This window comes from Podarcis liolepis (genome assembly GCF_965112155.1).
Source record: "Podarcis liolepis genome assembly, chromosome: 10".
Lineage (NCBI taxonomy): Eukaryota > Metazoa > Chordata > Lepidosauria > Squamata > Lacertidae > Podarcis > Podarcis liolepis.
Genome location: NC_139562.1, coordinates 22,970,175 through 23,113,603, shown reverse-complemented (window position 1 = coordinate 23,113,603; position 143,429 = coordinate 22,970,175). Strand labels below are relative to the sequence as shown.

At 42.9% G+C, this 143,429-nt stretch overlaps 5 protein-coding genes and 1 long non-coding RNA gene across 10 annotated transcripts in view; 3 read left to right on the top strand and 3 right to left on the bottom strand.

The window, feature by feature from the left end:
- AKR1D1 (aldo-keto reductase family 1 member D1) overlaps window positions 1-20,502 on the top strand; it is a 34,935-nt gene extending 14,433 nt beyond the window's left edge. The window contains exons 2-9 of the mRNA XM_083462077.1: window positions 2,640-2,807; window positions 10,157-10,273; window positions 11,712-11,789; window positions 12,389-12,511; window positions 15,207-15,316; window positions 15,811-15,976; window positions 17,921-18,003; window positions 20,124-20,502. Coding sequence (XP_083318203.1) covers window positions 2,640-2,807; window positions 10,157-10,273; window positions 11,712-11,789; window positions 12,389-12,511; window positions 15,207-15,316; window positions 15,811-15,976; window positions 17,921-18,003; window positions 20,124-20,166 — 888 coding nt within the window. The 3' untranslated portion in view covers window positions 20,167-20,502. The remainder of the gene's footprint in view (window positions 1-2,639; window positions 2,808-10,156; window positions 10,274-11,711; window positions 11,790-12,388; window positions 12,512-15,206; window positions 15,317-15,810; window positions 15,977-17,920; window positions 18,004-20,123) is intronic.
- A 742-nt stretch (window positions 20,503-21,244) lies between these two features.
- LOC310687213 (protein mono-ADP-ribosyltransferase PARP12-like) lies at window positions 21,245-30,859 on the bottom strand. Of its 3 annotated transcripts, none has more exons than XM_083462079.1 (8): window positions 30,574-30,859; window positions 28,508-28,728; window positions 28,038-28,158; window positions 26,397-26,493; window positions 25,619-25,700; window positions 24,914-25,044; window positions 22,323-22,474; window positions 21,245-21,667 (listed from the first exon to the last, which is right to left on the bottom strand). In XM_083462079.1, exons 2-8 carry the CDS (start codon window positions 28,589-28,591, stop codon window positions 21,387-21,389), a joined length of 948 nt encoding a protein of 315 aa, XP_083318205.1. In that variant the 5' UTR covers window positions 28,592-28,728; window positions 30,574-30,859; the 3' UTR covers window positions 21,245-21,386. The 3 variants fall into 3 exon arrangements, with proteins under 3 accessions (XP_083318205.1, XP_083318207.1, XP_083318206.1); XM_083462081.1 differs by having other exon boundaries at window positions 22,323-22,470; window positions 24,925-25,044; XM_083462080.1 differs by having other exon boundaries at window positions 25,619-25,697.
- Window positions 30,860-33,714: 2,855 nt separating this feature from the next.
- On the bottom strand, window positions 33,715-56,370 carry LOC310687421 (cystine/glutamate transporter-like). The gene is made up of 13 exons (XM_083462476.1): window positions 56,307-56,370; window positions 49,544-49,846; window positions 44,936-45,062; window positions 44,351-44,466; window positions 44,065-44,190; window positions 43,498-43,597; window positions 43,365-43,409; window positions 42,428-42,551; window positions 41,109-41,212; window positions 40,724-40,820; window positions 39,861-40,010; window positions 37,373-37,547; window positions 33,715-36,012 (listed from the first exon to the last, which is right to left on the bottom strand). Exons 2-13 carry the CDS (start codon window positions 49,737-49,739, stop codon window positions 35,948-35,950), a joined length of 1,425 nt encoding a protein of 474 aa, XP_083318602.1. The 5' UTR covers window positions 49,740-49,846; window positions 56,307-56,370; the 3' UTR covers window positions 33,715-35,947.
- A 12,638-nt stretch (window positions 56,371-69,008) lies between these two features.
- On the top strand, window positions 69,009-89,182 carry LOC310687202 (cystine/glutamate transporter-like). Its single transcript, XM_083462058.1, has 13 exons — window positions 69,009-69,531; window positions 71,521-71,647; window positions 73,760-73,875; window positions 75,815-75,940; window positions 78,385-78,484; window positions 78,979-79,023; window positions 80,794-80,917; window positions 82,143-82,246; window positions 82,984-83,080; window positions 84,978-85,127; window positions 86,012-86,189; window positions 87,166-88,499; window positions 88,857-89,182. The coding sequence occupies exons 1-12, from the start codon at window positions 69,318-69,320 to the stop codon at window positions 87,228-87,230; spliced, it is 1,446 nt and encodes a 481-aa protein (XP_083318184.1). The 5' UTR covers window positions 69,009-69,317; the 3' UTR covers window positions 87,231-88,499; window positions 88,857-89,182.
- A 1,393-nt stretch (window positions 89,183-90,575) lies between these two features.
- On the bottom strand, window positions 90,576-140,151 carry KDM7A (lysine demethylase 7A). 3 transcript variants are annotated; one of them, XM_083461944.1, is made up of 20 exons: window positions 139,248-140,151; window positions 123,478-123,563; window positions 118,897-119,014; window positions 118,323-118,483; window positions 117,202-117,343; window positions 113,449-113,635; window positions 111,867-112,029; window positions 110,190-110,277; window positions 109,443-109,549; window positions 107,607-107,698; window positions 107,354-107,443; window positions 106,628-106,837; window positions 104,888-105,012; window positions 103,071-103,228; window positions 101,842-101,939; window positions 100,903-101,051; window positions 100,550-100,755; window positions 98,265-98,347; window positions 95,646-95,922; window positions 90,576-94,981 (listed from the first exon to the last, which is right to left on the bottom strand). In XM_083461944.1, the coding sequence occupies exons 1-20, from the start codon at window positions 139,397-139,399 to the stop codon at window positions 94,887-94,889; spliced, it is 2,787 nt and encodes a 928-aa protein (XP_083318070.1). In that variant the 5' UTR covers window positions 139,400-140,151; the 3' UTR covers window positions 90,576-94,886. The 3 variants fall into 3 exon arrangements, with proteins under 3 accessions (XP_083318070.1, XP_083318069.1, XP_083318071.1); XM_083461943.1 differs by having other exon boundaries at window positions 103,071-103,243; window positions 139,248-139,781; XM_083461945.1 differs by having other exon boundaries at window positions 100,598-100,755; window positions 139,248-139,781.
- LOC310687238 lies at window positions 113,597-116,212 on the top strand. The gene is made up of 2 exons (XR_014516317.1): window positions 113,597-113,745; window positions 114,094-116,212. It is a non-coding gene; the product is annotated as an uncharacterized lncRNA (long non-coding RNA).
- Window positions 140,152-143,429: the final 3,278 nt, after the last annotated feature.

The window sequence follows — 143,429 nt, the reverse complement described above, 5'->3', positions numbered from 1 at the left end:
GTCTATACTTGCTCTCAGGATTTCAGATGGGGGTCTTTCCCGGCCTTTCCTAGAGATTCACAGATTTTAACCTGGGACCTTCTGTGTGCAAAGCGGATGCTCTTCCGTGGAGCTATGTCACTTCTCCTAAAGGCTGTTTTGGGATGCCAACTCCCATCAGCCCAAGGCAGCAGAGCCCAATAGTCAGATGATGCAAGCTGTGGATCACCAGTTTCACCAAAGATTCCCCATCTCTGGTATGAACAGATAACATTTGCTCTGAGCTCCACTCATAGACCCTCCTGGACCACCCCTACCTAGATTGACCTTTGACCCAGAGAACTCTTCCCCTGAGTACCACTTTTAATTTTGGGGTGACGTGGCCCCTTCCTAACAGAAGGGGCCATAGCATGGGTACATTGCATATGGAAGGTTCAAGAGTCAGCAGATACTTAGCAAAGTTCTCTCTTGAGACCCTGGAGAGCCACAGCCAATCAGAGCAAGTCAGCTGCTATGCCTGGCCGACCAATGGTCAGTCTCTGAAAACTGAAGCCATTGCAGTGGAGCAGTGAGAGTGGGCGGAAGCGGGTTCAAATCCCCACACAGCCATGAAGCTTGCTGTGTGACCTTGGTCCAGACATTATATCTCCACCTAAGCTACCTCACAAGGCGGTTGTGAGGGTTACATTGGGGCAGGAAGAGAACCATGGACAATGCCTCAGTCACCTTGGAGGGAGAACAGTGTATCAATGTAATAAACTCAATATAATCCAGGTTCATATGTTTCCTACCTTAAGGGGCACCGCTGGGCTGCATCCTAGCTCTGAAGGAAGACGCCATCTTGGAAGGCACAGCAATGTGTGTCCTAGATAGATGGTTTATATCATATACTCATCACCCCAGTTACCACTTCTCTTTTAACTGCTGTTTCTGAGTTCCTTCTTTCCTTAGATTTATTTTTGCTCGTTTCTTGACGCCTACATTACTTAAGGAAGGCTGCCAGCATTATTATTCCCTCCCTCTCCTTAAAAGCTGAGTGTGTTCTGGTGCTTTGGTGTTTTCTAGGAAATACAACATCTCACCTTTTGCCAGATGGAAATTCTGGGAATGCTCCCTCGTGTAACTTGCATCTTCAGAGTTCTGCTAAAAAATAAAACCTGAGCTGCCTCGTCTGTAACATCTCAAAACGCTTTAGGCACTTTCTGTGACCTGCTCTTATACCCCTCAGATTTTGGTTCTGGTGTTAAGTGGTTTGCCCATTTATTTATTCCAGTCTGCATTTGGGTGTTATGACGGTGTTTGAGAACTGTCTTCTCTACTGATGCATTTGAATGTTAAGTGTGTTTATTGCTATTTTAAATCTTGGATTTTAATGTCTGTATTTTATTGAGGTAGTGTAGCCTACTTTAAAGGCACACTTTAAAACCATTCATTAATCAATTGTCATTATTCTAATTAAGAATAAAGAAAGTTCACCTTCTATAAACTTCATTTATAAATGTGGTGGAATAATAGTAATAATAGTTATTGATAATAATAATTTCCAAGTAACACTTTAAGGAGGAGACATTATAGGATTTCACTGTAAAACTCATTGATAGCTATAGTGGTTCCTGCTGGTTGTGGTGTGGAGGATTCCAGTGAAAATGTCACAAAATAGTGAGCAAGCCTTTGAGTTTCTCCAGAGCTGTTAATCAGGCTAGAATGTTAAGGGAAAATGAGATGATGATAAACACAGGATGTCTGCAGATTGAAACATTCTTAAGGTGAATGCTGGATCGTTGGCATCAAAATACCAATACATTTCCCCCCCACCCTCTTTAATTTGGATTTTCCCTTTCACAGGACAATCAAATAAACTAAACTAAACAAAACAAACAAACAAACAAACAAACAAACCCAGCCCCAACTGCAGTCGTACCTTGGAAGCCGAACACTTTGTCACTCGGACATTTTGACTCCCAAACGCCGCAAACCCGTAAGCGAGTGTTCCAGTTTGTGAATGTTATTTTGGAACCCGAACGTGCGGCGTGGCTTCTGATTGGCTGCAGGAGCTTCATGTAGCCAATCAGAAGCCGTGCCTTGCTTTCTAAATGTTTTGGAAGTCAAACGGACTTCCAGAACAGATTCCGTTCAGCTTCCAAGGTGCCACTATACTGCCAATTGTCGGATACGTAGTTGCTTTGCTTCTGTTTCCCAGTTATGTAGTTCAATAAAGGTTCATGCTGTTATCACTGTGTCCTGCCTTGTGGGACCCCACCTTCACTTCAGGCCGGTCACCCTCTCTCAACCTAAACTATCTTGCAGAGTTGTGGTGAGCATGAAATGAGGAAGAGAAGCACCATCTACATCTGCTTAAGTTCCTTGGAGGAAATTTAGAATATAAAGTAATAAATGTATAGGCCAGTTATAAGTTCTCCAAACTTCTGTTCTCTAAAGCCTCTGGAGCTATATTTCAATATGCTCTTTTTTTTTTTTTTTTAGCAGGCTTGCATTTAAATGTGGCTTGATTGGTATCCTAAGTTCATTTCCGTGACTTGTTCCTTTTGTGGCTTTAGCCATTCTTTTGCAGGGGGCAGGCGGCTGTGGAGGTTGAAAGGAGGTATAAATACAAAAATAAAGCTCTCTCCCCCCCCCCACTTCTCTCTCCTGATTGGCAGACCCCCAAAGGCACTTGTGCCGAATCTGTGAAAACCGCCATTGATGCAGGTTACCGCCACATTGACGGTGCTTTTGTGTATTACAACGAACATGAAGTGGGACAGGCCATCCGGGAGAAGATCTCTGAAGGAAAGGTCAAGCGTGAAGACATCTTTTATTGTGGCAAGGTAAGAAATCCTAATTATTGGTGAGGGTGAGGGTGGGGAGTGTCAGGAACACATGTCGTTGGCCTTAACCTGCATTTTGTTTTCTTCAAGTCAAAGGTGAAATGTGGGAGGTTTTGGCAGGTAAGGAATCAAAGGAAAATTGTGTGCGGTGCAAGAAGCATTGGAAGGAGCTACAAGCCACACTCTCCAACCACCCCGAAATTCCTGGGACAGTCCCGAAAATCCTTTAGCCATCCCGGCTTCTCACGGTGTCACGGACAGTCCCGATCTCCTAAGAAAATCTCTCCTTGCTCTCTGTTCCTATCTTAATTATTTGCTTGGCTGATTGACTGGTGTCAAGGGTCATTTCTCACAAAGGCTTTATATGTAGCTTCAAAAAGAATATATATATATAAATTTACTGTCTCCACCCCTCAAGAAAGATATTGTAATGAGATGAGAAGCCTTTCTTCAGATTCTGCTCTTCAGCAACTTAACGTCTTTGCCATTGGCCTTGACAAGTTTCCTCTTAAAATTTCCATATTGAAAATTACAATAATATAAAACAATATACGTAATAATAATAAAAAAATCCCAGTGCAATCAAAGATAATAGACCCACTTAGGATTTTAAAGAATCTCCTGGTCTCACAACACTAATCCTTTCCTCTTTTTTTGCTACACAGAATTTCCTTGCTGTTAAAGCACACAGAGCTGTTCCGTAGGTCACAGAAGAGTACACATTTCCTAATAAAAATACTAAGTTCTTGTTTGGAAGAGTTGGTTAATTGGTTAACAGCCTGCCCGCTGCTCCAAACCTTGAGTGGAAGGGCAGGCTGCTGGCAGAGCAGCACCCCCGCCCCATTCAGCAGCCCAGGAGTTGCTCCAAAGCTTCCCGGGGCTGCAGGGGGGAGCCGAGGCTGCCGGCAGACGAGCGCGGCTCCCCCACCCCCCAAGAGCAGTCCAAGAGTGTGCCACACTCCGGCAATTTGGCTCCAGGGACCACACATTCGCTCCATAGGACACACAGACATTTCCCCTTACTTTTTAAGAGTAAAAAAGTGCGACCTATGGAGCAAAAAATACGGTATTTCCCAAGTACCTTTGCCTCAGCACATCATAGAAGAAGCATTTCTGCAAACAATGTTATGGTTCAAATTACATGTGCAGATGATGAGATTAGACAAATTCATGGAGGATAAGGCTATTCTATCTCCACAGTCAGAAACGGCATGGATACCTGTTAAGCCATTGGGATGTCCTAGCTCCTGCCCCCAAAACATACAAGCAGAGGCTCTTACTTGTAAGTAAGATAGAGATATTTCTTAGGGCAAATAATGATACAGATTCAGGGGCAGACAAGAGGCTTAGAAGTCATGATTCAAGAATTCAAGAGCAGGGCAAGAGGTTCAGAACTGGACAGAAGCAACAGAGATGTCCCAACAACTTGACACACCCCATCTGCCAAGCTTTTAAAGACAAGGTGTAGCATGCTCACCTGCGACACTTGCTCACCGTGGGGGAATGTTGAGACTATACCATTTATAGTTTTGTACACACGTAACATAGAGGCTTCAACATATGCACACACTTTCATCCTCCATCTATTTATTATTATTATTAAATTTGTATACTGCCCTTCATCCATAGATTTCAGAGTGGTTCACAACAAAAAAATTACAATATAAAAAAATAATATGTAAAAGCATCTAGGTAGGCAAGAGGCATGATCAAAGTTCAATGACATATTACAGCCAGGCAAATGCACTCAGGTAGGGCATAGAAGAAGGGGAAGAAATGGAGGCATTGAGAGATTTTACTTTCTTGGGCTCCATGATCACTGCAGGTGGTGACAGCAGTCATGAAATTAAAAGATGCCTGCTTCTTGGGAGAAAAGCAATGACAAACCTAGACAGCATCTTAAAAAGCAGAGACATCACCTTGCCAACAAAGGTCCGAATAGTTAAAGCTATGGTTTTCCCAGTAGTGATGTATGGAAGTGAGAGCTAGACCATAGAGAAGGCTGATCGCCGAAGAATTGATGCTTTTGAATTATGGTGCTGGAGGAGACTCTTGAGAGTCTCATGGACTGCAAGAAGATCAAACCTATTCATTCTTAAGGAAATCAGCCCTGAGTGCTCACTGGAAGGACAGATCCTGAAGCTGAGGCTCCAATACTTTGGCCACTTCATGAGAAGAGAAGACTCCCTGGAAAAGACCCTGATGTTGGGAAAGATTGAGGGCACAAGGAGAAGGGGACGACAGAGGACGAGATGGTTGGACAGTGTTGTCAAAGCTACCAGCATGATTTTGACCAAACTGTGGGAGGCAGTGGAAGACAGGAGTGCCTGGCGTGCTCTGGTCCATGGGGTCACGAAGAGTCGGACACGACTAAATAACAGGGCACAGAACAGGGGCAGTAAGGCGCATGGCATGGGAACAGCCCCCAGGGCCAGAGAGAGAGGCATGGAGGGCTACATTTGGACCCCAAGCCTAACATTTTCGACTTCTTATTTAAGGCCAACTCCACAAGGTCCTCTAGCAAAAAGACCCTGTGTGGCTGAACAGTGAAGGGCAGAGGTTTTCAACCTTTTTGAGTCCACAGTTCCCTTGACCAACTACATTCTTTCTGTGGCACCCCTGTGGGGCTCAGGAGCCCAGTTATGTCACCCCTTGCCTGCAGAGCTGGCAGCCTCTCACCCTTTTTTGAACACCCTCCCTTGTGTAGTGTTCCCTCGGCCTCCTCTCTTCTTCCCTCTCATTGGGAGTCCTCCAGGCAGCTACTGCTGCCATCCCCAGTCTCTGAGCTGACCCCTCTGCCCCAAAGAGAGGTACCTCTCAGAGGACCATTCGCCTGTGGAGCTTATAGCCAGGGATGCTGCAATAAACAGCTGTACAAGCCTTTGGGAGGCAGAGACACAAGAAGAGAAGAGAAGAGAAGAGAAGAGAAGAGAAGAGAAGAGAAGAGAAGAGAAGAGAAGAGAAGAAGAGTTTTGGATTTGATATCCCGCTTTATCACTACCCGAAGGAGTCTCAAAGTGGCTAACATTCTCTTTTCCCTTCCTCCCCCACAACAAACACTCTGTGAGGTGAGTGGGGCTGAGAGGCTTCAGAGAAGTGTGACTGGCCCAAGGTCACCCAGCAGCTGCATGTGGAGGAGCGGGGAAGCGAACCCGGTTCACCAGATTATGAGTCCACCGCTCTTAACCACTACACCACACTGGCTCTCCTACGAGCCTACTGCTATCTAAATAGAACTGTTTGGTTTTCTGTATCCTTGCCAGTGTATCATAAACAAAGATGTTGCAAAAGTCCTCTGTTGCACTTCTGTCCTTCCCTCACCCCTTTGCCTAACCTAGCAATGTTTTTGAATGTTTCCTGGCTCTCTCTTACAAGCTCACCATTAGTTATGCACCAGGTTGTGCCCAAGCATCCATCTGGATGGGAAGCAAAAAACAACTGGATGGGAGGAAAAAGGGACAGAGACCGGTGTTGCTTGTGGTACCCCTGGCCATCATTCAAGGTACCCTAGTCTTCCACGGCATGCTGGTTGAAAACCACTGGTTAAGAGCATTGCTAAAGCCTTGTCTCTAGTATCCCCACTGCTGTTTACTAACCTAAAGGGAATATTCCAGCTGTTCCTGTTTGATGCTACTTTTTATTTTTTAAATTCAGAGCCATGACAATGCAGTTTGGGAGGCGAGCTGCAGAGTAGGAAAAGTGGGGTGGGGAGACTCCCTAAGAATCCCAAGGACTTCTGAAAGGGAAGAATGGTTGGTATGAATGTGGTTCCAATTACCCTTGAGACTGCCACATTAAGCAACTGGCTTTCCGGGAGGGAAGGGCTGAAAATAAAAGCCAGAATCCCTTAGGCTGAGCCTCCGTCTCTGAAGCTGCTAATTGATCTGTGCTGGACTGCAGGAAATGGCTAATTTCTTGTGTCTAAGTCTTGATTTTTATATTTTTGAAAGGGGAGAGGAGGCCGCTGAAATCTAGACAGCAATCTTTAAGCCTTAATCTCCAGTCAAGTAAACCTCTTGAATGAGGGAGAAGTTGGTCTCAAAGCCACCAATGAAGTGTTATTTCACAAATCCTGAGTGGCTGGTTCAGTGGCGTAGCGTGGGTTGTCAGCACCTGGGGCAAGGCAAGTAATTTGTGCCCCCTAACCCATGGATTTGCGCCCCCTAACCCGTGGATTTGCGCCCCCTAATGCTAACCCCCAGATGTTGCGCCCGGTGCGGCCGGCCCCCCCTGCACCCCCCACGCTACGCCACTGGGCTGGTTGGTGCCTAATGAGAAAGAGAGAGCTATAGAATTCCTAACATGAGAAAATGGTCAAAAACTGTCCAAGTCACAATGTGGCTACATTTTTATATGACCATGTGGTTGTAATGGTCAGAGAGCTGGACTAGGAGACCAGGGTTCAAATCTCCACTCAGCCATGAAGCACGCAGGAATGACCTTGGGCTAGTCACTGTCTCTGAGCCTACCTCAGAGATTAAAATCGGAAGCAGAGAAAAACAGTGTACGCAGCCTTGAGCTCCTTAGAGGAAAGGTGGGATAGAAATGTCATAATAAATAACAATAAATAGATGATAAGAAGCATGACATTCAAACAGGACATCCGGATCGACCACTGGGCCTGCCTTGTGCTGCTAGCCAGCTTGGAGCAACAAATCTTGCATATTCTTCACACTGGTAACATTGTCTTAGTTCATCTGAGACCTTGCAGCCCAGGCATAGGCAAACTCGGCCCTCCAGATGTTTTGAGACTACAGTTCCCATCATCCCTGACCATTGGTCCTGTTAGCTAGGGATGATGGGAGTTGTAGTCCCAAAACATCTGGAGGGCCAAGTTTGCCTATGCCTGTTGCGCAGACCATTCTGCTTGCCAGATTCCAGAATCTAGGCAGAGATTGGGGCATAAGCCATGAGGCACTGTTCTTGATGAAAATTTGCTTTCATTCTGCTCCATAGATACTGTGGGGCAATCGTCTTCACTGCAGCTGCAGATTCCCCACCAAAGCGACACAAGTATCAACTGTAGAGTTGCCTAACTCGGCAGCATTTGGAAACTTGTACAGGAAAGGAAAGGATTGTCACAAAATATCTAGCACCACCATTAACAGCTGCAAGCACTGTCATAACAAAACACTGGAAAGTCCTGCAAAATAATAAAATCTTACTGTAATGGGTCACTTCCCTTATCAGATCATACAAGAAAAATCTTGAGTTTAAAAAACTGATAGAGAATTTTCTTGAGATACCATTGGCTATGCCCACATGATACATTAAAAAACCCCACCTTATATCATCTCAACATTCATGGAGAATCCTGGGAACTGAACTTTCTTAAAGGTGCTGGCAATTTTAGCTCTGTGAGGTCAGCGCTCTATAGTTTGTTATGTCAGAAAGTGGCATAAAAGTGCTTTAAATGCATTGCGTGGATGTGGAAAGGGATATATTAAGTTGCTGATCAGTGGAACCTTGGTTCTTGAACTTAATCTGTTTGACTCCCAAAACGTTAGAAAACCAAGGCACAGCTTCTGATTAGCGCAGGCACCCCGGAAACAATAGCCGACAGCTGCATCGGACGTTCGGCTTCCAGAAAATGTTCAAAAACCGGATCACTCACTTCCAGTTTTTTTGGCATTTGGGAGCCGATTTGTTTGTCAACTGAGCCATTCGAGAACCAAGGTTCTACTGTACAATTTATTATAAGTGACAAGTGTGTTGGTTTGTTGGAATATTTCTAGATAATATGGTTGTTCCTTTTCCTTCTGCATAATTACGATTGTTACCATCTATGGAAGCGTTTTGTCTAAAATTCTTAGGTTTTGATGATAAGCAGTACAAAGGACACTTTAATAATCCAGTTCTAACTATCTTTACTCAAAACAGCTAGATCTCTGAAATCTGTAGAAGTTCTAAAGCAGCTTTCAACAATGCCTTGCCCTCCAGAAGGTTTGGACTCCAGCTCCCATCGCCCTCACTCAATTGGGCCAGTGGCTGAGGATGAAGGGAGTTGTAGTCCAACAACATCTGCGGTGTGCCAGCTTGAAGAAGGCTGAGCTGCAGTTAGGCAACTGACTCATCAGAAATTATTCCAAACTCGCAAGTGCCAGGATAATTGTGCACAATCAAAAATTATTTGCTGACTGAAAGCAGCAGCATCTGTATTCTGGCACAGTTCTCAAAGCAAAGCATTATTTTATTTTATTGCATGCAAAGAACTTGAAGGTCCAACCCCCACCTCACCCCCGATTTTCCTACACTGCCAGAAATTTTGGTTGTTTGGCTGCTCCTCCCCACCCCCACCCCAATAGTTCTTCTATTTCATTAAGTTGAAAGCAATGTTTGCAGAGAAAGTGATGTCCTGGGACAAAAGAATAATTTGGCAGCTTCCTGGTGCTCTCGCTTATTGACACATGACTGCTATGTGCACTGAGAAGATCCTCTTGAACACAAATAGTAAAAAAGAGTTGGGAAGAGAGAAGGCCCATGATGAAACAAAAAGCTAATATTTACAATGCAAAGAATAACCCAGCGTTCATAGCCTTTCCTAGAAAGGGTTTTTGTTTTTGTTTTCTGGAGCTGCTTGCCATGCACACTTTGAAAATGATCAAATGAAGCCAAGAACTGGGTCCTATTCCTGCAGCAGAACCGTATCCATAACTCCTCAGAAGTAAGCCTCATTTAGTTAGATGGGATTTACTCTCAGGTAACTGGGTGTAGGATTGCAGCAGTACAGTTTACTTCTGTTGAAGTGGCTACTTCTGGACTGCCATGAAAGAAGAACAAAGAGTTTTGTGGCACCATAAAGTCTAACAATTTACTATGGCAAACACTCTCGTGACCTAAAATTCCTTTTGTTAGATACATCAGTGTTGGGGTTTAGTTTGGCCCAGCAGGTCTAATTTTGGCTATGAGGCAATTATCTCCAGAGCTGTCCCTTCATATATGAGATCACGCAGATAAAGTCATGGGTTCAAAGGAACAATCAGGATACTTAACGTGTGCTCTCCAATTGGGAACTCCCAAGTGCAATCCTTGCCAAGACAGGAAGTCACCATGACATTAAGCCATCTTTCAGCAGGGAACTTTGTGCTCAAGCAAAGGAAACTTGGATCATCTGACATCAAGCACTCCGTACTGCTGTTGCAATTATTGTTCATGGAAAATTCCATACCCTCTGAAAGAACAGTTTTTGTTGTAACCTTGCTATTTATAATGGTTCTCCAAGTGTAGCTGCCTGTGGTTAACTTCGGTCAACATGCTCTTGCAATGCCATATTTTCTTTGTTTCAGCATTTAGCTTGCGGTGAAGGTTCTATCACATTTATTTATGTTTTCTTCCTCTTCTCCCTCAAGCTGTGGAACACATGCCACCCACCAGAGCTGGTGCGTCCAACTCTGGAGAAGACATTGAAGATCTTGCAGCTTGACTACGTTGATCTCTACATTATTGAGCTGCCGATGGCTTTTAAGGTAAAGAGAAAAGTTGTGTTAGAGCTCCTCCTAGTGTGTTAGTGTGTTCCAGTCTGAACTAGGAAGAATACCTGGAGTAAACGTCACATTTATTTACAGGTAGAGCTAGGCCACTGACTCACCACCCAAAATGCCTCTCTCTCTCTCTCTCTCTCTCTCTCTCTCTCTCTCTCTCTCTCTCTCTCTCTCTCTCACACACACACACACACACACACACACACACACACACGGAGCAGATTTGCATATAGGGTAAGTTGCACACACTAATTTATAAAAAAAACATAAATTTGCCATGAATTTTTTAATTTGCCAAGCAAAGCGAGAGCTTTGGTTTAACGACTTGCTCGTTCAACATTCTGTCTGTAGTGCTGGCAAGCAAGGACTGGAGAACATACAGCTTTTGTGTAGAATATGCATTCCTTGCAAACATACAAGCAGGGTATGAGGGGAGGCAAACAGGAATTCCTTTAGGCGGATCATTCTTTCATGTTTGTATCCTCAGATCTTGACAACTCCGTGGAATTTTTTCCAGTCCTTTCCCTCTCCTCCCGCAAATCCCACAACGCTCCAACAGTCATTTCAAAGGGCCGAGCTACACATTACTAAATTCACTCTTTTTAAAAAGCAGGATTCATGCTGACACTTTTCTTTTCATGGAAAATCCCAGTTCAATGCCATACACCCAGTGCAGATCAGGGTGTGTGTGTGTGTGTGTGTGTGTGTGTGTGTGTGTGTGTGTGTGTTGGTTTCCTGCTGAAAAACAACTCTCTGGCTGCTATGTAGTAAACAGCACCTATGGGGACACATAGCCAGGTATATGTGTATAGGTGGGATAACAGAGAAACCAGCATGCTTGTACATGGGTTCAGAGTAATGTGTGAATGAGCATAGAGGGAAAGGCATGCAGGCATCGGCTGCTGGCCAGAAAAAGGATATTGCTGTTATTATTGTTATTTTGTGTGTGTGTTGTTTTAATGTATTGTATTGTAAATTGCTTTGGATATAATTTTGATCAAAAGGCAGAGTGTAACTTGTTAAAATAAATCAGACGTCACTTGAATCCCAAGCCCCTTCTTGGGAATCAAGGAAGCAAACTTGCAAAAGGCAGTTTGTTTTGTAATGTGAGATCTCTGAAGACCACTGGAATTTCAGAATGAAATTTGGTACATGTGTTCAAGCAATGGAGATACCTTTCAGCTTCAGATGACAAAGTTCAACCTCCATGTCCATTTTCTGTTAACCTAAGTACACATTTCTTCTTATATGTGCTTTCTTTCCAATTGAATCACTTACCACCTTCTTCTACACATATCTTTCTATCTTTCCAAGAAGTCCCAAGGTAACCACTGCCTCTCCCCTGGAAAGCAAAGAACAGAATACTTATGTATTGTGGATTTCTCTTCCACAAACATATTTGTGTGTGTGTGTTTCCCCTCAGCCTGGAGAGCGCATCTACCCAAGAGATGAAAATGGGAAATGGATGTACCATGAGACAGACCTATGTGCCACTTGGGAGGTGAGTAGATCTGAAGCTGCTGTGGGACCATCATCTTTGCATCTCCTAAGGCCAGGTGTGGGCAGACTTCACGCCCCTTCCTCTGTCACAGATCCTGGCCAGCTTACCTGGTTACCTTTATCTTCATTTTTCTGGCCTGAGGCTGCTGAACAATGTCAAGTAGGTCTGGATTTTGACACTGCTCTACTTCCTCAAAGTGCTCCCAAGCTAGCTTTGCTTTGGAGAATTGTGGCTCCATGAAGACTACCCCAGATAGGGCCTTATTTCCCCCCTCTCATCTGACCTTCCCATCAACACTCTATCTCACTTTTCTGGCTATTAGTTTTTTCCTTCTTCCTTTCCCCCTTTCCCCCTTCTGCTGTGGAGATAAATCCTTGTCTTTCCCTATTTAAGTTCTTGAACAAAGGCTATTTCTTCAGCAAAGTCTGCCCCCTCCAGAAGCTTCTTGGCCTTCTCCTGTCCTCCTCTACATCCTGGCTCTTTCCTCACTTAGTTGCTACTGAGTCCCCTCCCTCCCTCCTTCCCTCCCTCCTTGGGGAATTGCTATAAATCTTCTACTCGGCTGCCTTCCCACTGTTTTGCCTGTTTTATTCCGACAGGCTTTGGAAGCATGTAAAGACGCAGGGCTAATGAAGTCCATTGGGGTGTCCAACTTCAACCGTAGGCAGCTGGAGATGATCCTCAACAAACCAGGACTCAAGCACAAGCCTGTCAGCAACCAGGTAATGGTGACGTGCAAAGTGAGGCAGTGACATGAGCATGCATCTTGTTGCTTTCACATCATCTGACATGCACTGTATGCGTCTGGCACTTGGGTGACGTATCAGAGTACCAAAGCATCTTGTATGGACCATTCTTATGATCTTGTAGCTGCGCCATGACGGCTGTGCTCTGCTTCCAGAGTCAGAGGCAGTAATGCTCCTGAATACCAGCTGCTGCAAACCAGAGGAGGAGAGTGCGCTCTTATGCTCAGGTCCTGCTTGTGGGTTTCCCACAGGCATCTGGTTGGGCATTGTGAGAACAGGCGGCTGGACCAGATGGGCCAATAGCCTGGTCCAGCAGGCTCTTTGTATGGTCTTATGCTGAGGGAACTACCCAGTGGGGAGCATATTCATGGCTTCAGATGGCTTAGTGTATGAGTGGTTAAGTAATTTCTGACATGGGACATAACGATCTTAAACCTGCCCCACTCCAGATCATAAGATGCAAGGCCAGTATCAGATTGTTGTGGGGCCCTTTGGGCAACAAGAGTAGCATTGGGCTCACGTTCAGCACCTCTCCTTCCTCCTATAATCACACCCCCTACCAAAAACACACACCCTAAAATACATCTTACCCAAGACTTCTTCCCCCTCTCTCACAAATGCACTCATGTCTCTTCTTCCACTCATCTTTCTCTACCTAAATATGTTGCATGTCTTATCCAATTTTACAATTATATGACTCTATGAGAGCCCACCTAGTATAGCATCTGGTTCTCACAATCAGATCCCTATGAGAAGCTCACAAATAGGATCTGAATGTGGCAGCCTTCAGCCCACCTTTGATTCCCACTTGTGGCATGGTAGACCTTCATTCATTCAGACACCCTTACTTATTTTTCTCTCCCCACCCCCACTCATTTCACACCAAATCCATATCACACAAATCATGCACCTCCAGTCCTCTCTCTCCCCTTCCCCACAAACTATGTATTCCCTAACTTGTCCCTATATTCATCAGTGAAAATATTTGACATGCCATTACAATAATAAGGATAACATGATCACTGATATTATGAATTGCCATCAGCTCTTTGGAAAAGATCAGAGGAAGGAAAGAGGCTAGAAGCATGATCATAATTTTTAAATCTCAGTTCATAAACTGCAGTGAAGCAATCCTATATGACACTTAGCCTAACCTGTCTGTTTTGAGCACAAGAACACAATATCTTTATGTGGGAGAAAGAAGTGAGAAGAGCAACTACTTGGTAACTGCCTGAAGGGAGAAGATATAGGGGAAATAAGAGCTAAAAGACCTGAATTGGCTGGCACAAGAGTGAAGACTGCAGGCAGCAACAGGGCTATGTGTCAATCAGCCGGTCTCTAGGACAGGGGTGGCTAACCTGAGGGCTGCACTCAAGGTTGGTCAATCCACCAAGTGCCACATGTCAACAGTGGTCATAGCCAATCATGGATGAACTTCCCCAACCACACGTTTACCACTGTGTATACAAACTGACCCAGCCAACGTACCAAGAGTCACTGTGACCAGGTGACCTGCTCAGTTTGCCTCCGAGGTGCTCCCTATGAATGGGCAACTTCCAGGTCCATCCTGTTCTCCCTTCTTAGGGATCTTTTTCTTTAAACTGGACTTGAATTGGAGAGCCCTCTAAGCAGAAGAGACCTTAAAATGGAGGACTGTAAATCATTGCAGCCCACTCCTCTGTACATTTGGCTCCATTTCTTGTTGAATAAGAACTGTACATGAGACATTCTGGAGCTACAAAAGCTGTGTCATCAAAAAAAGCAGATTGTGGGTCCGATTATAAAAGAATAATCTAGGAGACAATGGATTTCTGAGCACTCTGCACTTTTTTGACAAAACCCACTGAGAGAATGAGAGAGAGGGCTGGAACACAGTTTTCTTGGCAACTGGATAAGGTCAGTGTGTTCCACCAACATAAGCTTACAGTTGAATAAGCTAGCCTTATTGAAGCCTTTTCTCATCCCCACTTCCAGAGGCTCCAGTTTGAGCAAAGGAGGATTTGCATGGGCTAGAAGCCGTGCTTTACTGGGACCAGCCTTGCAATAAACTTCACAAACAATAAATCAGTCCTGGGATAAATTGGGACTGCTCCATGGAATAGATACTTTTAAATCTATGAAACATTGGCCCATGTAGATGGTTCCCAGGGTCAACAAAAGTTTGCAGAACCCTGAGAGAAGCCAGTTTTCGCCTTCCTTTCTTAGAATTTTATCCCCAAACCTTTCACAGCTTTATAATGGGACTGTATTTGTGGCAAAGATATAGAGCAGGGATTGGGGACCTCTGACCCTCCAGATGTTGTGGGACTACAACTCCCATCATCCCTGGTGGGTGGTCATGCTTGTTGGCCATTATGACCATTGATTGGGGATGGTGGGAGTTGTAGCCCCACAACACCTGGAGGGCCAGAGGTTCCCCGTCCTTGCTATAGCCGGATGGCTTCATGGTGTATGATGTATGGTGTATGAAGAGTTTAGTTATCCAAGCAGGTTGAAATGGTTGTGTGAAAATGAGGGGGGGAGGACCTAAGTGTTTCCCCTCCAGCAGTTTTTCCACTGAAAATCATTCCCCAGGGGGAAATTACAGGCAATTACATGTTGACTTTGTGAACAAGGTTTCTTGTTGGGCCATTTTGCCATTAACCCAGCCTTCTGCATTCTGTCTCTGCAGATTGAATGCCACCCGTATTTCACCCAGCCCAAACTTTTAGAATTTTGCAAACAACATGACATTGTCCTTGTCGGATACAGCCCTCTAGGAACATCAAGAGATGAAAGCTGGTGAGTGAGATGTTGTGTTTAGGAATATTAGAGCAGGGGTGGGGGACTTGTAGACCTTGTAGACCTCCAGATGTGGTTGGATTCCAACCTCCATCAGACCCGGCCACCATGATCGGTGGTCAGGGATGATGGGAAGAATTGTTGCTGGGGACAACTTCACCCTCTTTCCTCTGCTGCAGGGTCACATTGTTCTCTTGCTGCTCCAACTGTTGCTAAATTCGTTTGAAATCTCTTAGCATGGTCCTCACCTGGTCCAAAGATCACCGGTATGCTACTCTCACACTGCCTGCATAGGCAAGGCACCCAGTTTAAAAATCAGCTGTATTGCACCCATATTGCTTGCGGATGCCTTCAGCAGGGCGGTTTTCAAAACCAGATAACAACTTGAATTGGTCTTGCTTCAGTCCCTTCACACCCACATTAGTTCTTCTTCTGCCACCAGACTGCCATGTAAGGCAAATCTAGGCTGATTTCCTTTCCCTTTCTACAACAAGGGTGAATGTGTCTTCCCCTCCGCTGCTGGAGGACCCTGTGCTAAAGGCCATTGGAGAAAAATACAACAAGACGGCGGCCCAAGTGGCGCTCCGCTTCAATATCCAGCGAGGGGTGGTGGTCATCCCTAAGAGCTTCACCGCAGAGCGCATTAGAGAGAACTTCCAGGTAAGCTTTCAAAAAAGCCTGCTCTGTGTGGGAAAGCACCTGCTGTTCTTTCTCCCCACCTCACTAGAAGGTAGCAAAGCCCACCAGCCTTGCAACCTCCAAAAGGGTCTTTGACAACAAGGCAAAAATAGCACTCCATGTCTGCAGTCTTCAACCTGTTCAATTCTCCCCCCCCCCATTTTTAAAAAACAACTTCCACCATTACAAAAACAAAACCAATACTGTATTTTTCGCTCCATAAGACACAATTTCCCCCTCCTAAAAAGTAATGGGAAATGTGTGTGTGTCTTATGGAGCGAATGCAGACAGGAGGCTCTGCTCAGCGCTCCCTTTAAAGAGCCGTGTGGAGCCCCCTCTTGGGGGCTTATCCCCGAGGAGGGAGAAGGGCAGCCCGTCAGTCCCTTCTCCCTCCTTGGGGAAAAATCCCCAAGAGCTGCAAACACGCTTCACGCGGCTTTTTAAAGGGAGTGCTGAGCAGAGCCTGGGATGCATACAAGCTCTGCTCAGCGCTCCCTTTAAAGAATCCCCCCCCTTGCATTCCCCCTCTAAAAACTAGGTGCGTTTTATGGCCAGGTGCATCTTATGGAGCGAAAAATACAGTGCATTAATTGTCAGCTTCCATCAGCTTCAACTTTTTCAAACCAGGGACCCGCCATGTGCTTGGGACCCTCTTTCAAATTTTTTTTAACCTTATATTTATGTGATGATAGTATTGTCGTTGGCATTTAATCTTGGCCAAGGATGCAACCCAGCAGTGGATCTTAGCCCACTTCCTGAAGACCAGCAAACACTGGAGGGACCACAGATGGATTTTCTCCTTTGGGTAATTCTCCTTCTGTTCTGGGGAACTCCATAATGCCTTCTTCCACATGCTGCGGCCCTCGGTGCAGTCGTACCTGCCTTTATTCCAAAATAATAAGGATCTGATGATCTGAATCTACAGCAAGCCCACCACTCTGGCATAGGGAACAGAGTGGTTGGCTTGCTGTAGATTCAGATCTTTTCTTGGGATTGAAGCTCACTGGCTGAAATCTGGTCAGTCACAAACTTGCAGGCTAACCTACCTTGCAGCGTAGTTGTGAACTGGACTAGATGATCCCCATGCAAGTCATCAAATATCGAGTTCCCATGCATGAATTTGTCCTCCATTCTGGTTATTTAAGCAATTTACCTTATACTGAATCAGACCATTGGCTCACCTGAATCAGTATTAGATAGGTAGCCGTGTTGGTCTGCCATAGTCAAAATAAAAAAATTCCTTCCAGTAGCACCTTAAAGACCAACTAAGTTAGTTCTTGGTATGAGCTTTCGTGTGCATGCACACTTCTTCAGATACACACGTGTATCTGAAGAAGTGTGCATGCACACGAAAGCTCATACCAAGAACTAACTTAGTTGGTCTTTAAGGTGCTACTGGAAGGAATTTTTTTATTCTGAATCAGTATTGTCTGCATTGACTGGAAGCGCCTCTCCAGGATTTAAGGCATTCCCAGCCATACCTGGAGATGCTGGGGATTGAACCTGGAACCTTCTGCACACAAAGCAGATGCTCTGCCACTGAGCTATGGCCCTTATGGCTGCTCTCATTCCACCACAAACTTTACTATCATATGCTGCTCATGTGATCCTTTTGCAGGGGCTGTGAGAATGAGGGTGTGCCTGCTGTCCAGCATCCATCACCTAATAGGCTAGAGGAGAGGCTAAGGGCACAGCTCTCAATTTAAAGCCCTGGGTCTGAGCACCCTTTGTTTTGCTCCACAAAAACACGCTCTCTAAAGCTCAATCAGAGCAAACATCAATCTGCAGAAAATCCAAATTGGCAGACATGGAGCACTAAAGTCCGGAACGAGCAGGACAAAAGGTCAGTGTGGACAAGCCCACACTTAAGACACAGGCTTAGCCATCAGTTGCATAAATGTTTCTCTCTCTCTCTCTTTTGCCAAGATCTTTGATTTTTCCCTTACTGACAAAGAAATGAAAGAGATTGAAGCGCTGAACAAAAATATCCGCTACGTGGAGATGTTAATGTAAGTATAAATCTAGATATGCAGCATGTAGAAGCATGAGTTGTACTGATGTGATAACCACAGCTTAACTGTGGGCTGGGGCCTTTCCTGATGTTTTCAGTGCAGGACCCAAAAATCCACTCTACGGAAGGAGGGAGGGCCTTTCTGGCTTTGGATAAGATTTCCCCTTTGGATAGGCTGCTTCTCACACGTGCATGACTTCCACTGTCTCTCTCTGTCCCTGCAAAGGCGGTATTAGGGTACCGCACTACAGGAGACGCCAAAAAATTCTGTAGAATGAAGGATTTTGCATTGCATAAGGTGCCACTGAAAGTTGACGGTCCCTGGCCCTAGAAACATCAACCAATTGCTTTGGATTCTTACAAGAATGTGTTCCCTATAACCCAGGGATGGGGAACCTGCTACCTTCCAGGTGTCTTGGACTCCCAATTGCCATCAGCCCTATTCAACATGGCCCATTGCGGGATGATGGGAGTTGTAGTCCAGCAACTTCTGGTAGGACTTAGGTTCCCCACCCTGCCATAAACCATTCACCAGACAGTGCTAGTAGCTCAGTTCCTTTATGCTCTTAGGTCCGTCCAGACTAGCTGCAGCTGATCTGTCTTCTTCATTACATGGATTGGGAGCTCTTAAGTCAAAGCATTGTCCTCCTGCACAAGACAATGTGCTTCCTTGTCTAAGTAAGCTGGGGACCACAGCTATGCTCCAGTTTGCTGGCAGGTTCCTAACATGGCCATTCTGTTGATCCTGAAACATGAGAACGTCCTCCATGTGTTCTAGGAAATGTGGAAAGTTGGTCACTTGCAATGCAGCTTTAGGAGCCCATGGTATTGTATTACATTTGGCTAGCTCTTGCCCAAGGACTTGCACGACTGAAGTCTGCAGCGAAACAGCCTTGGCAAAACAAATGCACCAGTAGATGCCAGCTTTAACATCATCACTCCCAAGATTCCTGGAAGCCAGTCAGGACATTAATGTCCCCTTACATAACCAAGCCGAACTCATCCAGGTTTGAGTCCCAGCAGTTCAATTAGAGGGTGCAGCCAGGTTTGAATGGGCTGCCTGCCAGTTCATAGTGGAGGAGGGAGAAAGAGGCAACAGAAATGAGAGCCAGATAAGTTTATCCTTTGCCGGCTCAAGGAGTTGGGATACATGCAGGGTTTGGCTACACTTTGTACCACATATAGTCAGGGAATCATTAGTGAAAATCAGATGTTTAATCTTAATAACCCAAACTGACCCATGTTTTCTCCAAAAGCCAAGCACTTGTGCTTATCAAGACACAATCTTTGAATCTGAGAGGGCTTTTTAAGTAAAATCATCTTTTTACATATGAATACTTACTCTAATGGATCCTTCATATTGCAGGAGGCCTGTTTGTACCAAGTTTTAAAGCATACATATTAAGCACAGATCACCTTTTCTGTTCAAAATGGTGTATTTAGTTCTGTGTGGGGACTTCTTTCTGGAGGCAACAAATTGCCATACTCTAGGGATTTGAAAATGTTCTCCACCTACCTTCCAGTTAAAAGAAAACATTCCGGACTGCTTGCAACTAGGGTTGCCACCTTTGGTCAGCCAAAATAAGGGACAAGTCCACACTTTCCCTTAAAATAAGGAACCACCCCTTATTATAAAGGATAGGTGGCAACCCTACTTGCAATACTTGAAGAAATAACCCTTGAAATACAGTGGTACCTCGGGTTACAGACGCTTCAGGTTACAGACTCCGCTAACCCAGAAATAGTACCTCAGGTTAAGAACTTTGCTTCAGGATGAGAACAGAAATCGCGCGGCAGCGGGAGGCCCCATTAGCTCAGGTTAAGAACTGTTTCAGGTTAAGCACGGACCTCCGGAACAAATTAAGTTCTTAACCCAAGGTACCACTATACATAAAATATGATCACTTCAGATGTTTTGGGTGACAGCTCCCACAATACTCTACCACAGACCACAGCTGTGACTGATGGGAGTTGCCACTCAAAACATCTGAAAAGGTCATCGATTACCCCTTCAGTAGATCATACCAATAGCAAGCCTGAGGTCAAGGTGGAGGGATGTTACTGTTGTTATTTATGGTGTTAGCTGCTACTATTAACTGTGACTTCAATTTGTTTCAGGTGGCAGGACCATCCAGAGTACCCTTTTCACGATGAATACTGAAAATGGTGCATCCACTATCGTGTGCTTGGTTTTAGTGATCTTTGTTCCTTGTTATCTTTTAGCTTTGAATTTAGTAACAGCATCATTGTAATCTTTCTGCAAGTCCCTAGATTTCTCCTATGCCAACCCTCTACAATTTCTCCAAGATAAATGTGGATAATCAGGGCCACTCAGAAGAGTCGTTTCAAGTCAGTGTTCAACTGCCACTATTATTGCGATGGAGGAGAGCCAAGGTGTTGTGGTTTTTGTTTCGTATAAGACGGAGGATCTCTCTTTGACTTGCTGTCTCAAATTTTTGTCTTGTGTAACAAACATTAAAGAACATTTTCGATTAAATCTCTGATGAACTTGAACAGTTGGATGCAAGGTTAGGAAACATAGTATGATGGTGGCAATCATTCAAAGCAAAGCTGGATGTGAAATTTGGAGTAGCTTACTTATAAAAGAGAGTAATCTTCTAGATCAGAATGTTCCTTCATTGTATGTTTTTTTGGCACTTGCGCCCATCTTATGTGAATATAAAAGGACTTATGGACCAAAGCCACCTTTGGCTACACTTTAGAGCAGGGCTGGGGGACCAATGGGCCTCCAGTCACTTCTGAACTACAACTCTCATCATTCTTGACCACTGGTCCTGCTAGCTAGGGATGATGGGAGTTGTAGTCAAAAAACAGCTGGAGACCCAAGTTTGGGAAACTCTGGGTTATGCAGTCTGGAGCTGATGGGAATTGTCCTAATAATAATAATAATAATAATAATAATAATAATAATAATAATTTATTATTTATACCCCACCCATCTGGCTGGGCTTCCCCAGCCACTCTGGGTGGCTTCCAAAAGAATATTAAAATACTGTGATACATCAAACATTAAAAGCTTCCCTAAACAGGGCTGCCAATGACATTTGAAGGGCCACAATTTTCCCACTCCTGCTTTAGAGTGAAGGCAATGGTTAATTATACAAGCGGTCAGAGGTGGTGCCAGATGGGTGTGGTCAGCATGGGGCCCTCAAAAACCTTTCAGCTCCAGTAACCTTTAAGCAATGCCAACAATCCAGCTAAGAATATGGGTTGTTCACTTGTAACATGTAACGTTTTTAATATGCAGAAGTAAAATAAGTCACAGTAGCCTTTTAAATAAGAACTTGTTAAAGTTTTAGATATATAAAAAAGGATTTCAAGTCCATGTTTGGAGGAGGAGGAGAGGAAGATTGCTGCCCTTTACATGACCACACAATGGGACACTGGCTGATACTCAAATATGTACGCTGGGTAAATCTGATACTTCTCAAAGATGACAAAAATAGAAGGATCAAGAACGTTGTCCACACAGCTATCATAAAAGTTGTTCGATTGGTTAGATCTCAATGGAGGGCGGAGGTAAGCAGGATTTCCTTGAACGTAATCTCCAACCAGAACTTTAGCTACAAACATGCTCCTGACGTGGGTATCCGACTGGCAATATGCATGTGAGTAACTGGCGTCTCTGGCAAAATAACTTCCTGAAAGAAGAGATGTCTGTAAGAACCAAGCAAGCCAATGCGAGTTTGCTGCACAAATAATCATCTTGAACATTTTAGACCACTCCCTTCCTTTTCGATGTGCCATTGCTCATGTAGCCAAAATAGCATCATCCACACCCAACAGGGAGTATCAACAGGCGCATGGAAACCCTTGGTGTGGGGGGAACCCTCCAAATAGCCCATTGAGGCTGTTCTGGATGCAGGGCGCGTGTTTTGCTCACTGTGATATTCTCTTGCCTTTGTGCTCACACAGCTGCATTCTCTGCCTATCTCCAATACCAGCCCATTTGGTGACTTGCACAGGGCAACCACAAAGGTGTGGAGAGTAGACTTCTGAAGAGGAGGGGCAGGGAAGCAAGTGGATATAGGAGATCATTCAATCACAGATATTCACCAAGAATCACCAAGGTCCCCTAAGCCTTCCACATTGCTGCGGACTTTCAACAAACACACTTTTTTGTACTTGATTGGTGTTGGAGAGGATTAAATTCTGCTGAGGACTTAATCTCAGACTATAGACAGGGTATGGTATGGACCTTGCAATTTGTGTGTGTGTTCCTCTCAGGTTCATTGCACACTAGATGGAGAAAACATGCACAGCTACGCACATTTCTTGCCCGCTCTGAATTGGTACCTTTTCCATAGAGAGTCCCATGGGTCCCACAGATTCTCCAGTCAAAGTTCTGCCCACAGATGTCATGCAAATGGTGTTTGTTGGTGCCATGGAACAATAACCTTTCGTCTACCTTGTCCCCCCCATTCATCTTCTTCATCTGCTCTTTCTGCCTAGAAACAGAAGCATCTACTTTATAAAAAAATAAACACACACTCCGAGTCAAACTCAATGCCCGCAAGAATTAAAACTCCTTTCCTTGAACCAGCCCTCAGGCAATGCAATGAAAGGATCAAGCAAGTATGTTTACACATTTGCCAGCATAATTTTATACACTTTTTTTCTAGCAGAGTAGTCAAATAATTACTTTCCCAAGATCTACTAGCTTACTATATTGTAACGATGTATACTCTACATTAAAATCCAAATTCTACACCAAGCAAACCTTTATGTCTGGAGGCAGTTGGAGGATGGATGACAGCTAACAGATTGAGGTTGAATCCTGACAAGACAGAAGTACTGTTTCTGGGGGACAGGGGGTGGGTGGGTATGGAGGACTCTCTGGTCCTGAATGGGTAACTGTGCCCCTGAAGGACCAGGTGCGCAGCCTGGGAGTCATTTTGGACTCTCAGCTGTCCATGGAGGCGCAGGTCAATTCTGTGTCCAGGGAAGTTGCCTACCAGCTCCATCTGGTACACCGGCTGAGACCCTACCTGCCCGTGGACTATCTTGCCAGAGGGGTGCATGCTCTGATTATCTCCCGCTTGGACTACTGCAATGCGCTCTACATTGGGCTACCTTTGAAAGTGAACCAGAAACTACATCTAATCCTGAATGCGGCAGCTAGACTGGTGACTGGGAGTGGCCGCCAAGACCACATAACACCGGTCCTGAAAGACCTACATTGGTTCCCAGTACATTTCTGGGCACAATTCAAAGTGTTGGTGCTGACTTTTAAAGCCCTAAACGGCCTCGGCCCACCTGAAGGAGTGTCCCCACCCCCATCGTTCAGCCCAGACACTGAGGTCCAGCACCAAGGGCCTTCTAGTAGTTCCCTCACTATGAGAAGCGAAGTTACTGGGAACCAGGCAGAGGGCCTTCTCAGTAGTGGCACCCGCCCTATGGAATGCCTTCCCATCAGATGCCAAAGAAACAAACAACCATCAGACTTTTAGAAGACATCTGAAGGCAGCCCTGTTTAGGGAAGCTTTTAATGTTTGAAGTTTTATACTGTTTTTAGTGTTCTGTTGGAAGCCGCCTAGAGTGGCTGGGGAAACTCAGACAGATGGGTGGGCTAATAATAATAATAATAATTTATTATGGGCACCTCCACTAGACAAGGGAATCATCAGACTGCTGTGGACTGAAGGCTTTGCCAAGATTGCACAGTCTCACTTTAGGATTACAACTTACACTGCTCATTCTATCTCCTATAGCTGAACTGGGTGGTGGTAGAGATTATGGTCACTAGGCAGCCACTGGCCAATTTATGTTGGACCACTTAGTGCAAACTCCCCCAACCTAGTGCCCTCCAAACATTTTGGACTACAGCTTCCATCAGCCCCAGTCTACAGGGCCAATGGTCAGGGAAGATGGGAGCTGTAGACTCAAACATCTGGAGAGGAATCAGGTTGAGGAAGGCTGCTGTTTGCTGGGATTCTTTGGAAGAATGGTGGTCAGATTCTGTAAGAGATTACTTCAGAGGCAACCTACATTTGATACTAGTCACCTATTTAAATAAATCCTCCAGAACAATTGTCTGGGAGTTCTCCAACACCTGAGACCACCACCCCCAACCCATATAGGGATGCTACTGGGCAGCAGGTTGGGTGGCCACTGTGTCCCAAACACTAATTCCAACACTGGCATGGATGGGTATCCTGGTGAGTGAGATGGAATCCCTTTGGATAATGGTACTCCATAATCCTCCAGTCTGTGCTGATGCTGCTTTGAATGCCCAGGTGGATACAGTAGGGGCAAGTCAACCTCTGTTTGACTGAAACACGACAGAGAAATATCAATGTGCTTCCCTCAAAATATAATCCATGGCCAGCTACATATTTGTGACACCAGGCCGCAAGACTTGAATTCCCACCAAATGATAGAAGAATAGCAGTCAATTAAGGAGTCATAAGGGACGTGGGTGGCACTGTGGGTTAAACCACAGAGCCTAGGACTTGCCGATCAGAAGGTCGGCGGTTTGAATCCCCATGAGGGGGTGAGCTCCCGTTGCTCGGTCCCAGCTCCTGCCAACCTAGCAGTTCGAAAGCACATCAAAGTGCAAGTAGATAAATAGGTACCGCTCCGGCGGGAAGGTAAACGGCGTTTTCGTGTGCTGCTCTGGTTCACCAGAAGCAGCTTAGTCATGCTGGCCACGACCCGGAAGCTGTACGCCGGCTCCCTCTGCCAATAAAGAGATGAGCGCCGCAACCCCAGAGTCGGTCACGACTTGACCTAACGGTCAGGGGTCCCTTTACCTTTTACCTTTAAGGAGTCATAGCCAATTATAGTAGTATCCCCCCTTCACCACAAAAAGAGACAAAGGAAACCATTTCTAGACTCTCATACCATGATTTCCCATCCCTTGGGGGAGAAGAAAATCAAATACGAACCACTGAAAAACTTGCCAAAGAGACGGGTTCTGAATCCTTTGGAGTCGGTGGATAACATAACCCTCCATGGTCTTCTGAAAGAGTTCCTTAATTTCATTGTATTCTTCAGCAGAATCAGAGATCTCCACCAGCTAGGCACAAATCATAGTGAAATGAACCATTCCATATTTGTTTTCAGCCTATACATTTATTTTCTCACATTTATACATCACTCTTCTGAAACAACACAAACCCTGTTTTATGTTTAACATTGCTTCGCACTGATTGAAATTGTTCATTTTCATGTTTTATGTTTTTCTTTTAAAATGTGTTTCTTTAGAATGTTGACTTTACCACTAGCCCATAGTACTTGAGTCTCTATATTCTGTCTGCCACCTGGCAATGCATTCACTCAAGCAGGTACTTAACTCAGCTCCTTTCAGCTCTCAGCTCCAACACTGCCACCCATTTCCTACTCTCCTTGTGCTAGTGGGCCGCTCTCCTTTTCATACAGAGGAAGCAGCTGAGAAGCACCATAGCTCAGTGGAAGAACATCAGCTTGCATGCCAGAGCCTCTATGTTCAATTCCTGAAATCTCCAGGTAGGGCAGGGGACACCCCCCATCTGAAAACCTGGAGAGCCACTGCTAGCTCTCCAGAACCAAGCTAGATGGACCAATATAGGCCTTTGGTCAGCTGTGTAGCAGTAAGGGGGAAATGTGAATACCTTATAGCCTACATTAGGCAATGCTGATCGGACCCAACTTGAAGGAAACAAGGGGGTGGGAAGAGAAGACTCAAAATGACTGCTGCAGACAAGAGACAAAACAATCATTAATAACCGGGAGAAGAGGAAATAGCAATTGGTTCCATTGTTGAACTATTAGGCAATTCATTCCATTGTTGGAGGATCAAGACTTTCCCCCTAATATTCAACAGATATATCCCCAGCCTTGCTCAGCAGCTAACTCAAGTTTCAATACAATTAAGCATCTTTTGCATTATGTTTGATCTCTTAAGCTAGATGTAGGATTAAGAAATAAAAGGTACAGGGACATTGTTCTATCACTTGCATGGATGCATAATTTCTGAAGTGTGCAGTTTGCCATGTCTAGTGGCAGCCCCTTCTATTAGAAGCTACTGGAGGCCTTGCCCTGGTTTTCGTTTTGGCAACCCACCTTGCTAAGAATACCCCCCCCCCCAACATCTAAAAATTGGAACACAAGAGAAGCAAGATCACCTTGCTCATATGTTGCTTGCAGCCATGGTTCAACCAAAGGGATGCTATGCCTATTTTGCATATATCCATTGCATGCATTGATTTAGGTTCGGTGTTTATTTGAAACATTTCTATCCCACCTCTAGGAGAGATTCGAGGCAATTTACGCCCAATCCAAGTCTTACAGTCAAATATCAAACAAATATATCTTGCCCCCCTCAAATATACACAAACAGTTTAGTAGACATTGACCAGGCTAGGCTGAGAATGAAAGCATATCCAATACCCCATCTCATTGTCACGTCCTCCTCCAAAGAGCACAAGCTTGGGCCACCTGCAGACTCTTCTCCGGGTTCGGTAGTACAGGTTTCTCTGGACCATCTCTTGAGGGAAACGGTAGTGGTCAGTGTTAAAAATCTCATGTCCATCATCAGCTTAGAATTAATTTAATTACAAAGAACTACTGAACAGTAAAGGGTCCTGCTTTCTCCCTAAGATATGATCACAATACAGCTCCTCTCACTTTGTTTGTGCACCTTCAGAAAAACTAGGGCTACTCCAAAGGACCTGTTGAGTGACCATCCATCCCCAGCTCGATAAGACGAACCAGACCATAAGACGCACCTAGTTTTTGGAGGAGGAAAACAATAAAAAAAATATTCTGAATCCCAGAAGCCAGAACAGCAATGCCTCTTGCTGTTCTGGCTTCTGGGATAGCTGCGCAGCCTGCATTCGCTCCATAAGACGCACACACATTTCCCCTTACTTTTTAGGAGGGGAAAAGTGAGCCTTATAGAGCAAAAAAATACAGTATTTCCACAAAACCTGTGGAAAGGTCTTTACTGAGCATTTGTTCCCACCCCACCCATTTTTTTTGCAGGGTATTTATACAACAATGAACGCTAGCCCTGATTTGCTTGCACCATCTTTTATACATCTTCCTGTTAATCATTTGTTCACCCCACTTTTCAGTACATGTTCCCATCACTTTCCTAACTATAGAAAGTCCAGGTTGGTTGGTTGGTTGGTTGGTTGGTTGGTTGGTTGGTTGGTTGGTTGAAGTGGATCTGTTGTGCTATTTTGGCAGTGCATTTAATCCACTTTAATTGTACAAACCTAAGTTTCCAGTATGCATTTGAATCTCTCCTACAGAATAATGACTGCCTGGAAGCACATCCAACCAAATGCAAATCCCTATGTGCTGAACAGCAAGAGAGTCCTCTGTGGACTTCACCAGGTTTGCATCCAGCCAATGCATTACAGCAGGCCCACATTCAAAATTCTGGTTGTCCTCACCCTCACTCGACAAAGGGTATGTAGAGGAAGACATTTTAATGAAACAGCTTGTTCTCGAGCTTTAGAAATCATTACTATAAAGAATGGGACCAAGGAGTGAGTCATTTGTTACATTAGCACATGTTAAATTTCTCAGAAACTAGCACCATTTTTGTATGGCAAGGTGGAACTTCTTCAGTGTGGTAAAAAGAGAGGGAGTCAAGAGTTATGTCAGAGGAATCTCTTCTGCTAAAGGCTGCTGTTCTGAATCATCCTGCACAATTTTAAAAGTTATTTATTTGGTTGTGGGCAGTTCCTCTGTTAAAGTGTTGGCCTTCCTATTCGTTGCAGTCGCCTCCTCCCTTTACTCTGTCCTTTGTGTGCCTGGCAGTAATTGGGCCTCGGAGCGCCAGCAAGACCTTGCTAGATACTAAAAGCAAAACCACTGCGTTTCAGCTTTGCAAGTACAAGGTATACGCAGGAGAATATAATTTCCTCTTCTCTTGAAACAAGGTGCTGCCTCATAACTGGCAAAGCTTTTGTGTTGGGACGGGTAGAACGCGGAAATACCAAAAACAGCAACAAGTTTTGTGAATGTAGAGATCGGAAGGGCATTCTGCCACCCGCTACCTTAATGAGGATGATACACTACCTTGGAAATTTACTTCGTACAGCTGAGTACCAGCATGGAAGAAGACAACGCCTCTGTGGTCCGCCTGGTAAGCAGCCTCCAATTCTTCCGATGATACTGTGGCAGCACAGTGCTCCAAATGCTACAGAGAGGTGTTGGAAAGGGAGATAGCAGAGTATCCATTGGCTTTGAGCTTTTTGATTTTCAAGAGTCTTCAGCAAACTTTGAAACTGGCCTTCCCAATCAGATGCCCTCCAAATTGTTTTGGACTACAACTCCCATAATTCCTGCGACTTGTCTTTGTCAGCCCCTAGGCCAGTCTTCCCCTCCAGGTGTTGTTGGACTCCCCCAGAGGAGAAGGCCATGAAAGTAGTAGCAGGACTATTGCTGGCTGGGAGGTGGGTAGCTGTGCTATTACGAAGGGCAGTAAAAGAGATCACTCAGTGAGAGTCATTAAGATTTGGCTCAGCAGGAGAAGAAGGGTACCTCACCTTTTTCCCATACTCAATCCACCTGTCAGCTTCATCCAACCAATACCAGATGAATTCTATTCTGACAATGGAGTCTAAGAGCATGACAATGGAGTCTAAGAGTGCTCAGGGATGGGTCTGTTGTTTCATCTGGCGCTAGTCCTCTTTGGAAGACCTCCCCCACTTCAATAAGCACGGGAAAGAGAAGGACCAGCTGGGGAACAATGATTCCAAGCTTTAACCTGAAACGTAAAGTTAAGACATTCATTAGCATCGCGTCAAGGAGATTAGCCAATGCCTTTATCCAGGAAGCTACCTTATACCAACTCATTCTAGGCCAATGTTGTCAGTCCAAATCCATCTGCCCTAGGCAGTACGGCCCAAGGTCAGGCATGATGGGAGTTGTCAGCCAACAACACCTGGATGTCTATGGGTTGCCCACCCCTGCCCTATTCTGACCGGCAGCAGCTATCCAGGGTCTCCAGCAGAAGTTACCCACCCATCCCCTGCTCCCTTTTTAATTGCATGTACCAAGTACATGCAAAGCATGTACTCATCACATGCATAAGGACATCCCACTGAACGATGGTCCCTTCCCAGAAGGATTTTTTTTAGAGCATCAGGAGGCAATAAAGCACTTTAGGAGAGGAGAGATGCCACAGATAAGGAGAACTAGCCCTAGTAGATCTGGGTGGAATGACTATGAGCACAGAGGGTTTGCTACCCTCAAACTGAACTGACCACAGTCATGAGACATCGACCAGAAACTAGGGTGGGCATGTGTCCTACTTTAAGGATGGCTGTCCTCTTTTTTAAGAGCTGTCAAAGGACAGTTCTGCATTGGAAGGCATCGTCCATTGGGAGGGCTAGCCAGTCCGGATCCAGGCTAAAGAACCTCAAGGAGAGAGAAAAGGCACCTTCACATTGCCCAGCAACCCTGAGCCCTTGGGTAGCAGGCACACCCAGGTTACAGTCTTTCCCGCAATGTCAAATTATAGCCATTTCTAAATGTACAGCTATACACATAAATTAGCATATGCAAATGTTACATGTTATGCTCTCTTTTTTAGCAAGGCTAAAAATATTGGTTTGTAAATTGTATATTGGTTTGTAAATTGAGCCTAATGGTTGCTTAAAGTTTGCTTTCTGGTGTGTTACATTCCCCTTAAAGTAACCAGAGTTATAACAAGCGCAAACTACTCCAGGAAAATATGCCTGTCTTATCCAGTACCGCCAGAGGTTAAAGGCCTTTTATTTTTGTTGCAAATGCTTTCAGACTTTGCCTCTTCCTCAAGCAGCTTTCGGTTTCCACCTAGCCTTTGCTTACAGCAGCGTCACTCAAATGTTTTGAAGTGGGACTGACTTGTAAACTTCCAAAACGCCTCAGGGCCCACTTGCAAAACTAACACCATATTTTGAGTTCTGCTTTTTCCCCATTGCAACAGAAAATTCAAGACTACCAAATCAGCAGTTAACACTGCAGAGGTTTGTCTACCTCCCCCATTTTTTAATGCCTAGATTGCTCTCTGTATTCCCAATGTCCAGGCTGCGAGTGTCCCCCTGCCATCTCTGTGCTCACAAGCTTACTCAGCAGTAACCTTAGGAGCAAAAAAGCATTTGACAATCCTTCCAGCCAGATATACTTTTACTGCACCAAGCTTCTTAGAAGTATACACATCACATTGCAAGAAAGGAGATTCTAAGTGAACATCAGAAAGAACATTTGGACAATAAGAGCTGTTTGACAGTGGACTCTCCTTCCTTGGAGGATTCTAAGCAGAGGTTGGGTGGCCATCTGTCATGAATGCTTTAGCTAAGATCCTTGTATTGCAGGAAGTTGAACTAGGTGACCCTCAGTGTCCCTTCCAACTCTACAAGTCTATGATTCTATACCCGGAAGTAAACAAATGATTCTTTAAAACATGTTCTTTTTTAGACAGGGATGGGTAACCTGTGGCCTGACAGATATTGTTGGAGCACAGTGCCGATAGGCTCAGCAGTCCATCAACTTCTGGAGGGCCAGAGACTCCCCATTGCTGCTTTGAGAGCCCTTCAGGAAAAGAGACAGCTGTCTTCTACCCACTTACCTTTTTCAGTCTTTGCCAGAGTCGTTCTGTGGCGCATCTCACAGGAAAGCCAGCAGGGGGAAAAAGACTTGTTATCCTTGCCCCTCTTGTGTGAAAACAATCCTGTTACAATCGAGTCATATTTAGTCCAAAGCCAATTCAACAGGAGACCAAGTCAGGTAGGATTCAAGGCAGAGTAATATTTTTTAAAAAGAGCAATAATTAAAAAAGCTACAAAGGAGAACAACAGCAGAAATCTCAATCAGGAGAACCTTCTAGCCTTGACTTCCCATGGATCGCCTTCCAGCTCAACTGCCCTCTAATCAGCCCAGCCTTGCAAGCCCCACCCTCCAGCCTCTTGGCTTTCCTGGCTAGATAATTAACTGGATCACCTGTCTCTGAGTCAAAGGCTGTTAACTCTTTCCAATGCCTTTCTGCCATTGAGAAATGTGGCTCATGCAAACAGGGCTGTCAGCTACGGTGGCTAGTTTTGAAGGGCTGTTGTTGTTTAGTCATTTAGTCGTGTCCGACTCTTCATGACCCCATGGACCAGAACATGCCAGGCACTCCTGTCTTCCACTGCCTCCCGCAGCTTGGTCAAAATCATGCTGGTAGCTTCGAGAACACTATCCAACCATCTCGTCCTCTGTCGTCCCCTTCTCCTTGTGCCCTCCATCTTTCCCAACATCAGGGTCTTTTCCAGGGAGTCTTCTCTTCTCATGAGGTGGCCAAAGTATTGGAGCCTCAGCTTCAGGATCTGTCCTTCCAGTGAGCACTCAGGGCTGATTTCCTTAAGAATGGATAGGTTTGATCTTCTTGCCTAGACTTAAACTAGGCTAACAGGCATCCCCTCTCCCAGGGAATTGTAGTTCCCAATGGGAAGGTTCATGGTGTAGTGGTCTGGAGTTGCAGTGGGTCAAGCACCCTTTACTATTTCTACAGCTGGGGTCCTCTCTCCAGCTAGGGGAGAAAGACCAGGGTCCAGGTAAAGGTAAAGGACCCCTGACAGTTAAGTTCAGTCGCGGACGACTCTGGGGTTGCGGTGCTCATCTCGCTTTATTGGCCGAGGGAGCCGGCGTTTGTCCACAGACAATTTTTCCGGGCCATGTGGCCAGCATGACTAAGCTGCTTCTGGCAAAACCAGAGCAGCACACAGAAACAGCGTTTACCTTCCTGCCAGAGTGGTACCTATTTATCTACTTGCACTTTGACATGCTTTTGAACTACTAGGTTGGCAGGAGCTGGGACCAAGCAATGGGAGCTCATCCCGTCGCGGGGATTCAAACTGGCAATATATCATGAATCATGATGATGGTGATGATGTATGTGTGCTATGCAAAAATCAGAATGTGGGGGAAACCAGCCAATGCTTCTCTCAATTCCTGCAGCCCCTGTTAAAACTGCTGGTTCCGTTCTCCCCTGCCTCATGCAGGGGGCAGCAAATTACGAGAGCAGGCACTGGCAAAAATCATGATGCAGGAAAAACCATGAAGCTAGTCAATGCCTCTGCATAGCTCCGTTCTTCTTTCAGACATTGTGATGTATCGGCATATTGTGATGTTTACCTGGTGATACATCACAATGTTGAAAACTAGATATTGCCCAGCCCTACTGACAAGATTCACCCATCCCTAAGTCCCACACATATCTACTTATAAGAAAGCCCCACTAAATTCAGTGGGACTTACTCCCAGGAAAGTGTTATATGCTTGCAGACATAGTCACATGTTGCCCCTTGAAATGGAAAGTTGCTTCCCATGCCAGGGACAGCCGCATATATTTTGCCGCCTGAGGCAGAACAGCAGAGCATCTCAATCTGACTCAACTAACACTCAGTTTCCCCCAGTTTGGTTCGGAACTTGCGACTCAGCCGAACCCAGAGTTATGTTTAGGGAAGTTTTTAATGTTCAATGCGGTATTGTGTTTTTAATATTCAATTGGGAGCCACCCAGAGTGGCTGGGGAAACCCAGCCAGATGGGCTGGTATAAATAAATTATGATTATGATTATGATTATTTGCTAATGATGTCACATTATTAGCCTATAGTTAGGTTTCTCCAGTCTAATCAGAACGACATCAAATATTTGCAGAACCCTTCCCCACACCGCCCTGAACTTTCACAAGAAAAGTATGTGTGTTTGGATGACAGTGATAGTGTACAAACTTCTGAAAACTGTGCTTTATTTCAAACCATTTAATTAGATGTTCACTGAGTGTATAAAAAGCTTAGAAATGCTGCTTAGATTTTGGACCTAATGACACTTTAATATGAAAGTTTCCATTGTGAACTTGGATGAGGTTGGAATTTTACCCTCAAAAACATAGAAAACATTTCACATCTTTAAGCAAACTAAAATGGGAAGTTCAACATTTCCTGTGATTGTCTACCATTTTATACAAAATGTTATATCTCAACGACGACTGTACAGTCAGTGTTTACATAATCACTATCTGCTAAGGCCTTCAGTGCTGATAGAAAGAAGCTTGCTAGACACAGTTTAGAAAACCACAAATAAGAAAGTAGTTCAAAGTTGCTTGTCTATTTGGCTACATGATGCTAAATCATTCAAACCAGCCAATCATACACATTGGGAACACTCTCAGTCAGATTTTCATATATGTATGAAACATTTTTCAGGTGGGATTCCATCATTACCAGCTAATTCAGGTTGCACAGTTAGAACTTATTTGGTGCTCTTGGGCATCAAACTCACTCCCCAACCCACCCAAAATCAGACTTTTTGCAATAAGGAATGTGATGGGGAAATGCACTAGGGATAACATTTCATAGAATCATAGAATCATAGAGTTGGAATAGACCACAAGGGCCATCGAGTCCAACCCCCTGCCAGGCAGGAAACACCATCAGAGCACTCCTGACATATGGTTGTCAAGCCTCTGCTTAAAGACCTTCAAAGAAGGAGACTCCACCACACTCCTTGGCAGCAAATTCCACTGTCGAACAGCTCTTACTGTCAGGAAGTTCTTCCTAATGTTTAGGTGGGATCTTCTTTCTTGTAGTTTGGATCCATTGCTCCATGTCCGCTTCTCTGGAGCAGCAGAAAACAACCTTTCTCCCTCCTCCATGTGACATACTTTTATATATTTGAACATGGCTATCATATCACCCCTTAACCTCCTCTTCTCCAGGCTAAACATGCCCAGCTCCCTTAGCCGTTCCTCATAAGGCATCGTTTCCAGCCTTTGACCATTTTGGTTGCCCTCCTCTGGACACGTTCCAGTTTGTCAGTGTCCTTCTTGAACTGTGGTGCCCAGAACTGGACACAGTACTCCAGGTGAGGTCTGACTAGAGCAGAATACAGTGGCACTATTACTTCCCTTGATTTGCTTGATTCAATGTCGTCTAACCTCCCCACACACAAATCAGAATGAATGTGCAATAAATAACCAATGCTGACTGATCTCCCTGCAAACTTTGTGCAAACAAATAAGGATAAAATGCCCAATGAAAAGGACATCTGGAAGTGACCTGGGCTTTATCCAGTGCACAAACAGAAAAGGCCTCCACTAGTGCTATGGGATTGCATCTTCCTTTTCCTCCCACAAGCTAACCGCACCCTGGGGCACCCTCAAATCTGCTTCAAAAGTTCTGAAGGAAGGAAGGAAGGAAGGAAGGAAGGAAGGAAGGAAGGAAGGAAGGAAGGAAGGAAGGGTTATGTACTGAGTTGAATAGGATTCAAAAGGCAGAAGTCTGATTGGTCCTAGAACAATAGGATTCAGAATGCAGCAGTCTGATTGGTTCTAGAACAATAGGGTCCAGAATGCAGCAGTCTGATTGGTCCACAGAAGCCACCCAATCCAGCTTCAGGTGGAAGTGAATCTGCAACCTGATTGGCCTACAGGTGAATCCCGGAATTAGCTAATTACGTGGGGCCCATTGTGTAAATAATGTCTATAAAGCAGACATTCTGGGGGAACTTCCATTTTTCCTCCTCACCACTATGAGCAGAATAAAGAGCATGAAATCCACTCTCAACTCCAAGTATATATATGAATGAAAGAAAGAAAGAAAGAAAGAAAGAAAGAAAGAAAGAAAGAAAGAAAGAAAGCTCCCATTGGTGCCAATGCAGGCTTTCCTTCCATGGCTGATAGCAAGCATAAAGAGGAGCAAATTTTGGGCAGGATTGTTGCAGAAGAGATGAGGATGTTAAAGACAATAAAATAGGTGTATATGGCATCACATGAATTGAAAAATACATTATTTAGCGCGCCCCCCACTCTTTTACATGGATCCATGTACAGACTGTGTTATATTTGATATGATTTTGATTTTTCATGCTTGCAGCTGCTGAATCCAGGGTTTTGGTTTGTGACCCTCTCAAGTTGCATTCTGTGTTGCAAAACTAATGTTACCGTTACTAGTTCTCTCAGTCCATCTTGCAAAGCCATGCACCATACACAAATGATTATTATTTCTCAGGATCAATGGGGGGTAAAGCCCCCTAACTGGTGCGATGGCACTAGACCTGATCAAGCATTAGCAAGGATAACTGAAGGCAGTAAGCATCACCTGTGAGAATATAATCATATCCATATGCTTAATTCTACCAGTACTATGAACTTCAAAAGAGGTGTGAAATTGGCTGCTTGAAAGCTGCATCTGGTTTAGTCAATTTCACAAAAAGGAAATTTCCTCCCTCCCACTTTGCAACAGGCAATATGATCATTTAGAATTATATGTGTCTGTCCTTTTACACACTACTAATAATAACAGTAATAACATGTGTGAGTGTGTGTGTGTGTGTGTGTGTGTGTGTATCCCAAAATCAGAAGTTTCAGATTTGGGGAGGGCTTCTTTACCATTCTAAAGATGCCCATTATAGTCACACACACGTCTTTTTCAGCAAGGCTTATTTCAGTTTTTTAGAGTCCATCTTGGAGTACGTCAAAAAGTATCATTGGCCAAGGTACACTGCTCAAATCAAACTTTTTAAAAAATGAGCCTGTGTACCTTGATGACTAAGAGCTCTGCAGTACCACTTCAACATCTACAAATAGCTATTGCCTCTACACAGCCAGCATTTAGGGATTGCGTATGCATTCAGACAGACACATCTCTAGGAGTCTTTCTTCAAGGACCGGATGCTCTCGTGCCCATCTGCATGGCAGATGAGGGCAATATCAGGATGCACATGGGCTGTTGCTTGCACAGTCAAAGGTGTGACTCATCTGCACAGGGTTTCCTGTGCCTTTGATTTTTCAGGAACACTCCATCTGGTATGAAAACACCAAACTGGAAGCAGAAGATGCTCCAATGCAGGCACGCTCCGAGTTGTGAGGATGGCGTTAAATATAAGCTAGGAGAAGTCACCGCAAAACCAGAGCTTTGAAGTTCAGGCTTCTGGTTCACCCCTCCAGCTCTCGTTATGCTTCTCAGTAAGTCCTGATTTCTTGTTGCACCACCTTCAAGAGGATCTGAAGCTTCAGCGTAAGAGAATCTGTAATAGTAAGGGGTTAGATGTATAAGGGCAAAAGTCTTTCATGTTCTGGTGTTCCTAAAGTACGAATTATGTTTCTTCCAAAATTGGAAAAATTAATGTGGAAACAGAATGGCATGGAATTAGGGTTATAAAAAAAGAAGAAGCAAAAATGGCACAAATTAAATATGGACAGATTTGAATCCCTTCCTCAGCCTCCTATCTGCAACACGTGGATATTAATACCGACTTATCTTAAGAAGTTATTGTAAGGATTACAAAGACATAATACATGTAAGCATGTTAAACTCTCAGAAGTACTTTATGGATGCTTAGCATCATTATTAATATAATTATGTGATTGCTCAAAACAGGGCTACTTGGAAATGCCCCCATAATATTGGACGGTAAGTTTGCAATTCCATTTCTCCCTCTCTCAAAGTTGCCATAAGGCTTGTAGCTTGAATCTCAGTTGCTTGTACAGGGTGCTCCTCTTGGTTTTCCTTCCCAAGTAACATTTCCCTTTGGGCTTCTTGCAATTCCCCTTTGATCAAAGGAACTCAAAATATTGATTTCATTGTAAAAACAAACACAAAAAACCCTTCAAAAAGCAGAGCATTTTCTTAGGTAACTTGAAAAAGCTCAAAAATATAATTAATGAAGCTGCAAATTAAACACACCACGGCAGCCATGCCTTCCCCACTGGCATTTTTTTAAAGTATTGGGTTTTTCCATTCCACAATAAGGATTGGAAACACAACTGGAGCTGTTAGGGGTACTCCATAATACTCGTTTCGCATTTGTAAGGACACATATTTCAGTGTGTCAGTACCCACACACTGGAACTCCCTGCCGAATGACATTTTTTGTTTAGACAAGACCCAGCTATAGAATGTTGATGTGTCTTTTAATCTGCTTTTAGCTTATCGTTGTTTTTAATTATTTTTGAATGTTATAAATATCTGTCTGTAACTGTTTTTACTGATCGTTTCATATTTTATTCTTTTCTGTATGCTGCTTTGCGGGTCCCCCCCCCCAATACACACAATCAAGAAGCATCGATAACCAATCAATAATAAATCTCTCCCTCATTCCTGAGGGAATACAGCCCTCGACAGCCAGATCAAGCTCTGGCTATGCAGCAATCTTTAAAGAATACCGTACTGAATATGATCATTCAAAATTACCCAGTGGCGTAGCATGGGGGGTGCAGGGGGGGCCGGCTGCACCGGGTGCAACACCTGGGGGTTAGGGTTAGGGGGCGCAAATCCACGTGTTAGGGGCGCAAATCCACAGGTTAGGGGGCGCAAATTACTTGCCTTGCCCCAGGTGCTGACAACCCATGCTACGCCACTGAAATTACCCAGCAGTTTCTACTCACAGAATGTGGTGCTGCAACACTTTGGCATTGACCTGTTGATGAACAAATAGTAAACGGGAAACCCGCTTAAAACCATGGCACAGCCAATGCTGATATTGATTGGGTCCGAGTAGAAAGACATCGCCACAGTGAAAAGGCAAATGATTGTAAAGGAAACAGGAACGAAGAGAGGAACCTGGATAGGAAAAAAGAGTTCCAAAAGTGGAGTTACTTTTACAAGTGGGCTGAGGAAGTTTGCAGGTTTCAAAACATTTGAGAAGCAAAAGGAGGACTGGAGGAAAATGAAAGCTCCTAGAGAAAGACGCACATACCTGGAGGTATTTGCAAGGCAAATAAAAGGCCTTTGACCCATGACAAAGGACTGAATGTAATTGTTAGAACTCTAATTAAAATGTTTCTTTGGGTGAGTGGGGGGAAATCTAACACACTGACTGAGAGCTTTCCCTCACACTGTGTGGTCCAAGTCCTGAGTTCTACAGGGACATCCTTGAGAGGAAAACAAGGTAATTGGGAGTTTAAGCTTAAAATTCCTCTCCTCTGCCATGCATCCTAATAATAATCTGCATAAGGATTATTATTATTTCCAGATGGGCACAGGAGCTGCATGTGCACCCAAGTCTTGAGAAGAGAAGCTCCATATGAATGAGACATGCAAGCATTCTTTTGCTTTAAAAGGTGTGGAAATAAGGGTTCTGGCTTATGTCCACAAGGCGGCAGTAGATGTACATATTATAAGCACTGGTCTTCTCGAATTCATTTTGTATGGTTTCTTCTTGGTGTTTTTTTCCTTCCAAGTTTTGTGAGCGGCTAAAAAAACAGCAAAGCATTACCTTGCATTTCCGAAGTGCTTTGGGGCTTTTGGCCCAATGGTTGCCAGTGGCTTGAATTAATTAATTTTATAATGAATGATTTTAGAATGTTGTTTATGCTGTACTTTTGTACTGTTTTATTGTTGTTAGCCGCCCTGAGCCCGGCTTCGGCTGGGGAGGGCGGGATATAAATAAAATTTATTATTATTATTATTATTATTATTATTATTATTATTATTATTGGTAGTGGCTATGAAGACATACCAAGAGTATGTTATTCCTGAATATGGAAAATAAGGTAGCCGGGTGAAAAAAGGAATCCTGGGCTCTTGCACCTTTAATAGGGACGTAGAAGATGGAACTTCAGCTGGTGTAGATTCTCTTGCAAGCGACACCTGCTGACATTTCTTTTTCTATACAGCTATTAAAGGTACAGGAGTCCTCTTTTCGCATCTGGCCACCCAAAGATTGATAATGAAAATCCACCCTGGGACACCTTGGAAGTAGGGCGAATATTTCTTCTCTAAGCAAACAAGCAATTCATGTTTGTTGTTTATTTGTGTCCCACCACCCTTCCTTCGAGGAAGACAGGGCAGCATACATAGCTCTCCTCCCTAGGGGCCGAGGAGAAATTCAGTTCGGTATGCATTTAAAGCAGAATCTCTCAAATTCACACTTTCTCCGAACAATGTGTACAAAAATGGACATACTGGGGGAGTGTGCGCATTAAATGAAGACATTGGGGGGAAATGACATACAAAAATCCATTATATTATGTGAAATAGCTTGCAACAGTGTGTACATTAGGCAAAAGTGCACCGAAAAATGGGCTTCTTAGGAGAAAATTGCCCCAAAATGCTTAGAATTTTCATGAGGTTTTTTTTTTTTTAAATGCAAATTACTACAGAACACAGAAAACTAAATTTAATAATGGATAAATGAGAAACTGAGAGATGCAAAATTGACAGATCCTTCAATCCCTATTCTGCGCCCCCCACCCATTTTATCCTCACAACAACACCCAGTCAGGCTGAGAGCCAGTGTGGTGTAGTGGTTAAGAGCAGTAGTCTCGTAATCTGGGGAACCGGGTTCGCTTCCCCGCTCCTCCACATGCAGCTGCTGGGTGACCTTGGGCCAGTCACACTTCTTTGAAGTCTCTCAGCCCCACTCACCTCACAGAGTGTTTGTTGTGGGGGAGGAAGGGAAAGGAGAATGTTAGCCGCTTTGAGACTCCTTAAAGGGAGTGAAAGGCGGGATATCAAATCCAAACTCTTCTTCTTCTCTTCTGAGAGGGAGTGTGCCTGGCTTGAGATCACAAGATGCTGTAAACAGCTCAGAGATGCCGTATGATGCTCTAAACTGCTCAGAGGTTTCTTTGAAATATGGAGCACTATATGAATTGCCTTTTAAAATGTCTGAGTTGGGGGGCTGAACATAGGTCACCTATTTCTTTTTAACCACTTAACACTGTTTCTGATCAGTTGTTGATGGGTGTGATATTTGTTGGGTGTACTCTGAGGTGGAATCTGAACCAGGGATCACTTGGCTCACAGCTCCAGCTCTTAACTATTTACTCTTACTTATTAGCACAGAGAGATGGGTCTAAGTACATACCTGGTCTATAATAAAGAGCAACAGAGGGAGAATCATGGGAGAAAACAGGCCAGCCAAACCCTTACCTTGAATGGGCTTGTTATCTCAGGATGACGGCAGCGGTGAACTATCAGCCCAAGGGTGGCTAATCCTATGAAGAGCCAGCGGGAGAAGCTGAAGAAGTTCAGTAGGTGGTAAATATCTCCCACACAGATCATGGCTGTGACCAAAGGAAACTGAGGGGTGAGAAGGAGGTGAAATAGATTTAGTAAACCACCATCTCAGACTGAACACACAGACGTAGCTGAAAACCTAGAACAGGGATGGGGAACTTGTGGCCTTTCAGATATTGCTGGACTGCAAGTTTGTGTACACACTCCCATTTTCTGTGCACCCAGTGCGCTTCCACTCCTGGTGTGGGAAGCAGTGTGCACAAAACGTTAGCCAGAATCCATATCCTGTAGTTTCTTAGGAAATACTGCACCCTGCCCCTGAAAACCAGCTTCAATCTTAATTGAGAAAAAGAATGACCTAGCTGCATTTTAAGCCAGTAATGTGTACACAGCCTTTTAGAGTAGGCCCATTGAGACTGACAGTCCTTAAATTACTCATGGGTATCTTAAACATTTCAGTTACAGATAGGTAGCCGTGTTGGTCTGCCATAGTCAAAATAAAAAAAAATCCTTCCAGTAGCACCTTAAAGACCAACTAAGTTAGTTCTTGGTATGAGCTTTCGTGTGCATGCACACTTCTTCAGATACTGAAGAATATCTGAAGAATATTATCTGAAGAAGTGTGTATCCGAAGAAGTGTGCATGCACACGAAAGCTCATACCAAGAACTAACTTAGTTGGTCTTTAAGGTGCTACTGGAAGGATTTTTTTTTATTTAAACATTTCAGTGGGTCTACTCTAAGAATGTCTAGGATGGAGTCAACCCATATTCTTACCATCAACATGACTGCTGGTAGGGGTGTATGTCTTTGAATATGGATCATGGAGAAGAGGGGAGGCCATTGCCCTTCTCGTGAAGCCACAAACAAGGTCCTAGAAGGAGAAAATAAATAAGCAGTGAAAGAATGCAATGAATTAGTCTGCATAGGTAGGGAACCTCTAGTAGAGATGCTCAGTGCTGGGGTTCTCTTCCTCAGTTTCATGCTTTGGCCCTCCAGATGTTATTGGACTACAACGCCCATCAGCCCCAGCCAGAACAGCAAATGGTATGGGGGGATGGGAGCTATAGTCCAGCACCAGCTGGAGGGTCACATATCCCCCAGCCCTGATATGTAGCATGTAGTTCATCCTTCAACAAGATTAAAAAAAGAGGACACTGACCTTGAAAATGTAAAGATTCCCCCATTCATCGTCCCAAAGCAAGACAAGGAAACCAAGATAGGCACCATTGAGATAACACTCCGACAAGCTTTGTGTGCAAAGCTCTGGAAGAAAAGGCATGTTTGTGTTCAGAAATGTGAGGTTTATAATTACTGGTGAAGGAAAACCACTGAGTGGCCTTCAGTGAAAGCAGGCGTGATATGCTACAGAGCTCTGTTTCATTCTGATTTCATATTTACTTGTTGTTCTCCATGCCTCCCAAATCCCTGATTTTCTCTTGTCTTATTCATTTTACAAAAGGCTTAGAGACATTATTACAAGGCCCTAACAGCACTATGGTTTTCCCAAACTTGGGTCTCCAGCAGCTTTTGTACTCCAGCTCCCATCATACCAGTGGTCAAGGAGGATGGAAACTGTAGTCCCAAAGCAGCTGGAGACATACATTTAAAGCATCACCATGCCACTTTAAATAGTCATGGCTTCCCCCAAAGAGTCCTGGAAACTGTAGTTTGTAAAGGGCAATGAAAGTTGTTAGGAGACCCTAATTCCATTCACAGAGCTACAATTCCCAGAGCTCCCTGGGAAGAGGGGTTGACTCTTAAATCTCTCAGGGAACTGTAGATCTGTGAGGGGCCTTGCATCAGCACCACCAATAGGCAAGGCTGCTGGGAGCTGAAGTCCAACAACATCTGAAGGGCCACAGATTCCCTTCTCCCAGCTTATGAAGGACTGAACTGGGGATGGGTGAATCGGTCCATTCCAGTTTCTCAAATTTTCAGTCTCTTATTCAGCTCTCCACATTTACACATTCCTTTGAGAATTCTTTTATAGATATATATAGAAGTCCTCCTGGAAATTCACCAGCATTTTAATGCAAATTTCTCCTAATAGATGTGTTCCTCGCAGTTTTGCCTAATATATACATTTCTTCAAAGCAATCCCCCCTAAAATAATGCCTGTTTGTATGTTGGGCTGTTAATGCTGTGAGCTGCTCCATCATAGTCTCAGGTTGTCTATATGTGTAAATAAACTCTCTATCATAAAGACACCACGGTCTCTGCTGACCCTCATTCCAAGGAAACTGAACCCGGGAACCCCCGGAATCTCACACTGCTCAGAGACTGGGGTGGCACACATACAGTGGTTTGCTCTTCTGAGACATCTCGATGACCAAACTGCTCCTCATTCTGCAGAGGCTGAATTTAATTGCCACTGTCTTACATTCCAGTCCTCTCCCCTCCATCTACTGAAAACTGAACCCTCTTGGGGAAGAAGGGGAATTAATCTGATATTAACTACAACATTGGCTTTCGACTCACCACAGCTACTGCCTGGGAGGCCAGAACATCTGCTGCTGTCAGTACCGTGTAATAGGAAACATTAGTAAGCATATAACCCACAATCACAGTGATCACAGACACAATCACTGCCAGAGGGATATTTCTACAAACAAAATGGGGAGGGGGAGAGAAAAGGATCGTCAGTACAACTGTTCCCATGTAAATGCAAAATTTCATTGTATTGTTATTTTATTATATATATATGAAGCCTGTGCCTTGTTAGCCTATGGAATAATCCATCCCTATTCAAAACAGCTTCAGAAAAACATTAAAGGTAAAGGTAAAGAGCCAGTGTGGTGTAGTGGTTAAGAGCGGTAGTCTCGTAATCTGGGGAACCGGGTTCGCGTCTCCGCTCCTCCACATGCAGCTGCTGGGTGACCTTGGGCCAGTCACACTTCTTTGAAGTCTCTCAGCCCCACTCACCTCACAGAGTGTTTGTTGTGGGGGAGGAAGGGAAAGGAGATTGTTAGCCGCTTTGAGACTCCTGAAGGGGAGTGAAAGGCGGGATATCAAATCCAAACTCTTCTTCTTCTTCAAAGGTACCCCTGCCCGTACGGGCCAGTCGTGACTGACTCTGGTGTTGCGCGCCCATCTTGCTTAAGAGGCTGGGAGCCAGCGCTGTCCGCAGACACTTCCGGGTCACGTGGCCAGCGTGACGAAGCTGCTCTGGTGAGCCAGCACCAGCGCAGCGCACGGAAATGCCGTTACCTTCCCGCTAGAAAGCGGTCCCTATTTATCTACTTGCACTTAGGGGTGCTTTCAAAGTGCTAGGTGGGCAGGAGCTGGGACCGAACGATGGGAGCTCACCCCACCGCGGGGATTCGAACCGCCGACCATACGATCAGCAAGTCCTAGGCACAGAAAAACATTAAGCAGGGTCAAATGCAGATCTTTTTTAACTGGTCTTTTGACTCACCGCTCTGGCTTCACTAGTTCTTCTCGCACAAAACTAGTTTGAAACCTGCATTGTGGGAGGGAATGGAACAGACTTCAGTGGCCCTGACAGTTTATAAGTGACTGTCTTAAAAATGTATGTCGTTTATGCATACCATCCTGAATAGGCAAACATCCCTGCATAAAAAGCCAAAGGAAGCTTGTCCAAAGCGAGGGTCTGAGCATTGAAAGCATCCTGGAAATTTTCTGTATGGCCTAAAGAAAACCATACAGTTAGAAAGCAAAGTATGATAAACATAGCCACGTTCCTAAGATAGATGAGCATGTAAACAGGCTTCGTTTTACCATATACATCTTTGAGATATGGTTCAGGAGTAGAGCATATACTTTGGATGCAGAAAAGTCTCCACGTTCAACCCATGCAATTTCCACTTTAAAAGATCAGTTAGAATGTAATAGGGTGCAGGAAACATTCTGCCTGAGCTCTTAGCAGACTTCCTTAGGGATGACATTCTGCAAAGCAGGTGCCACAAATGGAAAGGCCCCGTTTCTTATACCCACCCACCCAACGTCAGACTCTGACCACTGTTGTCACTCAAGTGTGGGGGGAGGCAGCCCTCAGGCCAGAATATATGGAGGTGATAATATTTTCTGGAGGCAAGTCCTTGCATTTTGATGGTGGTGATGTTTTATAGCTAATAACAATGAGAATACTGCATTACCTTGAGCTAAAAGTATCATTCCTGGGACGATGATGAGAGTGAGAGCTACCAACTTGACGATGGACAAGAAGGTCAGAAGCCTGGCACTCCAGCTGACACTCCAAGAGTTCAGGATTAGGACAATGTCTGGATTGGAGAGGGTAAAAAAGGCATTTGATCTGCACGCTGGGACTATCTAGTTCAGCTGATGAATTCAGAATATGAAATTAATAATAAGACTCCCATTGATTTGACTGAATCGCATCCCAAGGAAATAAATGGGGCACAGTTCCTGCTTCGTACTTACAGTAGCCAAGAAGAGCAACAAGTTTCACAGCCAGAAGTGGAGCGCCACAGGGTGCGAAAAAGGGGTCCAGGATGTAGCGTCCAAATGCCAGTGCCACAACTGCACTGTTGGCTGGCCTGGAAGGGAAAACTGGCTTATGCATTCTGTGACAAGAGCTCAAGAAAACTCTTATTTTTTCCATGCAAAGATGCCACATTCCTGCAAACTCAAGGGAACTGGGCAGTTGGCTTATTTAAACTGTTTTCTGTGTCCCCTGGAAATCGCTCAGGAGGGAATATGTCTCTAGGGCTGAAAAGAGTTATCTGCCCCTGGCCTAGTTCATCTGGGCTGCTATTCCTGATGGGCCAAGCTGACACAACTCAGAGAAAGGCAGGACACAAACTTCAGTTATTTATGAACAGCTGCCATTCACCCAGAAATATTAGACGGCCATTTGCCTGGACTGCCTTTAATATCTGCTTCTTACATGCAGTTTCTCTCACTGACATTTAAAGGCATAGATTATATACACAACTGCGCCACATGGTTCGAAGCATTCCGACCTCACCTTTAAGTTTATAGCAGGTTGCAGATGGAAAAGCTTACCTTATAGCAAAGTATTCTGCCCATAGGAACAAGAACCCTGGCAGAGGGCCCAGGGTCTCCAAGATATAGATGTAATGGGCTCCAGACTTTGTGATCCGGGTGCCAAGTTCAGCATAACACAGAGCACCTGGAAGTGTTCAGGTAGGAAAGAGTGTAAGCAAACCATCCTTTTAAAAATAAAATAAAATTATTTATTGATTTTCATACATTAAACCAAACAAAAAAGACATACATAACACATTCACACTAAAAAGAATACATAAAAAATTAACATAGGACAACAACAAATTAACTACATTAACTACAAAACATATAACACTAACTGACTTCCCTTCATCTCGGTATCAGAATGTGTTATAAAGTTCTTCTATCTGCAGTTTCTTCTCCTCAGACCATTCTTTGCATCACAAGTGTTATATCGCACCTACTGTAATTTTTAGATTTTTTACCTCTGTTTCCATGTATGCCATAAATTTATTCCAATCATTATTAAACTTTGTGTCTTTTTGATTTCTTATTTTCTGTGTCATTTTTGCCAATTCTAAATAATCAAATAGTTTGGATTGCCACTCATTTATAGTTGGGATTTTTGGTGTCTTCCAATTCTGCGCTATTAGTGTTCTGGCAGCCACTGTCGCGTACTGAAAAAGTGTTTGATCTTCCTTTTTGATTTCCTCTCCAATTATCCCCAGCAAAAAGGCTTCGGTTTTTTTTATAAAGGTATATTGAGCAAACCATCCTAAAGAGTTTTCCTTCACTTCACGCATTGATGGGCTATTGGTATCCTGTGATGTTGTGTCCATGACAGAGAAAAATAGGACCCTCATGAAAACCCTCACTTAGAGTCACCCAGATTGCAAAGCCTTCTGTAGTGGATAAGGCACTAGACTTTAAACAAGGGTTCAAGTCCCTGCTTCATTTGTGACCGTTAATGTTAAAAATCCAGCAAATGGAAGATTTCTGTGGTGAGCCCTTCCCTTGATGCCCTAAGCACAGACTTATTTTGCTGAATGCTTAATCCAGCCCCGAGGTGGGCCAATGGTCTCACACAGTTTAAGACCGCTTTCTATGTTCCCACCACTGTCTCTGTGTATCAGTAGAAGATGCACAGAGAGAGCTGTCATTCTGAGGTTTCACTTCAAGTGCCCCTAAACCCTTTTTATTCAGACGTACGTTCTGTTGAGTTCAAAGGACCTTGCTCCCTAGTCATCCCTAATTACTGCAGTGGTGAAGAGTCATTCCTCATACATTTTTGAACTGGTCTTTGACCGTAATAATACAATTATTATTATTAGTTGGCAAAGGCAATCATAAAAACCTGTTCATCTTCAAGGTGCCACAAGACTCTTTGGCATTTTTCCTCCCTAGTACATCTGCTAAGGATTGCAGCCTTCAGAGTGTCAGAGAGCTACTGAAACTAGGGAAACCAGAATGACCCATATCTGCATGAAGTGTTTGTGCAACCATTTCACCCGCCCATGGAAATTATGACATTAGGAATGATCCATATTGACAACCTGAACTTGAACCTGGAGGCTGTGAAAAATCCATGATGACTCCATATGTGCACCCACAATGGAACCATATGGTCAAAAAACAGCTTTCTTAGATTTTAGCCTGGGTTATTTTTATCCTAAACTTCAGCTGGCAAACTCATGTTTTGAGGCCATTCAGATAGAATCACAACCCCCTGTATTTATCATTGGAGAACACTTCCATTGAAAGTTGATTGTTTTTGGGGTTTTTTACAGGGTAATTCTATACATGTCTATTGAAAAGTAAGCCCCATTGAGACCCTGGAAATTAAGTATATGATTGTAGCCTTCGCTTCCAATTTCTTGTGGGGCAGATGGGAGGCGGGCTCCATTTTGGCTCTCATGGTTTACTCTCAGTTCTCTTTGGTGAAAAAGTGCTGCTAAAAAGCCACTGGGTAGAGTGTTTTTTGTTTTTGTTTGTTTCTTTGTTTCTTTTTGCAAAACACCAGCATGACTAGCTGACATCTGATGGGAGTGCGTTCCAAAGGGCAGGCGCCACTACTGAGAAGGCCCTGTGCCTGTAACCTCACTTCTTGCAGCAAGGGAACCACCAGAAGGCCCTTGGTGCTGGACCTCAGTGTCTGGGCTGGGTGATGGGGGTGGAGACACTCCTTCAGGTATACAGGACTGAGGCCGTTTATATCCCCTTTTGCAGAAGAGGGACCATAGCTGTCAATGTTTCCCTTTTTTAAAGGGAAATTCCCTTATTCTGAATAGGATTCCTCACAAGAAAAGGGAAAAGTTGACAGCTATGAGAGGGGCCACGGCTGTGTACAAATCATATACAGTGGTACCTCGGGTTACATACGCTTCAGGTTACATACTCTGCTAACCCAGAAATAGTACCTCTGTTTAAGAACTTTGCTTCAGGATGAGAACAGAAATCGTGCAGCGGCGGTCAGCAGCAGGAGACCCTATTAGCTAAAGTGGTGCTTCAGGTTAAGAACAGTTTCAGGTTAAGAACAGACCTCCGGAATGAATTAAGTACTTAACCCGAGGTACCACTGTATTTAAAGCACATTCAAAGCACATCAATCCCCTCCCCCCACAGAAATCCTCGGAACTGTTGTTTATCCCCTCACAGAACGAAAGTTCCCATGATTCGGGGGGGGGGGGGAGCCATGTGATTTAAATATGCTTTAAATGTATGGTATGTACACAGGCACACATTCTGAAGACAGAGGTCCTATCTTCAGTCCTTGGCATCTTCAGCTAAGGCGGCAGATACTAGGGACATTTGAGCTGACTGGTGTGGTTATGTAATTAAAAGACCCCACAGAAACGACATTGCTCTGTAGCAGGAATGGGGGACCCATGGCCCTCCAGCTGTTGTGGGACTAAATCTCCTCTCAGCCCAGCCAGCATGGCCAAAGGTCCAGAGCTGATGGGAGTTGTTGTTGGGCAATAGCTGGAGAATCACAGTTTCCTCCCCCTTTCTGTGTAAGTATCACATGGGTTCTGGGACTTGCAGGTGGAGAGGGCACATGCCCCTCTTAGACTTCCCAGGTGGGAGAGTTACGCTGAAATACATAAGATTCTTAGAACTGTAGAGTTGGAACGGCCTACAAGGCTCCTCTAGTCTAACCCCCTGCAATGCAGGGATCTTTTGCCCAACCTGGGGCTCAAACCCACAACCCTGAGACAAAGAGCCTCATGCTCTACCGACTGAGCTATCCAGGATGTTAGGAGCCTGAGATACAAGAGCCTGTTAGGAAGGCTGCTGTTTGGGAATCTTATGGGTCAAGGGCTTTGAAATGGCCTTCCCAGTTTCATCATGCAATGGGGGTGGGGTGCCTCTTTCACAGGGTTCTTCTGATAAGATCCTAATTCGGATTAGTTACACATTAACCCCATGTGGCTTTGGGAGCGTCTGCTCCAAGTTCAAGGCAGAAACAAAGGCTCGCAGCATCACAGGTGCAATGGAGGTGTCACGGGACCAGGGGCTGCTCAGTTGCATCAGGTGCCCAAGTACATCTCAGAAAACAGATATGGCAGGGTTGGAGTGTGTACAGAAAAGGGCACAGCTCAGGGGCAGAGCAATTGCCTTGCCAACAGAAGGTCCCAGGTTCAGTCCCAGGCAGCTCCAGGTAGGGTTGGGAGAGACCCCTGCCTGAATTCCCAGAGAGCTGCTGCCAGTCAGTGTGGACAATACTGAACTGGATGGACTAGTGGTCTCACTCAGTATGAGGCAGCTTCTTATGTTATTATCTCTCCTCCTTTAACCACGAGTCAGGATGCAATTGGGCAACAAAAGTGGATTCTTTGGGCAAGAGACTGGTACTGATGAACTGGAACAGAGCTTCCCAAACTTGGGACTCTGGACTGTTTTTGGACTACAGCTCCCATCATCCCTGACCACTGTTCTTGCTAGCTAGGGATGATGGGAGTTGTAGTTCAAAACAGTTGGAGACCCCAGTTTGGGAAACACTGAACTGGAAGAATAAAGATATGGTCCCCTTTAATTGATGGGCTGGTGACAAGACAACACTCGCAACATATGAACGAATTGCTTATAGATGCAGACCTTGTTTGGACAATAATATTGACATTTGGAAAGAGTTTATACTGCATATATGTATTATGACAATATTATTATTTATATTACATATACAGTGGAACCTTGGCCTTGGGAGCGGAACATTCTGGCTCCCATACAAATGAAAACCGCAAGTAATTGTTCCAGTTTTCAAACGTTCTTTGGAAACCGAACACCTGGTATGGATTCTGATTGGCTGCAGGAAGTTGCTGCAGCCAATCACAAGCCGTGCCTTGGTTCCCAAACTGTTTCGGGAATCAAACAGACCCCAGGAACAGATTAAGTTCGGGAACCAAGGTTCTACTGTATAATAATGTATGGAAATGTTACTGATTATATATAACGTACTATATTATATCTTTTTATTATATTTTTCAACTTTCTCTCTTTCTTTTGCTCCTTTATTTTCTATAACAGAAATTCTTTTTTATATATACAGTGGTACCAATTTGTTAAGTGATGGGGTGAAACACGGTCCCCATAGGATTTCTCATCCTCCGAGAGCTGAAAAAGAGAGGAAAGAAACTCACCACGCACCAAACATAGAGAGGATCCCACAGGCAAACCAGACGACTAAGGAGAGGCCCACGTTGCCGGAGTTCTTCAGCACCCCTTGGGGAGAGATGAATATTCCACTGCCTACCATGCTCCCTATGAGGAGTGAGAAAGCTCTCAAGAGGGTGATCTTCTTCCTCAGAAAGACAGCCTCCTCGTTCTTCTTCGATTCCCCCATGGCCTGTGCGGTCCTCTGGAAGAGCCTTCAGGTGTCAAAGGTTTGTGGGGCGGAGGTGTGACTTGAATCACCGTAGAGGTTCTTCCTGATCCCTCAAATCAGCCTATCTTTAAAAAGAAAGAAGAGTGTTTCCAAAGAGACCCTTAGAAGTTGGGACAGGATGTTATGAAGCAAGCACACAGCTCTCAAACCTATATTTGTATTAATGTGGGAGCAGAGCACCACTTTCAGGGGGATTATCTGCCACGGAGGATGCTTAACCCTTTCACCAACCCAGTTCTAAAAATGAGTGGCTGATGAGCCTCCCTAGCTCAGTATTGTCTACATTAACTAGCAACAGCTCTCCGGGCTCTCAGGCGTGGGACTGTCCTAGCCCTTCCCCTCCAATTATCCCTCTTTCTTCCTCACCTGGAAACAAATTGTATCCTCCGGGTGTTTTAAACATTAGTGTTCCTTCTCCGCCCTGCCCCATTTCCCTTTAAACATGTGTTTAAGCACATGCATATGCTTTTAAAATTACTGCACATTAAGCACCGCAAACATTTTTATGGTGCTTTATAAACTACCCAAGCACCAGGTGGCTGGGGGACCATTGCACACGTAAAGTATTTGTTTCTAGCTTATTGTTGGTTAAAATGTTACAGCTCACATCTTGTGTGCGTGCCAATATTTTTAAAAAAACCACACCAACCCAAGACATTAACACATTTAAATGCAATATTTATACATCAAATTATCAGCCAGTAATTCATTCTCATTATGTACCACTATGAATAGGAAAGGACGCAGCCAATACATCCATTCATCAAAGCTGAATGGATGTCACAGTTAATAAGAAGTATTGCTTCCTCTTTCAGTCTCTCTCTATATAGAACTCCGGAAAGTAATAAAGGAAGCCCATTTATCTTTTTTTTTAAAAAGGTTGATTTTCTGCTCCCCTTCATTTATAATGAAGTAACTTGTAAGATTAGGCATGATAGCTGTAGTCAATAAATTGATGAGTGCCATTCTGGAGACACAGTCCAGCACACTGAAGCCCATAGAAATCAGCTCTGTGCTGGCTTAGGACCACTGTGTTTCCTAATGCTTGCAACTGTTGCAGCAATAAAACAAAATGAAATAATCATGGCATTGTAGAGTTGGGAGGGAACCCAGGGGTCATCTAGTCCAACCCCCTGGAGGTAGAAAATAATAATTGATACCTGTAACCCCTCAACACTTATTGCTACAGTGGTGCCCGGCAAGACAAATGCCTCGCAAGACGGAAAACTCGCTAGACGAAAGAGTTTTCCGTTTTGGAGGTGCTTCGCAAAACGAATCTCCTATGGGCTTGCTTCGCAAGACGAAAATGTCTTGCGAGTTCCTGCGGGTTTTTTTCCCTTTCCCCCCTTTTTCTAAGCCGCTAAGCCGCTTATCAGCTGATCCAATAAGCCAATAAACCGCTAAAAGCCGCTAATAGCGCTAATCCGCTAATCCGTCAATGGGCTTGCTTCGCAAGACGAAAAAACCACTAGACGAAGAGAATCACAGAACGGATTCTTTTCGTCTTGCAAGGCACCACTGTATTTTCATGAACATTAGTCTAATCATACTCATAATAGGAGGAAGGCACTTGGTTCCCTGAGCCAAGAGGAAGAGCCTTCTGACTCCAGTTCTGTATGGGCTCTGATGTAGGGTCGCCATATCCCAAGAAGTAAAAATCCAGACACAAAAAGTACTTTTAAAAAGAAAGTTGTTGAGCTTTGTTGTTGACTCTAATTCCGTCATTGGAAGAACCACATCAGCCCCAGGCTTGTGTAGATCTTGGCAGAGGGGTACTCCCAGCCTACCCTGTGTGCTCCTCAATCTGTGGATCTTGCCCTTTGGCCCAGGAAGCAAAATGACTCGAACCAGTCCTGGTTAGTCTCAACATCACTCATCCAGAAACGTTTGGAAACCCGGAAGTAATCCAAAGAGTTTTCTTGGGTCGCACAACACAGTAAGCGGAACTATGGTTCAGCAAGACTGTATGAATGCTAAGGAATCGTACCATGTTGTGCAAAACAGCCTTGTGTCTTAGGGGGAAATGTTACCTCTCCTCTAGTCACAGCACAGTCCACTGGGAAGGTAAAGCATCTTGGCTTTGAAGCTGAGTTGCTCTACATAACAGATTAAAGTGCAAGTATGTTAATCCTCACAGCTGCACTCTGCATGTGTTTGGAATAAAGGAAATATTTACAAAGCTCGTTTTTGTTTCCTACAATGTGTTGACTGTTGACTCAGATCTCTTTCGTTCTACGAAATTGCCCTTTTTGTTGAAGAGTCAGATGGAATTTTAACTGGCAAAAAAGATATGTTATGAAGAAATCTTACATGACACATCAGTCCTGTTTCTGAGCATTTTACAGAACAAAAAAAGGGGGTGGTATCCATCTTTATGCAGTGGATCCTGAGAGTGGATGGGACAGAAACAGAGAGTGTATCATACTCAAACAGAAGAAGAAGAAGAAGAAGAAGAAGAAGAAGAAGAAGAAGAAGAAGAAGAGGAGGAGGAGGAGGAAGAAGAAGAAAAAGAAGACGAAGAAGAAGAAGAAGAAGAAGAAGAAGAAGAAGAAGAAGAAGAAGAAGAAGAAGAAGAAGAAGAAGAGGAGGAGGAGGAGGAGGAGGAAGAAGAAGAAGTTGTCGCCACAATCCAGCCAAAATGCAATTTATGTTAATGGCAGACCCTCCAAATGTCCCTATTTTCCAGGGACAGTCCCAGATTTACAGAAGCTGTCCTGGTTTCTGATTTGATCCTGGAATGTCCCACTTTTCCTTAGGATGTCCCTATCTTCATCAGAGAAATATTGGAGGGTATAGAGTTATGCGACCCCCGAGCCAAGAAGATAAGTAACTATACAACCTTTAGAAGACATCTAAAGACAGCCACTTACAGTGGCTTGGGCAACCCTGTCAGATGAAGGGCATATAATTACAATTATATTATTATTGAATAGGGCACCCCTATTTTCATTGGAGAAATGTTGGAGGGTATGCAATGGGAAAGATTAAGCACAGGCTTTACTAGAAGTTATATCCAACACTGCGCAAAGGGTGATCAGCTCATGCAATGGGACTCCCCCTACCCTGACCCCCCAAACCTGATCCAAAGGGACCCCCAGCCCCCTGGAGCACATTTTGAGAGTGGGGGAGGGAGTTGTAGGGGAGAAGGAGGAGACGTTCCATTGCCCAAGCAGAAGTCTGAAGCATAAGCAAAAAGGCAGAATTTGATAGAACTCTAGGTCACTGACATAAATGGAACTGAAAATATGTCAGTTTTGACCTCTGTGAACAGAGCCATTAAATACACACACAGTCACAGGCAGTGCCAGCTCCAGGTGAGGAGGGGCCTTCAGGAAAGGAAACTGCTGTTAACAGCTTCAAAAACAGATATCTGCAATAAAAATACAGGTCTGGGTAGGCTTGCCGAGACCAAACAGGTTTTGGCAGGCATCAAAAGGCAGTACAACAAAGCCGTCTGCCTGATATCAATAGGCAGGGAGTTCCAGAGATTTGGTAGTGCTGCACTGAAACGTCAATTTCTCACAAGTGCTGAATGAATGTTATGTGGCACTTGTGCTATTTTTCTAGAAAAAGAGGTGAGGGAACTCACCATGGCCCCCTCCCTTGTTTTCTTATAATGGCAATGGCGCCCACCTGAGAGGTGCCAGAACAGAGTTCCAGTGAGTTCTGGCTGGGGAAAAAAGCCCTCTGTAAAAGTGCCCATTCCACAGATATTGTGATCTGATATCTGTCAGCCATACAAAAGAGGCTTCTAATGGTTCGTTGACACCTCACAAACATCTACTATTTGTGTCAAACACTTGCCAAACATGGCAACAGCCAGGAGCAATGGTATGTACTTAAAACACTCAGGGCATAGGCCTGTGACACAAATTACATAAAGTTTACATAGTGTGCTTTATGTGAATTTTAGGTGGCTTTCAGAGGGACAGGGGTGAGGGACTTTGGCTCTCCACTGTATCTGGATTGGGCCTCCACAAATCAAGATGGCAGGTGGCTGGAATCTTACCAGCTCTGTGCTTTGCAGCAGACCCAGCTGGCTGTGAAAAGCTTTGAGAAAGTTCTTTGTTGTTGTTTTTAACGGGAGAGGAAAAAGAAGAGGAAAATATCTATGTCCCAGTGCAAAAGACATAGTATGGCTTGAGCCCCTCACAGCACCCATGGGCAACCGTGCATAAATATGAGAAGAAACTTACCCCAAAGTTAAAGGAGCCCCATAATAATGTGTTGATGAAGCAGGATTGGTCCCATGGAATGATACTGAAAATATCTTCTCATTTAGACCCCCAAATGCCTGTTGGTGAAAATACCGGTAGGCAGAACACTAAGTTGCAGTTGACCCTTCTTTAAACTTAGCGAGGAACCGGAGGGAAATAAAAAAAGGCCTCCGAGAAAAGCAAGTGAGGAATGCAAGAGCTTTAGGCCCTACGGATAAGTCAGATTCCAGAGCTGTTGAACAGTAAGAGTAGCTGAGAACAGACGCACTAACAATAATTGAGCAGCTCAGTTGGTAGAGCATGAGATCTCAGGGTTGGGCGTTCGAGTCCCACGTTGGGCAAAAAGATTTCTGCATTTGCAGCGGGTTCGACTAGATGATCCTTGTGGTCCCTGCCAACTCTACAGTTCTGTGACTAGCTGGATAGTGCAGTGGTTTCTATGTTTGGGGTTACCTTGAAGATTATCTGGAGTTCCTCACTTCAGATTATAATTAATGGTGGACAAGTGTTCCTTAAAGACAAAGAAAGCTTCTCAGGAAACATACTGGGAGGTCTAGAAAAGGGAGTGGCCACTGGGATCCCTCATATAAGTACAGAAGAAAGGCCATAACTCAGTGGTAGAGCATCTGCCTTGCATGCATTTGGAATATTGTGTAGAGCTCTGGTCGCCTCGCTTCAAAAAGGAGTTGGAAAAGGTTCAGAAAAGGGCATCCAAAATGATCAAGGAGATACACTGCTATGCCCCAACTCTCCTTGGGGAGAGGGGTTGCAATGAGAATATTTTGCCCACACCATCAGTCTCCCTACAGCAAGAGTAACCAAAATGGCGCTTTCCAGATGTGGTTGAACCCAACCCCCCATCCATTCCAGCCAACACATGACCAGTGGTCAGGCATGATGTGAGTTCTAGTCCAACAACATCTAGAGGGCCCCACATTGGCTACCCTTTGCCATACAGGGTTTCTACCAGCATTCTGGAGCCAGAAGGCTCAAAGAGGTTACTAAAGCTCTGCACTGTAGCAACCTGCTCCCTCTTTCTAGGAAGAAAGCAGCCTAACTCAAGGTACTGTGGAATCCCAAGCTCCTGGCCTTCATACTCCAAATATCTGACAGTCACTCCTTGCAGTTTGCGGAAGCCTGCAAAACTTGGGCATTCTGCTAGCTTAGCACCGTCGCTTCTTCAATAAGCTATGAGCAGATGTTCCAGATGCTCCAGAAGAGCTGCGCCATTCCCTGATGAACCTCATGACCTTCCTCTTTGTTGGTGACCTGGTGAGGGTGGGGAGCGAGTTCTTTTCACTCGCTAGGACAAGTCCCGGGGTCAAAACGAGAGACTTTGCCTCATCGCACAAACTGTTTTCTTAGCTGGATCGGAGAAAACAAAAATAAAGCAAAGCGTCCCCCTGCAGGGTTCCAAAGTTTGAGCAGGCAACAGCTTTCCCAGAAATTCTTGTCCCTTTAACCATTTCAGCTCTGGTGAATCCTGCATGGGCAGGATTGTCCCCCCTAGCTACGCCCATGCTTCCCTGGACTCCACAAAGGCAGCCCCTAAAACATCCCTCTGTGGCTATTTTGGGGAGCTGTGATCCCCCTGAGCTCCCAGGGGTGAGCACACAGGTCACGTATCTGCCGTTCACAATGGGGGTGTTTGTTGCGGAAAACACAAGTGTGGCAGCAATGAATCTTTGGTGCAAGCATGCTGTCTGTATGAAAGCAATTGCTGGGTGTGGAGTTACTCTAAAGGAAGTCATGTGAGCTCCCTGCCAGCCACCTTCAAGGCCAAGTTTGTAAAGCATTTGCAAACAATGAGTATTTTGCAGTCTTCATTTTCACCCTGTCATCTAGACATGCAAGCTCTGCACACTTCACCAGCTGTCTACCTTTCCCTTTAAAGTGCATTTCTTTACCGGGGGGCGGGGATGTTATTGGGTTGTTGTTTTTATTTTGATTATATACTTTGTGGTTTTACAATTTGATTTTGTTCTGTGAACTGCCCTGAGACCTACGGGTATAGGGCGGTATACAACTTCAATAAATGAGTAAATAAATAAAATTTCTTGTCCCGATTTCAGCATAGATAAGCACTTGCGCTCATTTTTAATGTTTGTCCTATTAACTCATTCTTGGATTGTGAAAGATGTGGAAATACTGAAATAATGATCGACCATAATATTTGGTGCCATTATTACATGAGACTCCTCAAACGAAGGGACAAGTCACCATTTAAATATATTGTCATTTATTATTATTATTATTATTATTATTATTATTATTATTAAACTTGATAACGGATAATAACTTGACTTACTTTGTCTTGCCCTTGCTTTGTTTTAAATACTGTATTTCATTCACTTGATTTCTTGCTTACCCTGCATGAAGTCTTCACAAATAACAGTTCAACAGTTTTTGCTTTTTCCACATCTGTAAAGCAAATGAGAAATTTATATTGACTAAAAACAATGTTTCTTAAAAACACACACCAAAAAACTCATCAGCTTCCTATACAGCATTCACAATGTTTTGAGAGGATGTATTTGAAGCAAAATTCCACACATTCTGATTTCATGCATGTTTACTCAAAAGTAAAAACTCTACTGAGTACAGAGAGGCTTAATTACAAGTGTACATTTGTAACATCGCTTGTGAAAATGTGTGCTGATGAATGACTTTCCTGGCTAGGATTGCCAACTGACCAGGAGGGGAAAAAGTAGTTTGCTCCTCAGCTTTTCCCCCCAAATTCCAAATTTAATAATAAGGCAATTAAATGCATGTTGTCAAACCTGTTCTGTTGTTGTTGTTGTTTTTTACAGCAGCTTGATTTTCAGAAATCAGCATGTGGAGCTCTTCGTGGTATGAATATAAACATTTATTGTGCGGTAAATTAAAGGTGGAGGAGCAGGAGCCAGTGAGGAAAAGTTGGCAACCCTAGCCCTGGCCTCTTTCCAGCTCTCTATCAACTCCAGCATAGTGGCTCCCCTTAACTGCTTTGGACCTGAAGGTAATTTATTCAGTAATCTCAGAGATATTTTAAACCACTCACATATTGTTGCAGACCCAGCTCCAAGGTAGCTGTCTATGAGTAACATCCAGCGCAGAGGCACTAACTCACTTGGCTCAGTCCCTTAATTCTCCCTCAGAGCAAAACTCCTCCTCTGAAGAGATCACCACTGGGTGCCTTTCTGTTGTTGGTCTCTCAGCTCAGCTGCTATTCATTCTATTCATTTTTTATATAAAGCCGTAAGCACAGATTATGGTTGAGAGAACACATTTTCTTTTGTGACCCTCTGAAAAGTTATGTAACAATTATTATCACTGCTTTTTATTTATTTTAGCACCTCCCTGACTGTTGTTATGCGATGCCCAGCTTTGATCAGCTTGCTGCCATTTCTCTTCACCAAAGGCATGGCCTCAAATCAGAAAACCTTAAACCAGCAGAAGTAGCACTGATGCGTTTTTGCTTTGTGGATAAGGCAAATTTAGGCACGCTGAGCATGGAGTACAATGTGCAAAGATGCATTTCCATTCCCAAGGGGGTGAAAGGTTGTTTGCAAAGTCCTTTCATTTATTCAGTTTCTTATTAAAAGCAGTTTCTATAACAATTGTGGTTTTTTAAAAGGACATCCTACTTCAAATAACACGCTTGCCACAAGGAATTCATATGCCTACCAGAGGGGTGATGTCCATTCGCATAAATAACCTTCCTTTTTTTAGAGAGAACTGACGAAATTTACAAAGGAAAGCTCTATAAAAGGTGGTTAAACTGTGACAGCTAAATACAGCCTCCATATTCAGAGGCAGTCTATCTCCGATTGCCATGTTCTTGGGAACACAGGAAAATAAGAAAAGCCTGCCAGATCAGGCCCACATCTCATCTAGTCCAGCAGCCTGTTTTCACAATGGCCCACCAGATGCCTGTGGGAAACCAGGGAGCTTCCCCTCCTGTGGTTTCCAGCAACTGGTATTCAGTATCCCAGTACGTTTCTGAGCACAATTCAAAGTGTTGGTGCTGACCTTTAAAGCCCTAAACGGCCTCAGTCCTGTATATCTGAAGGAGCGTCTCCACCCCCATCATTCTGCCTGGACACTGAGGTCCAGCACCGAAGGCCTTCTGGTGGTTCCCTCACAGCGAGAAGTGAAGTTACAGGGAACCAGGCAGAGGGCCTTCTCGGTAGTGGCACCCACCCTGTGGAACGCCCTCCCACCAGATGTCAAAGAGAAAAACAATTACCAGACTTTTAGAAGCCATCTGAAGGCAGCCCTGTTTACTGAAGCTTTTAATGTTTAACAGACTACAGTATTTTAATATTTTGTTGGAAGCTGCCCAGAGTGGCTGGGGAAACCCAGCCAGATGGGCAGGGTATAAATAATAAATTATTATTATTATTATTATTATTATTATTATTATTATTATTATTCAGAAGTAGAGCACAGCCATCATGGCTAATAGCCATTGGCAGCCTCATCCTTCCTGACTTTGTCTCACCCAAGTTCATGGCTATTGCTTCCTCCTGAGGAAATGAGTTCCATAGTTTAACTATGCACTGTTACACTGTCTCTAACTGCGTCCATGCCGTATTATTCACAGCAACAGGAAGAGAAACCCCAAAGAAAGGAAGACTGAAAACACCTCCACTTACCTGACACCACCAGGTTACAACCAAAACACCAGTTTTCCCCCTCACACTTCGTTTTTTAAACTAATGAAGTTCTTTGTCCCCGTTCTTTCCAAGAAAGCTATCGCTTTTCTGCCCTGCACTGCGGAGCATTCATCCTTCAGAGAACTTCACAAACATTAACGAACGGAGCTTTGTGAAGGATAGATAAATACTATTTTCTCGTTTGATTGATAGGTGATGAAATTGAGGCAAAGAGCCATGAAATTAGTTAGCAACATGCAGCAACGTTGCCAGCTACGTGGGTCTAGAATAATTCCCTTCTAGCACCTACCATTTCCCTCCGCTGTCGCCTTGCTACAATGGCTTAACTCCCCCCCCCCCGCCTCAATCTCTTCTCAAGAGAAAACAACAATCTCTTTAATTTTCTGAAGAAAATACCTAGAAAACTGAAGACCAGATCAGTATGGGGGCTGTAATCATTCGTCACCAAAGGTCAGCTATTGTGAATGGCACATGCTGAGGTTCCATTTGGGAGGCAAAATGGAGAGTCTTGGCAGGCTAAATATGGCCCACAGGCGGGAGGCTCTCCAGCCCTGGCTTTGGTAGTGGCTGGGCTGAAAGTCAGTTGCTTGTCAAATGAATGCCCATTTGATTGCTCTCCTCAGCTCTGTCTGGCTCTGCAATGATTATGGCTCTTAGTACCGGTCGCTTTTACTTCTTAGGACCGCATCTACAGCAATGTTCTTTTCTCTCACTGTGCATGCTTTTATTTGTGAGGAATAGCTCATGTAAGGCGCACCGCTTTGATATCTTTGCTTAGGTCAGTGGCAGAGCTGTCTTTAGCAAAGATCCACTCAGCACTCCCTTTTCCGGGGGGGGGGGGAGTTGTTGAGCTCTTTTGGGGATGGGGAATCGAGAGCAACAGAGAGGGGCTACAGATCAAGAGGGACCAGTATGCATTTGCCGCCCCCCAGAGTTCACAGGACCCCCTGCACCCCCGGGTAAACACGGCCCTGGCCAGTGGTCAAGGTGCTTTGAACTGCCCTGAGATCTACGGATGAAGGGTGGTACACGGACGCCAAACTTTAATTACCGTAGTTTTTATTAAAGGCTTCCTTGTGTAACAAACAAACACACAAAAGTACATACGGTGTCTCCACTTTCAATTCATGTTTACATTCTGTATGAGACACTGTTGTTATATGCATTATGCAACTGGGGGATAGGAGAGAGAGGGAGTTTCATGGTGGAATTCTTGTTGCAGGATTTGCCAGTATACATATATGCCATGGCTATTTCTTGCTACACACAATTTTGTAAGTTTCTGTTGTATGTGTTTTTTAAATAAATAAATAAATTTAAAAGCAGCCTCTGAAGCTGCTTTGGAAAGGAAAATAGCAGGAAGTGAGGTCCTGCTTAACCCCTTCCCTGCCTACCGTTTGTTTGTCTGTGTTTCCACCACCCAACAGTTTCCTAGGTAAGATCCTCCCTCTATTGTGTGGGCAGGTAATCCCTCCCCTACCTGGCCTGGTCTCCTTGGCAACGCTTCCCCCAGGTGGGATTGGACAACTGACTGAGGTAGGCGGAGACCTCCAGGTATCCCACCTGAGGGAAGGCAAAGCCAAGCCTATGCTGCTGGAGCCGCTCCAGATCTAGGGGCTGCACGCGTCCACACAAAGGGCGCCACCCATTTTAAGCGGGGAGCGGTCATTGTGAGGGAAAAAGATACAGAGAACCCTGTAACTGTTCCACGCATGTGGGAAAGCAGTTTGTGAGGGTGGGGCGGGGGGGCTGATTTTAAGCAAACAAATGGCAGAAAAGGCAATGATTTTTTGTTTTTGTTTTTTAAAAATCCTTCTCCCTCCCCATGGTAGCCTAATAGGCTACTTTTCAGTTTTATAAAATGGGGGTAAGACACACATAACTGCAATATGTAGTTGGACTCAATTCCTTTTAAAATTATTATTTGGAGCAGAAGAACCTGACAGATTTATAAGTTGCCAATAAACTCTCTGGGGGAAGTCCAGATTCTTTACCAAAAGGCAAACAAAGTTTCAGGCCTTTGGGACATGGACCAAGAAGAGGGGAGGGGGAAATCAATAACGCATCTATTTGGGGTATTTGTGTGCAAATGTGAAAGGTCTTTTCTGTTAAATTTTGTTTAAAGAATGCAAGAGTTGTCTTTCCCATTCTGGAAACAACCTTCCCCCAGATAACCAGATCATGGTCAGAAGGTCAGAAGGACTTTTTTTTAAAAAAAAAACCTTTCTATTTAGATTTCAACCCTGGCCTCTTCTCAAATCCTTCACCCTGAGGGTTATAAAATCTGCAAAGCAGAAACATCTTATATAATACAGAACAGCATGAAATGAACTGAAAACATCTCAATGTTTGTTCTATAATCTTGCTTCTGGTATTGGAGGTGGTATGGCTCTGAATATCAGTTGCCGGAAAGCAACAACTGTATTGGCCCATGTTGCAGATATTAGTATTGCACAGTTTGAAGCGACTGGAAGCATAAGAACTGACTCCTTTTGGAAGAAACCATTGTTTGGGCCCATAAAAATATTAGTCAGACTTTTACTTGCAGAACTCTTTAAAAACAGAACATAAGCATCAAAGATAAAACCAAAATGTATTGTGCTGTCCAGAACAGGCTCGGCATCTTAGAAAATACGAAATAATCCAAACAGACCAATAAGCAAAGGTCTCTCTCTCTCTTCAACTACATCCATTTTTCTAGAGATCTTTTCCTTGAAAGCTATGTTTACGTTTTCTGTTCCCTGTGGCCAGGAAGACTTAAAAACACCACAGCTTTTGACTTCCGGGTTAGCGCCATCAGCAATGGCGGAGTTCCTCTGACCGAGAGGAACCCGCTCCGTGAAAATCGGGTCTTGCCGCCGCGGCAAAGGCGGAGACCCTCTAAAAATCCCAGGCGGAGGAAGCCTGGGAACGTGGGATTCGGCTGACACCAGGAGCGCCTCCCCTACTTGCAGGGAAACCCTTTTTCGGGGATCCGAAGCAATGTGGGGTGAGTGGCGCGGTGTTTTGAATCAACCGCTACTTTTACGGAGTGAAGCCGCACAGCCGTTGCCGGAGAGCGCTGACTTTTTCCTATGGACAATTGGACTCTAAACAAGTACCCGTGAGTAGAACAGAAAATCGGATTAAGAAACATTTTAATTTGGCACTGAAGCGGGAAGGCTCTAAACAGGAAGTCCGCCTCCCGTTTTTGTAAATAGATTGAAGCAAAAACTTTGTAAGTTAAAGTCTGGAAAGTCGTATATAAAGGTCTAAATTTCCTTCAGTTATTACCACCAAAACCCCTCTTGGAAGCAGGAGAAAAGGGGGGGAATTTTTGACTGTTTAAGCCTGCACGAGAGAGAGTAAAGAAAGATAAATTTCCACCGTCTCAAACCTGGGAACGGGGTGTCAGAGACAGAAATTTATGGGGAAGTTCATCGACTGTGAATGGAACGTCTTTTGACAGATAGTAAAAAAAGAGAAACAAATTGACTCCAATGTTGCCTCTTGCATTCAAAAGAAACAAAATATTTGCTTCCGGGTTGGCGCCATCGCCGAATGGCGGACTCCCTCCAAGCTCCGGAGGGAGTCTGCTCGGCAGGGGCTGGGTCCTACCGCGCCGGCGACGCGGGGACCCTCAAAAACCACGGGCACGGAGCCCGTGGACATGGGTGACTCGGCTGGCACCATCAGCGCCCTCCCGACTCGTGAAGGAGCCTTTTTAAAGGCTTTGGATCGGGTGCTGGGGAGCGGCGTGGTGCTTTGAGTCCTCTGCTTTCCCTGCCGAGCGCAGCCGCATGCCATTCGACGGAGAGCGCTGACTTCTTCCATTGGAAATTCGGACTATTAACAACAACCCGTGAGTAATTGGGAAACCGGGTTCAAAAGGAGAAAAAAAAAGGATTTTTTCGGATTTGGCACGAGCGGGGGTGATCTAAAAAGGAAGTCAATCCCCCCCCCCCCGATTGTAAAAATTCTAAAACAAGGACTGGGTAGCCAAGGTCGAAAGAGAAGTATACTCTTGATAAAAATCATTAATTCCACGATGGGAAATTATAAGAACTGTGCTGGAGGAGAAAAGTGGAGGGTGAGAAGGAAAATGCAACCCCCCCTGGGAACCGGGGCGATTCGCAGAGCCTGGTGAAGAGAGACGGAGACTTTGACAGCTGTCAAAGTAGCTGTCAAAGCTGGAGAATATAAAGAGGACTTTGTTATGAGGACCTTGCTGGCTAATTTTGTTACAATTTGCTACAATATGGATATAAACTGTCGGAAAATAAGGAATAACAATTTGACTTTTGGATTAGAGGATACAAAGTTATTACAATCCCCCTAGAGGGGTTTCGGGACATTACAAGAACGGTCGTAAGTGGAAAAATACTCTTGGATTCGCACAGGACTTGTTATCTTCTGGGAAAGCTGCAAAACTGAAATAGTATTTTGTCTACAGAGGTGTTTACATTAAAGGAGACAATAGAATTTTCTATTGAAGAAAGGAAGGGACTGGACGTAAGTTTTTGTTCCTGATCAACAAACCTCTGTAGAGATACCAGATTTCTGAATTAGAACGTTTTAGCAGCTGAACAGGACAAGAAACCTGAGAAACTGAGGAATAAGAAGAACAAAGGACTGACTACGACACGGAAAGAACAATGGGAGGAGTGGTAAAGACCAAGGAATTAAAGGCCTCTGTTAGATTGGACATTTGAAGTTAAATATTATTAAAATTAATAAATTAGAAGAAAACCGGCAAGATAGAATTGGGGAGAAATTTGACCATGACTTGAGATCTCCAGGCTGACAACATATAGACTGATGGACATGGGGAATTCAAACCGGGGAAGGGGGGGGGGAGATTTGGAACCCAAAGGCTGTGTAACCATCTTTTGAATCTTTTTATATCTTTTATTCTTTATTTCTTTATATAACTTACGTATGTCATTTTATTTTGATTGGACGTGTTTAAAAAAGGGAATTCGTGGAAGGAACTGGGGTGGATCTTGGGGAAAATCTCTTTTCTTTTTTTTTGTTAATGATGTGGGATGGTGGTAAGATTGTACAATTAAATTTGGATAGTGGGTTAAACAAATTAAGTTTTAAACTGAGAGTGAGAGCTTGTAAAACCAAATTAATGAAAGGGGAATACAGTTGGGAGGGGGAGGGGGGAGTCCCAGAAAGTAGGTAATGAAAGTAAGGTTTTAAGTATCTCTTTTTCTTTTTCTTTTTTCTTTGTATTCTTATATTTCTGAAACTTTAATAAATATGATTTTTAAAAAAACAAAAGAAACAAAATATTTGAAAAATGAAAGTAATTTTCTTTTGTTGGTCCTGCTTTCAAAAGATGGATACAAATAGAAATTGTCTCCTCTAGAGGGAGCTTGTTAATTTGTTGCTGGAGTCGATCTGGGGATTTCACAGCTGTAAGATTAGGATTGTGAGACCAGACTCTGACCTTGAATAAAAATGTGTTTAGAAGAAGTTTTGGTGCTTGCTTTTTGCAAGACAAGCCCTTTGCTGGAGCAGATGCATGAGAAGATAGATTTGATGACTGTTGCAGTTAAAAACTTTGGACAAATGGCGAATACCCATATAGAAATCATTCAGGAACCAGCCCAGGAACTTGTTTTGACAGGGCAAGTGCAAGTGCAGAAGATAATGGAGGAGGTTGCTGTTGAACCTCAAGCAACACAAATGGAGAGATCCAAGGCCTTGCAAGAGCATAAGCCGCTGTTCTTGAAGTTTGAATCTGGAGTGGACCAGAGGGGGTCTGGAGTTGTGAGGGCTCTTAATTTTGGAAGGACTTTGAAACATGCTTTTAAATACTTCCTGGATTACAGTGTTGACTGTGGGGAATGGGACTGTGGGGAATGGGCTGATCTGCTGAGGGGAGATGGAGATATTTTTGGATTGGAGTCCTCCCGAGACCTACCCCCCAATGAGAAAGGAAAGAAATTAAGAAAAAGATCAACAAAAGACAAAGTAAAGTGCAGGTATAAACAAGAAGAAGATCTGCAGAAGGGACATGGAAAAGACTTAAGAGCCTCGGACATAAGATCACCAGGTTGATGGACTAGATGGAATGGACAAGAAGGACTGACAAAACCCGAGACCAGGAAGAAGAGACGTTGGATGAAGATTGGAAGAAAGTTTTTTTTAAAAAAATATTTTGAGAATTAGTGTAAAATTAACGAGTATTAGGAAAAATGTTGGAATGAAACTATTTGGCTTTAGTAGAAATGATAATAAGGAGTTATGTACGAATAAGTATTAAGTTTTAAGGTTTTTTTATGGTAAGATAAGGTTAAATAAATTAAGGTAAATTGAATGACAGAATATAGTGAAAGATGGAAAGGATTTGTTGTGTTAATTAAAAGGTTAGATCGTTAAGATAAATTATATAACAAAAATTGAGAAAGATGGAAAGAATTTGCTGAAACAATTAAATTAGAATACAAAAAGGGAGGTGTGAGGAGGTCGATGAAACAAGTGAATGAACGATAAAGATATGGAACACAGGATGTGTGTTTTAATGTTATTGTTTTGTTTTTTTGCTGTATTGTTGTATTGTTTTTTATGCTTTTCCTTTTATGTATTGTAATGTATGTTTTGTCAATTTTTTGTTGTTTTCTTTTTCTCTTTTTTCTGTAATTCTTAAACTTTTAATAAATATCATTTTTTAAAAAACACCAAAACACCACAGCTTTCAAGATGGCGAGTTTGCAACTCAGTACCTTTGTCACCTGATCTAAGGTTCACTCTCAGCATAGAGTAGGGAAACAATAAACAGCTAATCATTAACTAGGGACAGCTCAGAGTCCTTTAGAAACCTGCTGTGAAAAACCACCAATGTTAGCAATACACATTTAGCCATTTTCCATTTTAAACCTTCATCAAGACACATGCATTTTCATTTCAGTGTCAATTAAGCCAATTATACTCAACAGCCTCATCTGCTTCTTGTGGGCTTCCCATAGGCATCTGGTTTACCACTGTGGGAACAAAATGCTGGCCTTTGGTCTGATCCAGCAGTGCTCTTTTTATGTTCTTAACAATATTCTCCCCGTTTCATTGCCTGAAAAAAATCATTATTTGATTAACCAGATTTGTTTCTGTCTCTAATTCACATGGTCCCAACTGTTTGTTATATTAAGAAATCTGATACAAACAAAGACAGAAGGTAAAGAAGGAAAGTAATTGAGGGATAAAGCAGTCTAATTCATGCATGAAGGGGTTAATACAATAGAGTAAACTATCCTGCCAGGCTTAGCTATGTCACTTCCCTTACCTTGGGAGGAAATAGGTAATCAAGCCCATGGTTCCCTCCAATCTACCCAAGAAACTTCAGCTCAACTGCATGGGTCTTGCCAGCAACTCTTGAGCTCCTATACCAATAATCTAGGAACTAAGTTAAGTTTTACTACCTGTGCAACTTTTTCTGAATGCTGCATGGCAAAGCACATGAATATGACTTTTGGAGAGTTTGTAAGTAAACCATTTTTAACTTGCCAAACATGTGGTCTTGGAACTTGGAAGGGCATTTTTAAAGGTATAGCAGCTGTTATTTCCACACTTTGCTTTGCTACATATCTTGTGATTTTAAACATTTTGCTGGGGTTTTCTCACCTAAGAGTACTTGCCCCAAATTTGGATCTTGGCATTCTGCCACTAGGCTACAGCCCTTTCCCTGCCTGAGGCAGAACAAATGCATTTCCCACACCCAAAGGCATGGTGCTCTGTATGTGGTATGAGGTACATACTGCCTCTGTATGTGGTATGTGGTACATACATGTAGTATGTGGTACATACTGCCTTACATCAGCAATGATGCTCACATGCCGGGGTATATACCTAATGGCTTTTTATGCACCAGTCTGGAACCTTTTGCATGTTTACTTGTCTATCTTTCAAACTATTATTTGTGTATATTTATTTATATTTAAAAAATTGCATACCACTGTGTCATAGCGAAGAGGTTTACAGCAATAAATCTTTAAAACCATACAATAAAACCCATTATAAACTTAAAAACAGACATCAGTTAGCCATTGTGGTTAATTAACCATTGTAGAAGGCTGTATTCTGAATTGCCTGCATTCACCTGGTTGGCATAGGAGGCAACAAGAAGGTTTTTTATTATCATAGAATCGTGGAATTGGAAGGGACCCCAGTCATCAAGTTACCAACTCCCTGCAATGCAGGAATATTTTGATATTTTTTCTTTTTCTACTCGATATAAAATTCATAATATAAGAATAATTATAGTGTTATTTTGGTACCTGATCAGAGCATTTCGCAAGTACCTCTCTGAATTTCTGGCAGTAAGAACAGGAGTGGTTGCTTGCCTTCATTCATTTCAGTGTGTCTGAGTACAACTAGTTTTCACCATGTGATAACAAATTGAAAAGCTAATGCTTTTCTGCCTCTTTCATGTCACCCAGAGCCAGCCACTTGATCTGACCATCTCACTCTGCCTAATGATAGGGGCGGCCCGTTTAACTCCAGTCATCTAAAAGGTCTATGAACGCGGCCCTATTAGACTTGATGGGTTTTTGTTTTATTGTCTTGCTTTGTACATAAGGCCTGCATTTTATCACTGAGGCAATGGATGAGACAGACATTTTGTCTGCCTTTGCCGTGTTTCAGGAGTCGACTTTGGGAGAGTAAACACTCTCTTGGCAACTAGAATAACTGTGTCCCATTTCTCTGATGGGCTTAGACATCCATAGTCCCAGCAGGCCCCTCTCCCTCTCTGTATTTATTTTGGGACTCCTTCTCCGCCTCTGGACTTCGAGCCTTCTTTGTTGCTTTTTGTTTGTTATCATCACCGACAGATGCCCTTAGAGCAAACAAAAAGGGAAGGGGTGTAAGTAGAGGAGCACACGGTGCAGGCATGAAACCTGCATGATATGCAGACGGTGGAATTTGCTGCCACAGGAGGCCACTGATGCTAATTGGGTTTAATAAAGGATTAAATTGCTTGAGGACCAATAACCCCATTAGCGGCTACGCATGCTAAGAGAAAAGTCCTCGCATTGCGTGCCGCAGGAACTAATATGATCTCCGGGAGGGCAGCCGATAAACATCCCCTTCCTTTCTCCATCACTTAGCACAATAGGACAGGTCAGCCTTGCAAAATCCCACTCCTTTGGGGTGAATAATGTTTTCTGACATATGGAGAAAACACTATTTGCTTCCCCACCTTTCCAGAGCCTTCCCCCGCCAGTCCTCACTGCAATAATCATTGAATAGGTAGGGTTACCTTGCTACCCTCTCACAATTTTTTACAGACTGTTCAAACTCATGGCGGGAGGCAGGGCATTGTGTTAATTTCATCGTAAAATCACCAAAGACTAACAAATATACTGGACATTGACTTTCAGGAGTCAGAGCTGCCCACTTTTATCAGATGCATGAAGGCATCACTTAAGTATGTATTTGCAGACCCTCCAAGTGTCCCTATTTTCCAGGGACATCCCTCATTTAGAGAAGTTCTCCCGGCTTCTGATTTGATCCCACTTTTCCTTAGGACGTCCCTATTTTCATTGGAGAAATGGTGGAGGGTATGGAGTTATTTGACTGCCAAGCCGTCTGAAGGCAATCCTGTATAGGGAAGTTTTTTTTTAATGTTTTATTATGTTTTTATATATGTTGGAAGCTGCCCAGAGTGGCTGGGGCAACCCAGTAAGATGTGTGGAGTATAAATAGTAAAATTATCGTTATGGAATGGGACGTCCCTATTTTCATCGGAGAAATGTTGGAGGGCATGTATTTGTAAATTGTTGGCATCCATCTGCCTCAAGATACAATGGAGTGCACTTCCAGGGGTGAAGTCAAACCACAGTGTTAACAGCACTGAAGTGATTTCCTGGGGGCACAAGCCAGGGCAGTGTGTATGGAAGTCCTGGGTTGCCCAGATGAAAAGATCCCACTCTCAGCCTTGCTGATGTGGTCCAGAGGAAAGCCGAGTAATGTGTTTGACACCAGCTTAGCTGCAGGAGCTGCCAGAAGGAGGCCTACAAGGCGCCATCTTAGGGACTCTGTTCTGGATTTGTGTACGGTTTACTCCTTAGCCTTCTCCTCAAGATATCCTGGAAAGCAGAGGTGGTTTAGGATCACAGTTTTCTTTCTCCTAGATGGGCTCCCTTCTGAGGTTGACAAGCCCATCTGCCCCCCACTTCCCTCTGCAGCACATGCAGAAACCACCTTTTTGGCCATTGGGCCCACCGTTGGTTGACATTTCTTCCTTAAAAAGCTCACGTCATCCACCAGACATGGAGACAATATCCATGGTTAGGACTGGAGCTTGTACATACTGTAAAACCAAGTGGAGCACATCCTGATCAAAAACAAACTGTTTGTGTGAAAAGCCGGGAATTGGACTTGCACCACGCCACGTATCACTAGCTGTGGACAAAGCCCTGCAGCAGACTTCCGTTTCGTGGGATTTGGCCCTCCGTTTCCCCTCCCACCTGATATTTTTGTTTAAATATTTGTTTACTTCATGCTCCTCTGTTATTCCAAAGTCTTCCCAGACAAACTGTACTCTGCCTGCTAAGCAAAGAGAGAGCGAGAGACTGACTGAGAGGAGAACTGAGCCACGACGCAGGGGTCCGGAAAGGAACTCAAGTTGTGCTTCATACGGGGACTTCCTGTAGTTCAGCAGGGATACAGAATAAGGCATGGGAGTTTGCAGGAGAAGCAAAGCACCGGCAGAGGTGAAGGAGGCCGTGTTCCTCAGGAGGAAGATCACCCTCACCCGCGTCATTGCCTTGGGGGTGGGCACCATGGTGGGCAGTGGCATCTTCATTTCCCCCAAAGGAGTCTTGCAAAACTCAGGCAACGTGGGGGTCTCCTTACTGGTGTGGCTGGCTTGTGGGATCCTATCACTATTTGGTGAGTTGTTTGGCTGCTTGGTGGTTTAATTTCCTTTTTCACATACAGCGTCATGTGATAGACAAAAATCCCATGACTGCAATCATGGAGCAGGAATTCTAACAATCATAAAGGGGGAAAGCCTCCTCTCCCACCCCAGCGTGTGGCAATTGCGGTATAACAACTTAGGGTGTGTCCTCGTGGGGATAATGGAACCTCAAAATGGGCTTCTGTGGAGGACAGTGGGAGAATCATACACACACACACACACACACACACACACACCAATATTAAATTCAGTTCTCCACATTTCCGCATCAGTTTGTGATTTATTTATTTTTTAAAATAGTCCTCATGAAATTTCATCCACATTTTAGTGTGAATTATTCCTTAATATACACAATTCTGTATGCAATGTTGTGCAATGCACATATTTTTTGGGCAAAGCATATTTTATTATGTATATTTCCCCTAATACAATAACCTTTTGTATGGTATTTTCACAAATATATCCATTTTTGTGCACACTTAGTATATGTATTTTTGTACGCATTACTTGACTGGAGAATTGCATTATTGCTATTGCTATTACTATTACTTCTATTACTATTAAATGTCTGGGTGGAGGATAGCCTGGTTTCAGTTGTCAATGCTCTGGCAACCTCCAGGTTAGACTACTGCAATGTGTTGTGTGTGGGGCTGCCTTTGAAGATGGTTCAGAAACTACAACTAGTGCAAAATGCAGAAGCTCAGTTGTTAACAGGCTCAAGACGGCATGAACATATAATACTGGATCTGGCCTGACCACAAAGGCTGCCAATTTGTACTGGGTTCATTTCAAAGTGCTGGTTTTATATGGCTTGGGACCTCTAAAGCAGTGTTTCCCAACCTTGGGCCTCCAGCTGTTTTTGGACTACAATTCCCATCATCCTTGACCACTGGTCTTGCTAGCGAGGGATGATGGGAGTTGTAGTCCAAAAACAGCTGGAGGCCCAAGGTTGGGGAACACTGCTCTAAAGGACCACCTGCCCGCATAGGAACCGAACCCTGAGATCATCATCTGAGGCTCTTCTTTGAGTCACAAGAAGAGAACGAGCTTCTTCTGAAGTAGCTCCCCATCTATGCAACTCTCTCCCATGGAAGGCCCGACTGGTATGAATGAACTTTGTCAACATTTTGGTACCAAGCAAAGATGTTGATTTTCCCGGGCATTTGGGTAGCACCAGTGATTGTATGTGTTTACGTTGATTATATTTTTAATATGCTTATGTATTTTCTACCACACTTTATTCTTGCAATTGGTTTGGAACTGTCTGTTGTGGGAAGGTTACACGCTAGAACTCGGCTTGCCTTTTACCCGGTTTGCCTTTTCGTATTAATCTTTTTGTTCTCATTATATTTTTATGGGGGTTGGTTAGTTGTATTTTATAATCATTATACTGCTTTTATGTTGCTAAGAAACATGTTTTTTTTCCCTTTTAATAAAAAAGTGGGCTAGGCATTTATTGGCGAGAGGCCCATGTGCAGAGGCAGATTTAGGGGAGTGTGACTGGTTCAGTCGTACTGCATGCAGAACCTCGGGGGGCCCTACAGAAAAGTGGGGGGTGCTCAATATTGGTGTTGTCCAGGATGCTGCTGAAATTTGAGACCCTGAAGTCCTCCACTGCCATCTGGGGAGGTTTGAATCCCAATTTGGCCATGCAGCCACTGGGTGACAGTGGGACATTCATCATCTATCAACCCAACCAGGATTATTGTGAAGATAAAAAGTGGGGGCTCCTTTGAATGAGAACCGGACAAAAGAATGGAAATTACCACTACTGATGATGATGATGATGATTATGCATCTCAGTTCTAAATATCCTTCCATTGGTACCAGTCCAACTTATTTTAGTGCAACTGAATTTCATATCAATGTGCTTAGAATTAGGGATATTACTCATCAGATAAGGATGATGGTGATGATAAGAAATGCACACAGGGTTTACATTTTAAACATTTTCTTTCTAGGAGCCCTGTCCTATGCAGATCTCGGAACATGCATCACCAAGTCCGGCGGTCATTACATTTACCTGCTAGAGACACTTGGACCACTGCCTGCTTTTCTAAGATTATGGGCGGAATTTGTTATGATCCGGTAAGGGCAGCCTCAACTTTCCATTGTTGTGTGAGAAGGGGGAGGTTCTCTAGGGTTTTACTGGGAGTTTTGTGTCTCTTTAAATCTCTCAACAGGGGCACTGTTCCAGCTGTGTTTTTAAAAGCAGCCAGCTGGTGGATGCAGCACCACTGAGATCTAACAAATGGCTGCAAAGACGTTGAGAGGGAGGGGAGAGGGAAAGGAATCTAAGAAAGAGATGGAGGGGGGGGGGAGAATGAATGAAATAATAGAGAAAGCCCTATGGGAGAATAAAAACAACACACACACAAACACGCACACACAGCCTTTCTTTCAGTCATGACATGAGATAGATGAATATTTTCTTCCAATAAGAAGACCACCACTGTACTTTTTTGCAGCAGCCACAACAAAAGGTCTTGTTCTATAGAAATCAGTTTGATATATGATCTGCCCCTCCACCAATACCAGATAGCTACTAGATAAACAGAGCCGTCTGCCACAGAACATCTGGGAGCTGCTTTCCCTGAGGAGAGGGATCTCACAGCTTGCAGTACCAGGACAGAGCAATGCAAACACATGGGCCCACTACCCTATTTCAGTGCAAATACAAGAATACACACACACACACACACACACACACACACACACACACACACACACCACTCATCGACCACCCCATCAAGGTCAGGCCCATCCGTTCAAAGCTTGTTCCCTTTTGTGTTTGTTTTGCGTGTGTTGTCACAAATGCTGCAGAATTTAGAGGAGAAAGCGGGGTTGGGAGCTGGGGAAATCATTCTACCTCACACCAGAGGGGGAGTTGACGGAGCATATTGTAAAAGACTGGCCAATGGCCATCAAAAGGCTTTGAAAATATGGTAATCCTAGCGGGATGTTGGTGAGGCTCTGATCGCCACATTTCAAGGCCTTTTGCTCCCTCCCGTGCATTTCCCCTGTCTACCCAGGACTGTATGAAGAACCGAGCTGAAAGCTCCCCAATGAATAATATGGGCCAAATGTAGAACAGAGAAATGAAACCCAACTTGGAGTGGGGCTTCATTTCCTGTCACTTTTCAGAGCACTGCAATATCCACCATCATGATTGGGGGCAGCACACCATCAACAAAGGCAACAAGTATCTCCCCCCCTCCCCATGGGAGGCAGCAGCACCAGGGCATTCTTTCATCAGCTTCACCAGCCTTTTGCTTTTCCCATAATACTATGGGGCATCTGGGGCATATTGAGGAAAAGCCTGGGTTCTTATTTTGGTGGTTGGGCCACCATTCTCTCCCCTGGTCTCCAAAGCAACATTAGTTCAACAGTTCAAATGAAATGGTGGTGGGCTATTGAAAGAAAATGGATTTGGTCTATGGTTTGCCCTGAAATCAGAATCCCTCACCATGGCTGGGGTCCCGGCCTGAGGACAACCTGTGGCCTGTCTGATTTGGATAAGATTGCAGTTTTTTGTTTCCTGCAGTTTAGAAATGGAAGACTGTAATTGCCTGCCCTTGTACTTGGCAGAAAAGGAGTCTCACAGCTTCTCATTCAGATCCTGAAATTGTAGGGTTGGAGAGGGACCAATGGTCATCTAGTCCAACCTCCTGCAATGAAGGAATCACAGCGAAACAATCCCTGATAGATGGCTATCCAACCTCCTTTCATGAAGGAGAGTCCACCACATTCTGAGGTACAGTGGTACCTCGCGTTACAGATGCTTCAGGTTCCAGACTCTGCTAACCCAGAAATAGTACCTCAGGTTAAGAACTGTACCTCAGGATGAGAACAGAAATTGTGCGGCGGCAGCAGGAAGCCCCATTAGATAAAGTCATACCTCAGGTTAAGTACAGTTTCAGGTTAAGAATGGACCTCCAGAATGAATTAAGTTCTTATCCTGAGGTACCACTGTAGTCCATTCTCCTATCAGACAGCTCTTAACGTCAGAAAGTTTGCCATAAAGTTTTTCCCAGTCCTCAATCCATGCTTTGGAAGAGTGTCTGAATGTATTCATTTGTGGTTGTTTAGAAGAGCAGACATCAACAGGAGCAGACAGAAAACATAGGTGAGAGGGAGACAAAGTTGCCAGAGAAAAGACCAAAATAAAAGAAATGTTTTTGCCTTTGTTTCATTTTCCAGACCTGCAAATATGGCTGTGGTGTCCTTGGCATTTGGTCGGTACTTAATCGAGCCTTTCTTCGCCCCGTGTGATGTCCCTCCTTTGGCTGTGAAACTGATTACCACCACAGGAATCAGTGAGTACCAAAGAGAACTAAGTATCTAAGGTTGCAAGTTAATCCTAAATGTACCTGCCAAATATTAATACATTTCTCCCTGCCTCTTGTACATTTGCAGATATTTCCACAGCAAAATATCATAAATATGCTGAGAAGGTTCACAAATAAAGCAAATCTTCATAGCTCATAATACCTGTTTTTATTATGAGTGAAGAACCCTTCTCTAAATGTTTGTACTGATAAGGAGATATATTTTTAATACTCCCACTTTTGCATCTCCACAACTGGCATTTATCAGACTGTGCTGCTGAGGCCAGTACCAATAATAATAATAATAATAATTTGATTGATTGTACCCTGCTCATCACTTGGTTGCCCCAGCCACTCTGGGCTACGTCCAACAGAATATTAAAAAACACAACAAAATATCAGACATTAAAACCTTGATTGCTTTAACCCAGCAGTAGCCAATACAGTGCCCTCCAGATGCCACTGGACTCCCATCAGCCCCTGCCAGCATGGCCAATACTCAGGGATGATGGGAGTTGTAGTCTATCAAACTTCTAGAAGGCACCAGATCAGCTGGCTGCCCCCACTTTAATCTCTTACTTAGCCTCATTGAGAAACTGCCTTTCATTCCCAATAGCTGCATCTCAGTTCACTCTTAGTAGTCCATATGTTGTTGGACTACAGATCCCATCATCCATTCCCATTAGCCATGCTTACTAGGGTGGCTGGGAATCGGGATCCAGAATGTTTGGAGGGCACCAAATCTGCTACTCCTGCCCTATACTAAGAAAAGAGGTTCCCAGTGCCGTATGATAACCATAGGAGTTCTCCTCAATTCACAATCCTAACCTTGTCTATTCAGAAGTTATTCCTACTGAATTTAGTGGGGCTTAAACTCAGGTAAGTGGGCTTAGGATGGCAGCCTTAGTTCTCACAGGCCACCCATGAAATGCTGAGATATTTCTTCCTGGTCTCTTTAAAAAGTTTGCTAGATATATCCAAGGCAGTTTGTAAATGAACAGAAGCTGCTTTTCTTTTTGTTTGATGCTGTCAGCCAGTTGGCAAAGGAAAGGGCTTTTCAAAACCACGGTTAAAAGCTATTTAAAAGCCAGCTAGTTAAAAAACAAAACAAAACAAAACACCACTCACTGGCAATATTTAGAAACAGCAGTGCTCTTGCATGTTTGAAAGCTTCACGCAAACAGTTGTAAACTCCTTCCTTATAGGGCTCCTCGGCCTTTAAGCTACTTGACCAGCAGAAATGCAGGTGCAGCTTTGCTTTATTTGTTTTTTAAAAATATTGAGAGGCTGCTGTATCATTTTTTAAAAAATCATTTTTTAAAAAATACCCAAAACCATACAGGAAAAACTCTCTCTCTCTCTCTCTCTCTCTCTCTCTCTCTCTCTCTCTCTCTCTGTGTGTGTGTGTGTGTGTGTGTGTGTGTGTGGTGTTGTTGTTGTTGTTGTTGAAAACAGACATTGATTAGCCATTGTGGAAAGATGTATTCTTAATTGCCTGCACAGGTCTGGCTGAATTTAAGAGTTTTCAGCAGACATTTAAAAGTTGGCACAGAAGGCACCTGCTGCAGAGATCCGGCAACAGGGATTTATTGACATTTCTGCCAGTCATGCTGGAGTCCTATCAGAAAGCCCCATCAAGCTTGTGGGGTTTTTTCTAATGATCAGCACTTTTAGTAAGTAAGCTTGCTGGAGAAGCAGTATTTCCATCTCCATGGGCTGTTATGGCACAGAAGCATTTCTGGTTCTGTTTTTTTAATGTCAGCAAAAAGTCAACACTCGCTAGCTGTTCCAAAAGCACAAGCATTGCAGTCGCAGGCATTCCTGGTGATTTCTCTCTCCTCCTTTTTCTTTCTTTCTTTTTCCTAAAAAATATTTATGCATGTTCCATTTTTCTATTTACACTTCACATCTCTCTCCTCCTTTCCAGCCCTAGTCATAGTCCTCAACTGCTGGAGTGTGAGCTGGTCTGCCAACATACAGATATTCCTCACAGCCCTCAAGATGGTCACGGTTGGTCTGATCATCGTTCCTGGGATGATGGCGCTGGGAAATGGTAAGACTGGCCAGAACCCCCCTACATGGCATGAAATAAGAAAGGAGCATCAGAAGGGGCAGAAACTGGCAGTGGCAAAGAAATAGGAAATATGGGGGTGGTCACAGAGACTTGCCAGGAAACAACAGTAGGTTTGATAACAGAATTCTGTGTGGGGTAGGGACGCGGGTGGCGCTGTGGTCTAAACCACTGAGCCTCTTGGGCTTGCCTATCAGAAGGTCGGTGGTTTGAATCCCCATGACTGGGTGAGCTCCCATTGCTCTGTCCCAGCTTCTGCCAACCTAGCAGTTCGAAAGCACACCAATGCAAGCAGATAAATAGGTACCACTGCGGCAGGAAGGTAAACGGCGTTTCTGTGCACTCTGGTTTCTGTCATGGTGTCCCGTTGCGCCAGAAGCAGTTTAGTCATGCTGGCCACATGAACCGGAAAGCTGTCTGTGGACAAACGCCAGCTCCCTCAGCCTGAGAAGGGAGATGAGCGTCACAACCCCATAGTCTCCTTTGACTGGATGTAACCATCCAGGGGTTCTTTACCTTTTTTCTGTGTGGGGTACTTTTCCAGACTCACAGTATTGTAGAGTTGGAAGGGAGCGCAAGGGTCATCTAGTTCAACCCCCTGCAAGGCAGGAATTTTGCCCAATGTGAGGCTCAAACCCACCACCCTGAGATTAAGAGTCTCATGCTCTACCAACTGAGCTATCCCACTTGAGCCCCAGGTAGCTTTTATGCACCCATGGTTCTACTGAGGGCCAAGCTCTACATGCAGCCTACAAAGTAGGCACTCTGCTCCCTTTCTCACCCCAGGATACAGAAGTGAGGGATCTCACACCTAGGTGGTGGAGCAAATGTGGTCTTTTAGGCATCTCTAGCAAGCCCCTGGGACTCTTCCTAGGCCAAGGGTGGGGAATCGTTTTATCTCTGCAAGCCAACTTTGACAGGTGCGGTAACCCACCTGCCTAGGGCATTCCCTAGGCCATGCCCCCTGCCCCTGGCTGCTTGGGCTGCATCATTCAGACGGTGCCTCTCGCAGGCCTGGCTGGTGAGTGGTGTGCCTGTGCCTCTGATTTATACTGTAGAAGAATGAGCATCGTATCCATTTCTCCACGCCCTTTTGCCTCTGGCCCCAGGCACCCCAGGCCTGTGGCCCCTGAAAAGTCCCCACAAGGAAAAGTAACCTTTAGGCTGAAAAGGGGCTCCCGGTTCATGTCAAGGTGTGAAGTTTTATGTGTGCAGAAACTGCCAGTAAAAGTTGGAATATGCTAGAACAGTGGTTTTCAACCAGTGTGCTGTGGCACCCTGGGGTGGCTTGAATGATGGTCAGGGGTGCCGCAGGCAACACTGGCCTCTGTCCCTCTTTCCTTCCCTCCCTCCCTCCTCTGAGGCCCTCTCCTGTCTCTGCCTCCCATAGGCTTGCACAGATGTTTGTTGCAGCAGCTCTGACCACAAACTCCCCAGGCAAATGGTGTCTCTGGGGCTGGCCAGGGGGTGCTTTCCAGGCCCCTGTGGGGCAGTGTGAGGAGGCACCTCTCTTTGGGGCGGGGGGGGCAGCTCAGAGACCAGGGGCAGCAGCTGCGGCTGCCCAGAGGACTCCCAAGGAAAGGAGGCTGAGGGAATACTCCACAAGGGAGGGTGTTCGAAAAAGGGTGAGAGGCTGCCAGCTCTGCAGGCAAGGGGTGACATAACTGGGCTCCTGAGCTCCACAGGGGTGCCACAGAAAGAATGTAGTTGGTCAAGGGAACTGTAGACTCAAAAAGGTTGAAAACCTCTCTGCTAGAACATTCTAGCGGGTCTTCAACTTTTCGAAGGGCTCGAAGCGCAGCTGTTGTTTTTCATGCTGTGTGTCTTAGATTAGTTCCAAGGCCATTCAGTGAGCAGTTTCTTCTTCTTCTTCTTCTTCTGACTTCTATGCTTTACTTTCATTTTGCATTTTATATTCGTGTGGTGCAATTTTTCTGCCGAAACTGGTTTTGCTCTAAATGAGCTGAGCTTTGCCTTGCTAGGGAGCTAGCAACAAACTGCACGATTTATGCCTTAGTAAATCTCTCCTTAAAGATTTTTTTTCCTGCTGTCTGTGTATTTTATTTTGTTTTTTGAATCCGTGCACCTGCCAAGGTTCTTCTACTCTGCTAATCAAACAATGTCCAGGCGTTTTCCAGGTCTTGGTTCCCAACAGTTCACCCATAGTAGCCAGTTGAAGCCCTAAGGCAGAGAAGATGCATAATATGTAGATACCTTGGGTACCATTTCCCTCCCCAACAAAGCTCCATTCTGGGGGGAGTCTGCACCTGTTGAACTTCTGCATGTTTTGCAGAAACAGAAGCAATGATACATGGCCTGATCCAGCCAGTTCTCCTTATGCTCTTATCTGGCTGGGCACAATGGAAAATGCTTCTGGCCCAGGATGGTGTCCACTGATGTATATACCTGTTCTCATTGTTTTTCAGGCCGCTATGAAAATTTCCAGGACAGCTTTAACACAACTTCACTGACACTTGACAAGCTGCCTCTTGCTTTTTACTCTGGGATGTTTGCCTATGGAGGCTGGTAAGTCTTTGAAATTCTAACAGAGCTTTCTACTGTTTGCTCAAATGTCAGAAAGAAAATGCAAATTAAGCAATAAATAAATAAATCTGTACTTTACTCCAGAGCTGGCACAATCCTGGATTGCAGATAATATTTATCTATCTAGTCTGCACCAAATATCTGTTGTAGGGTTGGGATATAACTCACAGTGTCATCTTCCTTTGTTCATTTCTTTTGTGAATTACTGAGGTGATCGTTCTTCACAGCTCATTCCCTTTGGTAATTTTGATGCTCTTTTGTAAGATTCCATAGCTGTTTTCAAAAAGTCTGGTGTGCATTTTTATCTATCTATTTTTATTACAGACATACAATATATGTATACATGGAAAGGAGAATATTTTCGCAAAGTGAAGCTAATATAGCAGGATTCGTTATTACTGGGGTCGGAGGGCGGGAGGTTTTTTTAAAAAAAACACACATATGTTGACCTTGTGACTCTTGATTTCTTATTTCAGGTTCTATATAAGCTTTGTAACAGAGGAAATTGTAAATCCTAAACGGTGAGCAAACGGGGGTTGGATGGGTTCCGTTCTTTTCCGGTGTATGAAACATGTGTTTCCAAAATAATTGAGAGCATCTGAGGAAGAAGCAGACCAACAGAGCAAATGTTAGGAGGCAGAGTCTCTTCAGCAATGCCCCAAAGAGGAGAATCCCTGTTAAGTTGTGGGTGAACATATCAGACGACATAGCGATTCTTCAAACAGCTCTTGTTTATTCACAGGCCAGGACAGAACTGAACTGAAGGGTTCAGTCAGCCTGCTTATATAGAGCTCCAGTACAACGTAACTGTATCAACTTTCTAAAACTATCCAATCACTGAACGTCACTTTCAATCCCTTATTTGCATAACTATCTACAGTATCTCCCTGCTGGCCCAGGGTGAGAACTTCAGTACATAACAATCCCCTCAGAGTTGACCTCAGGAAGAGTTAAAAAAAGACTGAGTAAATTGGCATGAGAAGATCTTGCTGAAACAGGCCAAAACCCCATCTAGTTCAGCCTCATGTTCTCACAGCAACTAACCAGATGCCAATGGGGAATCTCCTGTCTGAAATCCTGGGAAGTTGCTGCCAGTCCATGTAGCTAATACTCTAATAGAGGGATCAATAGTCTGACTCAGTATAAGGCAGCTTCCAGTGTTGCTGTCCATTAAAAGAAGCAGTAGCACAGATGTCAGCTACAACACCCATCCATCCAGCTAAAGCTAAAGGTCGGGGAAAGCCTTAGTAAGCAGGTGAGTTTTCAGTATACATCAGAAGCATCCATCATTCGGTACCTTCTGAATCTCAGACAGTGAGAGCCCCACTTCCATCCGGCTTTCAGATGACCACAATACAAGTTGTGTCAGTATCGGCTAAATCTCCGCAGTAGATCTCAGTGATCTCCTGAGTCTGTACAGAGGGAAATGGTCAGCCAGCCCTGAGTTGCTCCAGCTTTATACATTAGCAACACCTTAAAAGTGGCTTGCTGGTTAACAGTCAGTGCAGTTCCTTCAATAGTTCAATACATGAGGCAGTTTGGATAAAAAGAGGGGGAGGGGCTTATTAGGGTTTGCTATTCTTCTTTTAGGGTTTGTTGTTTTCTTTATTATGTTTCTATATGTGCTGGAAACCGCCCAGAGTGGCTGGGGAAATCCAGGTAGTAAAAAAAAATGTTTTTGAAAATATATATAATAAACTCAGAGGTGGGAGCAAACACGAAAGGGAATGCCTACTCATTTGAATGGGGAAAGAATGAAGTTGGTTCTCATTAGAGAGTAGGAGATATTATGATGATGATGATGATGATGTAATGAGACATTCCCTGCATCTTCCAAACTAACCTCAAGGACAGAGTGACCCACAGTGCATGAATCACAGTGGCTAAGCTATCGCTATCTTGAAAAAGACATATTTATACATACAGATGCGTAAAGAAATATAATGCAAGCAACACCTAGCCATCCAGCATATAATAGGGGGGTCAGGGAGGTCATCAGACTCCCCAAAGTAGCCTGTTCTTTGAGAAGAGATATTCAAGTGTCCCTGGTTTCATCTCTACACCTTTGGCAGGTCTTGTCATATTTGGCGCTATCTTACAAGATAGGAAATGTGGGGTGGGAAGATAGAAGGCACCTTGAAATGTAGACCAAATAAAATTCCTGACTGTCTTTATTTTCCTATTTTTGCAAATGTCTTCTACATTATTCAAGGTGGGTGGCCACAGGGTCAAGGGAAATCTGTCTCTAAAATGGAACCGTGTATAAGAGGAACGGTGCTTTTCTTCTTCAGGAATATCCCACTCGCTGTAATAGTGTCCTTGGCCGTGGTCACAGGGTGTTACATCCTTACCAATGTGTCTTACTACGCAGTCCTGACACCACATGAGATTCTCAACTCTGACGCAGTAGCTGTGGTGAGTGTGGCAACTTGCGTGCTATCTGTATTTTTAGACCAATATTACCAGGGGGCAGAGGAGAAGGGAGCTGGTCTAGAAGGCCTATTGGACATAAATTTAAGTAACAGATTGTAAATTCCTAGGGCAGACATCTGTTTCCATGGGCAGCGAAGAGGAAACATACATGCTTTTCTAAACAACATTTGTTTGAGGAAGAATCTTTAAATTGTGCACCTATAAATGAGCAAATCCAGACAGAATACAGAGTACTCCTAGATTTTTTGTTCTCTCCAGATCAATATACCTTCATTCAGCATTAAGCAGCAATTTATGTATTGGCTTTCAACTGTCTGAACACAAATTTGGATAGGCCTTTTCGGCTGATGTGCTGACCTCTTTTAGTTTTGACTTATTTCACAGGTGGTCTCTGCTGGCAGCAGGGCTGTGGCAGCTTTCAAATGTTTTGCACTGTCTTGTGACATGCACAACTAGCTTCCTGTTGGACAGAAGTTATGTACTCAATCCAATGAGTGCCTGGCTCTCCAAGAACGACTTTTGTCACTTGAGGCCAAATATATATTTCTCTCTCCCACCCTGGGCTGGCCCAGTTTTTGCTTTTTTATTTATTTGCAGTTGTTGTTGACATCTGTCCATCTCCCGAGACAATGGAGGAGTGTACCTTTGGGAGTGTCAAACTGTTGCAGAGTTAAAGCGCCGTCTGCGGCTGCAGAGACTGATATGGGAGAGACATGTTTTGTTGCAGCAGGGGCAGGTGAAGGCATCCAGATGTGCTGCTGCAGATGCACCATGGTGTGTGTTCTCTCTGTGCTCCTTCCAGTGGTCATTCCTCCTCTGGTCACTGCTGTGGGTACGCAACCTGTCTGTCTCCAGGCACTGCAGTTGTCTGCAAGGGATTCCCACACAGCAGGGTTGATATTGCCAGCCAGTATCCCTCCTTTTCCTCCCAGAAGCTCAAGTGACCTAGATTGTTCTCCAGCTCCTTGTTTAAACCCCACAACAACCCTGTGAGGTAGATTAGGGTGAGAGGCAGCGACTGGCTCACATGGCTCGCTGGGAATTTGAACCGTAGTTTCCCAGGTCCTAGTCAGACACTCTAACCACTACACTACACTGCCTTCGTTTACTGTATGACATAATGGAAAGTTCTACAGAACTCAAAGAATGGTACCCTATGATACTGTTGGTTGGCCTTACTGATAAAGCTGTCTTGGTTTTCTTCCAGAGTTTTGCTGATAAAGCTTTCAAGAGCATTTCCTCTGTGATTCCAATACTTGTAGCTCTCTCGTGTTTTGGTGCTTTGAATGGAGGAATCTTTGCTGCTTCACGGTAAGGGCTTGCCAATTTCAAAGCAAATGTCTTTATTACAAGAAACTGTTCACAGTTCCTTATCTTGTCAGTGTCTTCCTTCTACCAAAATGCTACTTTAGGGAATAATACAGAAAGCAGCCATTCCCCCCCCCCCCCAAATCTGCCTTTTGTACAGAAATTCCAGTTCTTATCTCCATTTCACAAACCTATGTAGAAATAACTTCCAAATGCTGGGAAGTTGTGGCTAAAGAAACACAGCACAGACCTAGGCTGTAAGAAAAATATTTTTCCGCACACCTTAGGGATAATGCCTATATAGAAAGGGAAAAAAGTCAAGTGCATTGGTATAGTTTAAAGAGCATTTGCTCCCCGACTTGACATATTGAACTCAGCACAATTCACTTCAATAACGACAGCCATTTTTTGCGAGCTGGTATTTCACAAAGAACTTTTCTTAAAAAGCCAGTCAGTGGACAGCGAGTGGCGGAAGCTAGAGAACAACTCTGAATAACGCTTACATTTCAGTGAGAGGAATATAAATAAAAACGAAGTCTTCTACCAATTAACCAGGTGCAATGCTGCTGATGTGGGGTTCTCTTTTCCTAGAGTATGTGATATCCCTAACACTTTATGATTTCTAAGGGGGGGAAAGAAATGCTTTCTTTTAACGAAAGGAGTGTTTAACAAACCTCCAGTAAGCATAGCAAAAAAAGGAAGTGGAATTCAATGTGTGATCAACTGGCTTTCTTCCACAGGATGTTGTTTGCAGCTGCCCGGGAAGGACAGTGGCCAGCTCTTTTTTCAATGATACACCTTGAAAGACACACTCCTCTTCCAGCCTTGATACTAATGGTAAGAGCTTCAAGGTTTGCTTTAGTGTGCGGTTGGACATAAAATGCAGTGTATGGGCCTGGGGGGGGGGGGTTGCCCTTGGATGGCTGATGACGTTTTAATTTGAAAAGGGGGAGAACTAAATGTATTAGGACTGTTTCTTAAACGATTCCAATACAAGATGGGTGACACCTGGTTTGAGAGCAGTACATGTGAAAAGGATCTAGGAGTCTTGGTTGACCACAAACTTGACATGAGCCAACAGTGTGACGCGGCAGCTAAAAAAGCCAATGCAATTCTGGGCTGCATCAATAGGAGTATAGCATCTAGATCAAGGGAAGTAATAGTGCCACTGTATTCTGCTCTGGTCAGACCTCACCTGGAGTACTGTGTCCAGGTCTGGGCACCACAGTTCAAGAAGGACACTGACAAACTGGAACGTGTCCAGAGGAGGGCAACCAAAATGGTCAAAGGCCTGGAAACGATGCCTTATGAGGAACGGCTAAGGGAGCTGGGCATGTTTAGCCTGGAGAAGAGGAAGGTAAGGGGTGATATGATAGCCATGTTCAAATATATAAAAGGATGTCACATAGAGGAGGGAGAAAGGTTGTTTTCTGCTGCTCCAGAGAAGCGGATCCAAACTACAAGAAAGAAGATTCCACCTAAACATTAGGAAGAACTTCCTGACAGTAAGAGCTGTTCGACAGTGGAATTTGCTGCCAAGGAGTGTGGTGGAGTCTCCTTTTTTGGAGGTCTTTAAGCAGAGGCTTGACAACCATATGTCAGGAGTGCTCTGATGGTGTTTCCTGCTTGGCAGGGGGTTGGACTCGATGGCCCTTGTGGTCTCTTCCAACTCTATGATTCTATGATTCTATGATAGGCAGTGTCAGGCACTGCATGTACACAAAATCCATAAAGGTAGAATGTTCTGTTTCCATGTTTGAAACAAATTGGCCATACCACATTAAGACCCTGGTTTTAGCCTCCATCTTTGGGCAGGTAACACTTTGTCGCATCCTTAGCGTCGTACTTAAAGGATGCTTGTTAGCTACTGAAAGAAGACAGATGGATAAATGAATTGTCACTATATTTTCGATAAGAACAGCTGAGTTTAGCTGGGGTCGTTTTATATTGTTCTTAAGTGTTCCATGTCTATTTTAGGGTTGCCATATTTCAGAAAGTAAAATTCCTGATACCTGCAAAGTTGTTGAGTTGTTTGTTTTTTTTTTGTTTTTTTTTAGGAAACCACCCAAAATTGAAGAGCTTTTTGGGGGAAGCCTGACCCCAAAATACTGATTTTGAGCTTTTTGAGCTATTTCAGTTGCTTTTTCAATTCCATTGCCATACAGGGCTTTCCCTGACAAAATCCCCCCCAACACCATTTTTATGCCCAGAAAACCAGGACATGTCAGGAATTTTCCTGACATGTGGCAAGCCAAGTCTATTTGTATTTTGTATTTGTATCTTTTTGTTTCATAAGACTGATTGATACTTTTAAATGTGTTTGTGGGAGAAGGGGGCTATTGTGTTGTTGCTTTTGTTTCAACTATTTAAAGAAACACTGCCAAGTTTGAAAAGCACTGACTTAAGTTATCTGGGGTTTAGGGTTTTGTATATTAACACAAGACCCTTGAACCCGGGCTGGTAGCATGTGGGCAGCTGGTGTGGATGTTTCAACAGACATGTTACATGCTGCCGGCCATCTGCCCCCATCAGCAATTTTGTACTAGTTGGGAGTTTCAGGGCCAAGCCCACCATCAGGTCTCATCAACTGAAAACGTTCCCATAATTCTGCTCAGTAATAATGGACAAGTGTTATACAGTAATTAGTCACAAGGAAAACCTAAAAGTAGCATGGAAAACTGGTTTTGTATTCTACTGACATATTTCCAACACTGCCATTTTTCTCCATCTGCAGTTGCCATTGATCTACTTGATGGTGTCCATTGGTGACCTCTATGGGCTGTTGAACTTCTATAGCTTTTCACGCTGGTTCTTCATAGGACTTGCCACCCTGGGGCTCATGATACATCGTTATCGGCATCCAGAACTGCCAAGACCCTTTAAGGTAAGAAGACTAAAGATAGTGGATACAGGGATGTGTAAATCTCTGCTTCTATCTTTTACCTAGCTAAAGAAAGGCAAAGGCACATAAGGAAAAAAGGGAATCCCAGAGCACAAAAATCCAAACATATTGGCCCAGCTCAAAAATAATGCTCAAGTGGTTTGTTGCTCTCACCCTGTAAGATCTCAAATGTATACTGAAACCATGGTTTTATCTGCCAGACTAAGCCTTGACCCCAGGGAGGATTACCCGATACAGGACCCATTTTCATCTTGTAAGCAGAAAGATGAGGAAACTGCCTTAACCACAATTTGCTTAATGAAGATGGGGTGCCCATGTTTTGATATCCATTTGCAGCTAATCTTTAACCACCTCTTATACGGTCAAGTGTAATGCTTAACCATGGTTAAGGAAAGCAAGTCACAATGAAGTCTGTCTGAAGCTATTATTTCATAAGCTGCTTAGGGAAATTTCATTGCTAGGTGGCCATATTCTGTAAATATTGTGTTACATAAGCAGAAGCAAAGTGTGACCTTGCTCACAGGCTACTAACTGAACAAGAACAAAAGGGAATCACGGATCCATTAGAAGACAAAAATAGGAGAAGGGGAGAAAAATGCCACCATAACATGCCAGTATTTGGGAAGAAGCCATAAAGAAACCCTAAACCAGCTCCTTTTCCTGCACTTTATTAAAACTAGAGGATGGAGGCATTGTTAAGAGCGTTGTTGTTGTTGTTTTTAAGTGCTTTGTATAGGCAGGAGTTATGGTCCTTTCCATCTCTCAGATTAAATATACTACTCTTCTCCATGTTCAAAACATGTTTCTTTTTTGCATTTATGCTTCATGCAGAACTTTATTTTCCGATTTGACCCTTTTCCCTTTAGGTGCCTTTGTTTTTCCCACTAGTGTTCACAATAGCCTGTTTCTGCATCGTGGGGACATCCCTGTATTCCGATCCTGTGAACACCAGCATTGGCTGTGCTGTGACTCTGTCTGGCTTGCCCGTCTACTACCTGGTGGTGCAGAAGACTAGGATTCCAGGCTGTTTCACATCCATGTTCAGTAAGTATGGCATCAGCTATGGTAGCTCAGAACCGTGAAAGGGAAGCTTCAAAATTAGCATAAATGAGGCCCAATTTCACACGTGGCACATGACACTGTTTGTGGATCAAAAGCTGTCAAGAGGAGTTCTGCATCTCCAAAGAGTTGGGGACGAAGCTCCCTCTGTCCTTTTATAGACTATAGATCTGCAAATGCCAACATCTGTGCAGCAGAAACTATGCTCAGTTTAGGACGGACAACAATCATATGTGAAACTTCTCCCTGAAATTAAGCTAGTACTCTGATTATTATTATTTATTGAATTTTTATACCACCCTTCATCCAAAGATCACAGGGTGGTTTACAGTATAAAAACCACAAAAATACACACCCTGAGATCTTTGGATGCAGGATGGTATATAAATTTAATAAATAATTGTGATAATGCACGGTTCTCCACAGTAAATTGGGCCTGTCGCATTGGCTGTGATTGACGACTTCCCCTTGTCACACATATAAGGACCCAAAAAGCACTGTACTTACCTTATGAAGTTTTGGTAAAGACATGAAGAACCTAAATCAATGCATGTATAATACTGCTTAGAGCTCAACCACAGGAAAAGTTAAGAATATCTCTAGTTCGAATGAACTTGGTAGAGACTTGAAGTTCGAATGAACTTGGTAGAGAAGAAATCTTCAGGAAGGCGTTCCTCAAGACTACTTCACAAATGTTAGCAAGTATATATACCTATCTGTATAGTGTATGGCTCTGCCGTTAACTACCAAGAGGCATGCTAATAATTTTAATTGCATGTAAACAGGAAGTGAAACCAGATAGCTTCTCTCACACTTCATAGGGAATAGCAGGTTCACAATATGGACCACGATATATCTGATGTGTGAAGCAGCCAGAGTTTTCTGTTTTCGCCGAAGAACACCAATTGATGCCTCTCCCAAACTAAACTTTTCCTCTGATTTCCTTGTTACATTTGTCTAGATTCCATCACAGTAAAATTGCAGATCCTGATGAAAGTGGTGCCCCAGGATGTCCTAACATACTGAAGAATGTGCAACCCTAGGACCTTTCAAATCTGTTCTTTGGGAGCTCCTCACACTCCAACCGTGTGAGATACGCCTCCAAGTCCACTTTTAAACAAGGGAGAAAACTGTGACAAGCCATTCTTTCCTTACCAACGATTAGCCAGAGCATTTGGATATCAGAAAATTAAAGGGTGGTCTAGTTTTGGGCAAAAAACATAACCCAGTTCTGCTTAGATCAGGAGTGGGAAGCCTCAAGTCTCTCTGTCAGGCCTGAAGACTCTTTCTAGACCACATCTCTCATCAGTCTTGCTCTCTGAATCCTCCCAGAGGGCTTTTGCCCTTGAACTACGGTCATGCCTCCTACTTGTCTGGATAGAGGTGTGAGTTTGTGAAGAAATCTCCGACTTTTGCATGGTTGGAATGTTAGGCCAGTATTTCAATCTCAGTATATAGGCTACTAGAGCAGAAAAATTGGAACAGACCAAGGGTCTGTGAGTTTTGTTCAGGTGGTCTGCAGTTGTTCTGTTAAAACAATGGAAAAGCATACATCATCTAGCACAGTACATTACACTAGCTCCAACAGGCAGGAAAATAAATAAGCGGTCTGCCAAGACCCTCAGCCATTTTCAGGTGATCCATGGAGAAAAGAATTTGGGAACCACCAACAGAGTGGATACCAGACTTTATAGTATATTAAAAGCTGGTGCCCAGCTGAGGAAGCTTGCATATCTACGTGTAGAAAACCAGTGAAAATGGAAAATTCAGTATGATCTCACCTTGCTAGAGACAGAGCAAAATTAAAGTTGCTTAAGAATGGATTACCTGATTTTCAAGGTAATCCTTATACAGTGGATACTTTCCTGGGGTGGGTGGAACAGATAATGGGTTATTCATTTAAGGGTAGCCCTGGTTACCAGGAGAATGACGGAAACACAGTATATTCAAGAACAAGTGACTTCACTTGGTAGAGATGTTAAGATGCCATTTTAAGATTAGTGGACTGTACTTAAAATACATTTAACCTTGCAGGGGTTAATTCAAGTGGTAGCTTATCTGCGGTAAAAGAGCTGCGGCCAAAATGACATTTGGTGGAGCTGCTTAATTCAACACTTGCAGCACGTGAAACTAAAAAACACACAAATAAACATCACCACCTAGTCCCAAATACTTGCAATTTCACCAGAAAGGGAGGAAACTCCTCCTCCTGGATAAGCTCTCACAACAAATTACACAATGAGTCTTACTCATCCTGAAGAATTCCTTCTAATGTGGAATGCTTTTCTAGCATAGGTAAAGGTAAAGGTACCCCTGCCCGTACGGGCCAGTCTTGCCAGACTCTAGGGTTGTGCGCTCATCTCACTCTAGAGGCCGGGAGCCAGCGCTGTCTGCAGACACTTCCGGGTCACATGGCCAGCGTGACGAAGCTGCTCTGGCGAGCCAGAGCCGCACACGGAAACGCCGTTTACCTTCCCACTAGTAAGCGGTCCCTATTTATCTACTTGCACCCAGGGGTGCTTTCGAACTGCTAGGTTGGCAGGCGCTGGGACCGAGCAACGGGAGCGCACCCCGCCGCAGTGATTCGAACCGCCGACCATGCGATTGGCAAGTCCTAGGCGCTGAGGTTTAACCCACAGCGCCACCATACAGAGAACTAAAATAATAGGCTGCAATTGTAAGACCATGTACCTGTGAGTCAAATTGTACTTAATGGAACTTACTTCTGAGTAAACGTGGTTAGGATTGCAGCCTAAAGCACAAATTACACCCTGCATTGATAGGAACCTTCATTTTTTATTAGACAAAGGCACTTCATATCTGGGCTGCTCCTAAATTAATAGTACAGAGATATGGTGCAGGAAAATTTATATGTATTTTGGATGACAGGATTGTAATGATTTATATATTTGTTGTGTTAAATTTGTTATTATAATTGTAAATTGTTTTAGGAATGGATATAAAACATTCTCACTGTGTGCTGTTTTCCAGCTGTAAGGGTTGTGTCATATATTGTGTACAAAATACTTGTGCACCCTTAATCCTTGCCTCTCATCCTCAGTTTTTGGTGACAAAATACACGAGCCTATGGTGTTTCCCCCAATTATTTTATTCCTGGAGCATACTAATTTATTCAGGATTTAAACTGGAGACAAATCACCTACGCTCAAGAATACACATTTCCTCTCTTGAGCTTCCAAAGTGATAGGCAGGCATAGTCTTTGTAAGTGCAAGATGCCCGGTTTATATTCCTTGCAGCCATCTCTGCTGATACAATGGCACAGAGGTATGCGACCAATGCTGCATGGAACTGTCCTGCTCCAGTGCAACAATCCATCAAACATAGTTGCTTAAACTGTCTAGTAGTTCAGTTCCTAGGGTCCACTTCTTCATGTACCCAGAATCATGCCCGTGTACTAACAACAGAAACCCTAGGGAGATTTCCTAGTGAAACAGGAAGAACAGTAAGGCCTTTGGATATCTCCTGAATCTTTGGTATAGGGTGAGTAGCCTAATCCTTTAAATACCCCAATTATGGGTGCTCTCAACACACACTGCCACTGTGTTTCTTGTTGAAATGTGTGCCAACCACATGAGGAAGCACCAGACAATTTCTCATTGTCACCACACTATTTTCTGCCTAAAAACCTATATTGGAAACAACTCTATTCAGTTAACCCTGTGGATGCTGGATTCCCAGAATTAATCAGTTAGCAGAAGTTCCTTTCTAGGAGGCATCGTTTTGCCATGTTACTTCATACGCCTAAATGAAGTGAGTACGTAACAAACCCCCTTTTTAAGAAAAAAAGGACATAGCTGCATCTTTGCATTCTGCTGTGAATTATGACTCTATAGTGTTAAAGTCAAAGACCAGACAAGCCTCTAGTCAGAAGCCCGATTCACATGCTTAAGGAAACCAACAAGGTTTGTTATGTTCTAAGGCACTTTTTCCCAACCAGATGACCTTCAGTTGGACTACAGCTCCTATCAACCATGCTGGCTGGGACGGAAAGTACTGTAGTACAAATCATCTAGAAGCTGTGATGTTAGGGAAGGCGCTGCAAAGAGAGGTAACTGGTTATAGGTGAAATTTGATAGTGCCAGTCTGCTGGCATGGTTACCAGAAAGCACTGACAGGGTGGAGGGGGGGGGTGAAACCTAAAGCTATAAAAGTATTTTGAAATAAGTGAAGGTAGTATTGCTATCCGGGGAGTACATTCTGAACTCAAGCTTTGCTCAAAAACCAAGAGTGGTAGAAAATCAGAAATAGAAGTGGAATTAAGTTTGGTTTTTCCCCCACAAGACATTCTGTATCACATCTAATATTTACACTGAATGAGTGTGCTGAAATTAAACACTTGAATGCTGAAATCAAAAACATAAGCAATACAGATTTTAATTTCAGTATTTTTGAAGTACAGGAAGTGGAAACTATGGTCAAATACAAATTTAAACAAGCCACTTGTCCTTCCAAACAAGAAATCAATAAGCTACTTATATAAACTTACAAATATTAAAGTAAAATTGAAACAAAATAAATACTGTACATACACTTTCCCTGCCTGCAGGCAAAAATGGGATGGGAAACACTGTTATAAATCGAAAAAATGCTCTTAAAGCTGCAGCATCCCATTTCCCAGCCAAAACACTCGACACAGTAGTGTGTTTCTGTAAAAAGGAGCAGAGGACACACAACCCCCTATGCAGAAAGACAGCTATTTCACAAACATTCAAAAAAGTTAGAAATCAGACTGACAGTAGAAAAAGGGTGTGTGGGGGGGAGTCACATCAGCAAAAACACTACTACAAAACTAGTAAATATAGCCAAGACCTAACCCCTTTTTTTTCAAATGCAATGAATATTTTTAAAATGCCAAAGCACAGGCAAAGTTAAAACTGTGATAATTCATATTAATATAATCTCTTAAAGTGATTTTTCATTCCCTCCCCACAGCAAGAAACTATTATGGCTTAAAATTTATATTCAAAGTCCTTTTCTAGTTAGAAACGCAGCTTCAGCGGCAGCTACGTTTCCTAATCAGTGCTCGTCTCATTCTCACCCAGTGTTGCATGATTCGTTCGTTTTGTAGACAGATCTTTGCCTTTTTGGAAAAAAACAGATGTTGCAGCTCTGAACCCAGTTTAAACTACAAAACGGTAAGGCCCTTAAATTCAGTTCATATTTACTACACAAAATAAAGTTGCCCTGGATTCACTTAGGCCCAAAGCCATGAACAGTTTTTAATGGTCTGGAAGTATGAATAATGCAAATTCTTCTTCTTCTTCTCCTCCTCACAAAATGATGACTTGAGATTTTTGGTGGCACAGAAATTGTGGGCAAGGAGAGGCATTACGCAGGGGATTCTCTGGTCATTTATAGCATTGGGTCTCATTGGGTTTCTTCCAAGCTACCAGTTACAGAGTAAGCAAAAGTGTCAAGTCAGGACTCAAATCCTACAAAGTTTTGTTTCTTTAATGACTACGCATCCTGGCAAATGAAGGCAGTCTACGGCATGTTAAAAGCTTAGGCGAAGTAAAGTTTATTTGATCTGACCATGACATTGTACGGCTGAAGAACATTATGTAAGCATTTCAGATTGTGGCCAGAAAGGCAGCTCTTCTTGTTCTGCCCCTCTGAGATGGTTTGGAAAATGATTGTATGTCATTGTTACTGATTGCATAGGTAAATCTTACCACAGAAGTCAACTGAGGCTAGTTTGTAGGCTGGCTTTATCAGTAAGTATTGGATAAAGTGAAATGTGGCTGGGGATGTCACTAAACACCAGTATACCAATGCCCTTTTCGATTCTCTCTCTCTCTCGTTTGGGCAAAGCCCAAACATTTCATTTCACATATTCCTATCACCTTACAACTGCAAGAGAGAATAGGTCTATTGTAATTCCACCCTACAGCTGAAGCTCTTGTTTCAGTTATTTAAAAATATCTTCTCTTTGAAAATAAGGTTCACTCACCTTCTGCCAGATATGGCTTTAGAACTGCTTCCTGTCCCTCAAGGAAGTGAAATGATGAAGTCAGGACTATAGCACCCAATTCAGACAATCTATTACACATAAAAGTCTGGTGCAGCAAGGGTCTCTATCAAGCAAGTTATTAACACACAAACAAGACTTGTCTCGATCAAGCCACCAAAATAATTGTTGCTTCAGAGCAATTTATTTTGGTGCACACAATTGATGTACTCTACCTTCCTCAAAATTAATCTTAATGCCTAATCCAAAGCTTCATTTTGGTAAAAGTCTTACTAAAGTGGTAATAGGGGATATTTCCCTCGATTTGTATTTGAAAGACAAAAGGTCAGAAGAAACTACAAAGTATTTCTCTTGGTCTATGAAAATATGTTTGCATGCTCATGACAATGGAAGTGAGTCGTGGGGGTGGCGGGGGTGGAGGAATGAGAAAAGTAACTGGAAACAGCCATTAAAAAACCCTCTTCCCTTCTACCACCACCATCACCCAATAAGGCCATAGCTATATTTTAGTAATCAAGATATGTTGAGAGAAAGTAGATCAGTTATAGGATCTGCTAGCTACTATGGATTCACTGGATATGCAAATGCTTCGAAATTCACTTTAGAATTGCTTTTTCCGTCTAAACCAAAAGGACAAGTAATTTTACTTTAAGAGGGAATAGAGAACTTATATGGACTGCTGGGGGGGGGGGACATTTTCTCTTACCAATACTGAAAAGTGTGCAATTTCAGATTAACCAGTAAATTTCCGTGTTTCCAAAAGCTAGTATTAAATTCCCTTTCTGTAACTGGCTCTGACAACATGCAGCTTATCCAGTTTGGTTTTAGTTACATAATGTGGACACACAAGTGCTGGGGGGGACGGGACTGTAATTCGATGAAGAAAGAAGAGTGAAGAACAAATGTGTGGTAACTTTCAAAATCTAGGACACACCACAATCCCATTATCCTATTTTTATCCATTTACACTCCACAACTAACCATATTTACTCAGAGGTCAGTCCCAATGATTACAATGGGGCTTATTTCCAAGTTAAGATTGCTACCTTGGTTATTTTGGCTACCATCCTGCATGTAGCTATGCGGTTAATTCCTATTCAGTTAAATGGGAAGTGTTAGGAACTCTGTCAAGGACTGCAGCCTTGAAATGTCTCCACTGAGAATTTTGGCTAAGTCTTAGTAACTGCAGTAGCCAAGGACGTCTGACTAATATCTATTCTGATAGATGACAAAGGTCATTATGTCTAGTTTAATACAGATACACACATATAGATGCAGCAAATACTGAATATATAAAGTTGTTTAAGCACAGAAAAGTCCTATTTGGGGACTTTTAAGATATTTTATTTTTGATATAACCTGAAGGCTTGGAAGTTTTTATTGAAGTTAAAAGAAGTCAAGCAACTGAGTAGCTTTGGCCATGCTTTAACTCTTTATCAACAGAAGAAGAAATCCAAAGCGGTATCCCTAGTATTCCCACTTTAGTACTGAATAGCCCTCTTACCAAAGTAGTAGTACAGGTGCCTCCCCTTTTCCTCCAAAAACAGCTTAAATATTCAATTTTATATTACAAAAATACAAATTTATCATCTAGGTTATTTACATGTATTTCAGAATTGGCATTTACTACTGGATATTTGCAAAGCATGACGCAAAATAGTCATTCTGAGTTTTAGCAAGCTATGAAACATATTTACATATATACAAAAACTTAAGACCTTTCATTGGCTGGCATGTGTAGACGAGCAATACTCTGCCGCAATAGCCTTCCTCCAAAAAAAGAAAAAAAAGCATCTTAAGTGTCTACACTTAAATCAATAATAGCTGTAGTGCTACCCTTGGTTTACAGCTACCCATGCTTAGCATGAATCGTTCTCCATGATATGGAAACAAATAGGCAGGAGGAGGAAGCACACGTGTGAAAAGAGCTCTTAGTAACGTTATGCCAATTTATCATCCAGAACAAATGGCAAAACATGAGAGGAGGAAGAGGGAGGAGCAAGAAGGGAAAGGTTAACTGGCAAAGAATACGTACTTTAGAAGTCAGTACAAAAGCCAGTCAAGAGCTTATATAAAGAGCGGAAATTAACATGTGATTCCATGTGCCTTAACTTAATGCATCACATCCATGTTTAAGACTATACCTGTTATCAATTGTTTGAATGCAGAGTAAATCATTCATGTGGCTCTCCACTGGAGACAGACAGACAGACGGAAGACAGACAGACATTAAGGACAAACAAAAACCTTCACATTCTCAACATCTAAAATAATCATAATTCCCACAAAGAGTTTTCCAAATAAATAATTTTAAAATGAATTCAATAGTTGCAAAAAAAAATCAAATCTGTCAAATAAATTATTGATAACCACCTTCATCACACTCTTCTGTTCGTGAATTAGCTCAGACGCTACCAGAAACAACAAAATGATTGAGCCCTGAAGAAAGACCATCTCCCAAGTCCATAGTCTCTCTGAATATTCCCCTGTTTCCCAAATGGTTATTGCTGAGCAGGTGTGGCACAGTGAAAATGCAGCATTGAGTTTTTGTTCATTAGGCAGTGTTCTAATAAGGTACATGCATTCTGCTTCAAGCAGAGGAATAAAACAGAAGCTCCAGGCACTGTTCCCCCTCAGTACTGGTCCGTGCATAAAAAGGACAGCAGCAGCAGCAGTGGTAGCAGCTACTGCATCAAACAAAGAAGCGCGCATGGCCATTTCGGTTCAGCTTTAGAATCTTCCCTAGGCGCTGCTTGGCAGTTGCCATTCCTTTCTTTGGACGCTTTCCTGAAAAAGAAAGAAAAAGTTGGTACTGCTAACCACCACTCACGCTTGTACTTCCATAGCTCAGTAAAATCAGCCCCATGTTGGCACAACATGGGATTTCCTAGACAGGAATATGAGGAAACAGAAACTTGTCAGGAACTAGCTATATTCTGTTCTGACTCTTCCGGTATACTGACTACTACTCCAATTAGATAGTTGTGAGATACCAACCACCTGAAGGGCAAATGTACAAATTTGAGGTTGCAATACTAACTACCACCAGTCCTTATTTATATAATGCATTCCAATGTATATGGAGTGTTCTGAACTACAGGCTTGTAAGGGATGTCATTATTATGCCATTGTTGTTATTATGTATTTTGTGCCACACAAAATACATATTAAAAACTAGAACAACAACACCTCTTACCCTATATTGCCCTTGCCCTATAGAGTATAGGTGTGTGTAAGGCTAAAAAAAAGAAATGTGCACAACATAATCCCTCACGTGAAATATTATGGAATTCAACATCTAAAAAGGACCAATTGTGTGGCACTGCAGACTGGGTAGGAACCCATTTTCTGAATGGGCACATCGTTTAAACCATGCACTACAGCTTGTTTTGCAAAAATCAATTGTCAGTGATTTCTGTCTAAGAGAAATAAACACAGATGATTACACCACCTTTTGTTGCCTGATTGTTGATAGGGGGTGGATTTGATGCTGGCCGCTTAGTTGGATGAAGAGGTACAGACAACGATGTTTCACCATATGGCCTGTCAGGACTGAGGCTGCCATCACTTAGCCTGCACTCCCCTTCAATCAAGCTCGAGTCCTGGATGCACTTGCCATGGGGGAAGTTCAAAGCATTGTTTTGTAAATGGATCCTGTTTTCTGGAATTTTATAACTGGTCTCAGAAGCACCTTCCTTCTTGAAGTATTTCTGAGCTTTACTTGTATCCTATGGAGGGAGAAGAACAGTTTGATTCTGGAATGCAACGAATACACCACCAGAAAGATAGTTTTTGTAACTTTAAATAGTTTGTTCTAGGAAGCCAATAACTACATTCTGAATGAATGGGAGACACCTACAAACATATGAAAACATCAACACTATGTTCAGAAAACAACAAAGAACTTAAATGTGGGTAGACTACACCCATAGAAGAGGTGAACTTGACTACTTTTCCTTTCTTTGTGTAACCTACACCAATGCAGCCTTGCATGCCACACTTCGGCATCTCTCCCCCTGCCATCCCACTTTTAGATTTGTCAGCAGCCTTCGACATGGTCAACCACAAATTTTTGGACTACCGCCTTGCCGACGTGGGGATTCAGGGCACAGTCTTACAATGGCTGCGCTCTTTCCTTTCAGGTCAGGGACAGAGGCTGGCACTAGGGGAGGAGTTGTCACTGCACCCCTTGGTGTGTGGAGTGCCGCAAGGTGTAATCCTCTCCCCAGTGCTTTTTAACATTTTTATGTGCCCCCTTGCCCAGAATTTGGGGCTGGGTTGTCATCAATATGCTGATGACACCCATCTTCATCTGTTGATGGACGACCATCCTGACTCAGCCCCAGACACACTAACCAGATGCTTGGAAGCTGTGGCTGCATGGCTGTGTGGGAGCCAGTTGAAGTTAAATCCTTCGAAGACAGAGGTCCTCTGGCTGGGTCGGGACGACATGGGGTTGGGGGGCCAACTCCCATCTCTTGCAGGGGCTCAATTTGTGCCTATGCCTTCTGTCAGGAGTTTGGGTGTAACCTTTGACGCCTCCCTCTTTATGGAGGCGCAGGTTGCAGCTACAGCAAAGGCGGCATTTTTCCACCTTCGCCGTGCTAAGCAGGTGGTCCCTTACCTTTCTCGCCCTGATCTAGCCACAGTGATCCATGGGATGGTCACCTCCAGGCTTGATTATTGTAACTCACTCTACGTGGGGCTGCCCTTGAAGCTGACCCAGAAACTCCAGCTGGTGCAGAATGCAGCTGCAAGCCTCCTTACAGGGTCCTTGCTGTGGGACCACATCCATCCAGTGCTATACCAGCTGTACTGGCTCCCGGTGGAGTACAGGGTCAGGTTTAAGGTGCTGGTTTTAACCTTTAAAGCCCTATACGGCCTAGGACCCCTGTAGTTACAGGACCGCCGTATACCCCACAGAGGACCTTACGGTCTGCAAATAATAATATCTTGGAGGTCCCAGGCCACAAGGAGGTGAAACTGGCCTCAACCAGGGCCAAGGCATTTTCGGCTTTGGCCCCAGCCAGGTGGAACGTTCTATCGCAGGAGACCAGGGCCCTGTGGGACTTGACATCCTTCCGCAGGGCTTGCAAGACGGAGCTGTTCCGCCTGGCCTTTGGTCCGGGCCCAGTTTGACCCCCCCATGGGACACTGTAAGTTACCTCTTTGGCCCTTTTATCGGCTCATGTGGGACCATCATTCCGCACACCCCTGATGAATACTTGAGGTTCTCGACCCCATGGTTGTAATATGTTGGCAGTCATTTAATTTTATCCTGATTCTAATTTATAATTAATTGTTCAATTAATCAAACACTAATTTTTTTATTGTGTTTTAATGTATTTGATATTAGCCGCCCTGAGCCCAGTCTTGGCCGGGGTGGGCGGGGTATAAATAAAAATTTATTTACTTACTTATTTACACTATCACTTATTTATAAAAACATGCAAAAAAATACTTAAGTGTCCAAGTTATACAGCATCCTTCACCAAAGAGTACATTCATGTTAGAGCAGAGGCAATTACTTGCAAGGGGAAATTAATCAAAGTTATATTCTGTAATCTGGAACCCCTCTGAATATTTAGTGTGAGCTTGAGGAACCCCCAACCTGTGACCCAAACTAGGCCCACAAGGCTGTTTCCCCCAGCCACAGCCACCTGCCCCAAACTGGATGTTATATGAAGTCAGGTGTGGGGCAGGCTGCAAAGGAACAATGGGAAGCCTTAAAGCATGCTCCCAATTGTTCCTCTGCCAGTAAGAGTTTGCATTCGGCACCTTTTAAATTTGGTGTCAAAAGCAAGCGCTGCTGGGATCAGCTTCATTCAGCAGCTGTCAATCGGAGCTGACCCCTGCAGAAAGCGGGCTTGGAATTGGCCTTAAATTTTAATTCTTCCTTTGAAGTTGAATCACATAATTGTATAGGATGCCCAATGATTGGCACAGCATCCCCACCCACATGTCAAAAGCAGTCTGCCAAGAGCAAATTGGCCAAATCCAGTTCCCACTCCTGATTTAATGTGTACAGTACACAGCAAGCTGCATTATTAGACACATAATATAATCTTACCTGAGGATTTACTTTAGAAACTGCATGTAATTGTGAAGCAAATGTTGAAGCTCCCACATCTTTTTCTTCTTTTATGTGCTTACCTGAACAGAAATTTGAAGTTCTTAGTATATTTTATATGTTATTCATTCCCCCCTACAGATTCCACCTAGTGTACTACCAGAGTAACCCAAGAGAAGTTCAACAAAACAAATTTTACACTGAGGCAAATTTCCTACTAGAATAATGCAATAGCTTATTGACTAGTCATAGGTCTGCAGTTTTCTTTGGGCAAGAGAATGCTAACACAGCCCAAAATGTTATAGGACGGTCTAGCTTTGTAATACAAAAGGTATTAAAATCTACTGGTAGATAAATCTACAATGGAAACTAGATTAGCTCCAATCTGCAGTGGTGATTGTAATGGCTCACAGTGGAAGGTCACCAACATATCACACTTATCAGATCCTTGTAGCATTTGTGCCACTTGTACACGCCTTTCATACGTCAGACAGCATTAGATCTTCCCCAATACAAAACCAGAAAAACTGAAGCATTTTGGATCAAAACTGTTTGCCTTTGCCATCTGCATCTCTTCGTAACCATAGATATAGAGATGGGTGGAAAAGCATCAAACAGATTATAGTTGAGACAACATCTGCTGTCACAGCTGTCAAGTTACTATGCTTTCAGGGTTTTGCTAAAAGCAAACATCTTGCTATCTCCCTAAACTGGTGAAACAAGTTACTGGGGCAAAGTACTGGCAATTCTGACCAACTTCTATAAAGGAAATTCACATCACTGTTGATTCTTTTATATATAAAAGAAACCGCGCTATGATTTTCTTCCCTCTGACAAAAGGCTATAATTTATTAAGTAAAATTAATTTAAGAAAACCAGAATCAGCAAATTAACAAGCTACTACTGAAATCATATTTTTATGCTTCCCCACCCCCCTCATTATTCTGCTGTTACATTTTGATTTTGCTACATTTTGGTAATGGCTGTGTTTAGACAAAGTACTAAGCTATGACTTATGGATTAAGCAAGTTATCCTGTGTATAAGCTGTGCACTTTTGCACCTAGACTGAATGCTCTTCCCTTATTGAAGCAGAGGAACAACCCAGATTAACATCATGTGTGAACCACCATGCCTCTTGGTTTCTCCCAAACAAATCCAATCAGGAAGCAAAGAACAAGACTTGGCTTCCGGTCATGGTTCACATGGAGAGAAACAAACTACAAGCACCAGTTCTGGCATGACACAAAGTAAGCCATTCCATGGTTTGTTTCTCTGCTTGACTAAAGCAGAAGTGAAATATGTGGGAGACCTAGTGGCTTAGCATTACATCTGAATGTGGCCATTGTCTCAATTTTATATTTTAAAAAATTCATTTTAAGCCTAAATAATGGTCTTGGAAAATTCAATGTAAAAAACCCTACTGCTGCTGCTGCTACTTGGATTAGTGATATTTTCCTGTATTTTCTATCAACTTTAAATGAACATCGTATTAAACTGGATTTTATACTTCCAATGAAATTTCATTCACAATCATTAAAATCTATATAAATTGTTGTATTTACGACGTTAAAGAACCCTACTGTGGTAGAATTAGTAAACACAATGTTAACGCACAGGTGTCTTTAATCCCATAAGCAGCCCCTGTAAGGTTTTTAGTTTTTAGTTTTTTACACTCCTAATCTCATATCGAGTAATTTGAGAATACGAATGCTTAGAGTTTTATTACCTCTCTAGCTGGAAAAATAAATCCATCTGTTAATGCAAGAATGCATGAGTCACTGCATCTGTCGGTTACCTGCTGAAATCTCTGCACAATGCCCCCAATTATAAATTAATCAATTCAACCACAATAGATTTCTTGTGTTAGTATCTTAAGCACTTAATATCAGAAAGAGAAACAAGGGCATTTGAAGCACATGCCTTCCAGCTTCAAGTTGTAATGGAGAAATGTAGGCCTTGCATGTTTCCAGCAGTCTAGTCACTTGCTTTTACTAGAAACTGTCTGCCCAACTACACAGACCTTTTTAGCCTGGCATGTGCACTAGTAGCGGAAGTCAGATAGATCTATTTTTTTTCTACAGGCAGCACCTGAGCCATCTGCTGTCTTAGAAAGCTAGAAAATCTAAATCTGACCAAAAAAACCCACTACAGATATTCCATTGATCTTGATTCCCTGAAGGGGACTGCAACGTTCAAGCTAATCCAGCCATGCAGCCTACTTTTGCAATCTATAGCTTAGGCATCTTTTAGTTTTGGCATAATATACATCTACAAGAGAACATACCATATTCTGCTTTATGACTCTGGGAAGACAGCTTGTCTTTATGCCTACTTTTGGGATAGCTTCTGTGTTCCTGAAGAGAGCTTCTTCTATCAGTGCAGTCTGTGCTCTGCATATGACTTGGTAAACAAGTGGTATAGTGCAATCCTGCCATAGAAAGCATGCCCTGAATAGCTTCTTCCTCCGTACTGGTCGAGGTAGGACATTCCCTAAAAAATAAGAGGAAAGAAGAAAGCTGTATCACAGGACTAAAATGTTTCATCTTCCTATTTAACAGAAAGCAATGAATATAATTTGCTTCAAGCACCTCCATTAATTTTGTAATTGTTCACCACCACCACCCTTTTTTTACTCACCTTTTAATTGTCATTTCTAGATGTCTAGATGGCTTCTGCATGGTTTGAAAGAGGTCATTTGTTATTTTAGATTCCTCTCTAAAATTTGAAGTTACTTCCTGTTTCTCATCACCTGAGCTTTCTGACTCCTCAAGAGAGAAATCTTTTTGCTGGTGGGAGTAAAACAAAACTTTCAACACAATGAATACCATTAACTTCTACACTAATTTCTACTTCATATTTTAATCTTAGTTAATTCTTAAGGTTAAAGGTAAAGGTACCCCTGATGGTTAGGCCCAGTTGCAGACGACTCTGGGGTTGCGCGCCCATCTCGCTCTATAGGCCAAGGGAGCCAGCGTTTGTCCGCAGATACCTTCTGGGTCATGTGGCCAGCATGACTAAGCCAATTCTGGTGAAACCAGAGCAGCGCACAGAAATGCCATTTACCTTCCCGCCGAAGTGGTACCTTATTTATCTACTTGCACTTTGACGTGGTTTTGAACTACTAGGTGGGCAAGAGCTGGGACCGAACAACGGGAGCTCACCCCGTCGTGGGGATTCGAACCGCCAACCTTCTGATCGGCAAGCCCTAGGCTCTGTGGTTTAATTCTTAAGGTTAGGGTGACTAAATATATATTCCTAGAGGAGATGTTGGGTTATGAGGATGGGATGGGATTCTATTTGGAAGCCATGTCTTAGGCAATAAAAGATTGCATAAATGTATGCTTGGTGTACTTTAGTTGCAGATCTATAAAATTTTAAAAGAAAATGGATTTGTAGCAGGGTCAGCATAAAAAACAGTTTATATCTATACTAGCTGACCTTTCATCTAACCCCCCCCCCCATGCACAAACTGTTCTTGCCCATTTTTGTCATTAATACTATTCAGAGCTAGATGTCCTTTGAATTCTAATGTTTAATACTTCATTTAACCACCACCTGTGACACTCTTGTATTTACCTGGTTAGTGCAATCAGGCTCAGATTCTTCTGAATCAGAAATATCAGAGTATTCTGAGTTTCCATTCCTGAGTTCTGATTTCACACTTTCAAAGAACACTGGAGGAGAAAAACAGAGGGATTTTAGATTTGCCATATATTAACTGGACATACTTCCCTATAGCTCCTGCTACCAACTGAGCCTTTCATCCTGTGACTGTACATTGCTTTGAAGACAATGAAACTCTTAGTACACATATCCACACTCCAAAAACAGAATTTAATGCCCACTGTTAAGCAGTATAGGAATGAAAGTTTGTAATTTATAAGTAATTTGTTACTTCCCAGTTCTTAGGAATTTAATTTCTGGCCTCAGAAAACCACTGTAATTGTGAGAAAATACTATATATTTCATATATAGGGAATTCTCGGTAGAAATTCTACTTTGATCAAACTGGACTTTTTCCCTGTGATCATAGAAAGTCACAATAATTTATTTATATGGGGATAACATACTGCTTGAACTCATTATACTAAGGTCCCCAACAGATCCAGCTCATGAGTCACAGATATTCCTAGCTATGTATTTCCCAATTAACCAAAGACATTGACCTACGTCTATGAACACAGCCATATCTGAATTTAACAAACACTCATAACCCACCTTTAGCCTTTTTTTAAATATTGGCTGCATCTGGAAGTGACACTAAACCATGGCATAGTGCTGTGTAAAAGAACTTTGCCATCTCCTGAGCTTGTGTGTTCCTCCCATGTGGCCAAGATTCCAGATGTTTTTATTTGGGGTTTTAACCAGCCAAAGCCCTGCTTCAATCTGAACCAGGGAATGGACTTCAAGACTAAGGTCAGTTTCAAAAACAAGTCAGCTTCAACTCATGCTTTTTGAAGCTGGCTTGTTTAAACTAAGTATAGTTAGTGTTAGCCATGAACTCTGATTCAGAAGAAAGAGGAAGATCTGGTTTAACTAAAATCAAAAGCAAAAACTTCCATAATCCTCCTTCCAGTCATACAGGAAAAGGAGAAAATGGGGACAGCACACAAGTCTGAGCAGAGTAAGGCTCAATCGCATAGTGCTAAGACATGATTTATCATTATGTCTAAATGCAGCGATTGTCAGTGGAAGCTTAACTACCCTGATGAATGATGCCACATTGATCAGCAGTACAAAGCAACAATGAAGAACGGTACAGATACAATAGCCCTGGATTTCTAGTTCAAGGAAAACATACTTACTGTTCAGTGGTTTCTGAGCATCTACACTGCCATCTGCTTCCTGGGAGATGTGTTCTTCTGCCTTAACTGTTATTTCCTTCTCTGACTCTGCTCTCTCATCCTCATCTTCACTGTCCGCAGTGTAAAGACTTCGATCTCTGAAAGGTTGCCTCTCATCTCTGTAATAAAATAACCTGTTACCAAACCAAAAAAAGATCCATTGGGGCCTTGCCCCATCTTTTTAGAAGTAATAGCCAATTTTCACTGCTTCCTAGAACTTTTAAAGTACCATTTCTCATCTACTGAAGAATTTTTCCCAAGTCTCTGCAGAATTGTTGGCTGTTATTCTCTTTAACAGAAGGTTTAAATCATTTTCAATTATTTGAAACAGGAGTGGAAAACCTCAGGCCAGGAAGCCAAACTTGACCTTCCAAGCCTCTCAAGTTGGCCCTCAAGACTCCCTGCAGGTCATGCCTTCGCCAAAGGCCACATTACCACCACTCTGCTTTGAACAATCCTTCAATGTGTTCTTGAAGTAGGATAATGCCTCTTGCTTGCTGGGGGTGTGTGTGTGTGTGCATGCTACTGAAGGGATATGTGGGGGATGAAGAGATGTGGGGTACAGAAACACCTGACTTTTGCATTGGTGGAATGTATCCTACTGTACAAATGTAAGAGTCACACCCATTGCTTTGCCCACGTTTGCCTTTGACCCAGACCACCGCTGGCATATGGTCTCCAGAATGTTTCCCCATGAATGAATAATGCCCTTGGTCTGAAAAGGGTTCTCCACCCCAGGTGTCAGAGACTGGCTGGACGAAGCAGAGTGGTGGGGAAAACCAGCCGGGAACGCCCCCCCCCCCCCGAGAAACCCCAGAGAAGAAAGGCTCAGAGCCAGGGGGTTGGTGATGGGACCCTCTGACCTGTCAGAGGGAGAAGAATGGAAGGAAGTACTGAATGCTGAAGGGTCAACAGGGTATAGTGAGCAGGAAGAACATGTGACAAGGAGCTGTTCAGACTGCGAGGCTGAAACATAGGAGCAGGGTCAAGAGACTACAGAAGAATCCAGGGAGTCTTCCTCTCCTGCTGTGACCAGCTCTCCCCACCCACCCCGTCTCCAAGAATGTGCTGAACAACAAGGAGAGAGGAACAGAGGCCAGAACAGTGCAGATGCAGCTTGAGACTGCTTGGGAAACATCTGGGGGAGTGGAACCTTAGAAGGGCGAGGGAGGCAGGGAACTTCAATCCTGGCAACTGCTCTATAGGGGCAAGACCTGATGGTAAGTGTTGTTCAGTTGTATGCCTTTTCCTTGAATAAAGAGTTAACTTCACCGACAACTGAGACTACTTCTTCATGCTGACCTGCATCTGACTCCAGACCTGACACCAGGTTTAAAACCATCTATAATAGCAGGACTGGAGCTCAGTGGGGCCCACCACTGATGCCTGAAGTCAGAGCTCCAGCAGCGCAGGTTAGCTGGACCTAGTCTACATTTAAATTTGCTCACAATGCCACAAATGGGGCTTCCTGAGGGCACTGGGAGAAATTAAGGCGGAGGTAACATAAGAGCCGTCTGGCAGGGTTTCAAATGCTGCTGCCCCACCGCACAAGGTAAGTCCATTGTGGCAGCACTCTATCCAGAACTGCCCCAAGTTGGAGACAGTCCTGCAAAATGTGCCCCTTTGTTCCTCCAAACATTTAATTCCTGTGTTTGGTTACAGATGTTTCTTGCTGTATCCCTTTTTCAGCCCAGATCTGTCAATTAACTACAAGCCGGATTTTCAAAATTGCCTAAAGTAAACTACATGTAGCAAGCTACATGCTGATGTTTTTATACCTAATTATTCTTCCATTTGACAGCAAAAGCCGTAAATCATTGTCCTTCGTTCTCCATTCAGGAACAGTAGAAGATGGCTGAAGAGGCTTGTTAAACCTTCCATTCAATTTACCATTTGCGGGGTCCTAAAGCAAGGGGACAAAAGATTTCACCTACGGTTAATGGTACTTTAATAAGCTATTTCTCTTTGTAATCCACATCAGCTGTGGTGCACTGCCAAGCCACACTTAAAACACTGACAGCCAGCAAACGAAGAAATCCTGCATTATTAATAGCCATTATGGCAGAGAGAGAAGTCTGTTTCATGTGTACAATTGTCTTTCACACACATGGCCCAAGTTGCAGCAACTCCTTCCTCCTGCACAACACTCAATTCTCTCCCATTCTCTGGATTGTTGGTGCTTAGTACACATATTCACTATTAACATGTCTAAACTATTCTACTTTGCAAGTATGGACGGATGGTACTTCCTCTGAGAAATAATTTAAGACACAAGACTGCCATTACAGATGAATTTTTACAACGTATCAGCACATATATTATTAAGTCCACAGAGCTGTATTGCTAACAAGAAGATACTCAGACCATAGAAATATAACTGGTAGAGAGGACTCTGTATGATGTCATTTCCCCTTCTCTCCTGAACAGGAAGGAACACTTAGTAATTCCTCCCTCTCTCTCTCTGACCAGCAATGGATGCAGACATGCCTCTGCTTCCTCCAGCTTCAGCACATGCCTGAAGCTGGTTATACTGTAAATATTTAGTATTTTGCCTGCATAGTTTTTACTTCTGCTTTTGCTGTGAACCAATGCATGATCATCAAGTAAGTAAATTATATTTTTAAGCTTACTTTCCAGTCTGTTGCTTGATTCTTTTTTAAGCGGGTTAAGAAAGGGGAGCCAGCTTACTTCATAGCCGGACTTGTTCAAAACAAGGTTTTACAACCTAACACCTATGCTTTTAATTTTGCTGCCAGGGGTAGGATTTTAAAACACTGTTTAACCCACAAACGTGGGCACCTGGAGGGATAAATTGCAATTAATATATCCTCTCCTATAAAAACCCATCCCACAAACTATACACTGGGAACAAGCAGAATTATATACTTAAGGTTCCAGAAATGGGAGGTAATTGGGGATTTGGGTGAGATGTTTTAAAGGAAAAGTGATACCAGTGGGAAAGACCACCATTACCGCAAAACCCTTCTAATTTTTCTTCTTAAAACAGCTCCGGTACCAAATACTTTTTAGCTCACAGGAGAGTATGTAGAGGCAACTTCCAAAATATGGTCTGTCCTGGATCTTTTTGGGTAAAATGGAGAAGTATTTGAAAGGTCTAATTCCAGGCTTAATATTCTTTTACTGTAGCCATACTGTATACGTTTATTGCCACACTACATCTATATTTGCTAATTCAAAATTCATCTATTCACATACACCCAAAATGGAAAGTGCATTTTGAGGTCGCTCCTCCCTACCTGTGGTGTCCAGTACAATATATATATGTGCCTGGGTAGTGCAACAACTCTATTTCCTCACCAAACCAGTGGTATTCAATGATGTGGAAAAGTGAGAATAATATTTTCATTGAACATTAACCAATGATGATATGATTATACCTCCCACAGTCTTTGTTTTAAAAATGCAACAACTTCCCATTTTTACGTGTGCCATCTGCCCTGCACATTAAATGTTCTAGTTGTGCTTTACTTTGCTCCAATATGCAATTCTGTACTTGCCTCTTCCCACGGGGACATCTCTAGTCTTTTGAGAACTTCTCTTGTGTGGAGCTCCAAGATGTCCAAATTAGATGGAGTTTTGATGGCATGGTCCCGTAGCTTCCTTGCTTTTCGTCTGGAATGATGGGTTGAGGCTGATTCATTTGATGAATGCGAAACTTGGCACACACCAATAATTCCCTGAGTTTTAACTGGTTTGCTGTTCTCCTCCTTTAAATAAAAGAAAGTTATTTAGAGCAGCCTATATTGACAATTCCACACAATTTGAAGTGAAAGGTTTCACTTTCAAGTAGCAGTATAAGACTTTCAACAAGATTATTCCATCCTCTTCCTATATTGTCTATTACAACAGCACCCTAAGGGACTCTGTCCACTACTGAAATGTAAGAGAAAGAGAATGTTATGCTCCAGCTAAAGATTTAATTCAAATTTCATTATTCACTCTAAACTGCCTTTATAATTCCTCCATAATGTGATTACTTAAACTTTGAATTCTAAGATAGGACCATAGGGTGGGTTATACTTGATAAGTATCTTATAATCATAAGCACCTAAACAGTTTGCCAACCATGAGTAATAAAAGTTTGGAAGTGATTATTTCAGCAAACTAGCAGTTATTTTTGAAGAGAGAGGAGCACAACTAAAGGAGAGCATCTCCAAAAGCTGAAAGTAATCATATGCGATTATCCAAATTTTGCAATCATATTCAATGTATTTTATTCTTACCTCTACAGAACGAATCACTTTAGATAGTTCTTTAATTAGCTGTCCAGGCCTTATATTGTCTGGAATTTCAAAGGCATGTTCTGTTACCAGCTGTTAAGTAAAACAGGAAAATAAGCAGTTAAGTTCCTCCAAATACAAATCAGCAGCATATTTATATACAGAATTTTTATGAAGCTGTATTGCATTTTAAAGGCTTTTCTTTTAAAGAAAGAAAGAAACCCACTAAAAATTATGACTACACATTTCAACTTACATCTTTTTTCATCCATAACTTTAAAGCAGTAAGTAAAGCTTTCACTCCTTGTACTAAGAAAGTTTGAGGGTAAAAACCATCCTCTTTCAGTTCTGGAAATAAAGACAAATGCTGCACATTAGATTAATATAAATGTCAAATGAGTATTTACATTAACATCTCTCTCAACCTTTAAAACCTGTAAAAAGTTACTCATGCATTCAAAACTACAATGAAGAGTAAACTGTAAATGAATCGTTTAATTCGTTAACTTCTAGGAAAGAAAGGGGGTTGAAAACCATCATGGCCAACCCCTGCCCCAAAGGAGAATTTCCCCACACCCCAGTTTTTACAGGATTGCCCCACATAAACCAAACAGTGGTTTGCCAAGCCACATGCCAATGGATCTTCAGAGCAAATGGATCTATGGGATTCAGTAACCAAGCTGCACATGAAAAAATCTCATGGACTTTAGTCAGTCTCAGCCTCAGTAGAAAGTAACTTTCCAAACTTTGTTATCAGCAGGGGAGAGCATGAAGTAAAACTAGAAACCTACTGAGGTGCATGTTCACCAAGCTTTCTTTAGACTTAGGGGCAGCCCTTTAGCTTCCAAAGGAAAGCCAATGAGAAGCACCAAAGCTCCTGTACCAGCCAGGAAACAAGAATCAGAGGAAGAGGAAGTTTGAGAGTTGGAGGAAGAGGCAGGCCAGGCAAGTGAAGGGCAGGGTGCCTCCCCACCCTCTTCTGCACCACTGTCTCCCAGAACCAGCAGAAGAATGAAGTGCAAAGAGCATAGGAAGCTTCTATGCAGGTGTAGTCTCTGGTTATGGGCAAACAGCCTATCATACATAAAATGGTGGAGGGGGGAGTGATCCCCAGTTGCTGCAACTGCTCCATATAGAGTGAACCTGGGAGTAGCTGCCTAGACACTAGACTGGTGTGTGTAGGTATCTGGAGCCATAGAAGCAACTGTGTTATCTTTGACAATATAGAGTGAACTCTCTGCTGTGTGCATTCCTTTGGGTATGTCCTTGACAGGGTGGTGGCTAAGTGAAATGATTTTTAAATCAGATTAAAAAAGAAGACTTGGCTGCCTGGGTTCAGTGCTAAGGTGGTGGCCATGGACATTTCTTATACATGTGCATACTCACAAAAGCATGTCATTCCCACATCATATTATCAGTACAGTTTTGGGGTTAAAGGTGGAATTTTTAAGCTTTATGTTCAGCCTCCTGTTGTGCAGTTGGCTAACAGTCTAGTTACTTGTCAGCATCAGTTGCTTTCCTCAGTTTCTTGAACTTCTATTAGTTCCCAGTTCGGCTATTTGATCTACATTTACTTTATAAATGTGAGCCTTATTACTAAGAAAAAAGCTATTTTGGGGGAGACTGGCAGAGAACCTAAATGGATGTGCACAGAGTACTGACTAATAGAGACTAAGGGAAGCAGTGTACAAGTTAATAATTTGAGTGAGGTGACAACTGTAACTTTAGAGGGCTGTGCATGAATGTGGTCCTGAAACAAATATATTTTCACTTCCACATAAATAACTGCAGTTGACACATATTTAAAGATACATAGGACACTCTAAAGAAAAAGGTTCATATGCCTTCTTTGTCAAAGCCTTTGTACTCCACTGCACATGAATCATATGTGTTTCGTTTACTACAAATGCTTTTAATCCATAAAGCTTCTGTCATATCAAAACTGAACAAAGTAGCTACACTTACATTTTCCAGTTATCAACCAAGAGTAACTTATGTCTCATTTGACTGATGTACATTAGACATGGGTCTTTCCGCAAATGGTAGAAAAAAGTCTAGCCTCACGTTCTTCTTAAAACATGAAATGAGTTACCTTTCAAAGTTTCCAGTACGTTTTTGGCCACAAACCAACAGATGGCTTCAAAGAAAGGGAATTTGAAAAGATCTGGGGTTTTTAGCCTTTTCTCCATTTCATAACACCTAAATAAACAATTTAGAAGGATTATTTTGTGTGAATATTGATCACTGTTAACTGTGTTCACCTAAATTATATGGTGTGCAGCAAAATGAAGCAGTCCATGACAAACAAGATACATCAAGATTTATAGTCAAGAGTAGTAAGATCAAACTTGACAAAATTGGGCAGAACTTTTCTAAGCTCTGGACTTATCTCTTTTGAAGCTCTGTTACATATTGAGCTGCGACGTTGGACTTCATAATACTAATATATAAACCCAACTTTAAACAGACAGAATTCAAGCAACTTATGCCATTATGGTATGCTTAGAACAAAAAGTTTACTCAAGTAATGCAGGAATTAGAATTTATTTTCCAGTTCCTGAGTTTTGCTTGCCAAATTTCAGTTTGTTCTGATGTAATCTTCCATGTTATCTTGTTTAATTTCAAAGGCAAGTGGAACAGAACAAACTATTCATTTCTATCTGGAAATAATTCTTGCAATATTCAGTCCACCCCTGGCAGAATAGCAGCATTGTCTCTTTTATTAGTGTCTTGTGCCATTTAATCTCATTTAATCAATTATGTATCAACTGAATGACAAAAATATTTTCAAGCTTATGGGAGAAGATACATAATAAAAAGAGAAAGCTCCAGTACAAACCTGAGCTGCATGCCAATATTGAGGTTGTGCAAAAAGTTTCCTCCAAAAGCCATACAGTCCTGAGAAGTGAGCACAGCATGAATCCAGCCTGAAATGACAGGTAAGTAGAACCTGAGTATCCCTGCTACAAAATATTTCGCATGCCCTACATTTTGGACTTCAACAAAACACAGGATAGGACTGATACTTGGAAGACATCCAAGATAATGTTTTATAACAATATTGGCATCACTAATCACACTGGGTGAAAGACATCCACATCCTATTAAACTGTCTAAGTGTAGCAGTTTGGTGAAGAAAGTGTGTGAAAATGGACAATCCCAAAATCCAAGCCTCTTCCAGCTCCAGCTGGGAACAAACTGAAGTACCAGGATAAAAGTCAAAAGTGTTTATTTTATCTAATTCAATCTTGAAACGGAAGTCTATGGCACGCTGAATGGAAACACAGTCTAAAGAGTTTAACCCTAGTATCAGAAACCTCCTTAGCTTGTATAATTGCAGTTTATTATTTTTCTTGTGTTAGTTTCTTGCACGATATTTAAAAACCACCCCATGTGTAATCATTAAGTGGTACATGGAAGATAATATCCAATATATATGCTCAAAATAGGTCAGTTAATGCAGTCGGGAATTCTAAAATACAGCTCAGAAGTGAAGGGATGGTCATTGCTTCTCTGGATTTTTTTTTTTCTCTGGAGCCCTGGAGTCCATTATGTTCTCATAACACCATGACTAGACTTCTACAATACCATCTGTGCTGAGCTCTTGGCTGAAGAATGTGGTTCCCTCTTTCACATTAGGAAGGACATTTTACCAGTAATAAGATCTGCACTGTGTTTGGCAGTTTTTCGGGCACACTTCAAGGTGGTGTCTGTAGCAACCTATAAATCCCTCATAAATGTGACCTTACATACTAAAAGAATTGTCACAAGTCAAGCATGACCATAAGTGACCTCATGGTACTGGCATCAATAAGGCAAGTTTGAAAAAGACATAGTGAGATATTCTTGGTGACTATTTCACACTGCTCTCTCCCAAAGGATTTGCTAAATCCCAGTATCAGAGATATATTTTATTTTGTTGTCTAGAGTTACATAGTCGTTGCTGTAACACACTGCACATTAAATTATTTTGCTTTAAAATGTTGCTTTTCAAATAGAACTACCTAAGGCATACTTAGCTTCCTAGTTAAAAATCTTAGAAACCCTTTATTTTTACATTCAAAGTAGACTTGAGTGTGAGAAAAAGAAGTTACTCACACTCAGAGGAGTCTAGACCTTGTATGTCTGTGTGAGTCACTGATCTGAACAGGCATCCTCACCTGAAGGAGAAATCCCAGAGCAGCGATTCATGCAGACACTCTTAACAATTCTAAGGACAAGTTGTTCCACTGTGTCATAAGAGATTCAATGTTTCAGCCACACCCATTCAGATTCAGGCACCCAGCAGAGGCTGACTGGATGGAGACAAGTCCAGAACAGCTAATCTTTCAGACACAGCAGGCAGCCTCTGAGTAGGAACTTTTAATAATTTCTCAACTTCCTTATCCTAAATTGGGTCATAATTGCTAAACATATTAGCACATTTTTAAAAATTGAATTTTAAAGAGTCCTCTGAACACCAGCCACCAAACTCAACAGATATGAGCATGATTATTCCTTGAGGAAAGCATTTTACCTGTGGGAACAAATAAAGTATGTCCTTGCTTCACTACACACTTGTAACACTTGTCAACTTTATCTCCAAAATACACTTCACTCTGGGTAACAGATGAACTCCAAGATTCGTAGATTGCCAAATTTTCATCAGTAGGTTTGATCAAGTAGAATATCTTTTCACCCTATACATAAAAAATATTGAATGAGGTTACATTTGTCTCTGATAGTAGCAATTAAGGAGAGGTAGAAGATTATGGGATCAAGCAGGCTTTCCCAAACTGGTGGCCCCGAGATGTTGTTGGACAGCAACTCCAATCAACCCTATTGCAGCCCAACATCATTTTGAGTGCATCAGGTTTGGTAAGTTGGGAATGGGGTATAGGAATGAAAATGCTTAGGTTCCTTCCCAACTGAACATGATAGGCCTAGAAATAATGTTCTGGGCATAGCAAAACAGACAACTCAATAGCATGAATCATAGAATCATAGAGTTGGCAGAGACCACAAGGGCCATCGAGTCCAACCCCCTGCCAAGCAGGAAACACCATCAGAGCACTCCTGACATATGATTGTCTAGCCTCTGCTTAAAGACCTCCAAAGAAGGAGACTCCACCACACTCCTTGGCAGCAAATTCCACTGCCGAACAGCTCTTACTGTCAGGAAGTTCTTCCTAATGTTTAGGTGGAATCTTCTTTCTTGTAGTTTGGATCCATTGCTCCGTGTCCGCTTCTCTGGAGCAGCAGAAAACAACCTTTCTCCCTCCTCTATCTGACATCCTTTTATATATTTGAACATGGCTATCATATCACCCCTTGACCTCCTCTTCTCCAGGCTAAACATGCCCAACTCCCTTAGCCGTTCCTCATAAGGCATCGTTTCCAGGCCTTTGGCCATTTTGGTTGCCCTCCTCTGGACACGTTCCAGTTTGTCAGTGTCCTTCTTGAATTGTGGTGCCCAGAACTGGACACAGTACTCCAGTATGAAGTTGGAAGAGATCAGTTTTTATTAGCTTTTCCAGCTATCACACCCATTAGTCTTCAGAATAACAATTTAAAAACTCTCAGGCCAATAGTCACAAAATGCCCAGTGTGGTTAAACTTAAAACCTTAATTGAACTAACAGTTTCAACAGTGTCATTCATAACCACCCTGAGACCTTCAAGTATAGGGCAATATGTAAATTCAATTAATAATAACATGAGCCATTTAGCTCCTACCCAATCATTGTGCTGCTGCATTGTGCTGTATGAAACTGTGGTTTGGCTTAGTGTGTTGTCCAAACCTGGCCTCATGGTTTAGCTCTCCCAGACAAACTGTAAGACACAGGACAGACCTTAGTTACAGCTCACTTTTGACCGGAAATATTGCACACAACATTAAGCCAAACCAGAACTTAGCACATGAAAGCAGCAAAATGACTGGGAAGGAGCAAAGCAGACACAATCTCATTTCACATTTCCTCATTTGGGCTAAGCTGTAGTTTGGTTTAGTGTTATGTTGGAACCAGGCTGGTCCATGCAAGAACCCTTCAAGATTATTATTTTTAAACCCATTATGAATACTGTACATTCTATATTTAGAAATCAGCAGTGTTTTCTTACCCAGAGAACATGATACCAGACAGAAGTTCCCCCAAAATCAATATGGAAATCTGTGTAGCTATCTTGAACTCCCATTAAGCAGTACTTCTGAACAAAAGGCTTAGGAAAGACAGAATCATCTGGCCAGTAGTTTTCAACCCAAGAAAGTTTTCTGGCGATTTCAGGGACTTCCACTAATTCAGACATCCTTAAAAGAAGAAACACATACAATAATAAATAAGAACACAGTGAATGAATTTTAGTGAAGGTACACAGATACAACCAGTGTCTATGACGTTTTTATCTGCACCAATTACAGTGGTGCCCCGCATGACGAATGCCTCGCAAGACGGAAAACTCGCTAGACAAAAGAGTTTTCCGTTTTGGAGGTGCTTCGCAAAACGAATCTCCTATGGGCTTGCTTCGCAAGACGAAAATATCTTGCGAGTTCCTGCGGGGTTTTTTTCCTTTTCTCCCCTTTTTCTAAGCCGCTAAGCCGCTTATCAGCTGATCCGATAAGCTGATAAGCCACTAAAAGCCGCTAAAAGCCACTAATAGCGCTAATCCGCTAATCTGTCAATGGGCTTGCTTCGCAAGACGAAAAAACCACTAGACGAAGAGAATCACAGAACGGATTCTTTTCGTCTTGCGAGGCACCACTGTAAGTACAGTAGCTCTACAGAAGTCAAAAGTGGCAGTGGCGGTTCATATAACCAATTAAATATTTAGCATATTCTCGGATGCTACCTTTAAAAGATCAAATGGTACTCATTCATTCCTTCAAAAAAAGTTATTTTAGAGTAATTCCTGCTAAGTTTTAGACAAAGGTATCATAATCAAATTATTGTGATCTACTTCACATATCACATTAAACCACAAGATAAAACAAACTGTGGCTTAATGTGAATGAGTGCATGCTAGTGTACACTGTTCAAAAGTTCCCAATACACTGGACTTCCGGGGAGGCGCCTCCGGCAATGGCTGGATTCCTCTGATCGGGAGGAATCCGCTCCGTGGAAATTAGGGTCTGGCCGCCACGGCGAAGGCGGAGACCCATCAAAAACCACAGGCAGGAGAGGCTTGTGGACGTGGGATTCGGCTGGCACCTTTTGCGCCCCCCCTACTCGCGGGGAAACCCGGTTTCGAGGTGGGGGTGAGTGGCGCGGTGCTTTGAATCGACTGCTTTTTTCACGAAGCCGCATTGCTGTTGCAGGAGAGCGCTGACTTTTTCCTGTGGACAATTTGATCTTAAAACAACAACCCGTGAATAGAACGGAAAATTGGATTTTTAAACGTCTTAATTTGGCACCGAAACGGGGAGGTTTCAAACAGGAAGTCCGCCTCCCCCTTTTGTAAATAGATTGAAGCAACGAGGCTGCAAACTAAAGCCTTGGAAAGTCTCTCATAAAGGATCAAACTTCCATCGGTTAAATCACTAAACCCCCCTTGGAAGCAGGAGAAAAGGGGGTAGATTTAAGATCGTGTAAGCCTGCAGGACAGAGTGAAGAAAGTCAAATTACCACTGCTCTGAACCTGGAAACGGGCTGCTAGTAAGCATTGAAGTTTTGGATATGCTCATTGACTGTGAATAGATTGTCTGTTGACAGTAAGTTAAAGAAGGGAAATATCTTGTTTCCATTGTCTCCTTCTGCGTTTAAAAAAGAGTAAAAGTAACTGAAAATTGAAACTAACTTTATTGTTTAAACTGTGCTTAAAAGGATTGATACAAATAGAAACTGTTTCCCCCTAGAGGAAGCCTTTGAAATTGTTACAAGAGCTGAGTTGGGGGAATCTGCAAGATAAAAACTGAGAAATTGGATTTGACCTTGACTCGCTAAGAATGTTGACAGAAGAAGCCTTAGTGGTTGCATTTTGCAAGATTAACGACTCACTGGAACAGTTTTTCAAGAAGACGGATGCGAGGACTATAAAAATTGATAATTTGGAACAAAAAGTGACTAATTTGGCACAAAAAGTCAATATTAATACAGAAATTACTCAGGAATCGATACAGGGATCTATTTCGACATGGCAAATCGAGGAGAAGGTGGGGGAGAAAGTTATCGTTGTGGAACCTAAAGTGGCACAAGTGGTGAGGCAGAGAGCTCCAGCCTTTCAGTTGCAATTGGATGATTATAAGTTGATGCTTTCCAAGACTGAATTTAGAGAAAGTCAGACTTCTAGGATTGGAGCCCCGTTTGGAATTGGAATGGAGATTGACCTCTGGGACCCGGACTTGGGTCAAAAGGAGATTGGAGTTGTGGGGACTGCCAGACTCGGAGGAACTTTGGAACACGATTGGAAATATCTTTTGAATTTGTTTTAATTATGGAGATTTGGTTGACTTGTTGGGAAGGAATAAAAACATTGCTAGATGGGAATTCCCCGGAGATCTACTTTTCAGCATCAAAGGAAGGAAAATAAGAACAAGATCAGGAGAAGACAAAGTAAAGTGCATGTATAAATATGAAGAAGACCTGCAGAAGGGACCTGGAAAAGAGTTAAGAGCCTCGGACAGAAGATCACCAGGTTGATGGGCTATTCGGAATTGACGGAAATGACTGGCAGAACCCGAGACCAGGGAGAAGAGACGGTGGAAGGATATTGGAAAAAAGTTTAAAACCTATATATGGAAATAATGTAAAATTAATGAGTGTTAGAAAAATGTTGGAAGTGAATTATATGGCTTTAGTAGAAATATCTTAAGTAATTAAGTATAAATAGGTATTATAGTATTAATGGAAAATAAGTTTAAAATATGTTAAGATAATTATATGACAGAAAATAGAGAAAGATGGAAAGGATTTGCTGAAACAATTAATAGAAATGGAATACAAAAAGGGAGGTGAGAGGAGGTCGATGAAACAAGGGAATGAAAGAGAGGATACTGAGATGATACGATGTGTGTTTTTTGAATTGTTTTTGTTTTTGTTTGGTTAATGTGTTAATGTTAATGTTGCATTCTATATTGTTTATATATTGTATTGTATTGTTTTCTCTTTTGCTTTTTTCCCTCTTCTTTTTTCTTCTTGTCTTTCTTCTTTTTTCCTTTTTCTTTTTGTAAGGTATAAAAGTAATAAATATATTATTATTTTTTTGAAAAAAAAGTTCCCAATACACTGCTACCATTGCACAGATTAAACAAGCCCAAATCTTACTTGTTGTGTCAACTAAACCCATTGCTCATTTCCTCCAAACTACAGGTTTGGATGACACAAGAAGCCAGACTTGGGCTTGCTTCACCTGCAGCATAGCAGAAGCAGTAGGACCCTGGGGAATTTTAAGCAAGATGGGCCTTTATGCTGCTAGTTTACATTCAACCATACAGTGGTACCTCGGGTTAAGTACTTAATTCGTTCTAGAGGTCTATTCTTAACCTGAAACTGTTCTTAACCTGAAGCACCACATTAGCTAATGGGGCCTCCTGCTGCCGCTGCACCACTGGAACACGATTTCTGTTCTCATCCTGAAGCAAAGTTCTTAACCTGAAGCTCTATTTCTGGGTTAGTGGAGTCTGTAACCTGAAGCGTATGTAACCTGAAGAGTATGTAACCAGAGGTACCAATGTAATTGTAAAGTATGGTTGAATATGACATGAGAAGCAGGCCAATTACATTTACTTTCATTTGCCAATCTCCATATTGTCAAATGCCAGCCTCCAAGACTGATTTTTCTACTTAATTAGAGCAAGCCTTTAGGAAGCCAGGGAATTATATTGTAATCCACTTCCTGAGATAGGATTTCAAAACAAATGTGTAAAAACCATATACTCACTTTGTGTCTGAAAATTCAAGGCTGATCACATTTAATACTTTTGGTCTGTCAGGATTTGTGAAATACTTAACATAATTATGGAGCTTCATTTTACTGTCTGCTTGTCTTGCCACATCAATAACATCTATCACTTTATCACCACCTGTAAAAAAGAAAACATTAAGTCTCTACATAAACAAGGATCACCTATAAACATCACTGAAAGTCACATCTAGGGATTTTGGCAAAATATTACTTTCTATAACATTTCTAGTGTTCTTAAAAAGGAGTAGTTAATGATCTAAAAAATAAGCAACAATTAAGTTATATAGAACAAGAAATATTTTATTATATTGTAATGCTCTCTTAAGGTAAAATGAATAACTGTGCAGCACTGAGGAAATTCATAGAAACCTGAAGGTTATCCCTTACTACCCAACAAAGTGATCAGTCTTACCAGCAACCTGGAACTACAATTTCAGAGATAGTGACAATGTAGATATCACACTTTTACTGTTGGAGTAATCTCACTAAATCTGATGAGTAGTCTAAATATAGAGGGTGTCATCTAATGCCGTCTGTGCATGAGCAGAATGGGCCTCATTACACAAGGGGGCTCTCATTTCCTATCTGAATCCCCCAAAACCTGCTCCTGACAACAGGGAATCCCTCTGGAACAATTTGAAGGAAGCAAGACAGAAGCAAAGAGAAACCTGCTTGCACAACACTGGATCACACATTTAAAAGCTTTCATCTTTGAAATTGTAAAGTGTAGAGAACTCAACTTAAACTAAATGTTCTCAAACCTTATCACAGTGCAAGCAAAGAAATGTAATGTCTAAACTTCCAGGTGTGAATATTCATCCTTCCAAAAGGCTGCTTTCGCTTTTTTGTTCTAATTTGAAGGGGCCCTAAAGCTACACACAAATTGTCCACAAAGTTGCTTGCATTGCACTGACCAAGAGTTGACATGTTAGTATTCTGCATCCCACATTCACAGAGCAGAGTGACAAAGGCTAAACTCCATTAGTGATTGCATACATCAGTTTAGGTAGCCCCACTTCTAATTACAGTAAACGTGGTTTTATTACCATTTTAATTACTGCACATGTTTTTACCCTGTTCTTCATAACAGACCATACCTACGTATCGTTCCACATCCAGAATAGAGAAAGTAGAGGGAGGAAGCCTGAGACCTAGGCCATCTAATTTAGGAACCATAATGGGAACATCAAACCCATGCTTCTCCAGGTATCTTTGTGTCAACTGGCTGCCATGCATTTTCAAAATGATGTCATCAGCACTACAAAAAACAACAATACTTTTTAACATTTGAAAACTAAATAATTCTTGTATACTACTTTTTTGCATATTTTTATTACTTTATTTGATTGTTCCCCATTCTGGGATTGAAAGCATTCAATGAAGGGCAGGTTATAAATACTGAGTCCCTTCAGAGAAAAGGGTAGGATATAAATAAATGTAATAATAATAATTTCAATTATAAATACTTCAAATTGTATGAATAATAGTAATAGTAATTAATATCACCATCACCATTAGATGTCTTAGCCAAAAAGACATTCAGCTGCCCATTATTTTTAGTGTGTTAAAAGTTTATGGCTTGAAGACAAAACTGTTGTTGGAAGGAGCTAGAAAAAATGACAAGACTTTCTGCACCTGCTCTTATATATGTTCTAATGCAACTTATCTTACCTTGGGAAGGAGCGAGCACGTAGCTGTTTAACAAATGTTCTTGTTCCAGCTTGTACTGGCTTGGAACCATCATCAAATTCTGTATAGTCATGTCTGTGCCAGTTCCTTCTCTTCTTCACTAGATAGTAAGGATTAAAACATTATCTTCTAAAATTAATTGCAACTACCACATTTGTACCTGGCCCTTTCCTCAAGACATTTAAGAGAACTATCCAGTTTTCTCTTTTAAAAATCCCATAAGGAAAGATATGCTTAAACATGCATGGTTGGGTCCAAGGTCACATATGCACATCATACAACTGAAGTACTTGCTTTCTCCAAAAGCTACAGTTCTCAGCACTCTTAACAAGTTACAGTTCACAAGATCCTTTAGGGGAAGCCATATGCTTTAAATAGTGTGGATTAACCCTAGAGAAGCTTCACAACTAATCAAAGATTTGACCCCAGGTCTCCAAGTCCAAGTATCACATCACCAAACTGGATCTCAGACAGTTTCTGACAAGCTGCCTGCTATTAATTAGTGAATAAATCACCCTCTGCCCTGAATTGAAAAAAACAAAACCATATAAAGTCTAGACTACATTTACACTCAAAACTGAAGCAATAGAACTCATTTGCATGAAAAATCTATTACGAGCCAAATATTACAATTCGTAACATTTTCTTAAAGTTACAGCTGGATAATAGTTCCAGGCTTCATAAACCATAGTTTAATAGTAACAGGAACAAACATTGGGCAGAGTATTCCCTCCCCCTCTTGCTGCATCATTTCTGGCTTATGACTCCTAGCTTATATTTCTGGTCTGTAAACTGCAATAAAGCCATGGTTGAGACAGAAGAGAAACTCTGGTTTATTACAAGCAAGAAACAAAGTACTGAAGGGAGCAGTGCTAGAGGAGAGGTGCTCCGCTCCAGGGTTTGTTCTCCATTTCAGAAAAACATGCTTGGAACCAGGCCATACTGTACTCTCAAAAGGGAGAACCAAAGTAGCCCTTGCACTACAATTCTCATCATTCCTAGAGATGATGGGAGCTGTAGTCCAACAACACCTGGAGAGCACCACATTGGCTACTCCTGCTCTACAAGCATTTATAACAATTTGCAGTCCCTTCTTTACTCTAGGATCTCAGCATGGTTTATATGGGGTTCACAATTTTCCATCTGGGGCAAGCTTCTTATTTAAATTCTCTCTCACACTAAAAAGGTATACTGATTTAATTATTTTAGGTGGTGGATATATCCGTAAAAGAAAGATGTTGATTAAAATCCCTAAACTTAGAATTTATATCATTTCCCTAGCCATTCTTAATTCAAGCATTACACTCAGGGGACAGAATTCACTAAACCAGCTCTGTCAATGGAAGACCTATGCAAGGGCTTCCACTTGCATAAGAGAGCTTTCCCTCCTCTTCCACCTGCACCCCCCAAAATTGGTTCAAGTGGAAGGTCAGAAGAACCCTCAGAATAGCACATTGTGGGAGGAGAAGAGGGTTGTTCTATTTGGTAAGTTGAAATGCATGCACAGGTGGAACGATTGGAAGAGTGCAACAGAGAATTCCACCTAGTATCTTATTCCTATCTTTCACCTTCCAACTGTCAACCATGACAGCACACTTCAAGCATTCAAAAATAATGTGTGAAGCATGCTACAGGCACACCACTCCAGCCCAACCTTTCCATGTTGCGTAGGAAGGTCTGAAAGGTATTTGGGGGGGGGGGTACCAACCATGCCTAGATGAACATGCTTCAAAGCATGGTATTATTTTCAACATCTGAAAGAGTTTACTACTAATTGTTATTTATGAAATCTTGTGTCCACTGAAGCTACTGTTCTTTATGGGTTTTTTAAAATAAAAAAATAAATTTAATTCTCCACATTGAGTCGCTGACAGAGTATTAGTTATTTCATCCGGGCATTCTGAACTCATTATGCTTTCATTGTTTCAAAACCAATGGATTGTATTACTCCAACTAATCAAAGGAGCAGAAGGGCATTACTACAATATATGCTTGACTGTCATCCATCTCTCTCAACACAACTGCAAGTTGCAGTTTACTACTCAGAAGTAGTATGAAATCTGAAACTTAAGTTGGGAAACATGTCACGCAGAAATTGAAGCGTACACCACAAGCCAAACTGCACAGTAATCAAACAGCTTGTGTCCTACTTCATGATAAAAAGGGATGCAAAGTCATATGGGCCTGGCAAAAAAGTTTATGCTTTGCCTGGATCACAGTCTAGAGAAGGTTCACTGCACACAGGATGGCCAATACACAGAAACCACTTTCAATGGCTCTTTTTAAAAAAAACAAAAACAAAAACTGGCTTCATACTCCAAAATTTTATGTGGCAGCTCATCACAAAGACTTGGTACATTTTCTGTATAGCAAATATTAAGAGCTTTGTAGTAGCCTGTATTATACATGAAAACAGCTTGCTGTAGCAAGGCAGCTGCCATAGGCAACCACTTAAGGGAGACTTCCATGTGGCAGTCGTTTCGTGTGTGCCTTGGGTGTGCATATTTCTGTGCGGAATGATGCATATCATTCTTTCCATGTGTACACACCTGTTTCTTCAAGCTCAGTGACCACTTTGGAAAGCAGCCAATGTTATCTGACAGTTATTAAGGTGGGCAGCTGCACTACAAAAGACACAAGACAAAGCCTCTGATGTAACTGAACTTCTCTATAGGACAAATTGGTATGTGGATTAACAGGCTAGTATTACTTGCCAGTAGTTATAAATTGCATTTTTTTAAAAGGTAAAGATTACTGTGGTCAAAGTTTTCAACACTTATTCTAACAAATTTTGGGTTAGCTTCAATAAGAGAAATAAAAAGAAAACCGCAATTAAACAGTATCACACATATGAAAAGATTAAAACAAGAAATCTATTAGAGTCCAGTGTAGCTTTGCAATAACTTTCAGAAAGGCAAACATCTCATTTGTCTGTAAGTTCAAGGTGGTATAATATATTATAAGCAATTATCCTAAAATTATTAGCCCGAGCTATGAATTTTATACTGCACCTTCTAAAGGACACTTAAGGAAACACATTTTCAAACAGATAAACATTGTAACCTACCCTGAGAAGCAATGTTAAACATTGCTTAATGTTTAATGGGGGTTCAAATAATATTCAGGAATAAATCATACATAAAAGTCCATGAAGCATTAATTTCAGTTTGTTCCTAACTTTAATCTTCCAACTGTTAACCTCTCAAAGGGAATTATTTGAGGCTTAAACTGGGGAGGGGGTCCTAGGCACACCCAACTTTCCCAGATTGAGAAGGAAGGCCAGAAGGTGGCTTAAGCACATCTGCCTGTCTTAGAAGCTTCCCTGCAGCTTTCCAAATGCAATTCCTCAATGTTATTTGAAAGCAGCTAACAGATTCTTTTGCTTTACCATTAGTGACAAAAACTAAATTAAGATTCTTAGGATACTACACAACTACAGCTATTTGGGCAGATCAAGATATGTGAAATCAGGATGATCTATTTATTCAGGATGGATCTATTTCTTATCACAATACAGTCACAAAGCAGGCCAGGACTTTCAGTCCTGAACAGAGAGTTTCACCCTGAACCTTCGTCAGGTACAATCAGATTGGCCTGGCAATCACCCTCTAACACAGTGCCATAGAAAGTCCAGTGATCTGCTGACTGGTCTGCTTGGCCTTCTTGCATGGTAAAGGAATCCTCTGTTCATTGTTGGGTGTGACTGTTTCCTAACAACCACAATAGGCCCTATATGTGCATGCTAGAGAGCACCAAATCTTAACAGCCATCTGCTAAATGGCTCCAGCATTCTGGAACCTATTTCAGGGCCTTGAAAGGGACACCAAGCTCAACAGGAAGATTTGGAACAACAGGCCAAGAGGCTGGGAGCTTAACTGATACTCCAATCAAGATTCAGCAAGGAATAGCATAGTTAATTTCATACTGGAAATGATGGTATTCTGAGGGCTGCTGATCAGACACTTTTTACAGAACAAAAGCCAAAAACCACCAAACCTTTGGGAAATTCGACTTCCAAAAATGTTTGACAACCAAGGCGCAGCTTCCGATTGGCTGCAGGAGTTTCCTGCACTCAATTGGAAGCCGCAAAAGCAATGTCAGACGTTCGAGTTCCAAAGAATGTTCGCAAACTGGAACACTCACTTCCGGGTTTGCTGTGTTTGGGAGCCAAAATGTTCGAGTTGCAAGGCATTTGAGATCCAAGGTACGACGATATTACTCCAGTTTTGTTTAATCTGCGCTGGCTTTTGGTTTGCTTATATACGGTAGTTATATATAAAAGACCTAAATGATTTGCAACCAAGTTACTTGGGACATAGGGAATAATCTTTTTGGCCATGGCACTTAAAGATGTGGTCCTTCCTCCTTAGGGAACTTTCTCCAAGTATTTGGCCTATTCTAAGCTTCCTTCTGCCATGTGTAATTAATGGCTTTGCTTTTATATCTGTGTTTTTCATACATGCAAGCCCCCAAAAGGGCCTTTTTAAGAACTGAAAGGTGAGGTTTAAATTATTTTTTTAAACAACAACAACAACATGCATCACTGCTTAAATCATTACTTACTCAAGGAGGGTCCATGAAGAACTGCACAATTGGGACAGTGGTACAGATCAATGTCAACAGCATGGTGCTCTTCTACTCTGACACAACTAAAAGAAGAAGAAAAAATTTCAGGAACTCTTAAGGAAAATTATCAAAAGTTACATATATAACCTTAGGACAAGTTACAAGTTCTTCTCATCGCCAGCTGGGGTGCAAAAGTTCAAGGAAAGGAAACACCAAAAGTTGCTGCCTCAGCTGCACAAGTGGAGGCACCCTGTATCCTTTGTCTTGTCTTCTCTGCTGCAGCCTTAAGGAATGGCTGCAGGCAAGTGACAGATGAAATCCAATTATGAAACAGAGCAAACCATGTTATTTTATGTGGTGCTGCATGTTATTGTTAGACTTTCGGCGGGGCTAAAGTCTGGTGGACAAGGTATACATCTACTAAATAAAGAACTTGAGCTTGTTCCCTCTTGAGCCTCCCAAAACCCAGTAGGCAAGGCAGAGAGTCAAAACCTTTTCTACCTTGCTTGTGGGTTAAGACCTGTATCACATGCTACCTCCAGAAGGTAAGGATTGTTGGGGGGGGGTGCTCAACTATATGCGGTTTTGTGAATACACACCATCCCCACAATGTAAAGGTACACCTGACCGTTAGGTCCAGTCGCGGACGACTCTGGGGTTGCGTGCTCATCTCGCTCTATAGGCCGAGGGAGCCGGCGTTTGTCCGCAGACAGCTTCTGGGTCATGTGGCCAGCATAACTAAGCCACTTCTGGTGAACCAGATGTAAATTGCAAGTGACCTGTATGCCTATAATTTAATTATATAGTCAGTAAACTGTAGAGAACTCGTAAATCTTTCACTTATCAAAGTGTAAGGGCATAAATTGAGAGGTAGGTAAATTATCATAAGGACTAGATAACAGAATCATTTGGCAAAGTTTTATTTGATAATATTGCAGAAAATGCAGCCCGTTATTCAACAAATCTGAACACCACCATTAAACAGGTATATTGTATTCCATAGCAAGCTGTTTTTCCATTAGGTTGTAAAACTGCAAACAAACATTGCCTTTCTTTCTTCCTTAGCTCTTTATGTTTTTATGTTGACAGTAAGTATTGCTAGAGGTCAAAGCAAGAGTATATTAAGCCAAGTTTTAAAACAGAAGGAACTATTGAGAGAGAGAGAGAGAGAGAGAGAGAGAGAGAGAGAGAGAGAGAGAGAGAGGTGTTAAAAAAAAGCTTCAGACTTCTGCTGTAACTAAGAAGCAAAAAGTGTGACTGGATAGCTCCAATTAACTGAAGACATATCACACACTATTGGACAGTCTCCTTATGCTAATTGGCAATATTATCTTAACCAAATTAATTAAGCACATTAGTACTTCTCTCTGCCCACCCTCCCCAGTTTATCCTCCTTTAGATAAAGTATACTCTTCTCAAAGTGGAAGGCTAGCACAAGATAGAAACCCTCCTCCCTGTACCAAACAGCACAGGCGACTGCCACAAGCAGGCCTTGTGCCTGAAGAAAAGGAAATGGTAAAGTGCCTTCTCCCTGGCTTGGCAACAACAGAACACCAATTGACTAATCAGTTGGTGGCAATGAAAGGAAGGAATCATTACACTTGGAGAGGATTCCAAGTTCTTTTCAGCTTAGGAGGTGTTGTATGGAAATTACTAAAACTACTTCCCAGTAAAAGCACAGAAGTGCTCTTACTACCTTTCGCCTGGAAACTCACTACTGCAGGAGTTACATCCTTTCTACTTTCTGCTGCAAACCACCACAAATGGGTTGATGTGGTCATTTCACAAGGGCAGAAAGAATGGAATATAGTTAGCAACACTTATAAAACAACTAATGAGCACTTACTTTCTGTCTCTGTCAAAGGTATGGTATATACAATGGAACCTTGGTTTTTGAATGTAATCCATTCCAGAAGACAGTTCGGCTTCCTAAACATTCGAAAGCTGAAAGTGGAAGCCTCAATACAATAGGGAAACTGAAAAAGGAAGCCACGAGGCACATTCGGCTTCCGAAAATCGTGCGAAAACCGAAGCAGTTACTTCTGGGTTTTCGGCATTTAAAAGCCAAAACCTGCGTCAACAGAGACATTCGACATCCGAGGTTCCACTGTGGTAACAAAAACCAGCAACATATGTTCACTTTCCTTCCACCATACTGCTTTTTTACACCTTCTTCCCTTATACAACCCTCTCTCTAACCCAACTACCAGCATGTTTTCTACTACCTCTTAGAGGAGGGGTGGGAAACCTGTGTATTATTTCACTCCAACCCATCAACCCAAACCAGCATTACCAGAGGGCAGGGATGATGGAAGGTGTACTTCAGCATAATCTGGAGGACCACAGGTTCACTGCCCCTGCTTTAGAGGTTCAAATTCCATGAGGAAAGAGGGTTAAGCCCCTGACAGTGGTGGAGAGAGCAAGGTGCTTCACCAGAAATACATATACATTCATTAATAAACTGAAGAATACAGTTCTGTATATAAATTAAGTGTTGTGTTTATGATCAACCTAGGCCAGGAGCAGTCCCAATCTTTGATATATATTTTTTGTTCACAGCATGACATCCTTTCCCTTCCCCACTTCTCTATACAGCCTTAAAAGTGAATAAAACATGTAAAAAGAATGAAGTATATGAAGTGAGCTTAGCAACCTCCTTGCAGTATGTCACCCAACAGCTTTAGATGAAAATAAATAGATTTTATACCACAATGTATTAAAAATTCATAACACTTTCCTACTCTAGTTGCCTTTTAAAAATAATGTAGAAGTGATTTCATGTAGAAGCTTTTTGCTTTAGTGGCAACATCAGCATTATACCCTGCTGAACAAGAATGAACTCAACATTTTCCGCAAGAATCACCAATTTAAAGGCCTACTTTACTTAATGCCAGACTAATGGAGATTAAATATTAATTCCATTCAAAGCATTCATGACCTGGAAAACTAGCACTATCTATTTAGAACCACTGGTACCAGTATGAGGCAGACCTGAAGACACAAATTTTCTAAATAATGAAACATTCGTTTGGCATATTTTGATGTCAGCAGTCATAACTGATATTAATGTACTCAAATGAGTTAGTTTCAATTTATTCTGACTTATGCCTCATGTTTCCAGTTTCACCTCACTGTTTAATGTCCCCTGATGGGGAGATGCACAAGCTGTGCTAACACTGATATAAAACATCTACTTTGACCATAAGGACAATGCAAGGAGCAGTAAGCATGGAACAGTTACCGCAAGCTTGCAACATACAGTGGTGCCCCGCAAGACGAATGCCTCGCAAGACGGAAAACTCGCTAGACGAAAGAGTTTTCCGTTTTGGAGGTGCTTCGCAAAACGAATTTCCTATGGGCTTGCTTCGCAAGACGAAAATATCTTGCGAGTTCCTGCTGGGTTTTTTTCCCTTCCCCCCCTTTTTCTAAGCCGCTAAGCCGCTTATCAGCTGATCCGATCAGCAGATAAGACGCTAATAGCGCTAATCCGTCAATGGGCTTGCTTCGCAAGACGGAAAAACCGCTAGACGAAGAGAATCACAGAACGGATTCTTTTCGTCTTGCGAGGCACCACTGTACCAAGCAACAGAGCTTGCCTTCAAGCCAGGTTGTAGTTTCAGAGGTTCACTGCGTTTGTAGGCATACAGCCTGTGATAAAGAGATTTTTCTCAGCCTGACTGATTTAAAATAAAATAAAAAACTTTAAAAGCCAGGACCAATACAATAAATTTTAACCTCTTGAAATGTAAGCATTGAGGCATTCAGATTAAATCAAGAAGTGCCTAAAATATATTAGTATGATAAATTATATTTCAATTTAATTAAATCTATTAAACTGCTATGCAAAAAGTTTCGTTGCAATCTAATTTTCAATTTGTACATCAGTATTTTCACAGACAGGGAATTCTAAGCTAGAAGTTACTATAATATTCCAGCTACAAGTGTGTAAAAGCTCTCTCAAATGGAGCCTTGGTATATATAAATGTTAGTTTATCAAAGGGAGCCAAAAGAGCACTGTGGCACGTTAAAAAGTTTTTTAAAATCGGGGCATGAGCTTTAGAGAACTAGCCTCACTTCTGATGCATGAAGCATTAAGTCCTTAGTTTCACACATTTGTTGGAATTTGTTGTTTATCAATAAATAAAACAAATAAAACTTCTCATTCATTCATTTCATCAAAGGTTCTGATAGGGAGCAGCTAAAAGTATTCTAGATTTCTAATGCTGACTAATCTCATGAACATAGCCCAAGTATATCACAAGGTCAAGTCCTTTAATACTTAAGATTTATTTTAAAAGTTAAAATTGAGGGGGTGGAGACAAACTAGAACAGCATTTTCCTCAATTTTTCAACAGATGCTCACGTTTTAAAATATGAACGGATTTAACCTACATAACAATTGGTAATTATTCATACAGTGGTGCCTCGCAAGACGAAAATAATTCGTTCCGCGAGACTTTTCATCTTGCGAAGCACGGTCCGTCGCAACTGCGCCTCTTCAAGTGGCTTTAAGAAAAAAGCGCAAGACGTTTTCATCTTGCAAAGCAAGCCCATAGGGAAATTCGTCTAGCGAAGCAACGCAAAACTGAAAAACCCTTTCGTCTAGCGAGTTTTTTGTCTTGCGAGGCATTCGTCTTGTGGGGCACCACTGTACTAGTTTTCTATATTAAAAACTATTTTCAAAATTTTGATGTGAAATATAATCTAAATGCTGGTCAACAATATATACACATCATAAGATTGTAAGACATGTTTTATATGTAATGCATCTCATTACTGCTGCATAAATTAGAGGACTCTATGACGCATATTAAGTAACAATAAGGGCAATAATATAAGTAGTCAGAAAATATAGTGATACCTCAGGTTACATATGCTTCAGGTTACAGACTCCACTAACCCAGAAATAGTGCTTCAGGTTAAGAACTTTGCTTCAGGATGAGAACAGAAATCATGCTCTGGCGGCATGGCAGCAGCAGGAGGCCCCATTAGCTAAAGTGGTGCTTCAGGTTAAGAACAGTTTCAGGTTAAGAACAGACCTCCAGAACGATTAAGTACTTAACCAGAGGTACCACTGTATTAGAAATTATAAATGAAGACACTTTAACATAATCAGTGATATCAGTGAAGTCTAAATAGTGTGTTGTAATTTCCTAGCTTGCAGTCTCTGCAAATTAGAACAACAATAAGGAACCACACAGAACACCATTAAAACGATTCCCATTACATCTATGTTTTCTATGTAGATCAAAAATAAAATCTGTTAAACTGATTATTGCAGGGGGTGTGCTGGTTTCTGGATTCTAGTGGTCTCTTTCAAGTTGAGTCCTTCATGTGGTCACCCACCAGGTGCTCTGGAAACTACATTTGGTCTAAAACAGAGCTAGTTCTCAACGGAGGCCTGTAGGCCATTGCAATAAAGCAATAACTGTAAAATAACTGATAAGCCTTGAACTCGAGAGCAAGTCCTAATACTGCAAATTCCACCAATGTCTGCCTCTTAAACAGACTTTGTGACACAAAATTGGGTTCACAGTAAATACTGCAGATAAGCCTTTTCAGTCCCCACTGCTGTACAATAATAACAATTTATTACTTATATACTGCCCATCTGACAGCTCTACAGTGCTTTCCTATCCAGTAGTTTCTGGCACCACCCACTTTTGAAGGTAACTTACAGCCCCAGAAAAAGAGAAAACAAGGTATGTCCAATTAACAATGAGACTTGGGGATCCTAGACCCTGGCACCTCCAGCCAATTCCTAGCAATTTATGCAGAACGTAAAGCCAGTGCTCCAGTCCTCAGCACCTCCCTGAGAATAGAGCAGAATTCTAACTTTACCAACTCTCTGGGTCTTAGAGCTCCAATAGTACCATGAAACCCAAAGTGATCTAGGCATATGATGATTCCTGAATCCTGAGACTGGAAAACGCACAAAGACTCCACCAGTTTGATTGTGAAACTTATTTAAGTTTAAGTAAAAATAATCAAAGCAAAAGTAGCCCGATGATCCCAAATTCTGATTACTTCTATTCTACTTACTAATGCTGTCTGTCTACTTACAAGTTGGCAGAGCTCGTGGCCAACTTCTCTGAGCAGTGCACAGGAAGATCTGACCTGCCCCCCCCCCATGGTGGGAGGGGACAAAGCTGCAATGACAGCCCAGTTTTTAAAAGCTCTCTCCCCAATCCTTGGAGGAAGTGGCCTGTAGCTCAGGTATGTCTCATTTTCCAGGTAGGCATCCTGGGCTTTAAATACGTGGGCTTATTATAGGAAATGGTGGGAGCAAGAGATCAATGTCCTTTGTCACATCTACATTTCCTATGACCGCCATCAACACGCACACATGGGCAGTTTATCTGCAACAACAACACACTTTACTAATTAAACCATAGTTTTCACTACCGTTATTTATTTTCATTCCATTTATTAATCATTTCCTGTAAAATCTTAAACCGATCTAACAATTAAAACAATTTCATATAAAAATGCGTAACTACATTTTCCATAGTTTTGCATTCAGCATACTAAAGTTTCTAAAGAAGTGGGTCTGCTTAACTTGGTAATTGGAAACAATTTCCATGCTAGTCACACATACCCCAAATAAGATTTTATCTAAACTGCAGAATACGATGCCAGATTTAGACAACAGATTTCTGCCAGGCTATGTTGACCACAAATGCTCAAAAAGGATTCTAACACTTCCATATCATGATCCAATATTAATTCAAGAAAAATAATTCAATAAAAGAATGACTGCCACAAGACCATGTAAATAAAAAATGTGCTATATGTGAATATAGAAGGGAGGGGTTGAAAAATGCCACACAGTCACACCATGCCACCAAGGATTCAGTCCTGCTGACACTTCACTGTAATATATGGTAACTACATCATGCAACACCAATGGTGGTCACCTGTATGATGTAACACTAACAACCTCAAGAATCAGCCTGGACAGTACTAAACTGTCAGAAGAGTGATGTACCTGCTCTAGTTTTGCCAAGAAATGAAGGCACACTTTCAAGAATTACATGAGATGCTTCAGACTACACTAAGGAATTTTATTTTGCAGCAGTAGTTGTGCTTATATTTGTCCCCTAGAGGAGATATGTAATGCATAACAAAGGGAATATATATCTTCTACATACAGCAAATGTGAGCCAAGGATGCTGCACTGGGCCATGACCGTGCATTTGAAGATCTGCATCTCTTGCCTCCACATTCTGGTTTCATCAAAATGTAATACCAAATCATGGTTTGGCGCTAAACCAGGGGTCGGCAACCTAAGGCAACCACAAGTGGCCCACACGGGTCGTTTAACTGGCCCACGAGCCGCCCCCGAACCGAGCCACCACTCGGCGAGTCCCCACGTACTGCGCTAAACCGGCACAACGTGGCGCAGGGACTCGCTTCCATGTTGCCAGAAATCGCGTCTGCACAGACACAGACGCTGGAAATTGCTCTTGCGCATCTGCGATCCAGCCCACAGGCTGCTGGAGTGAACCGGCCCAGGCGAGGTAAACCTTGCCAACCCCCTGCACTAAATAAATCATCACAGAATGAGCCACAGTTGGGCTCCCATGTATACTGCATTTTCCTCCCCAATTTCCTGCTCCAAAGCATGGCTTGCTGATTTGAATGCAAGGGGAACCTATGTTTTGCCACAAACCATGGAGGCCATGAGGGAATGACAATGCAGAAGGAAGAAAAAACCAGAGGCTTCTTCATATAGTGCCAAAATCATGGTATGCAGGTGCATGGCTAGGTATTTAAAAGATAGTTTGTAAAAGTGTGAACTTTAAACGAACTATCTCCTTTTTGGACAAGATGAACTTGAGCAGAACTAATTCACTTTTGAAACACTGCACTAAACAAATCAGTGCTACACAGGGATTTATTTATACCAATGATATATTTCTGCAACACTCTCCACAAAGCACTTTTACAAGATACTATAGTAAGGAGGGAAAGTACTTGATCCCCTGCTAAATTTGCCCATTTGCCCTCTGACGAAGAAATGACCATTCCATAATTTTAATGGTAGGTATATTGTAGTTGTGAGAGACAGAATAACAATAGGGAAACCCCCAGAAACCCAGAAGACAAAAGTGAAAGATTGATGTGCATTATAATGAGTGAAATAAGTATTTGATTCCTTTGCAAAACATGACTTAGTACTTGGTGGCAAAACCATTGTTGGCAATTACAGAGGTCAGACGTTTCTTGTAGGTGGCCACCAGGTTTGCACATATCTCAGGAGGTATTTTGTCCCACTCCTCTTTGCAGATCCTCTCCAAGTCAGTAAGATTTTGAGGCTGATGTGTAGCTACTCGAACCTTCAGCTCCCTCCACAGATTTTCGATGGGATTAAGATCTGGAGGCTGGCTAGGCCACTCCAAGACCTTTAAGTGCTTCTTCTTAAACCACTCCTTTGTTGCCTTGGCCATGTGTTTTGGGTCATTGTCAAGCTGCTTGGCAATAGTTTTGTAGCCCAGTCCAGCCTTGTGCAGGTCTACAATCTTGTCCCTGACATCCTTGGACAGCTCTTTGGTCTTGGTCATGGTGGCTACTTTGGAATCTGCAGGATTGATTGCTTCTGTCAACAGGTGTCTTTTGTACAGGTACTGTAATTAGCTGGGATTACAGCTAAGACCTCTCCCTTACAGCAGGTGCTTCTAATCTCGGCTCGTTACATACAGTGAAGATACCAGGTAGCCTGACATCTGGCTGGTTTATAGGGGATCAAATAGTTATTTCACTCATTATAATGCACATCAATCTCTGACTTTTGTTTTCTTGGTTTCTGGAGGTTTTCCTGTTGTTATTCTGTCTCTCACAGCTATAATAAACCTACCATTAAAATTATGGACTGGTCATTTCTTTGTCAAAGGGCTAATGGGCAAATTTAGCAGGGGATCAAATACTTTCCCCCCCTCACTGTATCATGCTGAACATTTAGGCTATATTTTTTTCTTTTGCATTGGTACTATCAAATATTTTCTGCAATCAAAAACCAAAGCTGAATTTCTCAAATATAATACTCCATAAGCATATTTTAAACAATACATTAAATACCGTTAAAACGATGGGAAGGTTGGAAATTAGAGTGCCTTATCGTTTAAAACAATCCTGCTTTACTGCCACAGAAACACTACTCACATGTTTTAATAACATAGCAAGTTTCAATAATATACATAGCTCCCCCTACCAATTCAACTATCCAGAGTTGTAATTATGTAACAGCCACTTCATGTTGCTTAACATACACAAGGCAAGTATTCCCCACCACCACCACCACCACCACTTGGCAAGATACAGAACTGAAACTCCAGTTAAAGGCAAATGTGAAATGCAAATATGCAAGTACAGAACTATTATCCAAGACAACAAGACCGTAACTTATTTCCAGGTAATCTTTTAAAATACTATGCATTACTTGCTCTACTGCACTTGCACATTTAAACTGAAACTGCATTGGTACCCTTTACTCTGGATTCAGTTCTATTTATTTACAGAACATAAATAAACTTGGTTTTAATATGCCAGAAAGAGAACCAGTGTTTATTAAAAATTCAGAGTATTTGTTACCTTCTCTTGACATTTAAAAATTGTTTCCAGTACTGATGTAGATGTACTGGACAACAATCAACAACATGACAATCAACACAATGCTAATGTACATTACTTAGAAATAGAACTGTCATTACACTTCTATCTCTGTGAATCTGGCCTAGGATATCCACACTGTTCAAAATTAGCTTCTAAGGCTGCAATACTAAGCACACTTACTTGAAAGTAAACACCTTCATACTTAGTGAAACTTACTTCAGAGTAATATGCAAATGGTGTAGTTGCAAAACTGATAAGGCTTAATCCTTAACTGACATAACACTTTGCTAATGAAACTGCATTTAATTATTTTATTCCTTGGAAACTTTTTACATAAAACTGTCACAAAGTGACATGATTGCCTTGTAAATAGGCCTACAAGAATTACTAACCTACTTTTTTTACTAGTCTGCTAAGAGGCTAGTAGCCTGTATTTCCACATTCATTACAGAGGAGTGGAACCTATTTTCCATGACAGCATAGAACAGAGGACTACTAACAGTGACTAGTTTTTTAAAATGCTTTTTACCAAGCAGGCCAGCAGAGAATGAATGTGCTTCCCTTCCTCAATGGCCAGAATGAAAACCAAGTTGATTGGTGGAGAAAGGTTGAGAGAGTCATTCCTTTTCTGCTGGGCCACTCATTCATCAGTATGGAATTCTTTGTCACCTACCTGACCTACCAGACAAGCAGGTAAATACAAGTATCTGTTTCAAGCACTAGGGTTAGCCAGAATTTTATGCTATTGGCCTGCTGCACAACTGGAAGATATGAACCCAAGAGAGACAGAAAAACTGCTCAGTGTCCTCAGTGTAGAGGTCCTCAGTGTCCTCAGTGTTTTTCTACCACCGCATGTGCAGTTAGATATACATGGAGCAGCAGTTGACTGTACACATGTGCAGATGTGAATGCATATACATAGACACATGTTCCCGAAGAGCTGGCATGCAAAATTGGGTCCAAATAGCAAGACTGCATAAATTAGCCTCACAGCCACTAATCTGCAAACAAGCCCTGCAGACCAGAGTCAGCCAGAGCCTTTTCATTAATCAAGTGACTCTGCCTGTCATTTTTACCTGTGCTGCCTCTTGGCCAGTACAGGGTAGGGAATAACAAATGTGACTACGCTAAAGAATGAAAGAAACATATTTCTCTTTTCTTGCCAGTAACAAAACCAGTAACTGCTACATGATTTTATCAGTGATCTGACACAAATGGAAAATTTCAAAATTATTTAAAGGGGGGAAACTAAAACTGTCACAGTATTGAGAAGACAGTGACTAGACCATTAGAGAGAGGAAGAAACCTCCTGTTTGTATTATTATTATTATTATTATTATTATTATTATTATTATTATTATTATTTATACCCCGCCCATCTGGCTGAGTTTCCCCAACCACTCTGGGTGGCTTCCAATCAAGTGTTAAAAATACAGCATAGTGGCCTATGGGCCAATACTGGCCCTTCAGAGGGTCCAATCTGGCCTATAAAGTCCAAAAACATGCCCACCGACCAATCAGCTTATATCACTCTGATGGGCTGATGATATCAGTTGTTGGCCAATGGGAAGGTTGGGGTTTAATTCTGCACTGACCTGTGTGCCTGTTCCCAGCAGCCAAACTAAGCAAAATTGGCTCACGTGGTAGTTAAATCCTGTTCAGTTTAGCCACATGTGCCACTTCCCTTGCTGGCCAAAGCAGCAGGATTTAACCCCTGCTCATCCTCATTAAATCCTGGTCAGATCCCTACAAACTACTGGCAAGCCAAGTGATCCCACACCTTATATTTGTGCAGCTGGTTCTTCCTGCTTAAGTGCAGAACCTTTTATTTGTCCCTACTGAAATTCATTTTGTAAGTTTGGGCCCAGCTCTCCAATCTGATATGGTGGTCTTGATCCTAATTCTGTCTTCTGAAGCATTAGGTACTCCTCCCAACTTAGTGCCATCTGCAAATTTTATGAGCATCCCCTCAATTCCTGCATCCAAGTCATTTATAAAAATGTTGAACAAAGGGCCCATGACAGAACCCTGTGGAACCACACTTTTCATTTTTCTCCAGGATGATGAGGAACCACCAGTGAGCACTTTTTGTGTTTGGTCACTCAAGCAGTTACCTGATCCAGCCCAAATTTTACCAGCTTCTCTGCAAGAATACTGTTAGACTTTGTCAGAAGCCTTCAAGATAGACTATGACCACAGCATTCCCTTTAGCATGCTGCTATGGTATCCACTTGAGCCACAGGTTCTAGCCATTTTAGTGCAGCAAATGCAAGAAGGTAATTTGGCTTAAATGAAACAGCTGGTATATAGAATGGTGCATATTTAAGTTATTGTTATTCACCAGTGGCACATTTAAAACAAGTCTAATTCTCCTCTGGCTTGTAAAAAAAGTATTGTATGGGGCATCCCAGATGCAAAAGTATTACAGTGGTACCTCAGGTAACATACGCTTCAGGTTACAGACACTGCGAACCCAGAAATAGTGCTTCAGGTTAAGAACTTTGCTTCAGGATGAGAACAGAAATCGTGCTCTGGTGGCGCCGCAGCAGCAGGAGGCCCCATTAGTTAAAGTGGTGCTTCAGGTTAAGAACAGTTTCAGGTTAAGAACGGACCTCCGGAACAAATTAAGTACTTAACCCGAGGTACCACTGTATAGCCAAGTTATATAAAAGGTACTGTCCTTAACCTGGCATTCAAAGAGATAATTAACGTGTTAAAGTTTAAAAACAGATTTAGATTCAGGAACTGGAGATGACTACAGTTAACTCTTTAAAGAACTAACTATAGGACAAGTCACTCAGTGACAATTCATCTGGTTTGTGCAACCAGCTAAAATTCTATAGGGCAGGGATGTCTAACAGGTTGATCACTATCTACTGGCATATCCCCAGGAGGTTTTTGGCTCCCTTTCCTTAGTGGTGGTAAAATCCGGCCCTGCCCCCTCAGCCCACCCTCCACTGTTGCACAATCTCCAGAATGACAGACTGAGTTATAACAGTGATGTTGATTGTTTCCTTAGCAACCTTATGGTGAGCGACTTTCCCCCTTTCTCCCTAAAATAGCTCAACAACTTTGCCCTGAACCCCTAAAAAAGGGACATTCTTCCCCCCCCAAAGTCAACAATTTTGACCTGAACCCCTAAAAAAGGCACTTTCCTCCCTAAAAAAGCTCACTCAACAGCTTCGACCTGAACCCCCAACCTGCCAGTTTATTATGTGAGTAGATCGCAGTCTCAGGAGTTAGCCGTCCCAGCTATAGGGCATGGCTACAAGCAGATATCACACCTCAGAGTTTAAAAGAAATCATGTGAAAGCACCAAACCTAATGTAAATTCCATACATGCAAAGTGGTATTCTAAAGAATACAGTACATATGGATTTCAAGAAGAATTTAAAATTCCACTCACAGGAAGCTCCTAAGAAAGGCTAAGGATTGTAAGATGCCTTCTGATCTCTATTGGATGTATTGCATTATAAAAGACAGAAAACAAGGAGTCCATGCAAGTGGATAACTCATACAAAAGATTCAAAACAGTCCAGGATCTTGTAAGAACCACTAGAGCCAATGCTTTAAAAACATATTCACGGATCCAACGGCATAAGCAAACAAGCTGAGGTGTCCAGCTCTCTCAAGTACAAAACATTTGAACACTAATATCCAAAGCAAAATGAGATACTTCAGCTCCTTTCAAATTAGAAAAAAGTATAAGAAAATAGCAACTGAGCATATAATTCAACTACACATAGACTAATATTTTCTGAACTGTAAATTAGGAGACAGATCTTGAGGCCAGAAACAGGCCACAATGCTGAACACTCTTGTAAATAAGCCCCAACTGGATTTACTTTAGAGTAAACTTTAAAGTATTGCACTGCAAAAGTGACAATTCAGGGGACTATTTTAAAAATTAAGATAAATTATCAGGAAAAGGATCAAACAGCCAGCAATAATGTATTTATGACAGTCTAAATTTAGCAAAATTGTGATGTTTTATTATCTTCCTTGTGGGATACTGCCGGGTGCTTTTCGAAGGGAGCAATAGCAAATCTGTTTATAGTTCAGTTGCCAAGTAATTTGGATTTCAGGAGCCAAGCCATGTGCAGAAGCAAAATTATTTAACAGCACAATCCTATGAATACCTACTCAGAAGTACCGTAAGTCACAGAGTTCAATGGGACTTACCTAGATAAACATTAGAGACTAGATCTTTGTTTTCCCTCTTTTCCACAAGAAAGCATTTTCTTAGGAATAACTTTTAGCTGGTTGCACACTTATAAATAAAAGAAATTAGAATGCTACCATATAATACACTTCTACATCCACCTTATCAAACCCATTTTTTATGTCCTAATGCATTAGTTTGCTACTGCCCAACCCATTCCCCTGCTTTTTTGCCACTTTAAGCTCACCTAACTTTTAAAAGCATGTATCAATATTTTGTAATAGATTTCAAAGGTGTTTTTTAAAGTCAACTTCAAATATCAGTTCAAATTCTCCTACTGTTTAATAGGACTTCTACAGACTATTGCAGCAATGTTCCCTTTAACAGAACCAAAAGACTGATTACATAACTATTTCACTGCTGTAGGCTTAGGAATTTGGAAATAATTCAGAAAAAATAAATGCTTTGTTCACCATACTCACAGAAATTTAGCAACAATAGAAGCCTATTTCCTTTTTTGGTTTTGCGGTTTTCTGAATTAAAACACTGGTGCTTATATTTGCAGCAATGCACCAGGATATTGTCAGGCTCCTCCGTAAAACACTTAAATCTATAATAGCCCCACTGTCACGGAACACACGTAACCTATTCAGAGACGAATACAGAACCACATGTGCACCTGCAATGGCAGGCAGGTGCACTTTGTAGACGGCGAGCCAGCCTAGCTTCTAAATGTGAACAATGTATTCGCAATAATCACCGCGCGTGCGGCTCGACCCTCGAGGACAGTTACAGACCTTCTCTCTGTGTTATCTGTCTCCTTTAAAACAAGAGAGATTAGAAAAACCCAAACAAACCAGAGAGCGAGTATATGTCTCTCTGATCCGGGCACGATCTGAAGCATGAACCATGTCCCTTTAAATTAGCTTCCCTTCGGAAGCCAGCAGAGGGAGATGAGGCTGTCTCGCCAGCTCCATCGTGACTCTGTTTTTGTTAAATGGGGGGTATTTAAATGTCCTGTTGTCAATCAAAGCGCACTTCCCCTCCGCAGCAGCAGCTCGGACAAATATTCCCCCAGATCGATGCCCCTTCCTCCGAACTTCAGCCGCCATCCAGCCTCCGGCCAGCTGGGAGATCAAAGGGCGGCCGAAAGAGAGCCACTCGCGCCGCCGCGGCAGCCCCGAAACTTGCTCCTTTGTTTAAATGCCCATGGATACCCACCCAGCCACCCCACCTCCTCCCTTCGCAGCCGAGGGGAGGCTGCAGCTAGTGCCGCGGCGCCGGCGTGGCCTCCTCTTCGGAGCTCGCACTTTCCCAACATAACTGACCCAACCTCCCTGTGCAAAGGGGAAAAGGAGGAAGGGGGAAAACGCCAACCCGGACACTCACGCGAGCGCAACGTCAGAAAAGCGTCCGCGAGGCGCACGCAACTCTCTGGCCGGGGGAAGCACGAGCCCAGGAAGCGGACGGGACGGCGAGATGAACACGCATAAAAACACGCGCGCACACACAAAAAGGCACCTCAGCCGCGACGCGCTTCGAACAATGCGAATAATAATAAAAGCAACTCAACTTTCCGGGCACCTCTCGTCCCGCCAAACTCCTCAGAAGAGCCCCTCAAGCCCGGCCAAGGAGTCCCTTATATAACACTGTTTGGAGAAGGGGGTGGGGGGAGAGAGCGAAGGGAACCGAGGAGCGCCGGCGGCTGCCCGACGCCGCTTCCTGGTACGCCGAAAAGCCCCGTTCACACAGCTCTCCCGCAGACACGCATCGCGGCGCGCACACACCGCCTCTCTCTCTCCCCGCCTCATTGTCCTTCTGTTTGTTTCGCCCCCCGGCCGCCCCCTTCCCTCACGGCCCTCAGGGTCTCCCCCTCTAAATAATGGACCCCCCCCTCACACACTTCACTGTTTTGTTGTTGTTTTCCCGTGAGGAGACCCGTGAGGAGACCCAGCCCCCCTCCTCCTCCTCGCTGCCCCCTCGCGTGTTTTACCTGCCATGGAACCAGTCCTTGCATATGTCGCACTCGATCATGAAGCGGCTCACATCGTAAGGCTCCCGGCACACGCAGTACACGGGGGTCGTCGCCGCCGTTGTTGTTGTTGTTGCTGCCGTTGTTGCCGTAGCCGCCGCCGCCCCGGCCATCTTTAAAGAACTCGCTCGCTCGCTCACTCTCTCTCTCGCCCGGCTGGCTGGCTGGCTGGCTGACTTGACTGACTGAGCCGCCCTGCTCTCCTCCTCCTCCTCCCTCGCCTCCTCCTCCCCCCACCCCGCCAGCCCCAACCAACAGCCGCCGCCGCCAGCCCAGCCAGCCAGCAGCCAGCCAGTCAGTCGGCAGCACCAATAACAACAGCGCGCGTGCTAGGCTCCCGTATCTAGAGGGAGAGGGGGAAGGAGCGCGCGTGCGCGTGCGTTAGGCTCCCACATTGGGCGCGCGGCCGATACCCCTCCCTCCCTCGAGAGCGGACAAACGGCAAGGGCGCGCGGCGGAGAGGGACAGTCACGTAAGGTACATCGCCGAGCATGCGCCCTAAAGAGGAGGAAGTGAAGGGCGGGCGGAGGCGGCAGGAGGGGCGGGGTGTGTGTGTGTGTGAAGAGCGGAACCGTCGGCAGGAAACAAGGCGGCATGGAACTGTCACGACGCGTCAAGCGCGCGCGCGCGCGCGCTCACAAAAGGGATAAAAGTTCTCCCTCGCCCGGAAGCCCGCCCGCCCCGCCTCCCGGTCTCGCTCTGAATTGACAATGAGAGAGAGAGAGAGAAGCACGTGCCGCCACACATCGTTCTCCTCTTCCCCTCACGCACACATATCTCTCTTTCTCCCCCTCCCCTCTTTTTTGTAGGCGGGGCTCTAGAACAGCGGGCGGGTGAGGTTACAGGCACACATTGGCCCCGCTCCTTTTCACTCTCCCCCGCCCTCCCGGCACCGTCACGTGCTTGGGGAAGGAAGGTGCCGCGAGGACACTGTGGAGGTGGTTTTGGTTTTTTGTTTCTTCTCCCCCTCCCTCCCTGCTCGAACGCTCGTCGGCCGCGCGTCACGCTCGCTCACTCTTATGCAACCGAAGGAGAGCGGCGGAAGTCAGAACCTTACGGAAATGGCCGAAGTTGGCCCGAAACGCTTGACTTTGTTTCTTCGAGTCCGGGGCGGGGCTGGAGCCGTGATAGCGGCGGCAGCGGCAGCGCCTTAACCTTGAACACCCACACGGGGCTGTGGCAAAGGCCAGGCGGGGAATAATTAAACGTGCGCGGAGTCCCGCTGCGTCCCGATATGCGTGCGTGTTTATACGCACGTGTGTATGGACGTGCACGTGCATTTATGGGCAGGGAAGGTAGCAGTGTTATAGGCGTGCTGCAGCCATCCTTCCATTAAAAGCACCCGCATATTTTTTTTGCACGCGGTTTTAAAAAAGTTATTTATTAACACTTGCTCTGAATGGCCTCCTACAGCTTGCATATCGTTCTCCCGCGATGCGCAGGTTAACATATCGGCAGAGTTTTGCAGATGTTTCTGCGGAGGCAAGAGTGATCAGCAGGACAGTTATATTTAATATCTGTCGCAGATTCTGATTTCACGTTTCCACTGTGGGCACAGATCCAGACACACATCACTTGCAAATGTTCGCCAAGTGACTGTTTGTGGTGGAAGGTTAAATGGGGATCTGCAGAAATTCAAACCTTGCAAATCATTCATGGTACTTTCTGGGATAATGACACTCCCGTATAACTTTCCTATACTTCTGAATAGGAGGCAATTGATAACCTCAGGGGCCACAGAGTTATATGAATAAAGAGGCACATTTAGGACTGCAACCCTCAACACACCCAGGGAGCATGTCACATAGGTTTCAATTTGCTTTTGAGTCAATATTCTTCTGCACAAACTTCATGAACTGTGACTAACAAGTAAATGTTGTGGGCAGGGCACAAGGTTCCCACAGCCATTGAATGAATGCAATTAAACATGAACATTAATAGTAAAGAAAAGCTTATATGCTTTGCTGCAATTAATGCTGAAAACTTCAGGAAACTGAAAATGCAACAGAGACCTGGTTCAGTCTTGAAATCTGCTTGTTGATAAGTTACATAAAACGAGTTGGCACTGTTTGTGGGCCAAACAACACCATCAACATGAGTTTTCTAGAGGCACCCACATGCATGGTTTAGGTGTGAAGGGAAAGGTTAAAGAGACAGCACCTTTTGGTGTCATGTGACACACTTGATGACCTGCCATCCCTTGCCTGCCACCTTCACTTGCTAGCCTCAGCAGGGCAAATTGTCAGCCCACCATGCTACTATCTTCTGCAGGTGAGCCTTCATAGAATCATAGAGTTGGAAGGGACCACGAGGATCATCCAGTCCAACAATGTAGCAATCTTTCACCCAGCATGGGGCTCGAACTCACAATCCTGAGATTAAAAGCCTCACGCTCTACCAATTGAGTCTCATGCCTTTACGAAGTGCATATAGTGCCTTGTTGTTGGAAGAGACTCTTGAGAGTCCCATGGACTGCAAGAAGATCAAACCTCTCCATTCTTAAGGAAATCAGCCCTGAGTGCTCACTGGAAGGACAGGTCCTGAAGCTGAGGCTCCAATACTTTGGCCACCTCATGAGAAGAGAAGACTCCCTGGGAAAGACCCTGATGTTGGGAAAGATGGAGGGCACAAGGAGAAGGGGATGGCAGAGGACGAGATGGTTGGACAGTGTTCTCAAAGCTACTAGCATGAGTTTGACCAAACTGAGGGAGGCAGTGGAAGACAGGAGTGCCTGGCGTGCTCTGGTCCATGGGGTCACGAAGTTGGACACGACTAAACAACAAAACAACATAGTGCCTTGACCTGGGGAGTGTAGCCATCACAAAACACTGAGCCCTGAATTTCCTAAATGCTTTTTGTTTTTAAAGGTGCAGATCATGTTCCCATCCCCAACTCAGAATGCAGAATAAGAAGGGGAATCTGGAGTCTCATGGACACCAGTATGTTCAGTCCATGGCTCTGGAGAAAAGAGCCAATGTGATGAGGCCGCAGCTCTGGATGGCAGCGGACCCATTTCCTATGTACATTTGAACTAGCTTCTTATTCGGTGAAATGGTGGCTTTCACACTCCCAGTATTGTTTGGGCTCAGGGAAGAAAAAGGATGGTGCCTAACAGTGTGTGGCCTGACATTTTAGATGGTGACTGACAGCATGATGCTGCCTCTGAGACCTGTCCTCTCTTTGCAGCGTGACAAGTCCCAGCTGCAAGGAGCTCTCCATCTCATAAGCCAAACCTTGCTATTCAGCGAGGCCAGCTGCAATCTGCTCCATTTTATGGTAATTAAAAATAGCGTTGGGCACCTGGTCGGCTGCCAGTGCAGCTGCTGCAGATACACTAAGTTTGAATGCCTTGATGCCATACATGCACCCTCACCCTTCCCTTCATCTGGAATATGTGACAGAGCAAATGTCTTTGGCTGCCATTTACAAATGGTTCCCTTTTGAGCAATCGGGCTCTGGCATGAGTGAACTAGGGATTTGTCCTAAATAAGGGTGCATCTAAAGTGGAGGTTCAGCACACAGCCCTTAATGTTTCTTTAGTACCAATGTTTACAGACAAGGTTTGCTTTGTTTCTTTATGAAGGTCTGTAAGTCTCTTTTCCCAGTCCCTTTTCAGGGCACACCCCTTACGCTGAGATGGAGTACTCGAGTTTGTTCTAGTCTAGGCCAGGAGCAAATTGCTTGGGGGGTGGTGGTTGCATTTTCACTGCTATAGTTTCCCGCTTTTCTGAATTTCACCTTTTGTGAGGCAGTGTTGTTGTTTTGAAAGAGCCTGGTCCTGTGCACGTTTACTCGGAAAATAATTCCACTAAATTCAGTGGGCCTTACCGCTTGCTGTGTGTACAGTAGTACCTCTGGTTACGTACTTAATTCGTTCTGGAGGTCCATTCTTAACCTGAAGCACCACTTTAGCTAATGGGGCCTCCCGCTGCCGCCGCGGGGCTGCCGCGCGATTTCTGTTTTCATCCTGAACAAAGTTCTTAACCCGAGGTACTATTTCTGGGTTAGCGGAGTCTGTAACCTGAAGTGTATCTCACCTGAAGCGTATGTAACCCGAGGTACCACTGTACATAGGATTGGCACCTATGTATGGTCCTTCAGTCTTAGAATTTAGAACAAAACAAATGTGGTCTTCCCCACTGA

Bases quoted from the DNA above. Each gene is read 5' to 3' on its own strand.
- KDM7A (XM_083461943.1), bottom strand. From the start codon at position 139,399: ATGGCCGGGGCGGCGGCGGCTACGGCAACAACGGCAGCAACAACAACA. The intron at 112,030-113,448 runs GTAAGAAAACAC...TTTTATGTATAG, and splicing joins TCTGGTATCATGTTCTCTGG to GGTGAAAAGATATTCTACTT. The intron at 105,013-106,627 runs GCAAGTACAGAA...CCCTTGCTTTAG, and splicing joins AGATGTCCCCGTGGGAAGAG to GACCCCGCAAATGGTAAATT.
- LOC310687213 (XM_083462079.1), bottom strand. From the start codon at position 28,591: ATGCTCTTAGACTCCATTGTCAGAATAGAATTCATCTGGTATTGGTTG. The intron at 28,159-28,507 runs GTGAGGTACCCT...ACCTCTCTGTAG, and splicing joins GGATTGAGTATGGGAAAAAG to CATTTGGAGCACTGTGCTGC. The intron at 25,045-25,618 runs GTATTCACATTT...ATTTGTGCCTAG, and splicing joins TGCCTAATGTAGGCTATAAG to CTGGTGGAGATCTCTGATTC.
- LOC310687421 (XM_083462476.1), bottom strand. From the start codon at position 49,739: ATGGGGGAATCGAAGAAGAACGAGGAGGCTGTCTTTCTGAGGAAGAAG. The intron at 43,598-44,064 runs GTAATGCAGTAT...GGTTTTCTTTAG, and splicing joins AATGATACTTTTAGCTCAAG to GCCATACAGAAAATTTCCAG. The intron at 36,013-37,372 runs GTGAGTAGAAAC...TTACTATTACAG, and splicing joins GTGTTGCAGCACCACATTCT to ATTCTCTTACGCTGAAGCTT.
- LOC310687202 (XM_083462058.1), top strand. From the start codon at position 69,318: ATGGGAGTTTGCAGGAGAAGCAAAGCACCGGCAGAGGTGAAGGAGGCC. The intron at 71,648-73,759 runs GTAAGGGCAGCC...TTCATTTTCCAG, and splicing joins GCGGAATTTGTTATGATCCG to ACCTGCAAATATGGCTGTGG. The intron at 79,024-80,793 runs GTGAGCAAACGG...TTTCTTCTTCAG, and splicing joins GAAATTGTAAATCCTAAACG to GAATATCCCACTCGCTGTAA.